The sequence below is a fragment of the Sphaerodactylus townsendi genome, linkage group LG16 (assembly GCF_021028975.2).
Source record: "Sphaerodactylus townsendi isolate TG3544 linkage group LG16, MPM_Stown_v2.3, whole genome shotgun sequence".
NCBI classification, from domain to species: domain Eukaryota; kingdom Metazoa; phylum Chordata; class Lepidosauria; order Squamata; family Sphaerodactylidae; genus Sphaerodactylus; species Sphaerodactylus townsendi.
The window spans coordinates 2413296-2556207 of NC_059440.1; the positions used below are offsets into that span (position 1 = coordinate 2413296).

At 48.0% G+C, this 142912-nt stretch overlaps 2 protein-coding genes across 3 annotated transcripts in view; both read left to right on the forward strand.

The window, feature by feature from the left end:
- Window positions 1–38358, forward strand: part of LOC125445915 (neurofibromin) — a 64772-nt gene extending 26414 nt beyond the window's left edge. The window contains exons 9-24 of the mRNA XM_048519353.1: window positions 2726–2940; window positions 7340–7401; window positions 7531–7645; window positions 8347–8448; window positions 9454–9594; window positions 12772–12898; window positions 14613–14744; window positions 19135–19270; window positions 20380–20537; window positions 22237–22359; window positions 22974–23104; window positions 25119–25219; window positions 30119–30261; window positions 30616–30662; window positions 32788–33004; window positions 37788–38358. Of these exons, the coding sequence (XP_048375310.1) occupies window positions 2726–2940; window positions 7340–7401; window positions 7531–7645; window positions 8347–8448; window positions 9454–9594; window positions 12772–12898; window positions 14613–14744; window positions 19135–19270; window positions 20380–20537; window positions 22237–22359; window positions 22974–23104; window positions 25119–25219; window positions 30119–30261; window positions 30616–30662; window positions 32788–33004; window positions 37788–37930 (2093 nt within the window). The 3' untranslated portion in view covers window positions 37931–38358. The remainder of the gene's footprint in view (window positions 1–2725; window positions 2941–7339; window positions 7402–7530; window positions 7646–8346; window positions 8449–9453; window positions 9595–12771; window positions 12899–14612; window positions 14745–19134; window positions 19271–20379; window positions 20538–22236; window positions 22360–22973; window positions 23105–25118; window positions 25220–30118; window positions 30262–30615; window positions 30663–32787; window positions 33005–37787) is intronic.
- Window positions 38359–57641: 19283 nt separating this feature from the next.
- Window positions 57642–115487, forward strand: AKAP1 (A-kinase anchoring protein 1). Of its 2 annotated transcripts, none has more exons than XM_048519069.1 (11): window positions 57642–57862; window positions 78266–79628; window positions 91539–91642; window positions 96481–96607; window positions 99253–99380; window positions 100485–100662; window positions 103264–103414; window positions 106983–107050; window positions 108572–108645; window positions 111983–112048; window positions 114188–115487. In XM_048519069.1, exons 2-11 carry the CDS (start codon window positions 78290–78292, stop codon window positions 114248–114250), a joined length of 2298 nt encoding a protein of 765 aa, XP_048375026.1. In that variant the 5' UTR covers window positions 57642–57862; window positions 78266–78289; the 3' UTR covers window positions 114251–115487. The 2 variants fall into 2 exon arrangements, with proteins under 2 accessions (XP_048375026.1, XP_048375027.1); XM_048519070.1 differs by lacking the exon at window positions 57642–57862 and adding an exon at window positions 68782–68915.
- Window positions 115488–142912: the final 27425 nt, after the last annotated feature.

Here is a 142912-nt window from a genome sequence, read left to right on the forward strand (position 1 = left end):
AGCCTTTTCCTGTGAGAGGGACACCCTCAGAAGCAACAGAGTACAACTCTTGTTCTCTTTTATTTGTTTGTTTGTTTGTTTGTTTATTTGTTTGTTTGTTTATTTAGAGGAGCAGCAGTGGCGTAGGAGGTTAAGAGCTCATGTATCTAATCTGGAGGAACCGGGTTTGATTCCCAGCTCTGCCGCCTGAGCTGTGGAGGCTTATCTGGGGAATTCAGATTAGCCTGTGCACTCCCACACACGCCAGCTGGGTGACCTTTGGCTAGTCACAGCTTCTCAGAGCTCTCTCAGCCCCACCTACCTCACAGGGTGTTTGTTGTGAGGGGGGAAGGGCAAGGAGATTGTCAGCCCCTTTGAGTCTCCTGCAGGAGAGAAAGGGGGGATATAAATCCAAACTCTTCTTCTTCTTCTCTAGATTTATTCCCTATCCTTTACTGCAGTTTTAGGGCAGGTGACAATAAAATCATCATAAGGTCCTTTCTGAAATATAATCAAATCTCTACAAAACCCAATCCTAAAACCATAAAACTATAAAACTCCTATCTCAACTACCCCTAAAAATGGGAGGAGGGTACAGGACACCTCAACCCCCCCCCCAATCCCAGTAAAGGAGGTAATCAGCCCAATGGCCACGCAAAGAGGCCTGTCTTTACCAGGTACCAAAACTTCAGGAGGGTAGGCACCCTACGGACCCTGGTGGGGGGGGGGGGGTATTCCTCAGTGCAGGGGCTGCTGTTGAGAAGGCCCTCTGATTTATCCCCACCACCTCACCTCCAAAGGGGGCAGGACAGCCAGGTGGGCTTCCCCCTCCAATCTCAGTGCCAAGGCAGGAATATATGGGCAGATGCAGTCTCTCAAGTACCCAGGACCAAGGCATTTTAGGGCTTTATAGGTTGCTACCGGCACTTTCATTTGGGGCTTGTAGCTACTACTATTTGCTGATGCAGTGGAGGCAGAGGGGCAAACCCTCTTCACCACTTTCACCGCCATCTGGTAATCTCAACAGTGGTGGGCTCACCACTGTCCAGACAGATTCACAACAAGTTTTCCTCCACCTGAGCTCAACCTGTTGGCCGAACTCTTTCATGGCCTGTAACTACCTGAGGGCCCTGATCATGTCGCCTTTTCATAGCGCAACCAGGGCCTTGACAGGGCCCTACCAGCCAGGTTGGCCAAAAACTCCTCCAGATTCCATCTTGCTCTGAGGGCAGGCAATCTCAATCTGTAGTGGGCAGGTGGCACCAATAGTCCAAATTTCACCAGATGGTGATCCAGCCACAATAATGGTCAGATCCAGAGGTGGGATCCAGCAGGTTCTCACAGGTTCCCGAGAGTAGGTTACTAATTATTTGGGTGTGCCGAGAGGGGGTTACTAATTGGGGATTTTGCCACGTGATTTTTGCCTTAGTTACGCCCCTCCTCTCAGAAGTAGCGCGCAGAACTTGAATCAGTCTAGCAGGAGGTGCACCAGCGTGCGTGGCAGCCTGCGCCTGCGTGCATTCATTTCCCGCCCAAAGACTGGCGCAGCGGCTGCATCCTTGCCACAGCCCCGCCCAGGAATGCCCGGCCATGCCCCTGTCCAGCCCCATTGGCGCTACGCCACAGTTTGAATCCCACCACCATGGGAACCTGTTACTAAAAATTTTGGATCCCACCACTGGTCAGATCTCAAACCCCTGCACCAATGGACACCCCCCCCCTTGTTCCATGTCAAGAGTGTGCCCCCGGCTTCTCCCCTCTTTTCTTTAGTTTTGGCTTCAGGGCTTACTGTCCTGTCTCCATGATTTACTCATATACAGCAGTAGGCAGGCATAGTGCTGTAGCGACATAGTGGAACAGCTCCCCCTCCCCCCCCCCAAAAAAAAACATGGCATGCAAACTGGAGGCAGCCTTCAGGTCAAATACTGTTTACCCCTTTCCAGAATGATTTTCCCAGATTAACCACGGTTGTGTGTTACATGCTCACATGCGGAAGTCATAGTTCCCTAGTAAACCTTGAGTTGAAGTGGGCTTATCGACCAGTGTTATGAGAGGCTTGGCATGAAGAAGAGTTTGGATTTATAGAAGAGTTTGGATTTATATCCCCCCTTTCTCTCCTGCAGGAGACTCAAAGGGGCTTACAATCTCCTTGCCCTTCCCCCCTCACAACAAACACCCTGTGAGGTAGGTGGGGCTGAGAGAGCTCAGAAGAACTGTGACTAGCCCAAGGTCACCCAGCTGGCGTGTGTGGGAGTGTACAGGCTACTCTGAATTCCCCAGAGAAGCCTCCACAGCTCAGGCGGCAGAGCTGGGAATCAAACCCGGTTCCTCCAGATTAGATACATGAGCTCTTAACCTCCTACGCCACTGCTGTTCTCCAACTGTGCTCTCTCAACTGTGGTTTTCCTTTGGTGTCACACAAAATTGTGGCCAGCACTTGGGAATAAGAAGAGGCAGGTGAGCCCTCTTCGCCAGAGTGGCCTCCTGATTGGCCAAGCATGGATTAAAGGGAGCTGCCTCTCCTGATGGGCTTCTAAAGTGCTTTTTTGACCCACGGCTGAAAGCCTCATCAGGCCAACGTTTCTGATGACTGAATCGTCTGCAAGTACCAGGTCCAGCCACCTGCCAATCCTTCTGGGATCCAGACAGATGACTTGGGTTATGTCTGAACTTATGTTAGGATATGCCGATTCTGACAAATGTAGTTTTTAATTTTAATCTGCTTGCCTTCTGTATCTTTTAACAGAGGAGACAAAACAAGTGTTGCGTCTCAGCCTAACAGAGTTCTCCCTGCCCAAGTTCTATTTGCTGTTTGGAATCAGCAAGGTGAAGTCGGCTGCCGTCATAGCATTCCGATCCAGCTATCGGGACCGGTCGTTTTCTCCGGGCTCCTATGAGAGGGAGACTTTTGCACTGACCTCTCTGGAAACAGTGACAGAAGCTCTGCTGGAGATCATGGAGGTAAGGCAAGTGAAGCGAAACATGAATATGTGAGCAAGTTGTGGGCTGTGAGTTTCGGCTGACAGATGAATCGATAGAATTGCTGCTGTCTAATTGGTGAATTGATGACAAAAGTTAAGAGCATACTTGTGTGTTCAGGCCGTTTTCTCATAGGTCATGTTCCTTAGATAGGAATTTTAAAATATATTTGACGTGGCTTTTATAACAGCAGAACTGCCTCAGGAGTGGTCAGCTTCTATCTGCAGAGCTTCCATCCCAGAGCAAGCTGGCAGATTCTCTTGGTCGGTACCTGATTGCCATGGGGAAAGGCCATGCCTGGTGTGCCCTTCATCCAGCATAACCTCAAGGCTTTTAACCGAGTCTGCAAGGCTCAGTTGAACAATGTCCTTGAAGATCTCCACCTTCCCAAGCGCGTATCTCCGGCTTTTCAGAGTTTCGTTTCAGTTTGTTCACTTTAAATAATAATAATAATAATAATAATAATAATAATAATAATAATTATTATTATTATTATTATTATTATTATTATTATTATTATTATTATTATTAATTCAATTTCTATACCGCCCGATCCCCAAAGTGACTGGGCAGTGATTCGGGGCTTCTACTGCATCACCAGGAGCTTTGGATAAGGATGTGTGCAGCTGAGTGTCATCAGCATATTAAGAACATAAGAACATAAGAACAAGCCAGCTGGATCAGACCAGAGTCCATCTAGTCCAGCTCTCTGCTACTCGCAGTGGCCCACCAGGTGCCTTTGGGAGCTCACATGCAGGAGGTGAAAGCAATGGCCTTCTGCTGCTGTTGCTCCCGAGCACCTGGTCTGCTAAGGCATTTGCAATCTCAGATCAAAGAGGATCAAGATTGGTAGCCATAAATCGACTTCTCCTCCATAAATCTGTCCAAGCCCCTTTTAAAGCTATCCAGGTTAGTGGCCATCACCACCTCCTGTGGCAGCATATTCCAAACACCAATCACACGTTGCGTGAAGAAGTGTTTCCTTTTATGAGTCCTAATTCTTCCCCCCAGCATTTTCAATGAATGCCCCCTGGTTCTAATATTGTGAGAGATATTGATGACAGCCAACCCCCAAGCTGTGAATGGTTTGTCCCAAAGCTTTACATAGAGATTGAAAGGCATAGCAAATGGAACTGTGCCTTGTGGGACCCCACAAGATAGGTCCCACACCATTGACATCTGATTTCCAGTAGCAACCAGGATCTAGAGCAGATGAGTTATCCAAAAAGACTTGGAGATAGGTTGCTGCTGCTCTGTCTATCACTGTGTCCAGAAAAGGTATATTAGAAACCACATAATTTTTCTCTAGGGAATTTTTTTTCAATTAGCAGACAAATAGCCACCTTTTTGAGTGGCCGAGGGAAGGTGACCTGAATCAGTGACTGATCTATAATAGCTGCTAAGGGTTTGTTCATGTGGTCCTTACATGAGTGTAGCAGCTAGGATGGGCAAAGGATCCAGGATACGAGTAGTGAGTGGCCTTCATAGATCCTAGGATCTTGCCCACATTCATCATAGAAATTGGGTCACAATGATCCAGGCAGTGAATTAGGCCTTTTCACTGGTGTACCTGTATTATAATTGACATCCAGTTCAGAGCATGTTCTCAATATTTTATCAGCAAAAAACTAGGCAAAAGTATCACAGCTGGTTGGAACTTTTTTGGGGATCAAGTCACAGCTGACTTTTGGTGACCAAGTTGAGTTTTCAAGACAAGAGACATTTGGAGGTAGTTTGCCATTGCCTGCCTCAGTGTCATGGCCCTGGTATCCTTTGGTGGTCCCTCTTCCAAATATTGAGCAGGGCTGACCCTGTTTACCTTCCACTAAGCTCTCTTGAACAAATGGGATTTATGTGAACTAGTTGATGCTATTGACCAGTATGCCACCAACACTACCACTACGTAGGTCCTACAATGAGCTCTGTTGCAAGATCTTTCAGATTGAATATAATTTCTCTGCCAGCACCATCTCAGACGTTTCCCAGCTGTTTTCAGACCACCCAGCTCTGTGGTAAACCAGGGGCTGGGCTTTGTCCTGAGGGTGGGAGAGCTCGGCGAGCAGCAACCTTATCAATGGCTTCAAAATACGTATTTAATATGCATCTATAGACACTTTTTTCACAATCATACAAACAACTAGCCACAGAACGGCTTGGAAGCATCTGCTGCTCTCCTGGCTGCCCAGAAATGAATCCAGAATCCTCCTTATCAACTCCCTTCTGCAGCTGTGACTGTTTACTCCTCAGAATGAGTTTCCAAGGAGAGCATCACTCCACTCCTCAAAGCTAAGGGTTGTGGTGGATCATGGCCTTAGCAAGAGGCCCTGCTAGATCTGGGCTACCCCAAGAAGCTGATTAGCCAAACTTCCCCTACTGAAAATGTGTAGATGACCCGATGGCCTTTGCAGACTGGGCTGGACCTGGAAAAAAGCCGAGTGGGATCAAATTGACTTGGGCTGGGGGGCCATTGCAAGCCGCCACCTTCGGCTGCATGAGGAATTTGTGGCTTGTGTACTTCTGCAGTACAGCAATATAGCCAATGCTTTTGGCTCAGCGGCAATCTCTGTTCTTCACGTTTGATTCAGAATCCAGCCTTTCTGTTTAGAAAAAATTACCCCATTGCCTCTGCTGACCTCACTCTGCAGATCCGTGACCGTTGGACCTAGACCAGTGATGGCGAACCTTTTCCAGACCGAGTGCAGCCCAAATTGCAACCCAAAACCCACTTATTTATTGCAAAGTGCCAACACAGCAATTTAACCTGAATACTGAGGTTTTAGTTTAGAAAAAACAGTTGACTTCAAGGTGTGCGTTACTCAGGAGTAAGCTTGGTGGTAGTCGGTGGCTTTGCTTTGAAGCAAATCAGGTGCAACTCTTCAAACGGTTGAATCACAACCCTAGGATGGTTTACTCAGAAGCAAGCCCCATTGCCAGCAACCGAGCTTACTCCTGTAGGTAAAGTGATCACACTTTTAGTTCTTCTCATGAAATCAGGTGGGGTTTAACAGGCTTATGCAGGTTACCTACACTGCTTCCCCCAAACTAGGTCTTAGGTTTAATGCTAATAATCGAGCCCAGCGGCCCAGGCCAGCCTAGATGTGGGGGGAGGGCACTCTGTTTGCGCGTGCCCACAGAGAGGGCTCTGAGTGCCACCTCTGGCACCCGTGCCATAGGTTCGCCACCACTGACCTATACTGATAAAATAAGGAAGCTGCTTATTATTTTTTTGATTAAAACATTTGCATCCCACCTTTTCTCTTGATTCAAGGGAGCCAACACTGGCAATTAAAACATCCCCAGCTAAAACCAAGGATAAAACCAAAAGGTAAAATAGATTTTAAAAGCAAGATCAAACCAAAACATAAAACCAAAGATAAAACAGCTTTCTTATTGCACAGGTGTAGAGTATGCATCTCTAGCAAAACAAGATCTTCAGTGGCAGATGTTTCTTTGTTTCATACCAAGATAAGTGGCCCTTTAGTCTGTCTTACATTAAGACAGCTTTGTGAAATGAGCAATTTTACAAAGTCTGTCCTGAGCCTGTGGAAAATTGCCTATTTGAAAAAAATCATATGGTTTAAAATAGATGTATGACAAATATAAGCAAGCATCCTTTAGATAGACGTTGTTCAAGCAATACTGCAAGCTCCAGGTTCTGAGAGAACATGAGCAAAAGACGCTTGAATATGCAGCTGTTGCTGAAGTTAGTTGTTACATATAAAAACAGGCAGAAAATGAACTTTCTCACTCAAAGGTGGCTCTTACTCAAAGGAGCAGCAGTGGCGTAGGAGGTTAAGAGCTCGTGTATCTAATCTGAACCGGGTTTGATTCCCTGGTCTGCCGCCTGAGCTGTGGAGGCTTATCTGGGGAATTCAGACTAGCCTGTGCACTCCCACACACGCCAGCTGGGTGACCTTGGGCTAGTCACAGCTTCTCGGAGCTCTCTCAGCTCCACCCACCTCACAGGGTGTTTGCTATGAGGGGGGAAGGGCAAGGAGATTGTCAGCCCCTTTGAGTCTCCTGCAGGAGAGAAAGGGGGGATAGAAATCCAAACTCTTCTTCTTCTTCTTATTCGCCCAGGGTGGACTCCACATGTAGGGGCCGGCCATGCTGTGCCCTGGCAATCCGGAGTCAGGGGCAGGCATTCCTGGGGCTCCAGCAACAGCTTGGTTATTCTGGACCCCGAGGCCAGCCCTGTGTCCATCCCTTCCTTCAGTCAGAGGGTACTAGTAGCCACAAAGGACTCACCACGTGCTTGTAAGATTTCTTGTACGTTCACATGTGTTGTGTAATTGAAAGTGTTGCTGACAAGCAGGGACACATCTTTCAGGCTGCCATGTTTTTGCTCAGGTGGAGTTACTTTGGGGTGTTTTTCCCGCAGGCCTGCATGCGAGACATCCCGACTTGCAAGTGGCTGGACCAGTGGACCGAACTAGCGCAAAAGTAGGTGACATGGCTTCAAACCACAAGTCTTCATGTGGTGCCAGATTTGCCCTGCCCTGGCTCTTGCTTGCCCCGGCGGCCTTCTCCAGCTGCTGTGGGGTTAACCCAGCGTCCCTTCTTCTTCCACAGGTTTGCATTCCAGTATAACCCCTCCCTCCAGCCAAGGGCCCTCGTTGTCTTTGGCTGCATAAGCAAGCGAGTGTCACATGGGCAGATAAAGCAAATCATCCGGATCCTTAGCAAGGTGTGTCCTCTTGATATATCGCTGTTGTTCTCACGTAGGGCTGCTTGCAGTCCAGGGAATTTCAATCCCTTGTTCTTGAACATGGGGGAGTCTTTCACCCACTTTTGCTCCTGGTGCTACGGGCAGAGAGCGCTCTTGCACTCTTCGGTTTGGTGTGGTGGTGATTCTCTATTTCTTTGAGCAGTTCTAAACGTTTCCTCAACTCTTTCCCACCCCTGTTCGGCCACGCACTGTCTACAGGTGATTGATGAATGGAGAAGTTTCTTGCTGTGTCTGCTGAAAAATCCCTTCCAGACAATGGCTGAAGCTGCTCAGAACTTGGGACGAGGTTTTGTGGCCCCATAGAGGCATTTACCATCAAAGACCTGATCTTGTAGGCCATCTATGGGCGATACATACATTTATCTTAACTTTGGTTTTTAAAGTGTAACAGAGGCATGCCCTATTTTGTTGTTCTGAGATCAAATGTCTCACGGGAGTGTGTGCAGCCGGCCACACAACTTTGAGACTGTCACATGGCATGTGATGGTGAAGGAGGGCTTAAGAGTCTCTAAAACTTTTGTCATCAGAACGGGAGTTGTTCAGTTGCTGATGCTGGAGCACCACTGTCTTTAAAGAGAAGGTGCAACTAGAACTTGTGCTTGTGAACATGAAAAGTGCCTTGTGGGTTTTGGAGCCCCTTTTCCTTTGGTCACCAACAGGGCCTGGAGAGCTGCTTAAAGGGACCAGACAACTACAACAGCCAAGTTCTGATAGAAGCCACGGTCATTGCACTCACCAAGCTGCAGCCTCTTCTCAATAAGGTAAGTGGACCTTGCCTGGGACAGAGGGTGGGGGCCCTCCCTGTGTGTGCATATCCAGAAGACTTTGCGCTTGGAGCTGGCAATTTCTCACTTGTCCTTCCTCTAAACATCTATTCTGCCACGGGGAGTGTTAAACTACTGCTATTTACATATTTTTGTGGGTGCGATTTAGCAAGTGTAGAGGGATACAGATCCCATAAAACAGTTGGTGTTTGCAAGTGGAATGGCGGTTCCTCTAAAATCTACGTATGATGTAGGCGGAGATCCCTGGATGATGGACAGACTGTGGATTGTGTAGGGATCGTGGCCTGGAGTGCATGCATGGTTGACTGGAGAGGAAGCGTTCTGTGGTGATCTAGACTGCCAGGTGAAATGTGGTGAACGTGCATAAATTACAACAAGATCCTTGCTGACAGAGAGGTCGCATATCTGTAAGGGTTTCAATGGTGTTGATGTTCAGAACAGCCGCCTGGCCTTGACTGAATTCCAAAATCCGGGCGATGGGCCAGCATCTGCGGCGGGGACTCTGGTGGAGGCCTTATCTCATCGAGAGAGATGAGAACACCGTTCCCATGAGAAACCGGGAGGGGGGATGGGATGGACAGAGTTATAACCTGTGCTTCTGGCGGGAGACTTTATTCCTGCCACGTCGTGTACGTGAGCTTTCTAGGATGTCTGAATAAACGGTCTTTTACACCAAAAAGCCTTTTATTTCTGCTTGTATGGAATTCCTTACATTGTGGCAGGAATCCTAGTTCATCTATCTTCCCAGTGTAGTGGACCTCTGGTGTCTCGAAAAAACTGGGCTAGGACATTTCCCCCATACTGTGGTGATTTCCTGTTTGCCCTGAGTTTTCCAGTCGTACGAGACCATTCTAACAATGCCGGTTTCTTTTCACCACAATCCGTCTCCTGTGTGTGCATGTTGACCGGTTTATCTGCTTCCACTGCGCAACTGTCCTTTGGGAGTTTTGCACGTAAATCTGGTGCCCCTTTTCTGTTCAGGACTCGCCTATGCACAAGGCCCTCTTTTGGGTGGCCATGGCTGTTCTGCAGCTGGATGAAGTCAACCTGTATTCAGCAGGGACGGCTCTCCTCGAGCAAAACCTCCACACTTTGGACAACCTTCGGGTGTTCAACGACAAAGTAAGCGAGCCATCTGCAAGGACACATGGAGTATGTATTGATTTCCGTACTGTTCTTATCCTGCCTTTCTTCCGTCATGGAGCGTAAGGCAGCATCCTCAGGACGTCTCCTCTCGCAGTGCTGACAAGACCCAGCCAGGTGCTCCGCAAGGGGCCGGCATTCTCTGGACCAGCAGTCATCTGAGGGGGGGGGGGGGGTTGAGATGGAGAGCACGCAAGAACAGGTGTCTCGCTGTGTCTAAGTCCAGTCGTATTCATCTTTCCCTTTTAACAGGGTTTTTTGCCCTTTATTGTGTGGTTTAGTAGTTAGAGCAGGGGTCTTCAAACTGTGGCCCTCCAGATGTTCATGGACCACAATTCCCATCAGCCCCTGCCAGCATGGCCAAGTGTAGGACTCATGGGAATGGTAGTCTATGAACATCTGGAGGGCCATAGTTTGAAGACCCCTGAGTAAGAGTGTCTGAGTAGGATCAGAAGAGTCCCATGTCTGAATCTGTACCCTGCCTAACCCTACCTCACAAGCTGTTGGCTATCAGGATAAGGGGAGGACAATGTTGTAAGCTGCTTTGGGCCCCAAGAGGAGGAAAAAGCAGGGTATCATGATCAAAATAAATAGAGGGCCATTGTAAGTTGCCTTTTCTCGCGTTGTGTTGTGGATCTCAGCACTCACCACAAAGAGCCTAAGAGCCAAGAGTCAGACTTCAATTAGCAAGCCCCAGATTCCAATTGCTGTTCAGTCGTGCAGCTCAATGGGCAAGTCATGCTCTGCCTAACCAGGCTTGTTGTCAGGGTCTGTTACTCCAGTCATCAACAAGACTCAGGAAGGGTCCAAGAGCTGAATTGGTGCTGTGTCATCCCAGGCTCAGCCAGCTCTCTGACCCCCAGTATATACCTTACAGCAGTGATGGCGAACCTTTTCGAGACCGAGTGCCCAAACTGCAACCCAAAACTCACTTATTTATTGCAAAGTGCCAATATGGCAATTTAACCTGAATACGGAGGTTTTAGTATAGAAAAAACGGTTAACTCCAAAGCACGCATTACTTGAGAGTGGTGATAGTCAGTGGCTTTGCTTTGAAGCAACTGTGGAATGTTTTGAACGAGTGAATCACGACCCTAGGAGGGTCTACTCAGAAGCAAGCCCCATTGCCAGCAACCTAGCTTACTCCCAGGTAAAGGATCATGTTTTAATTCTTCCCATGAAAACCAGTAGGGTTTAACAGAGCTTAACAGGGTTACCTACACTGCTTCCCCAAAACTAGGTCTTCGGTTTAATGCTAATAATCTCCCTGAAATAATTACACTATTATCACATGATGAACTCTGTGCATGCATGCCCACAGAGAGGGCTCTGAGTGCCACCTCTGGCACCCGTGCCATAGGTTCGCCACCACTGTCTTACAGTTTGGTTCAACCCCTGACATCCCCCCCACCCTCGCATTCCCATAATATCAGCATGTGAAAGACAGAGGGAACAGTGAGAACAGCGGCATTGCTTGGGTGGACAGTTCACTCCTTCAGGAAGGCAGAGTGAATGTTAAGCACTCTTAAACTAGTTCCACTGCAAGCAAGGGGGGAGCCTCCGTAGCCTTGAGTAATGATAATGACTGAGCCATCTGCAGCCGGGGTGTAAATGTGCGAAGGCCTGACACTTGTGGAGCTTGGTGTAGAAAATCAAGCCAGGTAACTTCATTTGCTGAGCTTCTTAGACAGGCAGGATAGGATGTAAATGGGGTGTCTTCAAAGTAGACCTCCTGTAAGGAATCAGCAAAGTCCAGGCCAACAGTAACTTTAATAGTTCTTTATTGATCTGGCAATCATGATCTTCCACAGACAATGCAGATTCTAACCAGACTCTCCCAAACAGCCGCTTTTTACGGGCTGAGTGTTCCCGCGAAAACCCCAACATAAACAAACCTTCTTTCCCACCTTACTATTCCCAGGAGCAAGTTCACACAGGACAGTAGCAAGCAAGTAAGCAGCAAGGCTAAGCAAAAGATAACGATAGCTCCGGGCAAGACGCCCAGAACCAGGAATGTAGTTCCAAGGTTGAAGCAAGCTTCTAGCTAACCGAAACAACCTTACACCTCCAGTATAAAAATAAAGGCTACAGTCAGACCTTTCGATACAGTACCTGTACTGCTGTGCAGAGATGCTACCAACTGGCAGCCTCAGGCCTACCAAAAAAGGCCACAGTTTTTGAGACTTTTCAGTTTTGGGAAAAGACCAGTAAGACGAGGAGGACATAACAGAGATTGGTAACATTATGGAGGGAAGTGAAAACTTTTTCTTTTTCGACAGCATTGAGAGGCAATAGATAAAAGCCCAGAAAACAAGAACTATACAGTGGGAAGAAGTAAATTTATGACATTTGTTGCCACAAGATGTTGAGATGATTGCTGTACCCTTTTCCACTGAAAGATGACAGTAGAATTGTATATTCATCTGCTAGATGCTAGCCCTTCTTTGTTCTAAAATGCTCTACTTGGGTTCTAGTGCCTTGATTAGGATCCAAGTGGAACATTCTAAAACCGTGGTGGCGAACCTTTGGCACTCCAGATGTTATGGACTACAATTCCCATCAGCCCCTGCCAGCATGGCCAATAACATCTGGAGTGCCAAAGGTTCGCCACCACAGTTCTAGAACAAAGAAGGGTCAGCATCTGGCAGATGAACATACAATTCTACTGTCATCTTTTGGCGGAAAAGAGTATAGCTTAGATTGCTCTAAAATGGGATTTGACAAAGGTGCAGAGGATGGATCCAACAATAGCTATTGGTTGTGATTACTAGATAGAATGGGGAGTTTTGATCTCCATTCCTTGCTTGTAGACCTTCTAAGGCACAGGTGTCAAACTTGCGGCCCTCCAGATGTTATGGACTACAGTTCCCATCATCCCCTGCCGGCATGATGCTGGCAGGGGATGATGGGAACTGTAGTCCATAATATCTGGAGGGCCGCAAGTTTGACACCTATGTTCTAAGGCATCTCGTTGGCCACTGTTTGAAACAAGATGTCTGTCAAGATGCAGGACTTTTTAAACTTCCGACTGCTACCAGCACTTACCTTCTTTAAGCAACATTTTCACTTATTCCAGGCACAGTTTTTATACAGCCAGTAGCACAAGCACTAGTCACAGCTTTTTTTCAACCTGGTGCATTTTTGGCCTCCTGACAGAGCCCAGAAGAAGTCTTCATGGAGATCAGGAGGCCGCTGGAATGGCACTGCAAGCAGATGGACCACTTTGTGGGACTCAATTTCAACTCCAACTTCAACTTTGCACTTGTGGGACACCTGCTGAAAGGTAGGAAGGCTTTGTTGGTTTGAGCTGCCCATGGTTGAGTTGGGAGGCAGGTGGCCCTTTGCTGAATAAGCTTTGTTATAATCAGGACATTGAGATAAACAGCTGTTCCATTTTTGGCACCTGCTGCAAATCGGCGTTGAGGCCCCGCCCGACACAACCTCCGCAGCACGGGACCTGCTCCGCTGCACTGCCCTTGCAGGCTGTGTTCATAGTGTGGAAGGCCAGAGACCCTGCAGTGCGGCTTCACGTTTCAATGTTAGGTTGCTGATTTTGGAATGTTTATGTGTTGCTATTAAAATCCCGGTAAAGCATATCTGGCAAGCCATATTCACAACCATTTCAGTAAGTCTGTAAATGCAGCACTAAATGTAATTTCTCCAGGCAGTCTGGCTGCCATTGCACTAACACAAAGATTGCAGCAGATAAAACTGTATTTGCATAATGCCTAGATGTGAGGAGGTTTGGCCCTGAGGCAGGTCCCTGTGAGAAGGATTTTCCACAGCCAATGTACCATCACCGAAAAGGCCCTGTCTCTAGTCGGCATCGACTGCACTTCAAACATCAGGGGTGTTCAGAGCAGGCCCCCTAGACGTTGGTCTTTGAATACACGGCTTCCAGGCCTTTGAAGCCTTTGAAGGTAACATCAAGAACCTCCCATTGAGAGTCGAATTCTTACTAAAACAGCATGGCCAGGAGAGAGACTCTGTAAGGATCCCCTACCTCGGGGTGAGCCTGGATGAACCCCTGTGCCTTTTCTGGGGCAGAAACTGCTCCCCCAGTAGTTGTTTCATGACTTGAAAAGATGTGCAGGGAGGAGAAGAAGCCCTGTACCTGAGGCTGCTCTACCAGGTTCCTGATCTGGATCTGAGCCTTACAGCATGAAATGGTGTCAGTGGCCCAGGGGTGGACCCACGGCCAACCTCAGAAGGAGCTCTTTAAAACATACTTGGGGACTCTGGTCTCAAACTGTGAGGCCTGGGAAATGGGAGCAGCGGGGGGCGGGGGCAGGGGGGCTAGAAATGATGTGCTGGGATTTGACTAGCCCCTTGGAAAGCCCATTGGATAGAACGGACTGTGCATCACTTCAGTGTACAGTGGAAGGACTGCATGTTTGTTTTTCATCCCACAAATGGGTCGCCAGTTCAGTCAGGAATGGGCTGGGTTAGAACTGATCCTGATGTGTTTTTTGTTATATTTCCACTTGTGGGGATTTTTTTTAAGGGAGAACATTCAAAAACAGCAACTCCCTGCCTTGCGTCCGCTGGCATCCGTACAGCCCACTTTTGAACCACCTTATTTTGCTGCATTGGAGAAAGGGCTTTGGAGATGAGTTCACTGACTTTCCCTTAAAGATAACGCACTGGGTCATGAATGGCCCATTATGCACAGAACGCTTACCTTGGGACTCTTTGTTGCACAGTGGGCTTGCAGAGGGCTCTCCTTGTGCTTCTCTGTTTACACACAAGGCACTCCCTTCTTTCCCCGGAGTTTTTCTTTAGAGACTTCCTGCTGGTGAATTCTGTTCAGTATCTCTGCATGTCTTTAACTAGATCGTAACCTCGCTGAATGTTCAGTCCCTGTTAACAAGACTCTCCTTGTTCTCATGAAATACTCTGAAATATGTTATCTTTTTCAGAGCTTCCCCCCACCCCTTGTAGATGTTTTCAAAGCTCGCTTTTCTTTGCAACGACTCAATGTCATTTTGTTCCTTTAGGGTACCGGCATCCCTCTCCAACCATCATTGCCAGGATGGTACGGATTCTACACACGCTTCTCTCTCTAGTTAATAAGCACAGGAATTGTGACAAGTTTGAGGTGAATACCCAGAGTGTGGCTTACCTTGCAGGTAAAAAACCAATTTAGAAATGAATATTTCTGTTTGTGGTAAAACAGGAAACCAGGGAGAGCTGTTTTGACTGATTTCAGGAGCTGGCCCCCCCCCCCCCCCCAATTTTCTAAAACTAAGCTAGGCATGTTATTTTCCTTGGCTATTTCACAAATAAACTATTTCTGCCTATGCATGCCTAGAGATATGAACACCCAGAAACAATGCAAACATGCTTTTGCTTTGTTTGTTTTTTTGGATTGGAGGAGGGGCGTTTGGCCTCTTTTCCCTTTTCCCAACGGGGTGGTGGTAAAATTGTGTGTGTGTTTATGTGCGTGTGTTTTGTTTAACTTCCCTTTTTCCCCACTGGGCATCTCTAAATGAGTCAAGGAGACCACCTGTTTGTCCCCCAGCTAGTCCACTCTCAGCCAGCCATGGCAATATTTCAGGGTTGGTGATGGGTTAATAAATCCATCAGTTTTCATTTTTAAGGGAGTCCGCTTTTTCCCCCCTTTTAATTCCTGGTATGTCTCTTAGGGGTGAGGGAGGAGAAAAGAAAGAAACCAACTATGCCTATGTAGTCCATGTTGAATTATGCAGCATGTAATTTACACAAAGTAAGCAAACGCAGTGTGTGGTTTTTATTTTTGCATAATTTTTGCTTCCTGTAATATGAGCCAAAAGCTGTGCAGCGCAAGGAAATGATTTCCTTGTGGGAGAAGGAAATCCCTTTCCATGAGCACATGCAGCTGTCCAGAGCTGAGTGTGACCCAGTGTCTGAGCCGTCACTCAGCGTGGCCCTATTTTGACTCCAGCAACTCTCCAGTGTCTCTAACCCAGAAAGAGCTTTCCCTCTGCCTGCCTGTGATCCTCTCATGGGGATGATTCCAGAGATCCATCGGAAGCCTGTCTGCCCCAGCCTTCTGACCTGGAAGGGGTAGAAACCTGATCTTTTTAAAAAAAAGTTTTACGATTCTCACAATGGCTTTGCAAATCTCAGCACCTGGGCTTGCACTCTTTAGTATCAAGGTAAATATGTACCACTTGCAATTTAATAGACTTTTCCTACGAGAGACTTGGAGGTTAAGACACTTTCAATGTTCTATCCACAAAAACAGCCTGGGAACACTGTTTCTCTGAAATGTATGAGGATCAACAAATAGCAAGTTGCTTGTCTTTTTCCCTCATAAACATGCCACAGTGGCCATCAGTAGCAACGGAGGAAACTAAAAATATGAACCTACAGCTAAAAAGTGGGAAAGCTCCAGGAGGTGACTTTATTCCTCCAGATTTGCTGAAAGTCGATATAGACTCTCCGGTGCTTGCGGAGCTTCTCACTTACATTAACAATACAGGGAACGTCCCTGAGGAATGGAGCTCTGCTATTGTACCTTTTTTAAAAAGTGTGACCTCTGACCCTTCTAATTACGGGTCAGTTAGTTTGCTCAGTGTGGTAAGTAAACTATATAGCCGTGGTGGTGAACCTTTGGCACTCCAGATGTTATGGACTACAATTGGTCATGCTGGCAGGGGCTGATGGGAATTGTAGTCCATAACATCTGGAGTGCCAAAGGTTCGCCACCACGGCTATATACTGAATACAACATCAGTGCCATATTTCTTGCCTGGCTTGAAAAGGAAAATTTACTTGGTAAAGAACAAACTGGTTTTCGCAAAAGCTGCTGAACTTTGGATCACTGCTTGGTCTTAAACTACCTGATACGGAAATCTGTGCATGTTAATCAGGGTTCTCTTTTTGCAGCTTTTATCAGCCTTTAAGCAGCCTTTGATAACATCTCACATAATAGACTGTGGGCTAAGTTAGCTGAGGCCAATATTGACAGACGCCTCTTTTATATATTAGTTAAATTGCATGATAACACTTCCCTATGAGTAAGATGCACGCATGAAGGGCACCTAACCAACTATGTAGCTTCATAGAGAGGAGTGAGACAGGGGTGCCTATTGGCCCCTTATTTATTTAATTTCTCTAAACTCATTTATAAAAGCTCTTAAGGGCAAAGACACTCATTCTCCTGTGCTTGCTAGTGCTAATAGTCTAGCAGTCTGCAACCTGTGGCTCTTCAGATGTTCATGGACTACAATTCCCATCAACCCCTGCCAGCATGACCAATTGGCCATGAACAGTCACATCTGGAGAGCAACCCCTGCTAGCTATACTTTTGTAAGTATATGACGCTGTAATCCTATCAGTAACGAGGGTGGGCTTAAAACGTGTTTTGAGGATATTTGCCCACCAGTGTGACGAGGAACAACTGATTATTATTTAAGACCAAAATTGTTGACTTCAGTAACAAGTTTAGGAAAGCGTCCTGGCTCTTGTCTGGTCATTCTATTGAGCAAGTGAAGAGCTTTAAATGTTTAGGTGTTACATTCCAATATAATGGGAAGTCAGTCGCCCATATTCAATCGACCGCTCAGGTAGCGTCAAGAAGCTCCCAAGCTATACTTAGATTTTGTTGTTTTATTCCCACAGCGATTGAGCTCTAGAAGGCTAAGTCTTTGGCTCAGCTCGCTTATAGTATACAGCTATATACATGATTATAAACCTTTAGAGTGTGTACAATTTTGAGAGCTCTATTTAACACACCTAAATGTATTGTCGAAGGCTTTCACGGCCGGAATCACTGGGGTGCTGTGTGGTTTCCGGGCTGTATGGCCGTGTTCTAGCAGCATTCTCTCCTAACATTTCGCCTGCATCTGTGGCTGGCATCTTCAGAGGATCTGATAGTAGGAATGGAAAGCAAGTGGAGTATATGGAAATGGAAAGCAAGTGGACCTCACAGTATATATACTCCACATGCTTTCCATTCCTACTGTCAGAATCTCTGGCGACTCTCAACCTAGATGCAAGCAGCAACGTCAGGAGAGAAGACTGCTAGAACAACCGAACAACTGAAACCTACAGCACCCCACACCTAAATGTACTTCGAATGTTATCCTCAGACAAGAGGCAGGGCTGACAAAGGTGGAATTGCTTGGCTGGAAGGGAGCCATCAAATACTGGGTTAAAATTCATCGCCATCCGCAAGGCTGCTCCCCCACTTTAGCCATCTGGTCTGACAGAATATGATCTCTAAACTCAGGCAGATTGGGCTTGATTCTGCGCATCTTCTTGAACTGAACATCGTAAGGCAACGACCCTGATTTGTCAACGTCTTTGCGATATTGGCCTGCATTTATCTGATGCTGCACTACCTCTTTTCTATAAGCCTCCGAAATCATGGGTGGCCTGCACGGCAGCACTGTCGTTCTGACAGCTTGTCTTTGAAATGGCGTCGGGCTCGCTTTGATGCCTTCCCTTCGATGCCTTCAGGAAGACGTCAGGGTATCGCCTATGAACTGAGAACCTGTCTGTGTTGTTGGGAGAAGTGCTCCTGGTAGTTGGAGATTATCCCTATTCGTGGTTAGCAGAGCGGCATGGGTGGCTAGAACACAGCAGAAGCCTGACCTCGCATGCGTGCGTGGGTGGATCCCAATGTGCGCCAAGCTTACACAAAAGAAAGTCGGAGTCAGTTGTAGTTTCTAATCTAATGAAAAGAGTATTTATTAGTGAACTCCATTCTGGATAGAAAGGTAGGTAGATAGAGTCACTATGCTACCCTAATCTAGCTGGGTGGAGATGGATGCGCGGAGCATCCATCCTCTCTCTAGGCATGGTAGGAAGAAGAATGGAGAAGGGGTCGAGGAAGAAGCCGGAAAGAAGGAAGTCCCTGAGAGTATCAGTCTAACATCAAAGGGATAGAACCAGCATGATAGAGTAAAGGTGTCAAATTCCTAGGTCCCTATCTAGCCACTAGCTCTCTAGTAAAACCCCCTCTGTAGGTTGAGGCAGGAAACAGCGTAACAGTGTAAAGTCCTTCACTTCCAACATATGTAACTCCAGGGAAGTCTTTAACTCACATTTTCCTATATTGTGAACCATACAAAGATGAAAGATGCTCCTAGATTTTTCCAGTATTTGCACATATTGCTGGTATAGAGGGGATAAACATGGATATCCTGAAACTGAACATTTTGTCACAGGATATCCCTAAGATATCGTGTCAGGTAGCGAAATTTGCTATCTAGTGTATAAAAAGCATAACTCCTTGATAAGCAGGAAGGCTAAATTTGATGTTCAGTGACTGACTAGCTGTTTTAAAGTGTGTCATTTCTTCCTAAACAAATTGTTTCTAATGGAGTTTTTGTATTTACATTTAATGATGTGATATTAATGTAGTTCACATGTTCTGTATTTTATTTATTTGCTGGCCTTTGGCTGTTTTAATAAACACTACTAAAATGTGTACCACTTTGCCTGTGTCTGTGCAGGTCCAAAAGAGCTCGGGGAGCCTCAGTTCAGAGGAATTTGCCTTGAATGCCCATTTGCTCCTCTTTGCCCTTTCAGCTTTGCTGACAGTGTCCGAGGAGGTCCGAAGCCGGTGCAGCCTGAAGCACGGGAAGTCTGTCCTTGTGCCGGACATGTCCATGGAGAATGTGCCGATGGACACCTATCCCATGCACCACAGTCATGCCAGCTGTAGGTCAGTGAGCCTCTTCTGCTACAGGGTTGGCCATTTCTCAGTCATACGGTCTCAACAGGAAGGTGCAGGATGCTCAGAAGTATCTGAGTTGGTGCTGGTTCTTAATGGCACTTTAGCTATGAAGCAATGAAGCAAGCCTTTATTGGCATAGACAGCAGTACAACAATAATAAAAACAGATTAAAAGCATATACAATACAGGATATATATGTTAGGACGAAGGAAATCTACTGGCATTTAGTAATTTCCAGGAGAAAGTCTGCCACTATCATACAGAGAGAAGGATCAGGGTTGTCCAACAAGTAGTGTAATCTAATTAAATCGGGGAGATGGGGTAAATGTAAAGGAGTAAGATTCACATACTTGGATCTGATTTCCTTGAATCTGAGACAGTGTAGTAATTGGTGGGCCAGAGATTCAACTGAGCCATCGCTGCATGGGCACAATCTGTCACCGGCGCTGCTGTGGCTGATTAAATCTGCCATGTAACAAGGCAGAAGGCATAACATTAAACCTGGCGAGCATTATGGCTCTCAACAGAACAGGGTTTGATAAGCTTAGCTGGGTAGTGTGCCAAGCGGCCCTGTCCACATGGGAGAGAACAATACAGGGGGGAGCAGCGTTTTTCTTGGCTGCGGTGATTAGGGTAGAGAACTCTCTGTCCAATAGTTGACCTTTTAATTTCCTATAAGCTTCTGAATAGGACAAAGGGCAAAGTGAATCAACTGACAGTCCAATAGAAGCAATTTTTTCTTCAATTATGGAAAACCAGGGGTTGGAATGGGTGTCAGAGAGCAGACGGTGGACCAGGGAATTACAGTCCGAGAGAAAATGAATTCGCAGCCAGAATCTAAAAGTCCTCAGCCAAGCGGCTGATTCCAAGGAGTTTTGACCTTTAGCATTAAAAAGCCAGCATAGAAACTCCCGGCCACCCTCTGGTCAGAGAACTGCTGTTCTGGCAGAAGGGGGCTGGCCACGCCCTAAGTGCGTAGCAGTGATTGACTCAAGGGCTGGCTGCTCGTGTGAAGAGAAAGGCCAGGGGTGGAGTTGGCCTGCCCTAGCAGTAAGGAACGGGAGCTTTGTGACATTGGGGTTTCTCCTCCCTTCCAGGACCCTCAGAGAAAACCAGCCGTGGGCGTCTCCCAAGGGCTCTGACAGGCATCTCGCCGCCAGCTACCCGACCGTGGGGCAGATCAGTCCTCGCACCAGGAAGTCCATGAGTCTGGACATGGGGCAGCCCTCGCAAGCCACCACGAAGAAACTGCTCGGTCAGTGGGACGCTTCATCCCCCTCTTGGTGGCCCAAGCATTGCACTGAAAGCCCTGAGATCGCTCGTCTGTTTCTTGCCCTTCCCCTGGTGCAGTCAGGGAGCCATAAATGATCCCACCCCTCCATTGGGTTGACAGAGCTTGGCTGGTTTGAGGTGAACTCATAGACATTCACACCTCACTTTGCTCCCCGGGTGTGGAATCCCAAGTGGGTTATGATGGCCTCCCTCCTTCCTTTCATCCTCATAACAACAGCCCTGTAAGCTAGGTTAGGCTGCGACTGGCCCAAGGTCACCCAGAAGGCCTCCATGACAGAATGGAGTTTGAACTTGGGTCTTTTGAGGCCTAGGAGCAGGAGTGGTGTAGGAGGTTAAGAGCTCATGTATCTAATCTGGAGGAACCGGGTTTGATTCCCAGCTCTGCCGCCTGAGCTGTGAAGGCTTATCTGGGGAATTCAGACTAGCCTGTGCACTCCCACACACGCCAGCTGGGTGACCTTGGGCTAGTCACAGCTTCTCGGAGCTCTCTCAGCCCCACCTACCTCGCAGGGTGTTTGTTGTGAGGGGGGAAGGGCAAGGAGATTGTGAGCCCCTTTTCGTCTCCTGCAGGAGAGAAAGGGGGGATATCAATCCAAACTCTTCTTCTTCTAGTCCTGCACCTCTTTGCTGTCGACCCCGCTGCACACACAAGAGGCAGGAGCAAAGACCAGTTCCCTGGTCCCCCTTCCCGCCATGACTGACACTTTAGCGCAGCCCCTACATACGGGAGAAGTGCTCATGTGTTCACCCCCTCCCTATCATTGGGGACATTCAGGAAGCACCCATCGAATGCCTGCTCCTGCGCGCCACGCATTCAGCCAGCTCCTGGAAGGGTGGTGTGCAGAGTAATCACTGTAACCACCACATGCTTCCAGAAAAGGGATTTGAGTTTAGATTTGAACTCAAGACTTATCAGTCCCACCTACAAGAAGAAGAAGAGTTTGGATTTATACCTCACCTTTCTCTTCTGTAAGAAGACTCAAGGTGGCCTACAGGCTCCTTTCCCTTCCTCTCCCCACAACAGACACCTTGTGAGGTAGGTGGGGCTGAGCGAGTTCTGAAGAACTGTGACTAGCCCAAGGTCACCCAGCAGGAATGTAGGAGTGCGGAAACACATCTGGTTCACCAGATAAGCCTCTGCCACTCAAGTGGAGGAGTGGGGAATCAAACCCAGTTCTCCAGTTTAGAATCCACCTGCTCGTAATCACTACACCCCGCTGGCTGTCAAACTACTGCATCCTACTGGCTCATTCATTGCTTGCCCCAGTCAGAAAATCCTTCTTGTACTGCTTCCTTTTTCTGCTAATGAATCCTCCATGATTTAAGATTTGCCGGGGATGAGCAGAGCTGAAATGGACATTGCTGGTGGGCCTGTGGCCGCTTGTGCCCAACCCCTGCTACTTAGCAGATGTCTAACCAATCCGTGCCTTGACTGTGACCCTGCGGCTTTTTTGAGGAAGTCCTGGGTGCAGCCCTCCATCCTGAGCCCGGCTGCCAGCATTTTCTTTCACAGCTTTGCCTCCCTGCCATCCAAGAGGGGAACACCCACTGGAGATTCTGCCAGGCTACCTTGGGTGTGGGAAGAGCTTCTCGGTTACAGAGAGGCACAGGTTTCCCGCTTTCATTTCCCACCCCCTGACTTCTTTCCTTTGCTTTCATAGGTACAAGGAAGAGTTTTGACCATTTGATATCAGACACAAAGGCACCCAAAAGACAGGAGATGGAATCAGGGATCACCACACCTCCCAAAATGAGGCGGGTAGCAGAAAATGATTACGAAATGGGTAAGAATCAAAGCTTGCTCTTTGGCGTGCATTTTATAACCATATTCGGAGGCGGTTGCTATGAGGAAAAACCAAACCTTGGCCTCCAGGTTCATCCTGGCATTGGTCATTTGCCCACAGGTGTGTGGCTGTTCCATCACTGTGATAAGATCTGAGTACAGGTAAAACACCCACCTTCTCTGGGTCAGCTCTTCACAGATGTTCTCAAGATGTCCGCAGTCTTTTTCATTGTAGTTTCCAAAATAGTTCATTTGAATGACCCAGTAAACCACAGGTGTCAAACTTGTGGCCCTCCAGATGTTCATGACCTACAATTCCCATCAGCCCTTGCCAGTATAGCCAATGCTCATGTTGGGAGGGACTGATGGGAATTGTAGTTCATGAACATCTGGAGGGCTGTGAGTTTGACACCCCTGCTGTAAGCCATAGTTAAACTCAGGCCCTCCAGATGTTCATGGACTACAATTCCCAGCAGCTCCTGCCAATTGGCCATGCTAGCAGGGGCTGCTGGGAATCGTAGTCCATGAACATCTGGAGGGCCTGAGTTTGACACCTATGCAGTAAACAGACCAGTGTTCTTGTCCTCATGAGTAACAGTGGCCTTCTTCCTGCAGAAACGCAAAGAATATCTCCGCAGCAGCAGCATCCGCACCTCCGGAAAGTGTCTGTCTCAGAGTCGAATGTCCTCCTGGATGAAGAAGTCCTCACCGATCCCAAAATCCAAGCCCTCTTGCTGACTGTCCTTGTAAGAATCTGGCATCAGAATGTGCTGTGTTTCTTCTGGGCTTCTAAGATGGTAGTCTTGAATGGCCCATCTAGACGTGAGGAAGTGCAGCGGTCCGCGCGTCTTTCAGTTCCTGCTGTGGGAGTCCCTCACTTGACCTGGAACCATTGCAAGATGCAGGGGACCGTTTTCTGCACTCATTTTGTGACCTGGGTCTGATATGCAGGGTTGTTATTGGACCTGTAAGAGAAAACTAACATGGTTCCATGTACCCCTGTATGTTTGCTCCCACTGGGGAAATACTTGTAGGGTAATGGTGGGATTTAAATCACAGAAATGTTGTACAGGCAACGTGTCTCCCTCCCACCAGCTGTCTCTGTCTGACTTTAAAGTCGGAAAGATAGCGAGGGGGATTCCTTCATGAATCTCGTGCCTCATTTGGCCCTCAGAGGCACCGTTCCCGCAGAAGGGAAGGGCTTCCCTTTCTATAGCATGAAGTTAAGGGGTCAAATGAGGAAGGGTGTAGCAGAGCAATTAGTGAACTCTGGAGAAAGGATGCTCTATCACCATGGTGGCAAACCTTTGGCACTCCAGATGTTATGGACTACAATTCCCATGGGAATTGTAGTCCATAACATCTGGAGTGCCAAAGGTTCACCACCTTCCAAGTCCTGGCCAAACTGCAACATGTGGTTTCCTGAGCTGAGCTGGCTGGGAGGGAAGTCTGAAGGTTCTGAGGGGGCGAGGTCCCCGGTGGGACACCAAAACCACCCTACTCCTGCCCCTCCTGACCACCTGCGCCTTGACTGGCTTTTTTGTCCAGGCTAAAGAACCTGCTCATGGCTGCTCCATGCCGTCATGCTACCTTAGGTACTATTTGCCTAAAAAGGCAAGACTGGCCAGCACCAACAAAGCCATGGTGGATTAGAGGGTAGGCAGCTGAGAAAGTTAATGATGGCGGCACATCCAGTGAGCACACGCACACTGCAAGGGGACCGAAATGCGCAATGAGGATCCCTCCAGGATCTGGAGCAGGAAGGACTCAGCACAAGGCTTCTGCTGTTTGGGAATGGCAGCTGCAGAGGGGGAAGGCAGACTTCTGGCCTGTCTCTTCTGCCTCTGCACTGCACCTGCTAAGGCTGACCTGTTGCAAGGCAGCACCAGAGTCAGGCAGGATTCCATAAAAAAGAGACGGACAGGTGTGTCACACCTGAACATAAGAAAGAGCTTGCTGGATCAGACCAGAGTCCATCTAGTCCAGCACTCTGCTACTCGCAGGGGCCCACCAGGTGCCTTTGGGAGCTCACAGGCAGGATGTGAAAGCAATGGCCTTCTGCTGCGGCTGCTGCTCCCGAGCACCTGGTCTGCTAAGGCATTTGCAATCTGAGATCAAGGAGGATCAAGATTGGTAGCCATAGATCAACTTCTCCTCCATAAATCTATCCAAGCCCCTTTTAAAGCTATCCAGGTGAGTGGCCATCACCACCTCCTGTGGCAACATATTCCAAACACCAATCACGCGTTGCGTGAAGAAATGTTTCCTTTTATTAGTCCTAATTCTTTCCCCCCAGCATTATCAATGTATGCCCCCTGGTTCTAGTATTATTGTGAGAGAAACGGCCACAACATTTTCTACCACATGGTGATAGACTTCAATCCCTTATCCCCCCCCTCAGGCATCTACCGTCTCCAGGCTTAAAGAGTCCCAAACGCTGCAGCCTCTCCTCATAAGGAAGGTGCTCCAGTCCCTCCATCATCCTCGTTGAAGCTTTCGTAGCCCTCTTTGTCAGCTGCTGCCCCAAGAAATCTTGCAAGTGCCAGAAGATTCCTCACTGCCTTTGGCTGCACCAGACAGGGGCAGCTGCCCCCTCTAGAACTGGTCAGCCAGAGTTTAGAACTCAAGGTCTGCTGTTGAGTGGAGGCAGCGTGCCAGTCCTTCGTGAGTGTTGTTGTCTGCAGTGGGGCTCAGCAGGCCAGGGCCATCGTTAAAAGAAGAATATTGCCTTTCTCCTTTTGTGTACCGCTTTTTTGGCAGGCTACCCTAGTGAAGTACACTGCAGATGAGTTTGACCAGCGAATATTGTACGAGTATTTGGCAGAAGCCAGTGTTGTTTTCCCAAAGGTCTTTCCCGTTGTGTAAGTATCCAGCTTTTCATAACTAAGTTCCTTTTTTTCCAAAAAATGCTTACTCACAAGTTCTGTAGTGATTCAGGGGTATGCTCAGCAGGCTGTATGTGTTAAAACAGTGGTTCTCAACCTGTGGGTTGGGACCCCTTTGGGGGTCGAACGACCCTTTCACGGGGTCGCCTAAGACTCTGCATCAGTGTTCTCCATCTCTGTAAAATGGATAAATGTTAGGGCTGGGGAGTCACCTTACACCGAGCAGGAACCATATTAAAGGAATTATGCCCGGCGCTAAAGGAGAGGTTAGAGAACCATAGTATTTAAAAGAAGGGTAAAGCCACTTGAACAGCCAAGAGATCTGTTTGGAAGCACATGTGTAAGGCAGATGTACCCCCCTGTGACCGGTTGGCAGCAGCATGTGACGGAGGGGGCAGCCAGTGATAGCTGGCCAGCAATAGGCTAAATCCACTCCTTGGTATCCTAGGTCGGCCGTTTTAGTTGGAGAGTTGCCTAGTGCTGGGATTCAAGTCATCCCTCAGATTCAAAGCCAACTGTGCAGTTAACAGAAATCATGGTCATTCCAGTTTCCATGGCCCAAGTGAACCTATGGATCCCAGATCCTAGTAGTCCAATATCTTTACCACTACAAGGCAGCTTACAATATATAGAAAATGATTGTGAAAACACAAAAACAATATAAATAAAAAACATACAAACCCATAAAAAGTCCAGATACGGCAGTCAATAAATGAAAACAAGAGCGGTCAAATGCAGTCCTAATAATAAAATTGGCTTCATCTGCTGGCCAGTGAGAGGGCTGGACACATCTCCTGAGGAAGTTGTTCTGAAATTGTGGGGCTGCCACTGACAAGGCTCTTTTTGTGTGCCCACGGGATAAACTTATTTGGTGGGACGGTTAAGAACGCCTCTCCCTGAAATCTTAATTCCCAGGCAGGAATATCTGGGAAAAGGTGATCCTTCATATACCCCAGTCCAAAACAATGTCGAGCTTTAAAGGACAAAACCAACAACTTGTACTGGGCTTGGGAGCAGACTGGCAGCCAGTGCAATTGCTGTAAGGTTGGGATCACATACGTCCAGTAGCTGAGACCAACCAGCCAGAGGCGTACCTAGGCAAACTAAAGCCCTGGGCAAAATCTGAGTTTGATGTCCCCCCATGGGCAGCCACCCTCCCCCACCGTGACCACACAATGATTTTTTTCCACCAGGTCTTTTCAAAGTCACCATCACATTATAGAACATCCCCCAACTCACAAATGATGAAAATACAAAATCCTCCACAAACGAACCTGCAATTTTGTCGCCCACCACAAGGTGGTGCCCTGGGCAGCTGCCCACTTTGCCCAATGGGAGGAACGCCTCTGCAACCAGCAGACCAGACGCAGTATTCTGCACTAGCTGCAGCTTCTGAAGTCTCTTCAAGGGTCTATATCTGATTGAGCCAGGAATGGGAATAGCTGAGATTCCAGCCAAAGCTGGTCAAAAGCTGTCCAAGCTCCCTCAGCCCCATTGTTTCCAAGTCAACCGCTGTACCCAGCAGCAATCTCAAGCTATGAACCTGACTTTTCAATGGTGGTATATCCCCATCTAAGACAGGAGAGATCTTGAGTCGCTGGTCTGCCTTTTTTCTAACCCACTTCTGCTTGTTCAGCAGTAAGTTCCAGTCTTGGTGTCCGGGTGGCCTGTGTACTGGGGGAGGGGAGTTCTGTGCTGTTCTGTGTGAACCTGCTGTGTGAAACTATGTTACTGCTGCTTCTTGGCTGCACTTATCTCTCCCACTCTTAGTGAAGGCCACATACTTTGGGTAGTAGTACAGCTGTGAAGTTGTATGGTGGGCGGGGGATGGGCTCGCTGATTGTTTTATGTTAGTGACGTCTCGGCGGGAAGAGCCAGAGATGTCTTGGAGTTTGTACGGAGCTTATCTTACCTGCAATAAAGAAATCGTTGTTCATCACAACTGTTTCAGTTGACTGGTTCAAAGAGATTCTGACATTAAGACGTCTCTCCATTTTCATCTTTTATCATGGAACCAACTCAGAGGAGGAGTTGGATGGATTTTTTCTGCAAACAACCATTTCTTCTGACCAGGACAACAAACAATCTCTCTTGGCCATACAGGCTGGACAGTATCTGAGGGGGGAGATTGGTTTGCAGGACCTAACGCAGGCTGAATTTGGTAATGCTTTTCAGGGCTACCAAACTGAATCGGGACTGGTGACCAGATTGGTTCTTCAGTCCTCTCGCCCTGTGCTGCGAGTAGCAAGTGGACTTGATCTGGGGCCACAGCTCCTTGGAGTTACTGGTGGACTGTCATACAATCCTTTGACGTGGTCCAACCCTGGGATCAACATTCCGACAGACTGGCCTCCTTCTGTGACTCGTGATCACCGGTTGACCACTCTACCTGAGGACTATTGTATTTCGGACCCCCGTTGGAGTCCTCCAGTGGATTTGCCGGTATCAACAGACTCTTCATTGCGGAACCCGGGTGGAGCCCACTCTACACAGATCTTAGATTACAAACAAACAAGTGTTCACTTTTCAACTGGTTTCCCGGGAGGTGCTTGGCCAAAATCAACCGCTTGCTTTCTCCAGCATGAACGCCTCTGTATCAACCCTGACATGAGTTGGGGGTTGCGGTTTTCTGAGATCCCATTTCGGCCGCCGTCTTGGTCAGATTTGGAGGGGTCCAATGGAACCAGCTTCAAAGAATTGGAGTCCGAGTTACTCGACGTGCAGATGTGGCTGGAACAAATGGAGGCTAGAGCGCAAGAGTCCGAGGCAAAGGTTTTGGAATACAAAGTTCTGTTTCACAGTCGATGAGCCGTGCTTCCGTCAGATGACCCGTGCAGACCTTGTCTCTGGCTACTCCGACCTACCAGGACCAGCTGACTCAAAGTGCTTCCGCCCAGAGTGCTCCCAGTCAACAACCGATTCCCCACACAACTCCCAGTGCCCAAAGTCCCCTCGCTCTGCCACAAACGCCCTCTCAGCTGCCACAGCACGTGGGCATTCACTATCCCTATTTACAACAAGCACCGCTAGTGCCTGCGATTCGTCCTAAACTGTTGGTATGTTTCGATGGCAAGCCTCAGAATCTTCCATGCTTCTTGATCCAGGTGGACACCCACATGAATGAATTCGACCGTTACTATGATGGTGAATGGGTTTGGGACGTGGCCACTGCATTTGAGGGTGATGCGGCAGAATGGTCTGTGGAACTCTTTGGCGGAGGTGCTCTGGAACTCACATCGTCACCGCACTTTCCGATGGCCCTCCGTGAACATTTTGAACAATCTCATATGGATGAACAGGCTAAACAGGACATTAGAAATCTAAAGCAGGGCTCCTTGTCTTGTGGAGGCTACTCCAGCAAATTTCGTGCCTTGGCCAGCCGGATCTCTGGTTGGCCTGATCAAATGCTTGCTATTGCCTTCTTGGAAGGTCTCAACCCGAGGTTGCAAGAATGGGTTCTCATGAGAGGTGAACCAACGTGCTTAGCCGATGGATTATGATGGCAGCAGATGCTGATGCTCAGCTTTGGCGCTTCAAAGTACTGGAACCCAAACCTGCTGAGCCTCGACGTACTGCACCTCCGTCCCGCAGGCCTGCGGCACCAGCGGCTCAACCGCCCATGGAAACCCTCTCTGCTCGGAGACAACGTCTGGGGTTGTGCCTGTACTGCGGAGAGCCTGGCCACATGGCTGCAGCTTGTCCAGTTCAACCAGGGGCTCGCTTGAATCACCACTTCCTTATTTTGTAAAGGAGAGTCCTCTCCCCTCTCCTCCCCCTGCAGGCCATGCTGTGGTTGAACATCTCGATGAGATCTTGGGAGGTACACGCCCAGCATGCTGTCACCTGTGCAAAAGCAGGACTTTCGGAGGCATGCAGCCCCACCTGCTACTCATTGCCTAGCAAGAGAAACTAAGCCAGCCATGAGGGCCCAACCCTTCCTCAATGATTGGCCTGCTGCCTCTTTGACCACCTCAGGGCCCATCTGGATTCTTCCAGTGCTCGTTTCTCTGTCTCCTACCAGAATTACCTAATCTGATAGGGCAAGATGCTTCTGCTCCCAAAGGATCCTGGGAATTTGGTTTGAGAAGGGAAGAATCCCATCTACTGCTCAGCAGGCAGCCTCTAGAGTGGTCCAGAGGGGCTCCTTCTTCTACAGAAGAGTGAAGTTTATTGGTATTGTTCACATGACTGGATCCCACCCTCCTTCAAATGCCCTTTCTGGGACACAGAAAGTCCCCCAGCTTTGTGCTTTTGGGAAAACTGCTGGCCTTTATCACAGATTTGTTTGCAGATTGTAAGAAATGGGTCACTGGAGAGACAACACACATATCAGTTATCTGGAGCTCCTGGCACGGTTTCCACTCAAGCCCAGTGGTCCATCTTTCATGCCAAATAGACCAGCCCTGGTTTATTGTTACATCTCTGGAAAAGTTCCTCCATTGCCTATCTTAAAATTGCATGACTTTTCCATATATGCTCAAAAAACATAAGTGGGTAGCTGTGAAGCTTACTCTAGCTGTTTACTCATTGAAACATTTATTTCTTGCCTTCCCTCATGGGTCAAGGCCGCTTACAATAATATGTGTAAGTGGAGCTGATTTTCCTAAGCTGATAGCAACAGAAAGGTTTGACTCAACAGAATCCTGGGAATTGTAGTTTGAAACAGAGAGAAATCTGTGTTAAAGATCCCAAGTACTCTCTGACAGAATTGCTGTTCCTGAGGAACAAAAAATTGTCTGTCATACCCTTAGGGTGCAATTAAGATTTGGGTTGTTGGTTAAAAGAAGCTTTATGATTTTTTTGTTTGCTACAGTGAAATTTACAGACCATGAAATGACATTTGGTTAACAGGATCTTTTGTGTTTTATTGCCTAGGCACAATTTACTGGATTTCAAGATCAACACCCTCTTGTCGCAGTGTCAGGATCCAAATTTGTTGAATCCAATCCATGGCATTGTTCAGAGTGTGGTCTATCACGAAGAATCTCCACCCCAATACCAAACCGCGTATCTACAAAGTATGTAGTGTGTTAGTCATCTGGGTCTTTATTGTCTCTTCTGGAGTTGAGCCACAGTTCTGTGAAATTGCTTGAACAATATCAAAGTTATGATGAATCAAGGTGTTACATATTATCTTGTTGAGTTCAAGAGGTGTACAGAATTAATTATATTTTATTAATATCAGAAAAGGACGTCAGTATAGCTTACAATCAGATGCAAAAATGAGTGTAGCTGCCAGTAGGGGGAGAAAAAAACTCCAAATTCTTCTCACTGATTTTTGAAAAAGTTTTGCATATAACTTTTCTAGTAAAATTATACAACCTTCTTCCACTCCATCATGCTAATAGTCCTTTTCCTTTTCTTGGTTCCAGGTTTTGGGTTTAATGGTTTATGGAGGTTTGCAGGACCATTTTCCAAGGTGAGGGCATTAGACCACTCTCAGACGCATGATCATATAAATTCCCCTGGAAGTGAAGATTTTTTTCCTGTTTAGCCAGTGAGTCTGTGAAGTCCTTGTGCCAGCACCAGGTCATTATGAGCCCATGTGGTGATGTCACGTCACAGTGCTTATTAGGGACGCTTTGTTTTCTTGAGATAATCGAATACTTGCTGACACTCAGAGCTCCGTTTGATTTTCTTGCCAGGTTGTTTATCATGATTTCCTTCCCTTTTTGTTGCTAATAAGTCTGTGAGAGGGTGTGCCACTTGTGCGGAATTGGGAATGAACGCTCAGTAGAACACATGGCAGAAAAACTACAAAAACCTCAAAAGCAAAATGGTTACATATCCTTTTAAAAGCCAACAGTCAGCATCAGCCTCCAGTTTCTCACCACAATAAATACAGAAGCCAGCTTCGTTGTTAGAAAGGCCCTTCCCCAGTGGGAACACTTAGCATTTGTGCAGTACTTTTAGAGTGCAGAGCAGCACTTCTTATCATAGCCCTATAAGGTAGGCCACTGTTCTTATTGGGGAGAAAAAAAGAGGTAGAGATGTTTGTCTAGGTAAAGGTAAAGTTTCCCCTTCAGTCGTGTCCGACCCTGGGGTACCACTGCAAGCAGTGATTTCATAAGCAAGCCTTTTTTGTGGGGTAGTTTGCCATTGCTTTCCCCGGCTATTCTTTACCCCCTAGCTATGAGCTAGGTACTCATTTACCAACCAAGGAATGGATGGATGGCTGAGTTGGCCATGAGCCAGCTGCCAGGATATCTGATCCACAGGGGGCTTGAACTCCTGACCATGTGAGTGGCAGTGCAAGCACTTAACCACTACGCCACGCAGCTCCTTGATGTTTGTCTAGGATTGTTTAAATGTGATGGGAACTGGAAGCCTCCTGGATTGTGACTTCTTTGTTAGCGAGTAGACCTGTTGCACAGCGGAGTGCTGGTTACCGAGAGCAGGAGAAGCAGCCTTAGGACTTAGCTGCAACACCAGGAGAAACACCACAAGAAGCAGTTACTCAAGAAGCAGTGAGGTGTAGTTTATATACAGAGGTGTAGTTTATATACAGCTAATCACAAGAAGATATATGCAAAGTCATGGGACAGACCGACAGCATGCTTCGCCAGCACAGCATGCGCAGAAGAGAGAGAACAGTTGCAGCTGTTTACACATATATACAGAAGCTGACCAATCAGCTTAAAGGTCACACAGATTAGTAGCAGCTGGCCAGAACCGGTTGGATCCAGCTCACTGCATCAAGTAGCTGTCAGTGAACCGTCAGTTAGATCAGACTGATCTAGCAAGACACACAATATGCCTACGGAGGCACTTTGATACTCTGACATTCTTCTCTGGGTCCCTGTGCTGCGTAAGATCCCAGCAAGAACAGTACTAAAACCATCCATCTGTAGTTTTTTTTAATTGTTTGTTTGTTTGTTTGTTTGTTACATTTATATACCGCCCTCCCCCGAAGGGCTCAGGGCAATGAACATGAATATACAAATAGAGCACAAAATAAAATCAATAAATCTCAGATCATTAAATAAATCATAATAAAATGGCTCTATAGTCTTTGAATCATTAAAACCCCATTAAAAGCAGCATATTAATATCAAATAGAATAAATAATACAGTAAGAGGCGACCTACTAACCAATCCCCTAAAAGAGGGGAGAGACGGCAGGATCCACAGATGTTAACCAGGGGGGGGGCATCAGCTGCCAGCCTCCCCAAAGGCCTGGTGGAACAGCTCAGTCTTGCAGGCCCTGTGGAACTCGTTGAGATCCCGCAGGGCCCGCACAGCTGGAGGGAGAGCGTTCCACCAGGCGGGGGCCAGAGCTGTAAAGGCTCTGGCCCGGGTAGAGGCCAGCCGCATCATGGAGGGGCCAGGGATCACCAGCAAATTGGCCTCTGAAGAGCGCAGAGGCCGGTTCGGGACATATGGGGCAAGACGGTTGAAACCATAAGACTGTTTATATGCCTGTTTATTGGCAGAGATCCCTCGGGAGTTCCTTGTCAAGCCACTTGACAGATCCCGGTGGATGGGAGAGCTGGATACTGATACTTCAAGGAAGTTGAAGGACTGACCCGTTTCTCATTTTCTAGCAAACGCAGATCCCAGACTATGCTGAGCTGATAGTGAAGTTCCTCGATGCCTTGATTGACACCTACTTGCCCGGCATCGATGAGGAAACAAGTGAGGAGTCCCTGCTGACACCCACGTCTCCATACCCACCTGCTGTGCAGTCTCAGCTCAGCATCACTGCGAACCTTAACCTTTCCAATTCCATGACCTCACTTGCCACTTCCCAGCATTCCCCAGGTGAGTCTACTCTTCTTTTCCATTGGCTCGTGTCAGGGGTGGGTTTGTTGAAACTTCCTTAAAGGGACAGCAAACTTTCAGGTCTTGGAGTTTCTTACTTTGGCAGCTGAAGGTCTCCTCTTGCCCGCTCTACTTTTTGAGAGGGTGCTGGGCAAAATGCCCCCAGGGGACTTATTTTATTTATTTATTTATTATATTTGTATACCGCCCTCCCCAAGGGCTCAGGGCGGTGTCCATCAATAGTAAAAACAGCTTAAAACATCGTATATAATTTATATAAATACATAAAATAACAAGACTCCCAATGGCTTCAGCCCCTCCCTCCCCCTTTATATACCCACGGGAGGCCAGATGTTCTTATGGCAGAGTTGACATCATCCCGGCTGGCTAAACGCCTGGCAGAACAGGTCCGTTTTACAGGCCCTGCGGAAACTTTGTAAGTCCCGCAGGGCCCTGATCTCACCTGGAAGCCTGTTCCACCAGGTAGGGGCCAGAGCCGTAAAGGCCCTGGCCCTTGTAGAGGCCAGCCTTGGGGCCAGGGATCACCAGTGTACGATGTGTGTGTACAACTTCTGTTTCTCCCTCTTGCTGTGTCTGATCCCTCCTGCTTTCTGGGGAGGGAAGTGAGCTGGTGCTAACCGCTCTTTCTCACCGCCCTAGTTCAGCTGTTGGTCTGCTTTTGCCGATTCATGAACTTGTAAAAGCCAAGCCAGGGTGGATGCTGCACAGGGTGCAGAATCTGGCATTGAATGCAGAAATGGGATTTTGCAAAGCTTCATGCCTTTCCACAAGAGAACCAAATTGGAATAAATATGCCAATTTGTGCCGATTTGCTTGAATGTTGAAGTTCATGGTTTATAAGTTGCAGAATGGCACTTTTCTGTGTATTGGGAGCAGCAGTGGCGTAGGAGGTTAAGAGCTCATGTATCTAATCTGGAGGAACCGGGTTTGATTCCCAGCTCTGCCTCCTGAGCTGTGGAGGCTTCTCTGGGGAATTCAGATTAGCCTGGGCACTCCCACACACGCCAGCTGGGTGACCTTGGGCTAGTCACAGCTTCTCGGAGCTCTCTCAGCCCCACCTACCTCACAGGGTGTTTGTTGTGGGGGGAAGGGCAAGGAAATTGTCAGCCCCTTTGAGTCTCCTGCAGGAGAGAAAGGGGGGATATAAATCCAAACTCCTCCTCCTCCTCCTCCTCCTCCTCTTCTTCTTCTTCTTCTTCTTCTTCTTCTTCTTCTCCTTCTTCTTCTATTAAACCTAATTGTTAATCATAAGAGTATCAACAATGGTGGGGATAGCAACGTTTTCCTTCCTTATAGAATGGTGGGGATAAGGGTTCTGAAGTCTTGTAAGACATTACAAAATAATAGAAGTGTAGTGTGTAGCTATCCAATCGTGCATAGGGAAAGTCAGTCACTTGGATTTATTTATGATTGATTGGTCTTAAAGATGCATAGCGTGCCCTTTAGTCAAATGACTCTCAAGGCCACTTTGAAACTACATATTAAATAAATATGAAAGAAATATATTGTTTATTTATTTTGAATGTTGGTGTCCTGGCTCTTCAGAGATCTGCTTAAACCATCTCCAAAATCAGAGCTAAAGGTATGAAAATTCAGCCGCCCTCGGCAGGGAAACTCACAAGCAACAGATACTGGGGAACTGCAGTGTTAACTGGAGAAGAAACAGGTGCCACAGAAATCCCTGTGAATGGATTAAATGTGATTATTGCAATGTTGTGAAAGAATATACAGGAACAAGGAATAGATACAGTTGAAAACTTGACAGAGGGAAACATTCACATCCAGATACGATTCTAAGATGTGATTGGCTGAGGAATGGCAACAAAGATAACTATTAGTAAGGAATGACCAAGATAATAAGGCAAGAATCTGGGTGTGGTCTTGTTTTGGAGGATTGCTGTTTATAAATGTCCCCAACTGAACCCTGGATTTGCCAGCTGGCTTCAACCAAGCCTTTGACTTTCCGTGATGTGGCAGGCTGAATCGATGAAATGGTGAGGTGGCTGAGCAACTTCTTCAGGTTCTTCAGGGTACCTGATTATTTTCTTTTCTAGTTTTTTTCATGTATATGTAAGTAGAAAACTAGAGTTGCAGGGAAATGGCTGGATTCAAAAGTTTCTGCTGATATGCTGGCTTTTCTCATGGAATTAAAAATCTGTTGCTGCACCAGCCTGTTTTCCCAGAGGCTACCAAGTGTCGGCTTCAGGCCAGAGTGTCGCTGCTACGAGAGGTGTGTGCTGCATCAGGGCTCCATGCCGCTCCTTTGCAGCCCGCCGTTCCTGTCCCTCCCTCCTCAATTGCAAACTCAGCATTTATTCAGAAAAGGATATGGGAAATAAAATGGCTACTCTCACTATTCCCTCACATAAATCTCTGGTGCATCTGCAAAGCAGTCTGAAGATTAGAAGGGCATCCTTTCCACAGAAAAGCTAAAGAAGAAGAAGAGGAGGAGGAGGAGTTTGGATTTATATCCCCCCTTTCTCTCCTGCAGGAGACTCAAAGGGGCTGACAATCTCCTTGCCCTTCCCCCCTCACAACAAACACCCTGTGAGGTAGGTGGGGCTGAGAGAGCTCCCAGAAGCTGTGACTAGCCCAAGGTCACCCAGCTGGCATGTGTGGGAGTGCCCAGGCTAATCTGAATCCCCCAGATAAGCCTCCACAGCTCGGGCGGCAGAGCAGAGAATCAAACCCGGTTCCTCCAGATTAGATACATGAGCTCTTAACCTCCTATGCCACTGCTGCTCCTAACTAAAGACTAGCTAGTAGCAGTAGTTAGTAAAGGCTGCGTAGTTTAGTAGAAGGAGACTGGTGGTAAGAGGAGACTAGAGATTTACAGCACAAAGAGAATGGAGATGTTTTCATCTGTGTCTCGTGTTACTCGACCTCAGGGGTATCCATGAAACTGTTTGGGAGGAAGTTCAGAACTGGGGAAATAAGCCCTTGATAACACAGGGCTTTGGGAATTCACCACCACAGGAAGTAGCTTAAATTGCTTTTTTAAAGTATTACACAAAATTGTGTAACAGCTGGATTTGAGTCCAGTAGCGCCTCAGAGACCAACAAGGTGTTCGGAGTGTCAGCTTTTGCGAGTCAATGCTCCTTTCATCAGAGACTGTCAGAGGAACAGTGGCGGTTAGCCCTAGCAGCAGAGGTGGGATCCAGCAGGTTCTCACAGGTTCCCGAGAGTAAGGTTGCTAATTATTTGTGTGTGCCGAGAGGGGGTTACTAATTGGTGGTTTTGCCACGTGATTTTTGCCTTAGTTACGCCCCTCCTCTCAGCAGTAGCGCGCAGAATTTGAAGCAGTCTAGCAGGAGGTGCACCGGCGTGCGTAGCAGCCTGCGCCCGTGTGCATTTGTTTCCCGCCCAAGGACCGGCGCAGTGGCTGCGTCCTTGCCACAGCCCTGCCCAGGAATGCCCCACCCCCGGAATGCCCGGCCACGCCCCCGTAATGCCCCGCCCAGCCCCATTGGCGCTACGCCACAGTTTGAATCCCACCACCATAGGAACCTGTTACTAAAAACTTTGGATCCCACCACTGCCTAGCAGCCAAATGGAACCTGCATGTTTGGGGCAATGTACATCTGAATACTGGGGTCGGAGCTCCCACAGAGCTGCTACCTTCATGTCCTTCTTGTGGGGTTCCTGGAGGCATCTGGCTAGCTGCAGAGACACCAGCAATTCTTCAGTTGCAGCAGCAGAGTGGCAATCACTTCACTGAAACTTATAGAGAACTCAATGTATTTATGAACCACTTTCCTCCCCAGTGGAGACTCTAGGAGCCTTTTCTCCTATATTTTGTCATGACAACAACCCTGTAAGGTAGGCCAGGCTGAGTTTGACAGAACCAAGGTCACCCAGTGAGCTTTCCTGGTAGAAGTGGGGTTTCAAACCTAGACAGCCCACAGCCTTAGACTTCCCAGCAAGAACTCAGCCGTTTCTCAGGAACATGGAAGCATGTTTGTGCTGAACAAATGATGGACCTCTTTCAAGGCAGAGGATGTTGTGACCCCTAGAGCTGTTTCTGAAAAAACACTGTACGGAAGGGCTTTTCATCTTCCACAAACCAGCCACAGGGTGGCCATCTGGGCACAAGCCTCCTGCCTTTAGTACTCAGGGAGGCCTCAATACATTGAAGAAATCTAAACAAAAGAAACAGAAGAAATAAGGAAAATCCCCCCTTCACCTCTTCTGGTGGCCATGTTGAACCTCATGCAATCAGAACACAAGTTGATAGGGGACGTTCCGGCACTGGAGAAAGCTAGAGCAAGCTGGCGCAAGTGCTTGTGCCATGTGGATAACAGGCTCCCTCTGCTGGTGACAGGTGGTCAGTGCGTGCTGACCTCTTTGCCGCCTTCTCAGTTTAATTAAAACAGGGCTTTGCAACTCACTCCATCTCCAGCGCTCACTCCTTCCTTCCTTCCTTCCTTCCTTCCTTCCTTCCTTCCTTCCTTCCTTCCTTCCTTCCTTCCTTCCTTCCTTCCTTCCTTCCTTCCTTCCTTCCTTCCTTCCTTCCTTCCTTCCTTCCTTCCTTCCTTCCTTCCCCTCTTGCGTAACCTTGGCACAAGAGAATCTGCCTCCATTCTCTCCATCTTTCCTACTTCTGAAACGCTTCCCAATTCTTAAAAAGCAAAGATAATCCTTTACTGTTGTTTTATGTCCCCCCCCCCCCCCCGCACACACACACTCTAATTATTACGCTTGGCTTTTGAAGGGGAAAAATTAACTGACTGTTTCATCCTTCCTCTGTTCGTTTGTTTTTAGGAATTGATAAGGAAAACGTGGAACTGTCCCCAACCGCAGGGCACTCCAACAGTGTGCGGACGCGCCACGGTTCAGCGAGCCAAGTCCAGAAGCAGAGGAGCACCGGCAGCTTCAAACGTCACAGCATTAAAAAGATTGTGTGACGCTGTCTCCTTTTTAAAAAAAATATTTTGTTTTTTCTAAAAAAAGCAACCCCCCCCCCCAAAAAAAACAACGGATGTGTATAATCCAGGCTTCTTACTCATGCCCCCTCCCCCACCCCAGGCAAGTGGCTGAGCTGTGCGTAGTTGTGAATCACCACCTCTGACCCGGTCAGCCCTGCAGCCGGAAGATCCATTCTTGAAATGTGGGTCTGGATTTTCATTTTTGTAGCTCTTTTTCTCTTCTGTTTCGGGTTCCTCTGACTTTTGTTTTTTTAGTTGGTAATCACTGATTTGCTGAACCAGAACCCAAAGAAACCAGGGAATCGTGGTGGTCATGTCAAGTCTGGAATTGTTTTCTTCTGACACTTTTTTGTATTGTAAAATGTCTTCTCCGCTATCTCTTTTAAAGAAAAAAGTGTTCCTTGTTACTCCAGTTTGCCCATTCCTAGTTTCTGTTGACCAGTGGACATGCTATTCTAATTGCTTGGGTGGTAGATTTTTTTTTACTGTACTGTATAGAAGGAGACCTGATCACAGCAGCAGACAGTATGTTTGAACTGAAGAGTCAAGTAATTCCATGTATCTCTCATGAACTAACCAGACATTTTCAAGGCTATGGGGCCAATATCTTGTTTCTTGATTCCCTTGGAAATGGCCTCCTTTGTCTCTACAGAGCAGACTGGATAAAAGCTGACGGTATTTTCCGCCTGACCCATTGTGCCAAAATGTGTTCTCTGCAAAGGCTGAGGGTTGGGGCCCTTCGGCCACCCGTGGCCTTGATCCGTCATTGGTTGTTCCCAGAAAGGTAATGCGATTCATTTTCCACACACTGAAATTATGTAAATTAAGTGCCCAATTTGCTCAACGACGCATCTGCTGCGTCAGTTCCAAGAATTCACCCTAAGGATTTGCCAAAGCTTCTTAGGTAATGCTACTTCTGCCCGGATATATACAAAAAACTTTTATTATTTCCTTAGAGCATTTTTATACTGTCTTTCCTCCATTTAGTCCTCACAACAACCCTGTGCAGTAGGTTAGGCTGTGAGAGAAGGGCTGGCACGTATTCGCGTCGCACTCTAGATGGCCCGCCTGGATCTCACAGATCCTAGTTGGGCAGTTGACTACCGGCGGACAGGTTATGTGCACAACTGACAACTCTTCTCAAACCCAGAAGTGCGTTTGAGCTGTCTTTGTAAGGTCGGCACAGTCATTTTCGCATGAGCTTTCCCTGCTGGTTTGTTTGGGAAACTCTCATTGGACAAAAATCCTTGGGTCTTGAAATAGATTTGGGGTTTATAAGCTACAAAATGGTACTGCTTTTTATCACTGCAGGTTGTCTGTAGAAATGCAAGGATTGTGTTTGCAACAGGATACACTGTTGTGTGGGATCGGCACAGGCAAAGCAGGATCTGTGAATGGACTGGACTTTCTAGCCTTGGCAGAGTTTGACTCCCGACAAAAATCAGGATAACTGAAATCTCCCCTTACTACTACTACTTCCTGAACGTTTGGTCATCTGTCCCAGGAAGGCAGCATCCAACGCTTCAGTCTGGTCTGTAATGGACCCCCACTATAAGATCTCTGTTGTTTCTCTCCCCCTTAATTTTTAGCCAGATTCTCTCAGCCTGGCTTCCAGGATTTAAGTTATGGGGCAGCTCACAAATGTAATCATCCCTGACGTCTAATGCTATTCCTCCTCTGTTCCTAACTGGTCTTATTTCTCTGAAATAGGTCATACCCCCTCAATTGTTACATTCCAATCATGAGGCTCATCCCACCAGATTTCACAGATGCCTATTATATCATGTTTGCTTTGCCATTTTAAGAGTTTGCTCCTCTTGTTTATTTCTCATGCCCCGGGCATTAGTGTAGAGCAGTGTTTCCCAACCTTTTCAAGGTCAGGGTACCCTTGACCTCACTCTTCATATCTCACGATACCCCTGCCGCCACCCTCCACCTTCCCCTCCCAGGGTGAAGGGTAGCACTGGGGGTGGGGGTGGCTGCTGACCTTGTGGCAGGCCCTGCCCCATGGGCCAGCTCCATGTCCTTGCTGGCGCCGGTGGGAGACACCACAAAAATGAGGGGGGGGGCGGGCGGCAGTGTTGCTGCGGTACCCCTGGGACATGCTCACGGCACCCCAGGGTACCAGGGAACCCTGGTTGAGAATGGCTGGTATAGAGGTTCAATTCCGCCGCCCCCATCCCACCCCCCAGCTGCTTATTTAAGGTCTTTTCTCTCCCACTGTTGGTTCTTGACTGCTTGGTCCGTTCTCTCCATAACCTTTGCACTATTATCTCCAGCACTTGGTGGATTCCTGCCTGCTTGAATGCTGTCTCCCTCCCCCACACCACCCAGTTCAAAGCCCTCCTGATCAGGCTTGTGAGCCTCCTGGCAAAAATGTTCTTACCTGCAGCCATGAGGTACAGCCCATTCCTTGGCAGTTGCCCCTAGCCTGCTATGGGGGGTGGCCTTGCCGCAGCAAAGAGTGGGCCTGCCTGCTGCCGGCCCTGGGGCAGTGCAAGCTTTCACCAAGAGAGCCATAGAGGGCAGCAGAAGGGAAAGCACCCCACGGTCCCGTGTCCTCGCTGTGGACTGGCTGGGTGAAACCTGCAGGAGAAGTGAATCCACAGTACCCAAGGAGAGGGACTCCTACTGATCCGGCCCCCTCCCCCCTACTTTATGGCAACTGGGATGCCATCACTGGGACATAGTTCACTCACCGGGCCTTCCCTTCTCTGATAAGCTGCGTAGGGCTATGGCTGAAGCCAGGCCGGTCAAATTTGCTTTTGGCCTTTTCTGTTTCTCTTCTGGCCGCAGTTCACGCATAGGAAGATGAGGAGGGGACAGTATGACGTTGCCATGCAAAAATTTGTGTTCAATCCTAATGATGTTTTCCTGGGAGCAAGTCCCACTGAGGCGGATTTGGAGTAGACCTCCTCAGGAGGCTTTCTTATGAGTTGGGCTTTGTTTCTTTCTGTTTTCCATCACTTGGCACTAAGGCGACCTGGGTGCAGAAGAAAATTGGACCAAAGGCAGGAAGTGGGTCTGTAATGTATATTCAGTGGACCTCTCACTAAGGTTTTTTACTTGTGTAAGTTGTGTGTATTTCTGGTGCAAATCAGAGTTAAATGTTTGTGGAAATTGGTCCTTGGGACAACTGGCAAAATCAGCAAAACTGATACTTCCCAGAGCAGCAAGAATTCGGATTGCTTTTAGGCAGCCCTGTCAATCTTGGTAGAAGAGCTGCAATCCCAAACTGCATGTCCCAAACGAAGAAAGCCTGCATGGCAACCAAGGACATCGTCCAGACGTCAACCTGTTCAGCTGATGGTTTGCTCCGCTGCTGTTTTTAATCCACCTCCTATTACACTGGCTACTTAGGTGAGTGACCAATACAGGATCCTTGCTTTAAAAAGATACTTCCTCCATTCTTGTTTGAGTCCTTCCACCAGGCGTCGAAGGCATAGTGAAGGGGTCTCTGTGCCCTTGCCTGCTCTTAAGAGATTGCTGTTCACAGTTGGGCCCTGTCCACATGTCATTAGGAAGTTGATTCCTTAGCAAACCCGCTTTGCAGCTATACATTTAACTCCAGAAAGGACTATAGGCTAGAAATTCAGCTTCCAGGGGATCAAAATCTCATATGACCCAAGAAACTCTGTCCAGAAAGATAAGGTTGATAAACCCATCAGGATAGAAGTTGGACACTCTTACTTTCCCCGCATCATCTCCATATGTACTGTTAAGTAACTTTTTTAAAAAACGGCGTCTTTGATTCAAATTTAAACCTGGAACATTTTACTTGTGCATTTTTTAAAATCCTGTTGATTCCACCTGTAGAGTTCTGCTCCCACATGCGTGCATTTCTTTTCTGTAGCCAAAAAACATGGATGAGTCCCATCCTCCTCACTGACTTCTATGGCTTTAGAAGGGAAGAAGCTGCCTAGAATAGCCTTGTCTGCAGATGCCCCGGGAATCGGTTAAGAAACCATCTCCTGCTCTTTCCCCTGATAGATTTGTGGGGTTTTAAGACTTCTTTTCCCCTGTCTTCAGCTCTTTCTTTAAAAAAACACCACCACCTTTTTCCAGGTACATTAAAGTACCTCTTAATGAGACTTAACTACAAAAGTCACTTTTGAGCATTGGCCACACACTATTTTTTTTAACACAGTATACTTACCCTGTAAATAGTTTTGTGTAAAATTTGACAGAAAAAGTATATTTACTACACTGTAAATATATGTGATGATATATTGTATTATTTTGCTTTTTTTGTAAAGCAGTTAGTTGCTGTACATGTATAACATAATGAAATTTGATTATCTTTAGCGTTTAGTAATCATTAACGTACTACTTATTTCTTTTCCTGCTGTTGCATTCTGCCATTTAAAGGAAGCAAGGCTGTGTATCATAAACTTCAACATTGTGTATTATAAACTTACTCCCTTCCAGTTGGGGCCTCAACTTTGAGCCCCCCCCCCCTCCACCCTTGTTGTCTGTCTAACAATCCTGTTAATATTGTAAGCACTGGTGCAAATCCTGGCTGGGAATCCGGCTGAGTTGCAAGCTCACTGTTGGTCATCGGAGGTATATATATAAATATATATATATAATTATATATATTATATATATTTTAAAAAACCTGTAGAAATCATGGTTTCAAATAATTGTTGTTTATCCCCCACTTTTCCTCATGTATGTACTTCCCTTTTTTAAAATAAAAAATATAAATCCAACCTGCATTTTGAATTGTGTTGAGCTTTTGTCCCTTTGCGTGTCTCGGAAACTATGATTTTTAAAATTCTCCTAGCATTTAGCTTTGGTTCCTCGTGCAGAGACTTATCCCTGGGTAAACAAAAAATTAATAAAAAGTAATAATGTCTGGGTAACCTAATAGTACTAAAGGCAACTCAGTGTCCCCAGCAATCTTGGAAGCTTTATGATTTTTTAAATTATTCTTCTAGCATTCAGCTATAGTCCTTCATGCAAAGACTTAAACTTGGATTTAAAAAATAATTAAATAATAGTGTCTGGGTAGCCTGATTGTGCTAAAGTCCTGGTGTAATGGTTAGTGTTCTGGCTGGCCTCTGTTTGCTCCATGCACTGCAAACAGGCCTCAGGATATTTGGGGTACTTCCTAGTGCTGTGGTGGCGAACCTTTGGCACTCCGGATGTTATGGATTACAATTCCCATTAGCCCCGGCCAGCATGGCCAATTGGCTGATGGGAATTGTAATCCATAACATCCGGAGTGCCAAAGGTTCTCAATTACTTGTCCTATTGCATAGAGTGTCCAAACTTAGCTAGGCCCTCCAGATAAAGTTATGAACCATAGTTCTATCATCACATCCCCTGCCAGCATGATGCTGGCAGGGGATGGTGGGAACTGTAGTCCATAACATCTGGAGGGCCGCAAGTTTGACACCTGTGTCCTAGTGTAACTCTGTAAATCAACCCAAAATAAACCCTTCAATTTCATTTTTTGAGGTCCAAGAACCTGGAGAAGTTGCTCACAGGGATGCGGCCTATTACTAGTCCCCCAACCCTCGTCCATCCTGGCTGATAAAAGCTATCTGGGGTGGGAGGACTGGCCCAGTGGGTTCAGGAGGTGGTAAATGCCTCTTTGACAGAATGCTTCTGAAAGAGCTGGTGGTTTGCCCCCTTTTTCAGGGGCCATCTTTGGACCCTGTGGTGCTGGGCAATTATTGCCAGGTGGCCAGCCTCCCATTTGGGGGCAAGGTCCTAAAGATAGTGGTGGTGGCTCAACGGCAGGCTTACTTGAAAGAAACTGGTTTTCTAGACCCATGCCAATCTGGCTTTGGTTGTGGTTATGGCACAGAAGCATCCTTGGTCATCCTGATGAATCACCTTTATTGCAAGAGAGACAGGGGAAACGCTACCCTGCTGAGTCTCCTTGATCTCAGCACTTTTGATAGCACAGACCATGCTATTTTGCTGGACCTGGGGCTCTGGGGCATGGGGTTGTGGGGGGGTGCACTGTGTTAAGAGTGGTTCAGTTCCAGAAGACAGCATTGGGGAACTTGTGCTCACGGTCCTGGGAGCGCCATTGTGGGGTTCCCCAGGGCTCGATCCTGTCACCTATACAATTCAATATCTACATGAAGCTGCTGGGTAAGGTCATCAGGGGATTTGGAGTCGTGTCATCAATATGCAGGTGACTCCCAGCTGTAACTCTCCATGTCATCAGAGTCAGGAGAGGTGCTCCATGTACTGGAAAGATGTTATGGGCTGGATGAGGATCAACAAACCAAGGCTGAATCTAGACAAGACGAAGGTTCTATGTGTTCCGGGTTCCCAAGTCCATGAGAGCACAGGGCATATGGTTCTACAATCACAATCACAATCACCTTTATTGGCATTAGGTATTAGACAGTGGTTATACACTATTATTAAATTTAAAATCATTTGTTACATCTATGGATTTTGCTTTCCAACTTGACAGTTCATTTGTAAAAATATAATATGGATGAAAAGGGTTTAGCCATTCAATTCAAAGACAAATTTGTAAAACAGATACCATTTGACTATATTTAAGATCCAACACCAGGAAATATCTGGCACTTCCCGATTTAGTTCTATTTGCTAAAAGGATAAATCCACTCCTCAGGCTCTGGAGAATTACTAATTAAAACAGCAGGATAATTAAATTTTCCTAATATTAAAATAAATAAATAACATTGAGCCTTTACATACGCATTTTATAATAACCCGAGGTGCCATGGCTGAAGAATATTACTCATTTATATATAGTTTATATTTGCATAATAACTGATTTCATTCAACTTTGCGTTCAGTATCTTTGGCTGAAAAATTATCATATTGAATTTCAATGCAAAAAGTTCCATTCATAAAGTTACACATCTCTTAGGTACATGACCTTTAACAAGTAGCTGGCTAATCTCCCAAGCATATCAGGATCATTACTATTTAGTGATTTTACTATTGATATTTTGGACGGTTTTTTACCCCTTATGGATGGTAATAGGGCTTCTCTCTGTGCGTTGTCATATGGTTCTAGATGGGGCTGTATTGCTGCAGAAGAACCAGGTGCGAGATCTGGAATGCTCCTGGATTCATCACTGAGCTTTAGGTGAGGGTCGTGGCCACAAGGGCCTTCCGGCAGCTCCATCTGGTTTGCCAGATCCGCCTGTTTTTGGATAAAGGGGACCTGACCACAGTGTTACATGCCCTGGTAACCTCTTGATTGGACTACTGTAATGCACTCTACATGGGGCTGTCCTTGAAGGCAACCCGGAAACTGGGGCTGGTCAATATGCTAGGCTGTTAGCTGGTACTTCGGGCTGGATGCACATCATGCCAGTCCTTAAGGCCGCGGTGGCGAACCTTTGGCACTCCAGATGTTATGGACTACAATTCCCATCAGCCCCTGCCAATTGGTCATGCTGGCAGGGGCTGATGGGAATTGTAGTCCATAACATCTGGAGCACCAAAGGTTTGCCACCGCGGCCTTAAGGCATTGCATTGGCTCCCACGTTGCTCCCTGCCCCAATTCAAGATGTTGACATGAATGTACAAAGCCCTCAATGGTTTGGGCCCTGCCTACCTGAAGGAGTGCCTACAACCCTATGTACCTGTTGTAAGGCTGCTGTTTAACCTTGGAGGGTTTTCGTTTGCCAAGGTTGGCGCGCTGCCCAGATTTGGGGAGTGCTTTCAGTATCTGCAGTTTCCAGTGTTTGTATCTTCTGTTTCTCCTGCCTGTCTGTGTGAAACTGTCTCAATGTAGTTTTTGGATGGGAACTACAGGTGTGTTTATCAAACTTTGGCGGGAACTGGGAGGGGAGCCCGTAAAAGTGGCTGCTTGAATGCTGGGAGGCCAGTTCCTGCATTGCTTGTGATTGACTTAGAATGCCAGCTCAATAAAGAACTCCAAAGTTACTTTTGGCCTGGACTTTACAAGTTCCTTACACCTGTCCAGTCACCGAGGTCGGTGCTCCTGGTGGTAGCTCCCCCACCAAGGTGTGGTGGGGTGGCACATGGGAGGCCTTTCTCTGGGATTGCCCCCAGTATATGGAATAGTCTCATCTCAGAGATTTGCCATGCGCCTCCCCTTTATGGATTTAGGCACATGGTGAAGACCTTCCTCTTCACCCAGGCATTCGGTTAGTTAGCTCCTTGGAAACCCCCGCGACAACTGGTGGTCGGCAGAAGGAGCAGTGGGGGTTGGGGTTATTTTAATGTTATTTTAATTGTTGTTTTATTGCCATATGTTATTTGTGATGTTTTATTGTGGTTTCTGTGTAAGGCAGGGTATTTATAAATAAATAAAAATGCATGCACACTTGTCTTTGTAGGTATGTAAGGCAGCGATCCCAAGCCTTGGTGCGTTTTTATTTCCAAATAATTTTTTATAATTTTTATATTAGCGGCGGAAAAAGATTACCTTGTTGAGCCTGTGGACACTTTGGGAATTTTGAAAACAGCGGGCACTTCAAGGAAATGGCACCCACGAAGAGAAGGCTAGAGCTGCCAGCAACCTGGAGAAACAATGTCCTGCTCACTGTCATGGCTTCTGTGCAGTCCCACTTGGCAGCTGCATTGGCACAGGTCTGCCAGTTTCCCCAAAGATCTGAGGCACACGGAGTGCTCCCTCTCCTCTCCTTTGTCTCGTACATTTTCACCCCAAAACGGGCCTGTGATGAAGGCAGGGACAGCGTTCCTCCCTCGGATCACCCCCTTAGCAAGAGAACGTCTATTGAAGCTTTCTTTGTACTTACCTCAAGATCATTTCAAATGGTAAATCACCGGATTTACAGTGGCACTCTTGAAAAAGTGTAAGAACCATGGAGAGAGAGTTTGGATTTATATCCCCCCTTTCTCTCCTGCAGGAGACTCAAAGGGGCTTACAATCTTCTTGCCCTTCCCCCCCACAACAAACACCCTGTGAGGTGGGTGGGGCTGAGAGCTCCGAGAAGCTGTGACTAGCCCAAGGTCACCCAGCTGGCGTGTGTGGGAGTGCACAGGCTAATCTGAATTCCCCAGATAAGCCTCCACAGCTCAGGCGGCAGAGCTGGGAATCAAACCCGGTTCCTCCAGATTAGATACACAAGCTCTTAACCTCCTACGCCACTGCTGCTCCTAAACTAAAATGATGAGCAAAGACATGTCTTCTTTGCCTGCAAGAGGCATGTAATATGGCAGCAGATGAGTCCTGCTGCCTTTTCACGCTCAAATGTGGGCTGTGGATTTACCAAAAGACTAGCTCTCAGGAAGAGCAGGGTGCTCAGAAAAAGGGGAGAGGATAAAAAGGAAGTCCCAAGAACAAACCCTGGGGGAAATTGGAGCTGGTGATTCCAGGTAGTAGAAGAATTGAATCCAGGCAGGAAGAGAAGGAATGGGGTGACCTAATCCCTCTCCTCTAGAGGCGTAGCTAGGGAACATGGAGCCTGGTACAAAATCTGAGTTTTGCTCCCACCCCACCCCCAATGTCCGTTTGTATTTTTTGCATTTTTAGTGTTTTTTCCGTTTTCGGCCTGCAGGGTACGCAGGTTTTAGGCTAGCAGCATCAAACTTTCAGGGTATCTTTGGGAGACTATCCTGATGATACCACCCAGGTTTGGTGAAGTTTGGTTCAGGGGGTCCAAAGTTATGGACTCTCAAAGGTGTAGCCCCCATCTCCTATTAGCTTCCATTGTGTAAGGGTGGGGGTTAGTTTCTGCTCTTTCTGCCTGGCCTTGGCGCATTCCTCGTTCTGGGCTTCGTGCCCGGGGTGGTTGTGGCCTTAACCTTGCTGTGATTATCTTGTGTGTTTGAAGCTTGTTTCTGCTCTGTCATGGGAAAACTGCTGGGACGTTTGGGGGAGGTGGCTGAAGGTTCCGTAAAAGCGACACCTGAAAGGCCCGAGAAGTCAGAACTCCGCATCCCGTGTGTAATGCGATGCGTTGAAGTTTATAAGAAATAAACGTACTGAACTCAGTTCCTTTGTTTCGAGTCCTTTGAGGTTCCTTACAACCCTTTACTTCAAGTGTTGCGACTCCGTTTTCAAGATCCGGAAGAGGTGAACAAAGCCATCAAGACTGTTAAAACTCTCAAGCAGGGAAATAAAACCTTTGCGTGCAGAGTTCCTCGCCCGAGAATTCCGGTTGGTCAGCTTTTGAAAGCAAGCTCCCCGGACTGGGGTCGAACGCGATGAAAAATGTGAATACTTCCAACGATGCTAGTCGCAGGAGGAAATCTGCACCTGGAGCATGCATGTGGTGCGTGAACCCCAGACCATCGCGGGAGAATGGGATTACCACCGGCAATCTGGTATTGCGGCCCGTCTTAATCGCTTCCAATTTGACGTGGGAAAACCGCTCACGACCAAACCTCCTGCCAGAACCGGGCAACAGTACGGTCACCGCCCCACCGAAGAAGGCGCAGTGCAGGACTGCCGGCAGCCGAATCCACCTCTGAGCACCGCCGTCGTCTCGGGTTGTGTCTATATTGTGGGGGCCCGGGCCACATGGCGGCCACCGTCTGCGGCAAAACAAAAGGTGCCTGTCCCCGCCCCCGCAAGTCAACGTGCGTAACGGACTCCTCGCAAGACGCGGGTCCTCGGGGGGGCCCTAAGGAGCTGTGCAAACCACCTATTATGATGACAAGCCCGGGAGACCGATGACAACACCCGAACCTTGAAGGGGTGAGCCTCTTCACAGAACCTCCGCTGAAGAGTTTCCCTGCGCCTAGATGCGGGTGAGTGCAGCGGGGAGCCCCTATAACTATTATGACCACAGTCTTCGGTTGTGTCTATATTGTGGGGCCCGGCCACTATGGCGGCCAATTGCCCGAGAAAAACAAAAGGTGCTCGTCCCCGCCCCTCGCGAAGTCAAATCTTGCACGGACTTCCTTCGCCAAGACGGGTCCTCGGGGCCCTAAGGAGCTGTGCAAACCACCTATGATGACAAAGCCCGGGAGACCGACATGACGCACTGAACCTGAAGGGTGAGCTCTTTCGGCCAGGTCCCGCTGAAGAGTTTCCCTCAAGGGCGCCCAGATGCGTGTGAGTGAAGGGGGAGCCCCATAACTTTATGCCATGACCATCGCTTAACCAATACCTCCAAGCACACCCATATTCTGGCACGAAGCTCGATTCCGCCGTTCGCTCCCACTGCCTTAGTGAAGCCTCAGGTGACGGCGGTGAGCAGCTAGGGCTCGAACGATAGCATTGGCCAAACCAATTCCTTTTACTCAAATGGATGGCAGCCCGCTGGGCACTGACGGTCCGGCCCGCTTCAAGACCCGCAACCAGTGCTTCTATGCGATAATTGCTGAACACTACTTGGGAAGAGACGTGTAGCTTCATTCTGGCTCCAGCGTTGCCAAACATCCCATAGTGCTGGGCATGCCCTGGCTCCTCTCCCATGAACCCAATTATTCATCTTCTGGGGAGACAACGATAGTCTGATTCACCCGATCCCCTTGTGGGGATCATCACATGCACGAGGGGTGGAAGCCACCGGCAGAGGCTAAAGAAGATCCCCGAAGTCGCCCCAGGCAATGGCTTTTAGCTAGCGTAACCGGAAGCCCAGAACTGGCCGGAGTTCCCAAACAGTACTGGGACCTTAGCCAAAGTCTTTGGCAAGAACAGGAATGCGATCAACTCCCCATAGGGACACAACAGACTGTAAAATCCTCTTTGGTCCCAGGGGCACAACTCCCCAAAGGGTAGAATATAATCGGGGATGAGCCCAGCCGAGGAGAAGCGAGCTCGAGCCTTTCTCGAGTAAGAATCTGGCTCGCGGTTTCATCCGCCGAGCCACCAAGAGCACCCACGCAGCACCCGTTTTGTTTGTGAAAAAGAAAGATGGAACCCTACGTCTGTGCACTGATTATTGTGGTCTCAACGCTGTTTCGCTGTCAAATAAATACCCTTTGCCCCTCATCAAGAACCTGCTCGATGTCTTGGGAAAGGGGCGTATTTTTACCAAACTGGATCTGAGGGAGGCTTATTACCGAGTACGAATTGCTGAGGGTTTCGAGCATTTAACAGCATTTAATACCAAATTTGGCCAGTATGAATATCTTGTAATGCCATTCGGATTATCCGGTGCCCCAGGGGCTTTCATGTCACTTATCAACGACGTTCTACAAGATTTTCTGTTTAAGGGGGTGGTGGTGTATTTGGATGACGTTCTAATATATTCCCAAACGATGGAAGAGCATGAACGTTTGGTCAGGGCTGTGTTGCAACGTCTGCTCGATAACTCACTCTTCGCAAAACTGTCCAAATGTGCTTTCCACCAAACCTCCATGGATTACCTAGGGTATCGGATCTCTCCAGAGGGCCTGGAGATGGCAAAAGTTGCAGCTGTAGTGAATTGGCCGATACCCACCACCCGTAAGGAACTTCAATCGTTTCTAGGTTTTGCGAACTTTTATCGAGATTTTATTCCCCAATTTACTAAGCTTGCTCTACCACTCACAGATTTACTGCGCACCAAAGGAAAGGGGCCCCAGGCATCGAAACCCTGGGCTCCCCTTTCTTGGTCCCCTGAGTGTCAAAAATCATTTCAGGCTCTTAAGACAGCTTTCACTACTGAACCTATTTTGAAACACCCAGATCCTACTTTGCCTTTCATCGTGCATGTCGATGTTTCGGATAAAGCCCTAGGAGCAGCACTCTTGCAGAAAAATAAAGATAACAAACTTGTAACGTGTGCTTATTTATCGAAAAAACTGTCCGGCCCTGAACTCAACTGGACGGTTGGAGATAAAGAAACTGCAGCCATTAAAGAGGCTTTGTCTACGTGGTGGCATTGGCTGGAAGGCGCCGCGCGCCCGTTCCAAGTCTGGTCAGATCATAAAAACTTGGCAGCTTTGTCTACTCCACTCAAAATGTTGGCCAAACAATTGAGATGGGCGGATTTTTTTTCCAGATTCAACTTCACTGTCCATTTTTTCCCTGGTAATAGTAACAAATTAGCTGACGCCCTATCCCGCCTCCCCAGGGGGACGGACACTTCCTTACGCGCCATGCCTCGTACCATTCTCACACCTTCTCAATTGGGATTGGCGGTAACCCGATCCCAGACAGTTACGCCCCCGAAACATTCCCCCATGAAGGTCCCGGACGTTGTATCCCCGTTTCTACGTCATCTGGAGGAGGCGGGACGACAGGAGGTTCCGAAGGAAGAATCTGACCCCCTCCTGCAGTTACAAGGGGGAGTGTGGAGACGGGGGGACTGCTGGTACATCCCACCAGCCTTACGTAAGCAGGTTCTACTGGCTGGTCATGACGCCCGACAAGCGGGACACTTTGGATTTTTGAAAACGCTTCACCTACTTAGGAGGCAGTTTTGGTGGCGCACCATGCGCAAGGACATTGAGGCATACATAAAGGGGTGTCCGACGTGCGCAGAGGCTAAGGCCATCCCTACTAAGCAGCACGGATTACTACACCCCATCCCCCCGGCGGCTCGGCCGTGGCAAGTGATTTCCATGGATTTCATCACAGATCTCCCCGAAAGCCATGGTAATACAGTACTTTGGGTAGTGGTGGACCTCTTTTCCAAACAGGCGTACTTCGTTCCGTGTTCCACCATTCCCTCGGCGCCTAAATTGGCCAAACTGTTTATTCAACATATCTATCGTTTGCATTCATTGCCGGAGAGAGTGATCTCCGACAGGGGCCCACAGTTCATATCTAAGTTCTGGAAAGCGTTCCTGGAGTTGTTGGGAACGGCCTCGGCTGTGGCTGCCCCGTACCACGTGCAAAGTGACGGCCAGACCGAACGGACCAACAGAACGCTTGAGCAGTACCTATGTTGCTACACCAACTATCATCAGGATAACTGGACGGAGCTTCTTCCCTTCCCCGAATATGCCTACAACAACGCGGTTCACAGCAGCACCAATAAAACTCCGTTTGAAGTGGTCTCGGGTCGTTCGTTCCTCCCGTTACCCCAGCTCCCCGATCATGCGCTCCAACCCCCTGACTTTGGTGACTGGATCCGATCTCTAGCTGAAGGCTGGAAATCCGTCTCTTCCTCGCTCTCGCAAGCGCAGGAAGCCCAAAAGAGCCAAGCGGACAAACATAGAATGGATTTTCCTCTGCAAGTGGGGGCGTGGGTTTATTTGTCCACCAAAAACCTTAGGGATGTGCATAAATATTCTAAGCTAGGCAAGAAATTCATAGGCCCATTTAGGATCACCCAGGTGATCAACGATGTGACTGCTCGGTTAGAGTTGCCCAATTCTCTCAGTAATATTCACCCTGTATTTCATTCTAGCTTACTCAAGCGGGCTCCAGATTCAGATGCTTGGCACGACCCAATGGAGGTTCCCCCGCCGGTGATCGTTGATGGCCACAAACACTACGAAATCGACGCTATTCTGGATTCTCGTTACATACGCAAACGTTTGCAATATTTGGTGTCCTGGGTGGGATATCCCTCAGGCCATAATCAATGGGTGTATGTTGAAAACATTGACGCCTCCCCCCTTTGATCGCTGCTTTTCATAAGGCTTTCCCTCTTAAACCGGGGGGAGAGGGGGCTTTCGTGGAGGAGGCGGAGTGTAAGGGTGGGGGTTAGTTTCTGCTCTTTCTGCCTGGCCTTGGCGCATTCCTCGTTCTGGGCTTCGTGCCCAGGGTGGTTGTGGCCTTAACCTTGCTGTGATTATCTTGTGTGTTTGAAGCTTGTTTCTGCTCTGTCATGGGAAAACTGCTGGGACGTTTGGGGGAGGTGGCTGAAGGTTCCGTAAAAGCGACGCCTGAAGCCCGGGAAAGTCAGAATCCGCATCCCGTGTAATGCGATCGTTGAAGTTTATGAAATAAACGTACTGAACTCAGTTCCTTTGTTTCGAGTCCTTTGAGGTTCCTTACACATTGGAAACAATGCGGGACGGGGCACCCCCTTTGGGAGTCCATAACTTTGGACCCCCTGAACCAAACCTCACCTAACTTGGGTGGTATTGTTATGGCCAGGAAAATATGAAAAATATTTTCATAAGCCTATCGCTAAACTGTACTGGCTAAGGACAAGAGCAAAGAGACCAGTGTTATCCAAAAGTCTCCATAAGACCTGGAAAGGACGTGTATACATAAGTGTGCTAATGTTTCACATGGTTTTCTTCTTGCTTTTATCCCTGTTAAGATTTAATGTAAACCCCTCAGCGTTGGATTTATTGTTTGCCCAACGTTTAGGCTTATGTCTTAGCTAGGTTTTTCAGTTGATTCAAGGTTTATTAATGTTAGTTTAGGATATTCTTGTTTATATATAGTTCAGTTCAGTTTTATTACGGCCATTAGGCCAGCAAAAAAGAGCAGAGAAGAACAAGAAAAAGGAGGAACAACAAACAAAAGAACAATCGAATTTGCACTGAAATCCACGAAACAGAAATCCACACAAAAAATATCATCAGCTTGTAGCATTCTTACGGTCACCCTCATGTGGTCTGGCTCTTGGTCCCAACATGGTTCTTCTCTTACTATATGCCAGCATACAAAATTTAGCTACCTGCTGAGATATAAGAGAAACTCGGTCTTCCAGCAAAATTCTCACAAGAACTGAGTCGGAATTAACTCTAGTTAAATTTCTGTACTGGATAAACAATGGATGAATTAATGCCTCCCTTTCCCCTTTATGGAGTTCACAATGCAATAAAATATGTAATACAGAGTCCACTTCCCCTGAGTTACAAACACATAGTCTCCTATGTCGTGGGATTTTTTGAAATCTGCCCATTAGATTGGCTGATGGAAAAGCGTCAAAACGGGCCCTTGAAAAGGCCCAGCAGCATTTCGTAGATGTTATATTGGACAGGTAAGGGGCAGCCGAGATACCTGTCCAAGATTTTAATGGTTTATATAACGCCGGTAACAAGGAGAAATCTGTTTGCATTTCAATATCATTGAGCCGTTGATAGACCAAGGCTGTTGCTCTGCAATGATCCAGTTCCAATAATTGTACAGGATCCAAACCACACTGTGTAAGTTTAAGTGTTATTTTTTCTAGCCAGCTTGGATATGGTGTTGCTGCCAGAAGCAAAGGCAATAAACCCATGGGATGGGAGAGGACTTTAAGCCAGTATTTGATAATAAGCCTCCAAAAGGTTGTCTCAACTTTAACCAACCCTGCTTCTTGTCTTAAAACTACATTAGCTGTACATTTAGGAGTGTTAAAAAGAGCTCTGAGCAATGTGGCTTGTTTATATATAAATGTGGGGGCTTTTACTGTATTGTCAGTTCTTTATGATTGCATCTAATGTTAAATTAGATATGTTATTTTAGATATTTGTATCTGTTAGCAATAGCTTGTAGCAGCTGATATTAAGACCCAAGGAAGTTAGTCTTGGAATTCAGTTTGGGCCAACTCCCGGTCAATCTCTTTAGCAAGAACAAAGACCCTCTTGGAATTGCAAATCAAATCTGATGACAACACCCCAGAGGTCCCAACCGTTGAGGAACGCGCTAAGATCACCATTGGACCATTTGAACTTTCTTTTGTTGCAGGACTGAGGCGCGGGAGCCTCAGGACATAACTCAAGGAAACAGCCCATCTGATAACCAGATACCTGGGTGCGTTAACAGCCTCATCCAGTTTTATGAATGGACACTCTTCAACCCCTTCTGCACTATCGTAAAGTCTGCGGGAAGACGCCTGACAACGAGATCTCATGGTTCCATTCACAAAGTTGTAATTGTACCTCGCTTTTATGCGTTGATGTTTCTTTATTGTTGCAAGGTAAGGGTCTGCCCCCTTACCTTCCCCCTTGATCTTTGTGTATAAAAAGTCCTGCGCTTGGCTATGAGAGCGCGATTCCCCTGCCTGAGCTGTAGCAACCACTTTCGAATAAAATACTTGATTTTGAAGAACACCGGCTTCCTGCGCCTCACTACGTTGCCTGAGCTGAAATCACTTAATGTTACCCAAGCAGCAGCGGTAACAGTATCATCAGGAGAGTCCCCAAAAAACACCCTGAAATGATGGGGCTGCTAGCCTAAAAACTGTGCCCCCGCAGGCCAAAAACTGAAAAACACTAAAAAACACAAAAAATAAACCTGAAATTTTTGCGCCCCCCCCCCCCCCCACTCCTCCTGCTTTGAGGCCTGCAGGAACTTTCCAACAGCCACAGGGCAAGATGGCGGAACAACAGCAGTCACAGGTAGAGCAGGCAGAACCTCACAGGCTTCTACTCCAAGTATGTTTTAACAACATTCTAAGCTGCATAGCATGCAGATACCATATTGGTCTCATGAAGATTGTGCAGCGCTCTCATACGCGGCTGAGCTGCACAGTGGTAGGGAACTTCTGCACAGTTCTCTACCACAGTTAGAGAGAATATTGGTTTTGAGTGATGAAACAACCAAGGGTAATCACCCTATCTTTGACTTCAGATATATTAGCAAATTTTTAAGAGATGCAAAAATCAGAATTCTTCCTTTCAATGGACTACTGTTACAGGCAAGTGGATGGCAATGCTGTATACATTTTTCATTTCCTGAAAGAAGGGATGTGGTTCACTGTCCTTGACCTCAAGGAGGCGTATTTCCACATCTCAATTCATGAATCCTGTACGAAATACTTGCTCTTCCAGTGTGGAGATTCCTCATTTGAATGTATGGTCTTGCCCCTCAGCCTGGCTACATCTCCAAGATTATTTACTAAGTCTATCTCAGCTGTCGTAGCTAATATAACTCTAAAGGGGTTATCAATAATTTATCTGCATTTGAATAACAGGGTTATGATGTCCTAGTAAGGCGCATCGTGAAGCCTGACTGGCTCCAAGAGCCCCCTCCCCGGCCGGAGGAGGACGCACACCTGAGCAAACAAAATGCACCCTTGGAACTATGCAACCACCAGACACAACCAATCAAAGCCTCCGTGGTCTATGTCACCAGCCTGCCACAGGTTACCACTGCCGCCACCTGCGCAGTCTTTCCTCAGCCGAAGCCTCCCTCGTCCCGCAAGAAGAGCATGACCAGAACCGCGATCTTGTGGCGGGCCACCTGCACTGCCCATGGCGGCCCTTGGGCCAGACTCTGTCCAAGAGGCCGTTCCTGGGAAGCTGGGAGGGGGGCTCCATTGGGGGACCCTGGGGCTTCTTCAGAACTGGCTTCCTTTCACGAAGTGTGATGCTTCAATACAAGGACGTAGGTAAGGGGGGGGGTTCTCAGGTTCAAACCCCCCCATTCATGTCCAAAGCTCTGTCCACCCGTTTGTGGGTTTTTAAAACATTTTTAGTGTTTTTCGGTTTTTGGCCTGCAGGGGGCGCATTGTTTAAGCTAGCACGGGGTCAGCAACATTTACCACCCAAAGAGCCATTTGGAGTAGTTTTACACGGCCCCCAAGATCTACTGAGCCAGAGAGGGACCTCCAGTTTGGCCCCTCCACTCACCTTTCCTGGAGGGACATGCCCACGCTACCCTCCAACCTCCGGGCCACATGGAGCCACAGTATAAGGCTGAAAGAGCCGCGGGTTGCAGACCCCTGCTAGCAGCACCAAAATTTCAGGGATTGTTTTGGGGACTCTCCTGATGATACTACCCAGGTTTGGTGAGGTTTGGTTCAGGGGGTCCAAAGTTATGGACTCCCAAAGGGGGTGCCCCCATCCCCCATTGTTTCCAATGGGAGCTAATAGATGGGGGCTACATGGCATGGATTTAAAGGCATGGATTTAAAGGGAGAATCTGAGGTCCTCAGTTTACAAGAAGAAGAGTTTGGATTTATATCCCCCCTTTCTCTCCTGCAGGAGACTCAAAGGGGCTGACAATCTCCTTGCCCTTGCCCCCTCACAACAAACACCCTGTGAGGTGGGTGGGGCTGAGAGAGCTCCGAGAAGCTGTGACTAGCCCAAGGTCACCCAGCTGGCGTGTGTGGGAGTGCACAGGCTAATCTGAATTCCCCAGATAAGCCTCCACAGCTCAGGCGGCAGAGCTGGGAATCAAACCCGGTTCCTCCAGATTAGAAAGCACCTGCTCTTAACCACTACGCCACATTGAAAGTGATGCTGTTTCAGGGTGGGGGATAATCCACCCCAAAACAGCATCACTTTCAGTGTTGTTTAACTGGGGACCCCAGATTCTCCCTTTAAGGTGGATTGAAAAGGAGAATTTGGGCTCTCCAGTTTAAACACCATTGAAAGCGATGCTGTTTGGGGGTGGATTCCAGCATCACAGAGGCTGCCCGGGGGGTGGGGTGGCTCAGATTTAGCACCAGGCTCCATTTCCCCTCTATGCCTCTGCCCAGAGGGGCGGGCAGAGGGAACTCTCAGCTGCTGGCCGGGAGCCCGGCTGGTGGGGGGGAGGGCAGGGCAGTCTGCCGTCCCCAGCCTTGGAGAGCTGCTTTTATAAGCGCTAGGCCAGGGGCGGGGCTTGGGGAGGCGTGGCCATGCCCTAGGGGCGGGGTAGGGCCCCACCCCGACCCCACCCCATAAAAAAACCTATACCTACGTTCCTGCTTAAATACCTCATCCACAAACGCTGCTGATTGATACGTCTGACCCTGTTTATTAGCGGAAGGTTCCAGACGCCCCGCCCCCCCCCTTCTCGGCCACCGCCTCAGAGGCGCCTCCAGGCCCGTTCCCTAAGAGACGAGAGGCACCGCCTACCGCGACGGCCGGACTCCGTGTGAGCATGCGCAGGAAGAGGCGGGCCCCGCGCAGGCGCAGCTCTGCCGCGGCGTTCTTCCGGCCTGGGACTCCGCGTCAGGGCCGGCACCGGGGAAGCCCGGGCGGGGAAGGGGCGTGGCCGGGCCCGCAGATCTCGCGCGAGCGTGGGCGGGGCGATGGGCGCGGGGCGGGGCGCGGCGTATATCTGGCGAATGTCCGCCTCCTCGCTCAGGCCCCGCCGGCAGCGACACCACGTGCGCCCGCCCGCCCCACTCACGCACGCACGCAGCGCCTGGGCCGCCAGCACCGGGAGCGCGAGCGGGAAGGGGAGGCCCGGCCGGCGGGGGCGGCGGCACCGGACGCCTCGTGAGTGGGGGCTGCGGCGGGGCGGCTGCGGGAGGCCTCCGGGTGGACCTTTGCGCGCGGGGGGGAGGCGGGGGCGCCGACCGGGCAGGCCCCCGCCCACGTGCTGGCCCAGCCGCCCCCCCGGAGGCAGCGGGAGGGCGGTGGAGGGCCTGGCCCGCCGGGGGAGGAGGAGGAGGCGCCGCCGCCCGCGCCCTTGAGCGGCTGCCCGCCCCGTCCGGCCTCCCCACGTGCGCCCAGCTGGGCCGGGGGGGGGAGGGGGGGGGCGGGCGGCGGCTGCAGGGTCGCCCCCGGATCTTGGGGCGGGCGGGCGGGCAGAGCCGCCGATGGGATCCCCTCCGCGGGGGCTGCCGGGCTTGGCCTCCGCCGCCATGCCGCTCACCTGAGAAACTTGGCTCCAAGTCTCACTCATGCCTGCCTTGCAGGGCTGTTGTGAGGACCAAATAGCCGAGAGCTGCGGGGGCCAGGACGACCTTGCTGGGCGGGCCCCTGACATCCGCGGCGCGGCCATGGGAAGTGTTCCGGGGGCGTCACGTGTTGTGGAGCGCGGGGGCTGCCTGTCCCGGAGCCCGTCGTGTCGAGAACCAGTGACAGGTGCCAGTCAGCCCGTGGCGGCCGCGCTCTCCTCGTGGGCAGCCTGCTGGTGGACTCGGCCCACCGCCCGCCCTGCAAGGCTGGCCACAGGTTGCCAGGGAGGCAGCCCGCGGGTGGCTCGAGCAGCGGCTGGTCCTCCCGCCTCCCTCTGGCGATCGCGGGGCCCCCCGAGGCGGAGGGGGCGCTTCTCCCCCACCCGGCAGAAAATGGTGCTTCCCGGGTGGATTCTCTGGGCTTGGCTGCCTCTGGGCCACCTTCAACCAATGCTGACTGCCTGGCACGTGGCTGCCTGTGGGCGAGGGGCTGCTGAACTTCCGGGGGGTGCTCCAGTAATGCCAGTGGGGCTGAGGACCCAGATTCTCTGTGGAGCTAAGAATGGTGCGTTCTAATAAACCACCACAGCCTCTGCCTGAGCTGAAAAGTCAGGGATGTCGTGGTGTGTTTGGATTCGGAGGGCTAATATTGCTTTAGGTTGCGTTTAGAACTTGTAACCCACTTGAATCGTGGAGAGAAGCATTGTAGAAATAGTCTGAGTAGTGTTTGGTGTTTGCAAAGCACACTGGGAAAGCACTGATTTGCAGTTACTTCGAGAACTCTTACAACCACCTTGCCAAGTAGGGCTGTAGTATCCTGGTGGGGTAGGACGACAATGCTAAGGGAGTTGTGGCTACCTACTGTTTTTGATGGCGGTAGGATTTGAACTGGGGGCTTCCGAGGGCTCCTACGTCCCAAGTCTTTTTTGATTTTGCCCGTATTAATTATTATTTATTATATTTATATACCTCTCTCCCCAAAGGCTCAGGGCGGTGTCCATCAATAATAAAACAATTTAAAACATCATAATATATAATTTACATAAAATAATGCATAAAACCAAGACTACAGATGGCTTCAACCCCTCTCCCCTTACTGTGTAATGATTCAGTGCTGTGTGTAACTTCAATTCTACTTTAACTTGCAGCGCATCTTGTGGCAAGAGGTCAGGGCAGGTATGATTTGAACATGCATAACCTGTTGAAATGAGATGCATAAAACATGGCAAGTACTAGAACATTAGAACATAAGAACAAGCCAGCTGGATCAGACCAGAGTCCATCTAGTCCAGCTCTCTGCTACTCGCAGTGGCCCACCAGGTGCCTTTGGGAGCTCACAGGCAGGATGTGAACGCAATGGCCTTCTGCGGCTGTTGCTCCCGATCACCTGGTCTGTTAAGGCATTAACTAGAAAACCCTTATATCAGTAGCTGTGGCTGCAAAACAGCCAATTATTTTGTCCACAAGGAAAATTTCAGTTATTGGAAAATGTACAAGTGGCTGAATACAAATATACAAATGGTTGACCAACCTCAGTAGTAAAGAGTACCACTACAAAGGGGCAGGCTTCCTGTGTGCCAAACTGAACTTGGCTAATTCTGAAGGCAGTGGTCTTCCTACTGAATCGCTTCCTTGGGGTATAGGATTGTCCGTCGTGATTGTTTCTTGGACCCAAATGTTTACAAGGGTGAAGGATTTGTTTGGCACTCTGGAATTAAGATGGTAATTAAATTTATGCCTCCTGTGGAACTCCCAGTTTGCAAAACGTTCTTCAGTTCCTGTTGCTCTCCACTGGTAATTATTGGGATTTCCATTTTACAGGCGAACGAACGGAGGCAGAGGCTGCGTGAGTCCAGGTTTTGAGTCCATATTGAGAGTGCATTCTAAACCCAGCACTGTGGCAAGCAGTGCTTTTGGGAAAAGAGGCCAGGATGTGCCTTGAAGTCTGTTACTCCAGCAGGAAGGCCCAGGCACTGTTCCACAAGCCGGGGTTGGCAAGTTGGGGCTGTTTGCAAGTCCACGGCACCAGCGATAGTCTGATGCAGTTCAGCGCAGTCCAAAATTGTTTGTGAATCCTGGGCAAGCAGAAGAAGCGAGGAGGGCATTGGAGGCCTCAGAAGTAGGGAAGGAGCTCTTGCCACACTTGGCTAGTTTTCCTCTCAAAGCAGAGCGTCTTCATGGAAGATTGACCTTGATATTCTTCCTCCCCACATGCACACACATGCGCAGTGCCCTGAAGGTGTCACTCAACTGCTGCTCTGCTATGGCTGCCAAACAGACTGCTTCAATAGGTGCCCTTCCTCACTCATTCCTGAGCTCCCACCCTTCCCTGTGCATCTGTCCCGGCCAAGGGCATCATCTCCTTGGAGTGGGAGGCCCTTCCTGAGTCAGGAGCAGAGTAAATCTGCACTCCGTGTGTGTGAAATGGTAGAGTTTTGCCACGCCTTATCCTTGTGAAGAAGAAGCAGCATTTGTTCCCTGAGGTCAGATGGGAGCATAGGGTCAGGTGGATTTCCCAGGAAAATGCTATTGCTGTGTATTGTCAACTGAAACCTCATCTGACAGTAATCGTGTGAGGATGGGGCACAAAACTAAGTGTGCCCTCCATTAACTGGCAACTTGGTGCCAGGGCGTTTCCCCTTCTGTCCATGTGTTGGGATGCAGGATTGCTCTTATTTTTGCTGGAAGAGGCTCTGGGATATTCCCCCCACCCCCTCCAGCAATCCTGCTCGTCAACACTCCTTCTGAGGCATCAATCATCCTCCCTGGCATGTCTGCAAACTTGCCTTCGCAGCAGTGAGGGCTAGAAACTTGGCTGTTGCACTTGCAAATATAAACTGAAATTTTGGAGGGAAATGAGTTATATGGCTGCTGTTCTCAGCGTGTTTTTGCGGGAGAAGTCCAGTGAAATAATGGAGTTATGTCTGAGTAGGCCTGCCAAGAATTTCTCCCTTCATAATCTCTTGTGCCGTCCCACCAATGCGTTGGCAGTATTTGCAAGTGTCTGTATGGCCAGAGCTTTGCTGCAGAATATAGCCTCTTCCTCTGGGAAGCTTAGGGCCGGAGATAACTTTGCCTTTGGGGTAGCTGACTCTGTTCCCATTTTATCTCCAGAAGGATGGGAAGGAGAGCTCAGGAGCTCAAGCGGGGCTCACATTTGAATTCGTAAAGTGGGTATCCGGCACATGAGAGAAACGAGAAGCAAGCCTTTATTGGCATAGACAACAGAAATAAAAAATGGATTAAAAAGCATATACAATACAGGTCGAAGAAAATCTACTGGCGTTTAGTAATTTCCAGGAGAAAGTCTGCCACTATCATACAGAGAGAAGGATCAGGGTTGTCCAACAAGTTGTGTAATCTAATTAAATCGTGGAGATGGAGTAAATGTAAATGTGAATAAGATTCACATACTTGGATCTGATTTCTTTGAATCTGAGACAGTGTAGTAATTGGTGGGCCAGAGATTCAACAGAGATTCATCGTTACACGGGCACAATCTTTTAGCCTTTTCTTGCTTATTAAATCTGCCATGTAACAAGGCAGAAGGCATAACATTAAACCTGGCGAGCATTATGGCTCTCCTTTGAACAGGGTTGTATCCGGCACATGTTCACGAGCACTAATGCGTTTGAAAACACGTTCTGTATCCTAGCTTGCTCTGCATCAGTTATTTTAAAAAATATTATTCTATTTAGTCAAGTATGGGTTATATGTAATATATACATGTATTCCCATTTCCTAACACACAGTAAATATATTGATTGGTCAAGTATGGTAAGGTACGGGTCAGAAACAGGGATGTGTGGTCCTAGGGTCATCTGGTAGAAGCTACTAAACTCAGCTGTTCTTGCATTCGCTGATAGTGAGGTGTCATAGTCTTCTGGGTTACCTGCCTGTGTCTCACCTTGGCAGCAAAGGAGCATTTTTACTGGGTGCTCTTAAAACTCTCCATGAGATCTGAGGCATGGTATAAATCTGTGCTTTGAACACTTTCCTGTTGGTGGGAGGTTTCGGTCCTGTGCTCATCGGGAAACAGTGAAAGATGTTATGATTACTGTTGTACTGTAGTTGCTGTTGTACCTGAGGATTTCCCTAGCTCAGGAAGTCATGGTATGATGGAGCATGTGGTGTAGTAGTACAGTATTGGGCAAGGAGTTGGGAAGTCCAGATTCAAATCCTGCCCCCAACCTGGGAGCTCTGTGTATGACCTTAGGCCTGCCACATTTTTAGGTTTAAATCACAGGATTATTGAGAATAAAATGGAGAAGAATCATGCATGACGCCTCAGATTGCTGGAAAGTAAAAATAACTAGATAGCAGCAGTAGAATCATAGAGGCGGAAGAGACCACAAGGGCCATCTAGTCCAACTCCCTGCTGTGCAATTGAAGCACCCTTAAGAGATGGCCATCCAGCCTCCATTTAAAAACCTCCAGAGCGAGAGACTCCACCACCCTCAAAGGTAGTAGATTCCACTGTCGGACAACTCTTACTGTCAAGACATTCTTCCTAATGTTTAGGAATCTATTAGTCCTTGTCCTAGTCTCTGGAGGAAACAAGCTTGCTCCCTCTTTGGCATGACATCCCTTCAAATATCTAAACATGGCTACCATGTCACTCCTTAACCATTTCTTCTCCAGACTAAGCATACTCAGCTCCCCAAGCCACTCCTTCTAGGGCAGGAGTCTGCAAGCCAACTGGCCACGCTGGCAGGGGCTGATGGGAATTGTAGTCCATGAACATCTGGAGAGCCATAGGTTGCAGACATCTGTTCTAAGGCATGGAATCCAGACCTTTTACCATTTTAGTTGCCCTCCTCTGAACCCCTTCCAGCTTATCAATATCCTTCTTGAATTGTGGTGCCCAGAACTGGACACAGTGTTCGAGCTGAGATCTTACCAATAGTGGCACTATTACATCCCTTGATCTAGATACTAAACTCCTATTGATTTATCCCAGATTCGCATTGGCTTTCTTGGCTGCAGCATCACACTGCTGACTCATGTTCAATTGGCCATGCTGGCAGGGGCTGATGGGAATTGTAGTCCATAACATTTGGAGTGCCAAAGGTTCGCCACCACGGTCCTATATCCACGTTTCATTTTTTTCTGTCTAGGTGTAATATCTGACATTTATCTTTGTTGAAATTCATTTTGTTAGTTTTGACCCAGCTCTCTAATCTGTCCAGATCATTTTGATTTCCGACCCTGTCCCCAAGCTACCCCTCCTGATTTGGTATCATCTGCAAATTTGATTGACGTGCCCTCTATTCCATCATCCAAGTTGTTGATAAAAGTCCTCAAACTTCTGGCACTTGCAGATAGTCTTGGAATCTGGAGAGGGTAGAAGGCACAGCTGCAAAATGGCTGCCGGAGGCTGCAGGGCCAATCTCCGTTTTCAGAGGTCGGAGCCAAGAAATCTCCAACAGAGGTAGCTGCTCCCAAATAGGTCCTCCTGCAAAGTTGTGCCGTGCAAAGCTCTTGGATTTTTTTTTTCTCGCATTAAATACACTTTGGATTTGTTCCTGATTCTTAAGAAGCAAGTGAGTGCTGGAAAGCACATTGGCAGGCACTGTGATGCCCCCGGTGCGCACCAAGGATACCTGGACGGTGGCAGCAGGGGGTAAGATAAACAAGCTTTTCTCAACCTCCAGAGACCGTCTCTTATTGGCGAGTAAAAAGGCCATCCTCTTCCTCTCTCCTTCCCCAGGAAGGCTGCATTGAACGATGATGGTGTTAAGTCTCACAGACCACAGCAGACCTTCTTGCTGCCATTTTAGAAGTAGCAACCAAGTGCTACTGCCCCTCATATAAGGGCAGAAGCACCTGTGTGGCAAAATGCAGTGACAGTTGGAGCATCTACAGAAAGGCCACTGTGATGGAGCTCCTCCCCAACTGGGGTGATTTGTGGTGAATGGTGTGTCAAACAGGGCAGGTGCACTGTCATTGAAGAAGAAAAGAAGAGTTTGGATTTATATCCCTCCTTTCTCTCCTGCAGGAGACTCAAAGGGGCTGACAATCTCCTTGCCCTTCCCCCCTCACAACAAACACCCTCTGAGGTAGGTGGGGCTAAGAGAGCTCCGAGAAGCTGTGACTAGCCCAAGGTCACCCAGCTGGCGTGTGTGGGAGTGCACAGGCTAATCTGAATTCCCCGGATAAGCCTCCACAGCTCAGGCGGCAGAGCTGGGAATCAAACCCGGTTCCTCCAGATTCGATACACAAGCTCTTAACCTCCTACGCCACTGCTGCTCCATTGGTTAGCCTTCAGAGGTAGGGAAGATCTGCCTCTGCAATCACTCTCTGGAAAGAGAGCCTGAGAAGCTATTGGCCTGTCTGCATAAAACTTTATTTCTTGGCATGCTGAATTCCCGCAGGGGGATCTCTTCATGCTTCTCTTTGATAGTTGAGTTTCATTCATCTGTTTTCAGGGTTGTTCTGGGCTGCCGATTGGTGGGAATTCGGGGGTTTCATCCAAGGCCCGTGAAGAACAACTTCTTTAAAGGAGACCGAGGTTCGTCTAATGGGATCCTTCTCAAACTTCAAATACCGCTTCCCCATAAACTTGGGCCCACACCCATTGCCAGGAAGACAAACAAAGCTTACGGCACCACAAAAATAAAAAAGCCCCCGTGATTAAGAAGAATTGTAACTAGAATAATTATGGCTGAACTGTAAACTCCAAGTTGCTTTGTGGGTGACCTTCCAAAGGTGTGGAGATCACCAATCTCAGGCTGGGAGTGCGGCGTTCAAATCCCCACCCCTGCACCGCTTGCTAGTACCGTATATACTCATGTATAAGTCGAATTTTTCAGCACATTTTTAATGCTGAAAAAGCTCCCCTCGACTTATATGCGGGTCATTAATTTTTTGTGTGTTTTTACTTTGCCGGCCAGCAGGGGGCGCAGGTTTTATGCTAGTGACACCAAATTTTCAGGGCACCCTCAGAAGATAATCCTGATGATACCAGCCAAGTTTGGTAAAGTTTGGTTCAGGGGGTCCAAAGTTATGGACCCCCAAAGGAGGTGCCCCCATTCATCATTGGTTTCAATGGGAGCTCTTAGTAGATGGGGCTACCCTTTTGAGGGTCCATAACTTTGGACCCTCTGAACCAAACTTCACCAAACCTGGCTGGTCTCATCAGGAGAGTCTCTTTATGATACCAGCCAGGTTTGGTGAAGTTTGAGTCAGGGGATCCAAAGTTATTGATCCCCAAAAGGGTGCCCCATCCCCCATTGTTTACAATGGAAGCTAATAGTAGATTTTCCATTTCTGATAATATCCCTCTTAAAATCTAAGTTGAGTTACATTTGGATGATGATGAGGAATCCAGTTTTGAAGGATTTTAACTCTTGTGTTTTAACTTGGTTGCTGGTTGAGCTAAGGTTTTTGTACTTTTAAAGTTATTGTTGATACCATATTGTTTTTGTTGACCCTCTTTTCCACTTACAGAGCCAGTTTACTGTTTTTCTTTGAAATAAATATTCAAAAACATTTAACCTACTGATGCCTCAATTGATGTAATTTTATTGGTATCTATTTTTATTTTTGAAATTTACCAGCAGCTGCTGCATTTCCCACTCTCGACTTATACGCGAGTCAGTACGTTTTCCCAGCTTTTTGTGGTAAAATTAGGTGCCTCGACTTATATGCAGGTCGACTTATACACGAGTATATACGGTAATTGACTGCTTGCTGTCTTTCCGCCTTCCCTGCAAGATTGTTGTGAAGATCAAATGAGGAGGGAGGGAATGTGTGCCCTGAACTCTTTGGAAGACAGGCAGGGCGGAAAAAAGCGATTCTGTCAAGTCATGGTGGATAGGTCTTTCAGCTATGATGGTGTGTTAGAACCTCCATGTTCAGAAGCAGTGGAGCTTTGAACATTGGTTCCTAGAAGGCACACTAGGGGGCAGTGATGTTGTTTTTCTGGGTGTCGTGTGGGCTTTCCAGTGTCATCAGGTTGGGAACAGGATGCTGGGCTCAGAAGCCTCTTTGGGTGGTCCTGCAGCCTGCCGTTCCCTTCCGATCCTTCACTGCGCTGGCTTTTAATGAGTGAACGGAGCCAGTGTTAAAGAACTCAGTGTTGGGGCTTGAGCTGTGACTACAGCACAGTTGGATTGCCTGCCTGCCTGCCTGCTGGCTGGACTGGCTGGAGAGTAGAAGAAGCAAGCCTTTATTTGCATAGACAACAGTACAACAGTAATAAAAACAGATTAAAAAGCATATACAATACAGGTCAAAGGAAATCTACTGGCGTTTAGTAATTTCCAGGAGAAAGTCTGCCACTATCATACAGAGAGAAGGATCAGGGTTGTCCAACAAGTAGTGTAATTTAATTAAATCGGTGAGATGGGGTAAATGTAAAGGAGTAAGATTCACATTCCTTGAATCTGAGACAGTATAGAAATTGGTGGGCCAGAGATTCAACTGAGCCATCGTTACACGGGCACAATCTTTTAGCCTTTTCTTGCTTATTAAATCTGCCATGTAACAAGGCAGAAGGCATAACATTAAACCTGGTGAGCATTATGGCTCTCCTTTGAGCAGGGTTTATTAAGCAATACAGGTATTGTGCCAAGTGGCCCCGTTCAAATGGGAGAGAAAAATACAAGGGGGAGCACGTTTTCTTGGCTGCGGTGATTAGGGTAGAGAACTCTCTATCCAATAGTTGACCTTTTAATTTCCTATAAGCTTCTGAATAGGACAAAGGGCAAAGTGAATCCACTGACAGTCCAATAGAGGCCATTTTTTCTTCAATTATGGAAAACCAGGGGTTGGAATAGGTGTCAGAGAGCAGTGTCTGGAGAGCAGCCTTCCCCTCTCCAGCTTGAGGGCTGCCAAAGCTGGCCCCCTTGGAAGGATCATGAACTGTTTTGTTTTGCTTTCTGCAGCACAGCAGGTCTGCCAGTGGCAGGGAAAAACTTCTCTGCTCTTGCAAGAAAAAAAGCTTGGTGCTGGCTGCATTAGCTTAGAATCCTAGACTTGGAAGAGACCACAAAGGCCATCCAGTCCAACCCTCTGCCGTGCAGGAAGACACCATCAAAGCACCCTTGACAGGTGGCCATCCAGCCTCCTTTTAAAAACCTCCAAAGAAGGAGACTCCACCACCCTCCAAAGCTGTGTGTTCCACTGTTGGATAGCCCTGGCCATCAGGAAGCTGTTCTTAATGTTTAGATGGAATCTCTTTTCCTGCAACATGAGTCTTTGGTGTCTGGGCCCTGCGAGAGTAGTTGGGGCCATGGAGAGAATGCTGGCCTCTTCTGGCTGCTTTGCACTTGGCTCCAGAGCCTGGTCATTTTGCAGACTGTCTGCCTGTCATGTGGTGGAGGTCTCTCTTGTAGGAGCACTTTGCCCTTGAAGCTCCCTGTGTGACCTTCGACCGGCCTCCCCCTCTCAGTGGCTGATTGAGAGGGAAGAGAGAACGGGCAGCCCTCCCTGGGTAGGGTGTAAACTAAGTAAAGCTGCATTCTTGAATGGCTTCCTGGCAGATTTCTAGCTCTACCTCTGCTCTGGTCTCTCCTGATGTGTTGCTTTCCCTTTCCTTAAGAGCCCCTTTTTTTGGTCCAGATCCTGCCAGTTCCCTTCCTAGATCTCATAACATGACCTTGCACCCTTGACCCAGTCATGCTGTCCACCTCCTAGGGTGGTTGTGAAGATAAAACTGGAGAAGAGGACACTCACGAGCTGGACCACCATGTGGATGTGCAATTCAGAATGAGTGTGTTTATGTGACATAGAGAAATGTATCCTTCCAGCAGTCATGTTGGGCAGGCTAGCATGAGCGTCTGACGTATTGCAGATGGCACCGTGACTAACCAGTTTGCCTGAGGCCCCTTCCGGACACACGAGGCGACTCAGGTTTGCCTCGTGTCAGCGGAATCATACCTTAGCTCGAATCCTCCCATTCCTCCGCACAGCAGCTGACTCGTATCTCCGGAGCCGAGCTCAGAGGGCGGGACCACCTCCCTGAGCTGCGTTCCGATTGGTTGCTGAGTCCCCCGTTCTGCGCATGCCCAAAGCTTTTCGCTGCCGCCACTAGTCTCCCGTTTTCGCATGGGCGAAATACTGAGCTGTGATTGGCTAGATGGCAGAGTCGAGTTGACGGAGATTCCGCACTCCGCCGGCTTCGGCTCGAGCGCAACCCGAGTCCGCCAGTCGACTCAACCCCCCAGTCGAGCTCGGAAATTCAACGGCGAGAGGGGGGTGAGTCGAGTCAGACACGAGTCCGACGCTACGTCTGTGCGGAGGACTCAGGTCGGACTCAAGTCGATCTAAGGTCGACTCCTACAATGTAGAAGGGGCCCTACTAAACCTTGTGCCAGCAGTGGGATCCAGACCAGGGGCTCTTAGTCCTCCACTTCTAAGCCACTGTGCAGCGCAGTTTTCCAGGCCACGACCTTCCACCTTTCTAGATCCAGGTCCCTCTTAGTCCTGGTCTGCAGGACAGGACCAATTAATGGCTGACTTAAAGCTGTGTTTTCAGAATGTTCTGCATGTCCATTTTCGTTCCTTTTCCAGATGACTGCAGTACTTGTGAACCTCGGGTGAGGTTTATGCTCCACCAGTGGAAGGCCGCGATTGTCATCGTCCAGTCTTAGATTTCTTGGCCTCTGAAAATGAGAAAGCCAGCATGAGAGTTAGGAAGGCTGCAGGTAGGCAGGCCTCACCCTTTCAAGACCAAATCGGGCCGCTCAACATTTTATGATCTTAACTAGAAGAGAGCATTATGACAGGTAGTGGGGGGTGGGGGAGGGCGTGGGTAGAGGGAGCTGCGCTCAGATCTCTGGCCAAACTGGGGTTGGCTCAAAAGCAACTCTGAGGTATGATGAAATAAGAGGTTTTGTGAGCCCGCTTGAGGCTGGACCAAGGACCGGATCACCCCTGGATCTGAGGTTCCCGGTCTGTGCAGCTGTTCCTTCCGGGCTCATTTTGTGCCAGGCCTTTCCGGTCCAGCCACCTTTTGGATGGAACAGTTTCATTCGCCCAACAGAGTGAAGAGCAGTGGTGGCTAACCAATTGGCCATGCTGGCAGGAGCTGATGGGAATTGTAGTCCATAACATCTGGAGTGCCAAAGGTTAGCCACCACGGCACTAGAGTGTTTTAGTTGCAAGTCTTAATTCAAAGAAACTTTCTGCTGAAATAAGGTGTGTGTGTGTGTGTGATTGTGTGTGTGTTTTTATGAAGCTGGCTCAGCCTCTGGGCCAAAGCTGCCTTTTGTTTGCCGTTCACTCCTGGTTTTCCCATTTCGTTTTCTGTGTTTACTTTAGTCCTGGAGTGCTTTATTTGTGCAGTACAGGGCAAAGTACATTTCGCAGACACTGTTCAGTGCTGAAACAATGCAGTTGGGCAGTGCACTGTTAAAAAGTAGGTTGCAACTGACTTGTCTGCTTGAAAAACTAAAGCTTCTTGCATCTTAAAGGCTGTCTTGTGTGTGTGTTGTGCTGCGCCCCCCCCCCCCCCCGCCTTTTGTCATCTTTGTTTTCCTGCTGATTTTTGAAGGTCTGCTTTCTTCTCCTTTCCCTGGACCTTATCTTGGGGTTATTTATTTTTTTAAAAAAATCCGAGGTTTAAGAGGCTGGATCCCAACAAGGTATTTCTACAAGTACAAGAACTTCTGCTTGCAAATCATGTCTCTTCCCCCTCCCCTGAAATTCCAGGGGAACCCCCCCCCCCCGCCAAGAACAGGAAGAGGAGGAGCCCTGCAGGAGGAGTGAAGTGGGGAAACCATGTGCTACACACAGGATTCTTTGAGCCCACAGAAGTGCTGGTCTGGACTTAAACCAGTGATCACCGGGGGGTGGGGGGGCATTCATGCAGCTGTCTGAGCTTGGCTTAGCCAATACAGCTAAAACTTAATGTATCACTCTAGGACCGTGGTGGCGAACCTTTTTGAGACCAAGTGCCCAAATTGCAACCCAAACCCCACTTATTTATCGCAAAGTGCCAACCCAGCAATTTAACCTGAATGCTGAGATTTTAGTTCAGAAAAAACTGGTTGGCTTCCTCTTCCTCCTCCCCACCCGCTCGAGCAGGGGCCAGCCTGCTCTAGCCTCCAGCAAGTCCTGCGTACACTGCTCTGTGCCTCTCTAGCATCTCTGCCTCCTCTGCCCCCTCCTCAGGCAGCAGCCACCCAGAGCACAGCCAGCCGAGTCCTCCCTGCTCACCATGGTGCGCGCACGTCGTGCTCAGTGGCCCAGGCCAGCCTAGATGTATGTGGGAGGGTGATTTTCTACCCCCCACATGATGAACTCTGTGATATTCACTTGGGTCAGATCTTAGCCAGACAGAAGTTGTGAGCATGAGCTGGGGAGGGGAGAGTTATGCTTGCCACTCTGACCTCTCCAGAAGAAGGGTTCGATAAAAACGTACTGAGTCGATATTATTGTTGAGCTTGATGTTGTTCAGGGTAGGACAAGTTTCGTGCCTTGGATGCCAGTCACATGGGAGGAATGCAGGTTTGGAACTGGGAGAGGTAGAAGAGGGAGAGGTTCTGCTTGCAGTCTCCCCCCTGCCTACAGATGGCCATCTTGGATTGCTGTGATATGTTGGACAGCAGCAGTGCAGCTGTGCCATCTGAAGCAGAGTGGCCCCTTCTAAGCCCACTGAAGTTAAAGGACTTGGAAGGCAAGCAGCTGCATTCGGGGTGGTGTTATTCCTTCTCCTGCCCACACTTGCCCCTTCAGGCTTTGAGTTCTGATCTTCCTGTGAGTCTCAACCTGCCTTATGCTCACCAAACTCTCGATGAAAGGGAGGTTTCCAGGATGAGTGATGAAAATGCTGTGTGCCCCCCCGCTTTTGCCTTAACTTTGTGCCCGTCTCCTCTGGAATCTCCAGCTTCTGTGGGCTTATAAGGCTGCTCATGTGTCCTTGGGCTATTTTTAGCGTGGAAAAATTCCACAGGCCCTGTGACTTCAGTTTTTCATGCAGCCAGGTCCCATGCGGCGTGTCTCTGCAGAGGCCGCTGTACGCCCCGACAGTGTTGTCATACGTTTGTAAAGAGAAGGTTGCCGGCAGAAGAAAAATGAAGACTTTAAATTGCCGCTGCTGGGGGTCAAAGCAGAAAGTGCCAAAGCAAGATTACAGCTAAGCATTAAGAAGACAACAGTAATAATTGCTGGAGAATTACACCACTTCAAGATTGAAAAAATTACTATTATTATTGACCTTTATTTGGTGTAAAATTAAGTAAAAAAATAACAATATCATAAAATACAAAATTTACAATAAAATTAGCATACACATACAGAAACGTATAACATAAAATACTATTGGTTATATAAAACTTCTAATAAAAAGTTAGCTACCCTGTTTCCCCGAATATAAGACATCCCCTGAAAACAAGACGTAGTAGAGGTTTTGCTGAAGTGCAAAATATAAGTAAGTAAGTAAGACATAGCAAAGTTTTTGTTTGGAAGCACACCCAACAAACAGAACACAGAAAAATAAGACATCCCCTGAAAATATGACATAGCACATCTTTGGGAGCAAAAATTAAGATAAGACACTGTCTTATATTCGGGGAAACACGGTTTCAATTCACAAGATTGAAGAAATTGATGTTTCTGTTAGAGTGACCTAGGGCTTCCAGCAATGACAGTGGCCCTCTGCCCGGATCAGGGCCCGTGGGAGATCCCCAGCCGTGCAGTTTCTAAGCACCACCCTTGATCCCGATTCTCACCCGTCCAGCTTCAAAAGCAGCAGACGAGTGTGAGTGTTCTCCAGCGGAGGGTTGTTGATTGATCAGAGCTCTCTGTGAGATTGCTAGTACCGGACCATGTGCCTTTTATGACCCCTGGAATCCTGAGTGGCCCTTCCAGGCCCTTCCAGGCTAAACGTCTGCCAGCTTCTTTTCCCTGCTGCATCTTGGGCAGAGCTGCTCTTCAACTTCTCCTGAAAACATGACACTGTCTAATGTTCCCAGCCTTATAAGGCCCTGCTTGCTGGGGCTGGCATTTCTGCCTGGGTTGTGCTTGGTGTCTCTGTTGCAGGCAGAAGAGAAGTGGGACCCTTCTTTAGAAAGACAGTGGGGGTGGGGAGGGGACTTTCCCCTGCATCCTATTCAAGACCTCTCCCCCCATGCTAAGCTTGCTGGCTCAAGTGAAGTTCCTGGGGCTAGGTTCAGGACAAAGAAAAGGAAGGACGGCATTGAATAAACTTGTGCAACTCTGCTAGGTCAACCGAATTCACAGCATGTGGTGGTTGGTCTGGTTGCAGCGATGCGTAAATGGGATCCACGTTCTGGAGTGAGAATGGGGTTAGCCTTTGTTCCCTGCATGGAGGGACACCTTCTGGCCAAAGGCATGCTGGGTTTGGTGGACCCTTGGTCTAATTCAGTAGGTTAACTTTTATGGTGGTATTCCTGAGGAAAGACTGCGCACTCACCATGTGCTTGTATGCTGGGAGGTGGTACAGTTTTAACCCTTCACTGAGAGCTAGGCTGTGGATGTTGCATTCTTAGCATTGGTTTGGTTGGTTCTGTTACTTCCAAATGCTTAGTTTTGAGCAACAGGGGGCAACAAGGCATGCAAATTTCAGCCAGTATAGCTCTTTAAGGAATGCTGATATGAAGAAAGATACAGCTAGGTGAGCAGCATTTGTAGGGGGTAAGTTGCTAGTCCTTGTGGTGGCAAGATTAAGTTTGGAAGTCTTATTCTGAGACTCCTCTGATCTGCAGATGGCACGTGTTGCCCCATCCCTGGATCGACAGAAGTAAAAGGCATTTCAAGCAGGTGTCCCTATTTCATTTAAAGAAATTAATTTTTTTACAGCACAAGAGGATTTTTCTTTCAAGTGGCGGATTGGACCTTTTCTGTATCCAGCTGCACTGCTGAGCAAAATTTGAAGCCCTCCTCTAGTGTTGGTGGCTTTTAAGTTGGAAGAAGGGTCCCGGAAGAAGGTTGCATCTATCCCAGGGGTAGGGAACCTGCGGCTCTCCAGATGTTCAGGAACTACAATTCCCATCAGCCTCTGTCAGCATGGCCAATTGGCCATGCTGGTAGGGGCTGATGGGAATTGTAGTTCCTGAACATCTGGAGAGCCGCAGGTTCCCTACCCCTGATCTATCCCAAGGGGCACAGCCAAATGCACCTGTGAAGGTAAACAGTGACAGCCCTCTTGTGGCTGTGCCCACCACACTGTCAGAACTCCACAGGTATTGCCAGGCTCAGGAAAGGTTGGGGACCTCTAGGTTAGGCCGGTGATGCTCACACGGTGGCTCCGTAATCACCCTTCCCCGGTGTGGGACCTGCCTCAGGAAAATGATGAGTGGTTTGCTACTGTGATGGACGTTTTAATTCTTGATTAGGGTGAGGAAACCCCTGGAGATGTGGGGTGGGGTTTGGGCACGGAGGGACTTGAGCAGTGCCACGTAGAGTCCACCCTCCGAAGCATCTGTTTTCTCCAGGGGAGCTGACCTCTGTTGCCTGGAGTTCAATTGAGCTTCTTCCCTCCCACGGCCCCACCAGTGGCCTTTGGTGTTCCAAGGGTGAGTTGTTGCTCCACAATGTGACAAAGTTGGTATCTTGAGGAGTTTGCGTGGCTCTAAACCACAGGTGTCAAACTCACAGCCCTCCAGATGTTCATGATCTACAATTCCCATCAGTCCCTCCCAACATGAGCATTGGCTATCCTGTCAAGGGCTGATGGGAATTGTAGTTCACGAACATCTGGAGGGCCATGAGTTTGACACCTGTGCTCTAAACGCTCTTCAGATCTGTAAAAACTGGGTTTTGGATTCAGGAACCGGCATGGTCTCCAAAATGGAAAAGCGCTGATCCATGTTACCCACGTGTAGCCTTCATGGCTCCATGAAAGTCTCTGAATGAGTACAGGCAGTACTTTTATAGAGGAACCCAGACAGTGAGTTCAGCATCTAGTTTGAAGGTTTCATGCAACTTCCTTTCACCTCTGTCCTTGTTCCTTCACCTCCATTACATTCCTAAAGTCATGAATATCTCTTTCTCCCTCCCTCCCTACCAAGCTCTTTGGAAAACTGGTTTTTCAGGGAGATGTACACTTACTTTCCAGGTTAAGGGAATCTTGTAATTGTTTTTCCACGCAGTCAAAATTGGTACAGTCCACTGCTAGTTTCTCAGCCTGGTGAAAACTGGGCTTGTGGATTTATGTGTCAGGATGCAACTACTGACCTTCGGTGTCTCCAAGGACAAGAGTCTGGCTCCCAAACTGCCAACATAAACCATGGGCAAGCTCTGCAGCCAGCATCTCCCTGAATGGACAGCTGTTTTATTCCCCCGCCCCTCCCCACAAGGTCTCTGTTAAGGAAAGGAATTCCTGCCTTGTCTTTTTATAACTCCGAGGGAGCCTCCGCACAAGCAGCGTGACAGGCAGTGTGTGCGGTGCAAAGCCTAAATTTGTAGCTGGCTTGCTATTGCCTAGAGATGTCGGAAATATTCCCACAAGCCTCTCTTACCTTGCCAAAAATAAAGTGCCAGCTGCTAGAATGGGTGGATAATTTCACAAGGGAACACTCCCCCTCCTAAACTAATCTTGGATGCCAACTCCAGAGCAGTAAGCTCATTGTCTGGCCATTGCAATAGTTCTGGGTTGTTGTGCATCAGTTTTAATGGCAGGGCATCTTTCCTGGCAACTCAAGTGATGTAAAATTTTGGGAAATTTTGAAGATGGGAGAAAGGTTTTTTTGGGGGGGGGGATTTGGATGTTTGAAGTGACTGAAATACATGCAGTATTTTTCCATCAAATATACTGAATGGACAATATAAAATGTATAATTTATAGTTTATTTATAACTACTATTTGGCATTTCCTAGACTTCTACGATTCTATGCATTGTTTATTGAATGTTGTAAGGCTGAACACACTCAGATGAGGTTAACTTAAAGAAAAGAACTTTATTGATTTATGTCACCCTAACTACAGGGTGCTGGAACTGAGGATTCGTGTCCTCGGTTCCAGCATTTATTTTATTTCTGAACTCAACAACAACCAATCGGCTTTCTCCCCCTGCCCAGTCCCTGTCCTCTCATTGGCCATGAAGCTCCGGTGGGATGTAGCTTCTCAGTTTGTTTTCCCGCTCTTTTGGAAAAAGGTGGGAGCTGGTGCATGCTGGGAGCTGTAGTCATGACAAATGTCCCATTGTATGGATTGTTATGGACTACAATTCCTATCAGCCCCTGCCAATTGGCCATGCTGGCAGGGGCTGATGGGAATTGTAGTCCATAACATCTGGAGTGCCAAAGGTTCACCACCACGGCTCTGTGCTCTTAATGTCTACACAAAACCGCTGGGTGAGGTCATCCAGAGATTTGGGTCCAGGTAGTCACCGATATGCGGATGACTCTCAGTCAGTACTTGTTACAGTGCAATCCACAATAGTTGTTCAGCAGCCTATTGAGATGTTAGGGGCCTCCCCCTGCAAAGCCACGACCTTTGTTTTATTTTCCTGGAAATGAAAACCATTGCTGCCGATTGCACCCCCAAGTCTGACGACCTGTTGGGTGGTTGTCTCTAGGTGGACAGACCAGGAGAGGATGCGTTGCAGGCTGGGTGGGAGCCTGAGAATCAGTAAAGTTGGCTGTATAATGGAGTGGGTTCAGGGAACGTGAAGCTGATTACAGTGGGGGTGGGTGTATCATGTGTTCAGTTGTGTACTGTACAGTTTTAATTTTTGGAAAAAATGGAAATTTTAACTAAAATATATTCTGTGTATACTGTTCTATCAAACCTAATGGAGCAGCATAAAGAGCCATCTTTATAACTTAGCATATAACATTTCATTTACAAATTATAAATGCCTTCGTTTCGTACAAGCAAAATTGCAAATATACTTAAGACGAAAGAGCAAGCTGGTGCACCCTATTCTGTCTTAGTACACATACCTGAATTTTTGCTATCTCAAAGAGCTCAGTTCTCAAAGGAACTTTTGGAGTTTTCCTCTGAGACTCAAGTGCACTTTAAGAACATAAGAACTAGCCTGCTGTATCAGACCAGAGTCCATCTAGTCCAGCACTCTGCTCCTCGCAGTGGCCCACCAGGTGCCTTTGGGAGCTCACGTGCAGGAGGTGAAAGCAATGGCCTGCTGCTGCTGCTGCTCCTGAGCACCTGGTCTGCTAAGGCATTTGCAATCTGAGATCAAGGAGGATCAAGATTGGTAGCCATAGACCGACTTCTCCTCCATAAATCTGTCCAAGCCCTTTTTAAAGCTATCCAGGTTAGTGGCCATCACCACCTCCTCTGGCAGCATATTCCAAACACCAATCACACGTTGTGTGAAGAAGTGTTTCCTTTTATTAGTCCTAATTCTTCTTTCTGCCCTTCCTTTTTGTCTGCTCTGTGGGGCTGTGTATCACCAGTGGCTGGAGGGTGAAAAGGTCAACCACAAGTCAGGTCAAAAGGCAGTGGCGTAGCGTGGGCGATCCTTTACCTGGGAGTAAGCTTGGTTGCTGGCAATGTGGCTTGTTTCTGAGTAAACCCTCCTAGGGTCGTGATTTACCTGTTGGAAGAGTTGCACTGTTGCTTCAAATCAAAGCCACTGACTGCCACCAAGCTTACTCCCAAGTAACACACGCCTCGGAGCTAACCGTTTTTTCTAAACAAAAACCTCAGTATTCAGGTAAAATTGCCGTGTTGGCACTTTGCGATAAATAAGTGGTTTTTGGGTTGCAATTTGGGCACTCAGTCTCGAAAAGGTTTGCCATCACTGGTGTAAAGCATGCCCACCTTGTCTTTGAAAGCATTTCGTACATGGGAAATTATTTTTTCCAGTACTCTCCAACATTTCTATATTTTCCATGGTAAAAACTGAAAAAAGTCCTTGGGGAAAGAAGACGTCCCCCTCTTGGGTCTTCACACCTCTCTGCTTCAGTGTGTCTTCCTGCTGGTAGGCCCTTTGACTGGCAAGCAGGATTTTCTTAGGTCCTGTTTCCTTTATGCTAAAATTCCTTGTCGCCCTCCCCACACCCCAGTCATTTTTTTCTTAGCCAATCCCGTGAATCTGTAAAACTTTGCTACAGAGGAGGAGGAGGAGGAAGGAGAAGGCAGTTTTGCCTGGCTGCCCTTCTCAACCATTCCTTGTGGGCAGTTGCAGACATGGTCTAGCCCCACCCCTGCATCTCTATGCTCCTCCCACAAGTAGGGCCACATGCACTGGCTGAAGGCCCGGTCTGTGTAGCCCTGTTACATTGAGCTGCAGCCACCCTTAAATTCTGCTCTGGCATAATTGGCATCCAGACGTCATGAATGAATCTTTGTGTGAGATGAGTTCGAATTGGGTTCGAATCTCGTGACATGACGGGGCTGCACAGTTTTTCCCTTGCATGGTGCATCATAATTCTCGTGACAACTGAAAGCAGTTGTTTGAACCAGTTAGGGCAGAGGCGTAGCTGGGCCAAACTGCGCCCGGTGTGCAGTGTGTTTTTTCCACCCCGCGGCACACATCCTCCCGCCCCCCTTTCCACACTTACCTACGTTCCTTTCCTATTTCTAGTACTTTCTGAGGCTGAAAAAAACGGCTTCTTCACAGTTCAGGGGAAAAACAGCCTGACAAACTATACTTCCCAGGAGACCTTGTGAGCCCCAAGGTCTCCTGGGAACTGTAGTTCCTCAGGCAGTTTTTGCCTGAGCTGTACATAGGCTGCTTTTTTCAGCTTCAAAAAGTACTAGAAATAGAAAAGGAACATAGGTAAGTGTGGGAAGGGGGCAGGGGTGTGTACTGCAGGGCAGCGCCATGGGGGGGCCATGGGGAGGGGGAAAAAACACACTGTGCACCGGGAGCGGGGAAAAGGGAGAGGAGCCGGGGGGCAATTTTCCGGGGGGTGGGGGCAGGCATGCAACTGGTGCACGATGCACCCCCGCCCCCTGGGCGCTCCGCCACTGAGTTAGGGATGGTTTCCTTCCCAGTAGTTGGAACTACTGTAGTTTATTTCTCGTTCAGAATCCCACTTAATGAGCAAGAAACCTCAATTTGGTTTAAAATGGTTTAGCAGTGGAAAGCCCTTTTGTGATTTCTCTTGTTTTCTCTCTTAGGTGTAATTGCTGAGGGTACTCAAGATGGCTCTGCGCTTCCGCTCCCTACTGCCTTTTGCCATCCCTGGAGTGCTGGCGCTTATTGGATGGTGGTGGTTTTCATCGCGTAAAAAGGAACACACCAGCAATCACGACAGACGAGACTTGGCCAGCTTGGAAGAATGTCGGATCGGCTCTCACAAGCGGCGGCCGGACTCTGCGGAAAACTGGGCACCTTCCTCTAAAGACGACAGACAAGCTGACTGCAAGCTCGCGCCGCCTTCGGAAATGGAGCGTCCTGCTGAAGCATGGCTGCTTCCCGACGTTTCACACCCCGTAAAGGCAGCCTCTCCGGAGCAGAGAGCCCAGAGCTTTGGTTGCTCTGCAGATCTTCCTGTCCCGTCAGGAACGACCGCTGAATCTGAAACTCTTCAGGACGACAGTAAAAAACTGGATATCACAGTGGTGTCCCAAGATGCACTTGGACGTCCGGCACAAGAGCCTCCCCTTCTCTCACAAATGACCAATGACTCCCATGGGGTTGATGTCACTGCTGGGGGCAAGCCAGAGTCCAGCCCATCTGGAAAGCAGGTGCCGCGGGTGGGTGACTTGGTAGAGTTGCCTCCTTTGGAAGAGTCGTTGGGGGATAACTTGGAGAAAAAGAGGACTGGAGGCGTGAGCTTGGATGAAGAGGAAGTGGAGAAAATCGAACAAGTAGCCATACATATAATTTCCCAAGTCATCTTGGCAGCGACCGAGGAAGTGCTTTCCAGTTCAGTCAGCGACATGACTGATCGGCTTTGCCAAATGGCAGCCGGCCACATTGACAAGCCCCTGGAAAAGGTGGCCTCGGGAGCCGTTTGTCCAGCGGAGTCAAACAAGGGCAGTCACTGTGCCTCTGAGAAGGCGGCCGTCGGATGTGCTGCCCTACTGGAAGAGAATGCCCACCACCATGCGACGTTCTCCAGCCGCTTGACACACGGTCTCTTGGCCAACCCAAGTCACAGCTGGCCCAGGGACTCCACACGTGTCGGGCAGGCTGCTGGGGAGCCTGCCCCATTCGCAAACCACAAGGAGGAACTTGAAGACGTTCCTGTTGTGGCAGAGTTTTCTGGCTGCAGCTCATGCACCTCAGAAGATGGGGGAAGGGCAGAGGACCTTTTGAGAAATGGCTCTTCTCCTGTTTCACGACAACAGCAGGACTTGTCGGATGAGTCCGCAGTCAAAGACTCAGAGCACAGTTCTGCACCGCTCAAAAACCCTCTCTCCCCCGCGCTTCCTGAAACCCAGGTGCCCTATAGCAACGGTGTGCTGAGGGAGGACTGCTTGGACCTGCAGCATGAGCAGCCGTGGCCGGCAGAAGCGGATGCTGACCACTCTGGAGGTAAGGGTCCCACTCTGACTTCCTGCACCTGTCTGCTTTTCTCAGCAGAACAAGGCTAGGCTCTTGGTGGTCTCCCTTTTTGTGTTAGGCCTGTGGAGTTGCACATGAGGGTTGTCTCTCTAATACTGTTGGCCAATTGGCCATGCTGGCAGGGGCTGATGGGAATTGTAGTCCATAACATCTGGAGTGCCAAAGGTTCGCCACCACTGTTCTAATAGGCTCTCGGCTGTTTGTAAAAGCTTAGTGCAGTGGTTCTCAACCTTCCTAATGCCGCGACCCTTTAATACAGTTCCTCCTGTTGTGGTGACCCCCAACACTAACATTTATCCATTTTGCAGATGGAGAACATTGATGCAGAGAGTCTTAGGCAACCCCTGTGAAAGGGTTGTTCGACCCCCAAAGGGGTCGCGACCCCCAGATTGAGAACCACTGGCTTAGTAAAACCTGCTCATGTCTGAACACCGTCAGCTTCTATTGTGCATTTTGTATAATTAGATACTGGTTGATGATGGGTGACCGGGAAATGCTTTTGCTCAGACACTGAGTGTACATTTCCTAAATGGTGTGACGATGAGGAGCGCTGCACAGGGACGCAGGGCTCCATGCCGTAATGTGGAGCTGTCTAATACTCTGAACTACTGATCCTTCCAGGTCACGGGTCCTCAGCCCTTTTGAGCCTGTGGCACATTGGGAGTGCTGCACATACAGGCTGGTCTGTGCGGCCACAGAACGGCTGCCACAAGAGGAGGAGCCAACCACAAAATATTACGGAGTGCATTCACGCGTTGCTCTAATAGTCACTCTTAAACACGTTCTGTTTAACCAGATGCCTTTAAAAATAGACATAGTATTTAAACCATTTCCCCGTATGCAGAGAGCTCACTGTCATTTATGCACTGAAGATCCTTGTGCTGCAGCGGCATCTGCTTCTGAAGCAAATCTTTAAAAATCAGCTGTGCAGAAGCACTTGGTGGGTCCCAGCAAAGGGGCTCGTGGGCACGGTGGTGTCCATAGGCACCACGTTGGGAACCTCTGTTCTCGATCAATGTTGTCTGGCAGGTAATGGCTTCCTAGGGATGTGGACAGGGTGTGCACCTGAGATCCTTTGATGAGAGATGCCACGCAGATGCTGTTCTGTGGACTGTGGCTTCTCCCCATTTCTCGGCTGCTGTTGTGTTCTGTGGCTTGAGCCATCTGGGGATTCGTCATCCATTCCTCATTGTGCTTCTCAAGAATGCTGGCGTCTGTTAACCTTGTTCTGAAAGATCAGCTTGGCTGTCCAGCATCATTCACGCTTGTTTTCTTTCCAAGGCCAAGCTGATAATCATCCAGTCAGTCACTAGAACCTGGAACCAGGGTGGTCTTGAGTTTAGGTTGGTGTAAGGAGGAACCTGGTTATTTAGTGCTGAACTTCTTCTAGCCCAGTGGTTCTCAACCTGTGGCTCGGGACCCCTTTGGGGGTTGAACGACCCTTTCCCAGGGGTCGCCTAAGACTCTCTGCATCAGTGTTCTCCATCTGTAAAATGGATAAATGTTAGGGTTAGGGGTCACCACAACATGAGGAACTGTATTAAAGGGTCGCGGCATTAGGAAGGTTGAGAACCACTGTTCTGGGGTGGGATCTTATTTGAGCTTTTCTGCCAAAATGCTTCCATTTTTAAAAATTCTGGTTCAATACAAATAATAGCATATGAATGCCACTGCCAATATGATATTTGGCAAGTTTATAAGGTGATTTCTCTCAGAAATGTGTGAATGCTTGGTTAACTTTTGTTAAGTCTTGTTCTTCTTTTGGAATCAAAGTTATATTAGCCTCTCTCCATGTGCACAACCCAGAGGAGGAGGACAAGATGGCCTGGGACGACTACGGCCGAGCGCCTTGGTGCGCAGCAGAGGCCTGGCGCGAAGAACAAGAGGAGCTGCATTGGCTAGTGAAGAGGCTCTCTCAGGGCATGGAGCTGCTGTGGGTGAGGGACACGGCCCGGGCGGAGGAGGAACTAGAACTCTGTCGGGAAGTTGAGCGCCTGCGGGCACAGCAGCGGGGAGTACTGGACTTGGGGAACTCAGGGTAGCCGGCGGGCTTCACACCACAGCTGCTCTCGGGAACCCCCCAGCAGACTGCACCGCCGAGGGGCGAGCAACCTCGACAACGGAACCTGAAGGCCCAGTTGGACGACAAAGTTGAATCCCTCCCCTATTTCCTGGTACAGGTGGAGGCGCACGTGCAATGCTACGGCGAGTCGTACAGCGACGACATTGAGCAGATCCATGAGATCGGGGCCCTTCTGGAGGGGGAAGCGTGGTATGAGGGACGGGCACCTGAGCTCTTGGCGTTCCCTCGCTTCATGTCGGTTCGAGGACCCTTTTTAGGAGGAGAGGGCAAAGCGGAAGCTGCAGAACCTCCGACATGGCACGCGCTCAGTGGCGGACTTCACGTTAGAGTTTCGCTAGTTGACTGACCAGATTCGGGACTGGCCCGAGCCAGTGCTGGTTCATTTCCACAAGGAGGCACTGGATCCGGAGATCGCGCAGTGGGGCACGATGGGCGGTGACCCCCCACGCTGGCGGGATGGTACCAGAGAGCTGAAGAAACCGACATCCACTTGATTAAGACACAGATCTACCAACGCCGGCCCAGCCCCAGGAGACGCTCCCCTCCCGCTCCGGCTGGATGGGGTGGCACCTCAGCAAAGCCTCATCCTGTTGCTAAGCGTGACCTGGGGTCCAAGGAGTCCCAGTATGCGAGGCGCAGACGGCTGGGACTCTGCTTGTCCTGTGGGGGGGAGGGCCACTTTGCCGCTGTCTGCCCCACGAAAGGGAGAGGGTCAGGAGGGCCCCTGAAGCGGGGGGAAACTAAGCCAGGGGGCAGGTCCTCACCTAAGAAGGGTAAGGTCAAAAAGGGAATGGGACTACGTCTGGACAAGCCTGGCTCAGAGGAGTTGGTCGACTCCGATTCGAGCGCAGGGCTGGTGGAAAACGACAACGACCTGACCTAAAGAATGCCCAAGGTCAGGTCCCTACACAGGGCATCACTCAGTGAGCAAGTAGCTCCCGCCGGCCCATTCTGGCCCCCCTCACCCTAAGTAATTGCAGCCGGGAAGTCACAGTGGACTTGCAAGCACTGATAAGCTTACGGTGCACCCGATGCCTAATGCACCTCTCCCTCGTGGCCCAGTTGGGCTTGAAGCAGATACCCTTACTCCGCCCTATCGAGTTTGTGCAGATGGATGGGAGGGTGTTAGGGGAGGCTCCCACGACCCATAAGACGGAACCGATATTGATGCAATGCGGAGAGCATTGAGAGAAACTATCCTTCGTGATTGTGCCTATGGCAAAGTACACAGTTGTACTAGGCATGCTGTGGCTACGGGATCACGACCTGCTGATTGACTAGGGGGCGGGGTCCATGAGGTTCCGCAAGCCTCCCTGCGGGGCCCACCTGGCAGGGGCACAGTCGGAGGACCTGGATCCTCCCTGGGATGTGGCCAAGGTGGCGGAGCAGCTGACCTAATCCCCCCAGAGCACCAGGACTTGGCTAGAGTTATTGAGGAGGGCGAGTGCAACTGGGTTCCTCCACATAGGAGCACGGACTGTGAGATCGAACTGAAACTGGGGGCCCAACTGCCCAAAAGTTGCCTGTACCGATGAGCCCCGCAGAGGCAGCAGTGCTTCAGGAGTTCTTGAACAAGAACCTCCACAGAGGGTTCATCTGGCGCTGCACCAGTGAATTTGCAGCACCAGTGTTTGTGAAAAAGAAAGATGGGACTTTGCATGGACTACCGGGGTCTGAACACAGTCTCTGCTTGCAACAAGTACCCCTTGCCCCTGATCAAGGACTTATTAGCTTGTCTGGGCGGGGGGCGAATCTTCACCAAACTGAACTTGCACGAAGCCTGCTATCGAGTACGGATCGCCAAGGGGATGAAACATCGTACGGCCTTCAACAGAAGGATGGGACAGTTTGAGTATTGCATAATGCCATTCGGGTTATCCGGGGCTCCCGGGGTTTTCATGTCTTTAATTAATGAGGTATTGCAGGACTTCCTATTCAAGGGGGTGGGGGTTTACCTGGATGATGTGTTGATTTATTTGGACTCGCTAGAGGAGCACGTGAGAATGGTAAGAGTTACTGGACAATGAGCTGTTCATGAAGCTGTCCAAATGCAAGTTTCACAAAACCAAGTTGGATTTCCTGGGGTTCCGAATCTCCTGGGAAGGACTGGAAATGGATCCGACAAAAGTGCAGGACGTCCTAAATTGGAAAGCCCCCCCGTACCCATAGGCAACTGCAATCATTCCTGGAGTTCGCTAACTTTTATTGGGACTTTATTTCAGACTTTGCCCAACTCGCTCTCCCCCTTATCAACTTGCTCAGGACTAAGAACAAGGGGGTGGGGGCTGCGAAGCCGGAGGTACCATTGGACTGGTCCCCAGACTGTGAGGCTGTGTTCACAGCGCTGAAACGCGCCTTCAAGTCAGACCCCGTGCTCCGGCACGGCGACCCTGCGCTGCCCTTCATGGTGCACGTGGACGCCTCGGATAAGGCTGTGGGGGCAACTCTGTTGCAACGGGAGGAGGATGGGCGGTTGTGCCTCTGCGCCTACCTGTCTCGCAAGTTTTCTGGGGCTGAATTGAATTGGACAGTGGGGGATAAGAAGACGGGCGATCAAGTTAGCTTTGGGTGCCGAGCGCCACTGGTTGGAGGGGGCCCAGTTCCCGTTCGAGGTATGGACGGACCACAAGAATCTGGCGGCCTTGAAAGCTCCTGGGAAGCTGTCCGCCAAGGAGCTCCACTGGGCCAACTTCTTTTCCCGATTCGATTTCACGCTGCACTTCTTCCCTGGCAAAACGAATGTGCTGGCAGATGCATTGTCGCACCTCCCACACCCGGGATTGCCCCCCCCCCCCCGCCACTCTGTGTTCTCTACTGTCCAACTGAGTCTGGCGGTTTCCACTAGGAGCCAGGCATCCCCCCCGTACTGGTGGGCTTGGAGGAGGTGTTGAAGGAGAACAGGATGCAGCCTGTCCCCCCAGACAAAGGCTGTGACGATGAAGGGCTGGAACTGCAGGAGGGAATCTGGTGGAAGGGGAATAAACTGTATGTTTAGGCGGTCCTGCAGCTGTGCCACAACGCCAAGTCAGCGGGGCACTTTGGGTTTGTAAAATTGCTACATCTGGCCCGTAGGCAGTTTTGGTGACGCTCGCTGCGGAGCGATGTAGGAACATATGTGAAAGGGGGTCCGGTGTGTGCGGGGGCCAAGAGGTCCCAGGGGAAGCCACAGGGCCTCCTTCAGCCGCTTCCCACCCCTGAGGAACCCTGGCGGGTAATATCTATGGATTTCATTACCGACCCGCCCACGAGCCGGGGCAAGACAGTAATCTGGGTAGTTGTGGATCTCTCCTCCAATCAGGCCCTTTTGTCCCGTGCTCTTCGCTGCCCTTCAAGCCGCTTGGCTCAGCTGTTTGTACAGCACATTTATTGCCTGCATTCGGCCCCAGAGAAGGGGGTCAGTTTGTTTCTCGGTTCTGGCTGCACTTTTTGAAACTTAGGCACAGAGCAGGCCCGTGCCTCGGCATTTCACGCCACCACCAACGGCCAGACACTTGAGCAGTACCTTAACTACCACCAGGACGATTGGGTAGACTTCCTCCCGTTCGCAGAGTATGCGTACAATAATGCGATACACAGTAGCACCGGGAAAACCCCTTTCGAAGTGGTGTCAAGTCAGTCGCCCCAACCGTTTTTGTCCGACACATCGGGGGCGCCAGTAGAGTCTATCCAGGATGCCTGGGGACCCATGCAAAAGGCATTGGATAAAGCAAAACGTGATTACAAGGCTCAGGCAGACAAGAAAAGGCATCCCCTTCCGTTGGCCGTGGGGGGTTGGGTCTACCTCTCCACGAAGAATCTGTGGGGGCTACAAACCTGCCGAAAGTTGGGACAGAAGTTTTTAAAGCCATACCAGGTAATAAAAGTAATTAACTCGGTAACAGCCGAATTGGATTTGCCCAAGAGGTTTTGAGGGGTGCACCTGGTATTCCATAGCAGTCTACTGAAGGCGGCGCCCCCCCCCCCTCGGACCAATGGCACCCATGTGAGGAGGCCCCGCCACCAATACGGGTGGGAGGAGAGCTGCACCAGGAGGTACACAGCATCTTGGACTCTTGGATTCGCCATAAGTGACTACAGAATTTGGTCGCCTGGACACATTTCCCAGAGGGCATGAATGAGTGGGTAGACGCGGGGCAAGTCCAGGCACCGCGCTTGGTATGGGCGTTCCACTGAGCATACCCAGAACGCCCGAGCCCGTGAGGGGGGCCTTTGGAGAGGTGGAATGTCAGGATGGGTCTTCCCCTGGCAGGATTCATCCCCCCCATCCATTTGGCCATTAGCCTTGGTTAGGTGCCAGCTCGTCTACTTCCCCCCTCCCTTGCAGCAAAACAATAGTCAGATGGGGCCACGGGCCTCCGAGGTTTGGCAAGGTTCCTGTTTTAAGGAGCAGCAGTGGCGTAGGAGGTTAAGAGCTCATGTATCTAATCTGGAGGAACCGGGTTTGATTCTCCGCTCTGCCGCCTGAGCTGTGGAGGCTTATCTGGGGAATTCAGATTAGCCTGTGCACTCTCACACACGCCAGCTGGGTGACCTTGGGCTAGTCACAGCTTCTCGGAGCTCTCTCAGCCCCACCTACCTCACAGGGTGTTTGTTGTGAGGGGGGAAGGGCAAGGAGATTGTAAGCCCCTTTGACTCTCCTACAGGAGAGAAAGGGGAGATATAAATCCAAACTCTTCTTCTTCTTCTTCTTTTGTAATTACAATTTTGTTTTTGAATGGTGGTATTCTTCCCTTTGTTACCTTGTGCAGTTGCTGCATCGCGAGCCACCCACCGCCGCCTTTCGTCCCCCTCACTCACTCACTCACTCACTCACTCACTCACTCACTCACTCACTCACTCACTCACTCACTCACTCACTCACTCATCTTTTCCTTTCCCCGCAGGCTCTGAGGCTTGGCTTCAGGGAAGCTGCTGCTCAGGCAGGGTGTCTCTGATTTTCTTAAAAGAGCAGTGCTCCAAGCGGAGGGGGGGGCGATCTGATGGGGAGCAGACACCCTGGCTCTTCCCTGCCCCTGCTTTTGGGTTTCCTTGCTTGCAAGCAAATGCTCTGTCTGGCATTTTCTTGCTTGCAAGCAAGGAAACTCCAGAGCAGCCAAGGGCTGGGGCTGCTGTGGGGATCCAGAAGGCGGTGGGGGGGGGGGCAATCTGGTGGGGAGCGGGCGCCCTGCCTCCGCCTGCTTTGGAGTTACTATCCTAGATTTATACACGAGTCAATACGTTTTCCCAGTTTTTGGTGGTAAAATTAGGTGCCTTGACTTATACACGGGTCGACATATACACAAGTTCTAATGGTCTTTGTTTTGTTTGTAAAATTGTAGGGTTTTTTTCCCCATTGGGGCATGCATGCCTACTAGAACAGTTTTAAGTTCTGCAATTGTAACCTTCGCTGCCAACAACCTATAAATTTTGGTTCAAATTGTGTTTTAATATAAAAAAACCACTCCTTTCTTTTTCTTAATATCAGGAGAAATAAATTCTTGGCCCAAAAATTTGCTGATATTTCCTGTCTTGTTTTTTTAAATGTGTGTCTCTTGTAGGCAAATTATATCCAATTTTTTTTTAAAAAATGAAAAGCATTTTTGCTAATGAGTTAAGTCCATTGACACAATTTTGTAATCCATCATGTTTATTTTTCTTGTGATATGTAAAAATCTTTTTTATATTTATGAAGGAACTCCTCAGCTTTTAAAATTTCCAAAATCCTGTCTCTTTTGCAGTAAATATGATATGATTGAAGTGTATAAAATTATTCATGGGGTAGAAAATGTTGACAGAGGCATTTTTCTCTCTTTCTCACTATACTAGAACCAGGGGGCATACATTGAAAATGCTGGGCGGGGGGGGAGGGGGGAGAATTAGGACTAATAAAAGGAAACACTTCTTCACACAACATGTGATTGGTGTTTGGAATATGCTGCCACAGGAGGTGGTGATGGCCACTAACCTGGATAGCTTTAAAAAGGGCTTGGACAGATTTATGGAGGAGAAGTCAATCTATGGCTCCCAATCTTGATCCTCCTTGATCTCAGATTGCAAATGCCTCACCTTACCAGGTGCTCAGGAGCAGCAGCAGAAGGCCATTGCTTTCACAGTCTGCATGTGAGCTCCCAAAGGCACCTGGTGGGCCACTGCGAGTAGCAGAGTGCTGGACTAGATGGACTCTGGTCTGATCCAGCAGGCTCTTTCTTATGTTCTTAAATGACAGAAACTTCCCATCTGAATGGAATGCATTTTTTCAGTCAGAAATCTCTATTCTCTCTTTTTCTTCTTCAAGAATCTGAACAGTATCTCCTTGAATAATATGATTTCTTTTCCATCAATATTCAGGTTATTTGCTTAATGGGCCTGTAAAACACTGTCTCTTACGGATCCAGAATTAAACTAGACAAGGCAATATCTTGGTGGTATCTTCTGTTTAGCATGTGTGGAATTTAGACAAAGTCTTTTCTATCTCTCCTTGCATTATTTCTTCTTTTACTCTTATTAATTGAGCTAACTCTGTTGTAAGGAGCTGTTTAATATCTTGACCCTCACACTCATGAATCCTCTCTTTGTCAGTTTTCCAACATAGCAAGCTGGTCTTGAAATTTCTCATTTTCTTCCTAAAGATGTGAACACAGTCTAACTTATTGTTCATCTCCTTAAAATCCTCTGCCAATTTCTCAGTTATCACATCAATATCGTCAATTCTGTGTGTTATCCATTCTTGCAATCTTGCTGAATTCACCTCTGTTCTTTACTCACATCTTTTAATGTGATTTGGAGTTTCCTAAGGATCTGTGTCGCCTACTTTTGGGCATTTGGTGTAGAGGGATGTGTTACAGTCTCTCTTCTCGCTGCGTTTGGGATCTTTACATCTCACTGCATTCTGTTTGCCAACCATATTTTTAATTCTTCAGATTACAATGACCAAATCTTCTTACTCCCTAAGAATCTTAGGTCCCCTCCTTGCTCTGGAGGTGACAAGCTGCTGATGAGGGTGTTTGGGGAGACAGTGGGGGGGGGGGGCAAAGAGCCTCTTTTTCCCAAGTCTGTGATCTCAATCCCCGTTGAGGTGCCATGTGGCTCGTTCTGTAAACGAATGGCGCATTGGGTGGAGGGAAGATGGGGTATCGTGCACAATCTCTTTAACTTCAGTGGGTCTGTGTCCCTCAATGATGCGGTTGGCCTCCTCGGGCCAGGGCCTTTTCAGCCTTGGCCCCTGCCTGGTGGAACACTCTTCCTCCAGCTGTCCGGGCCCTGCGGGGTCTTGGTGAATTCCGCAGGGCCTGTAAGACTGAGCTGTTCCACTGGGCTTTTGGAGTGTCCAGCCACTGACTGAGGTGCCCCTTCTATTCCTCCAGTTTCGAAGTCCCCTTTGCCATCTAGGGGATCCACTTTTTGTTCTGGTTCCCCCTTCTTGGGAGGGTTTAATTGGGGTTATTGCTGACGCCATTTTTATTGAATCTACCGCTGTGTTTTAAATTTAAATTATTTTAATCTAATGGGGTTTTGTTTGTATATACTATATGTAGAAATTGTGTTGTGCACCGCCCAGGGCCCTTCGGGTGTTGGGCTGTATAAAAAATCCATAAATAAATAAATAAAAATAAGCAAGGTTATGACTGTACTTATATTGTGCCTCCTCTTTGGTGAGCTCAAGACTGCTAACAATTACTCCAGTGCAAACTGTCTGTATGAAATCCTGGCAAGAAGAAGACTCATCTAAGGCAACGTGACTCACTGTTTAAATGAGAACTGGAAGGCACCTGTCCCGCCCCTTGACACCCTTTGTTGGTGACGGCCAGTTGTTCAAAAGGCGGGCAGGCTTCTGCCCCTGCTTCTGCTGAGCGAGTAGACTTAACATAATTGGCGACCTGCTGGGATAAACCAGTGGTCCATCTAGTCCAGTGGTTCCCAAACTTATTTGGCCTACCGCCCCCTTTCCAGAAAAAATATTACTTAGCGCCCCCTGGAAATTATTTTTTTTTAATTTTTAATAGCAATTAAACAGAAAGATATATGTATTAATATTTCTACCTGTGGCCATCACCGCCCCCCTGGATCGCTGCAGCACCCACCAGGGGGCGGTGGCGCCCACTTTGGGAATCACTGATCTAGTCCAAAGACTGTTTCATACAGAAACCATGTCCTTTCCCAGATATTGCCACCCTTTTTGTGTCAAGTCATAGCTAACGTATGGTGGCTCTGTAGGGTTTTCAAGGCAATAGACCTGGGAGGTGGTTTGCCATTGCCTGCCTCCGAAACCACAACCCTGGTACTCTTTGGAGGTCCCCCATCCAAATACTCACCAGGGTCGAGGCTAAGAGTATGTGACTGACCTAAGGACACCCATCAAGTTTCCATGGCAGAGTAGGCATTTGAACCTGGATTTACCAGATCCTAGTCCAGTGGTGGTGAACCTTTGGCACTCCAGATGTTGGGGATTACAATTCCCATCAGCCCCTGCCAGCATGGCCATATTGGTTGGGGCTGATGGGAAATGTAGTCCATGACATCTGGAGTGCCAAAGGTTCGCCACCACGGTCCTAGTCTAACGCTTTGGCCACTGCTCTGTGTTGGCTCTGTTGCCACCTGGAACCAGCACTCAGAGACCTGTGTGACCATCTCTGCTCTGCCCAAGTTCATGGGTCTTGCAAGGTCTTGTTTCATACGGGTCTGAACTTGGGTCTTTCTTCTGTGGCTTTGGAGCCAAATGCTCTTTGAAATGGAAAATGACATCTTTGTTAAGGTATATTGGTGGGTTGGATGCTAGAATAACCAGTATGTGAAGAAAATGGCAGGAAAAGGTTTTTTTACGGGACAAGAAGGCTTTGTAGAGATGCTTGACAGAAAGGGAGGTTGTAGAGCAGTGGTGGCGAACCTATGGCATGGGTTGGCACTCAGAGCCCTCTCTGTGGGCACTCAGAGCCCTCTCTGTGGGCACGCGCAAACAGAGTGCCCTCCCCCCCACATCTAGGCTGGCCTGGGCCGCTGGGCTGGATTATTAGCATTAAACCTAAGACCAAGTTTTGGGGAAGCCGTGTAGGTAACCCTGTTAAGCTCTGTTAAACCCCACTGATTTTCATGCAAAGAACAAAAGCTCAATCCTTTACCTGGGAGTAAGCTCAGTTGCTGGCAATGGGGCTTGCTTCTGAGTAAACCCTCCTAGGATCGTGATCACCCGTTGGAAGAGATGCACGGTTGCTTCAAAGCAAAGCCACCAACTACCACCAAGCTTACTCCTGAGTAACGCACACCTTGGAGCCAACCGTTTTTCCTAAACTAAAACCTCAGTATTCAGGTTAAGTTGCCGTGTTGGCACTTTGCGATAAAGTAGTGGGTTTTGGGTTACAATTTGGGCACTCGGTCTCGAAAAGGTTCACCATCACTGTTGTAGAGGTAAGCAGGGGCCAGTGATCAGAAATGTGAACCAGGCCCAGACTTAGGCTGGTGCACTAAAACAATTCTGTGTCATATTCTTGTGTAATTATTAGCTACCGTGAGACCTTGTAGGGGTGTGTGCTCACGCCGTTTTTGAATTGCAGGCTTGCAACATTGTTTGGGCTGCAGAAATGTAATGTGCTCTTAATCTTCATATCAGTTATTAACAACAAGTTCTACATTTCCAGTTAGACAGACAGGCTTGCTTATGCTGGGTCTCTGATCTCTTGCTCCGACATTTAATGTCGTTTGACTCATTGCTTTATGAAAGGCTAGACAACGATCCCAGCAGGGCTCTTGAGTTCTGCGATTCGGCAGAAACGCACCTTTCCTCTCTGAGCCATCCAAACTGTTTCCTGTCTCCTTTTAAATAGGTTCAGATGTAAATAGCATGGATTCTGTGGACAGCGGCTGCCAGAACTTGGGAACTGAATCAAATAAGATGGAGCTTGTTATCTGGGAGATCGAGGTACCAAAGGTAATGAGCAAACTATTCCTCACCGTGGTGATGTCTCACTGGCAGTAATCCCAACATGCTCTGCGCATAACTGCGTGGGAACAGAAATGTTCAGATAAGGGCTCAGGGACACCCCGCTTCGTCTCTGGTGCTAATCAGTGCCAGGTCCATTAACAACAAAACAGCAGTGCTTCGCGATTTCCTAGGGAGTCAGCGACTGGACCTGGCTAGCATCACCGAAACCTGGGTGTGTGAAGGAGAGACAGTCGCTTTACGCGAGGTCTCACCACCAGGTTTCGCGTGTCTCCACCAGTCATGAACACGGGGGCGGGGGGGCGCTGTTCATCCGTGATTCCATTCCCTTTAGGGCTATCCCGGTCCCGGAGATTACAGGCATGGAGTGTGTCAGCCTAGAGCGGTTGGCTCTGGAGAGATTGGCCGTCCTCTTGGTGTACCAGTCACCTAGCGCACCGGGGGACGGTCTGCTGCAGCTGCTGGAGGTGGTGGCCGACTGGGCGTTGAGGTTCCCCAGACTTATTATCTTGGGGGATTTCAACGTCCATGTCGACACCACCTCATGCACGGTGGCTGCGGACCTAGTGTCATCCATGGCGACGCTGGGCCTCTCCTTAATAAACTCCAGCCCCACTCATGAGGCTGGTCACACACTGGACCTGGTCTTTGGGTCGGGAATCAATATGGTCTTATCCTCTATTGATAGAGTGCCATGGTCCGACCATTATGCCCTGAAGGTCCGGATGGACTTGTCATGCCTCCCCTGTCTAGGTGATGGACTGATTTATGTCCACCCACGGAGACTTATGGATCCACTTGGTTTCCTAAATGCTCTGCGGGACCCTGAACCTGCTGGCACGCTCGATGAGCAAATGGAAGACTGGAATGCCTGGCTTTCCAATGTCATCGAGGTTGTTGCCCCCCAGCGTCCTCTGGGCCCCCGTTCTCGGCTAGCTCCGTGGTATACCGAGGAGCTACGCCATATGAAACGGGAGCTCAGACGGCTAGAGCGAGTGTGGAAGAAATCTCGTGACGGAGCTGCGCAAACATCTTATAGGATGTTTATGAAAGCCTATGAGATGGCGACGAAGGAGGCGAAGAGAGCTTTCTTCTCCTCTTCTCTCGCATCTGCTAGCTCTCGCCCGGCTCAATTGTTTCGTTTGGTTCAGTCTTTGACCTCATTATCTAGAGGTTCTACACATTCTCAATTGGCGATCGGCTGTGGGGCATTTATGAGCTTTTTTGCAGATAAAGTCGCGTCGCTCCGCCAAGACCTTCCGGCCACGTTGACTACAATTAGCGAACTAGAGGCTCCCTTGCCATCTTCTGGACCTTGTTTGGCCCAGTTTTCCCTGCTCTCCGAAGCCCATGTTGACAGGGTCCTGGCTGCCGTTAGACCTACTACCTGTCCTCTGGATCCGTGCCCCTCCTGGCTTATTAAGGCTTGCCAGGGGGAGCTACGACCCCACCTGTTGAAAATCATCAATGGCTCCCTTGAGCAAGGAGTCTTTCCGGGTGGGTTGAAGGAGGCAGTGGTCCGCCCACTCTTGAAAAGACCATCGTTAGATCCAGCAGATCTGGCCAATTACTGACCCGTTTCTAATCTTTCGTTTCTGGGGAAGGTAATTGAGAGAGTGGTGTTGGAGCAGCTTCAGGGCTTTCTGGAGGACACACGGGCTTTCGATCCCTTCCAGTCCGGCTTCTGTGCTGGGCATGGAACGGAGACTGTCCTCATCGCTGTCACAGATACGCTCCGCATACAACTTGACCGAGGCGGATCGGCACTGCTGGTATTATTGGATCTTACTGCAGCGTTTGATATGGTCGATCACGACCTTTTGGCCCACCGCCTGGCTGCTTCCGGGGTGCGGGGCACTGTCCTTCAGTGGATTGTCTCGTTTCCCCGGGACCAGAGTCAGCAAGTGTGGTGCGGGGATCAAGCCTCCCAGAAGTGCCCGCTTCATTGCGGTGTGCCTCAGGGAGCGCTGTTGTCCCCGCTGTTGTTTAACATCTATATTCGACCCCTTGCTCAGTTGGTGCGGAGCTTTGGGCTGATCTGTCACCAGTACGCTGATGACACTCAGCTCATTCTGTTGATGGAGGGGGGGGCAGTCATCGCCCCAGCAGCTCTCCAGCACTGTTTGGAGGCGGTTGCTGGATGGTTACAATAGAGCAGGTTAAAACTGAATCCATCAAAGACGGAGATCCTCTGGCTGGGCCGCAGGGGGGAGGTGGGGGATTTCCAACCGCCGGAGTGGGAGGGGGCTTTATTGGCACCGGCCTCCTCCATTCGCAGCCTGGGGATCTACCTGGATTCGTCTCTTTCAATGGAGACCCAGGTGGCCCATATAACCCGGGTTGCGTCTTTCCATCTTCGACAGGCCCGGCGGTTGGCCCCTTTCCTCTCCCAGGCGGATCTCGCCACTGTGATCCATGCAACGGTCACCTCTAGGTCAGACTATTGTAACTCGCTCTATGCGGGCCTCCCCTTACGTCTGCTTCGGAAGCTGAAGCTGGTCCAGCATGCGGGGGCGCGTGTTCTCACAGGTGGTGCCTTTAGAGAACATATCCAACCTGTGCTGCACCGCCTGCACTGGCTTCCAGTTGAGTTCCGAATCATTCATAAGGTATGGGTGCTTACCTTTAAGGCCTTACGCGGCCTGGGACCTTCTTACCTTCGGGACCGTCTTACCCCATATGTCCCTACACGGCCTCTACGTTCGTTAGAGGCCAATTTACTGGTGGTCCCTGGCCCCTCGATGATGCGGCTGGCCTCTACCCGGGCCAGGGCTTTTACAGCCCTGGCCCCTGCCTAGTGGAACACGCTACCACCAGCTATCCGGGCCCTGTGGGATCTTGGAGAGTTCCGCAGGGCCTGTAAGACCGAATTGTTCCACCGGGCGTTTGGAGGGGCCGGCCGCTGATGCCCCCCTCCCCTTTCCCCCTCCTTTTCCTTACATTCTGGGTTCTCGGCTTCTCTGTTTTATTTTCCAGGGTGGATCTATGAAGTTGTGTTTTTATGATTGGATGCCAATGTAGCATTATTGATTGCTGTTTTAATGGGGTTTTATTGTAACTATTGTTTTATTGTGTTGTTTACCACCCAGAACCCTTCGGGGGAGGGGCGGTATATAAAACTCATTATAAATAAATGTGCTGCTGACCGTGAAGGTCAGAATGAGCTGAAGTGGTGGCAGAATTTCTCAAATATAGCCAGGCTTGAAGCTTCCCAATGTGCACGTGTCTAGAGCAGCCATTCTCAACCAGGGTTCCCTGGTACCTTGGGGTGCCGTGAGCATGTCCCAGGGGTACCACGGCAACACTACCGCCCCCCCCCCCTCATTTTTGTGGTGTCTCCCACCAGTGCCAGCAAGGACATGGAGCTGGCCCATGGGGCAGGGCCTGCCACAAGGTCAGCAGCCACACACACACACACACACACACACACACACACACCCCGTGCTACCCTTCACCCTGGGAGGGGAAGGTGGGGGGTGTGGCAAGCAGGGGCAATGGGAGGGGAAGGTGAAGGGTGGCGGCAGGGGTACCATGAGATATGAAGAGTGAGGTCAAGGGTACCCTGACCTCGAAAAGATTGGGAAACACTGGTCTAGAGCAATACTTGGATTTCCAAACTCCAGCGTTTCTTTTGGGGTTTATAGCTTCTGCAGAATAATGGACAAAAGAGCAGACGAGGAGGGGTCTTGTTTGGAAATAAAGCTCATGACTGTTGCATGGGCTTTGGGGGTTAGTGGAGTTACATCAAAGTTGACACATGCCCAGAAGTAAAGCAATGGAGTATTTTAAAGCAATTGGGGGTATTTTAACACGCCATTTGGTGAAAGGTCCATATGCCATATGAAAGAATTTCTGAGAAACTGGCTATCTGCTTCCATGTTGTCAATTCATAATGACAGCGGTTTTCCAGGATCTCCTGATACTTGCTGCTTGAGTTCCTTAACTGGAGATTTAAGGTATTGAACCTGGGACTTTGTGTTGGAGCCCCCATGGTGTAGTGGTTAAGAGCAGGTGGGCTCTGATCTGGAGAACCGGGTTTGATTCCCTACTCCTCCACCTGAGTGGCAGAGGCTTATCTGGTGAACCAGATTGGTTTCCCCACTGCTCCAAATGCAGCCTGCTGGGTGACCTTGAACCAGTCACAGTTCTCTCAGAACTCTCTCAGCCCCACCTACCTCCCAAGGTTTCTGTTGTGGGGAGAGGTTGGGAAGGAGTTTATGAGCTGCTTAGAGACACCTTACAGTTGAGAAAAGCAAAGTATCAAACTTTTAACTTTTTATTCTACTGCACCCTCCCAAAGTGGTGGTCTGGATTTCTGGCCGCTGTCCCTCTCAGTTAGTTCTGTTGCTGATGGATGTACATCCTTGTAGGCCCATCAGTGCAGACCAGTAAGGTTCCCCAACCCCATTTGGTGCTAGTGGCTTAAGTCAGGTTTAATAGCATGCAGCCAGTAGTTGCCAATATCCTGTTTTTACTGGAACTTCCCGCCAGATGCTGTATTTAAGGACCCAGCTGGTAAAAGCTTCTTCATCCAACAGTTCTTCCAGTGGCAAAACTATTATTTAGAGTGAAATGGCTGTCTTTGGAAGCCATTCCATTTCTGCCTTATGAGCAGAGTGTAACTTAGATTCTTTTGTACTGATGTAAAGGTTGATATCTGTCGTTCTAGGCTGGGGGGCCTGTAGTGGTGCAAGAACTAGGTGGAATTATTGCTGATTTCTGGCCTAAGGAGCAACTTTGCTTCCATGCTGGATTCTGGCTCTTTTCAGATTTTGCTGTCTACAGAAGTTGACTTCTCTAGTGATTTCTGTGTGTGTTTCCTGTAGCATTTAGTTGGCCGGCTGATTGGTAAGCAAGGGCGGTATGTGAGCTTCCTGAAACAAGCGTCTGGCGCCAAGATCTACATTTCAACGGTTTCTTATGCTCAGGACTTCCAGATCTGCCATATAGAAGGTAAGATGGGATGGTTCCCTCCCAGACTTTGTCTAACTGCAAGTTCAAACTCCCAAACAAAGGGAAACACAAACCCAACCTATAAAATAAGCCGGGAACCAAAGGGTTGAGAAATGCTGAGGGTATATTAAAGCCTAAAATATATACAAAACATTTTTATTACACTATGCTCACAAGAATGATATTAAAAACATTTACAACAATTTAAAATTGTGGATATTCAATGAAAATATAAATCCAGAAGTTGCATCTCCAATAATACCCCAAAACTCACAATAACAACACATAGACTGTTACAAATATTGATCTGATAACAAATAAGCTGTTGCTGGGGTTGACCTGATGCCTTTTGAACCCCCCTCCCCTCCCCGCCCCTCCCCACACGCACACTCTCACAAAAAATTGGAAATCATATTACATTAATGCAAAAATAACCAAACCAGTAGGAAGGGTTGAATATAGGTCCTGAAAAAATACCCGTATATACTCGTTTATGTTGACCTGCGTATAAGTCAAGGCACCTAATTTTACCACAAAAAAATTGGAAAACTTATTGACTCATGTATAAGTCGAGGGTGGGAAATGCAGTAGCCAGTGGCACAGAGCAGGGTGTCTCCGCCATTCCCCCTCTACCCCAGGACAGAGGGGGTTCCCTGCTCGGCGCCCCCTGGTGCCCCCCCCACAGCGCCCCCACACTTACTTCAGCAAACAGAGCTAAACCCAGGAGCCCCTGGGAAATGTAGTTCCCACCAGGTCGTTTGCAGCCTGGAAGGGAACACAGGCAGGCCTCTTCTCAAGCCTGCTCCGTTTGCTAAAATAAGTGTGTGGGGGGATGCCACGGGGGGGGAAGGGGGAGGGGCGGGCCGAATTTTCTGCCCCCAAGTGACCCAAAGCCGTGCTCCCGTTGCGTGGCGCACCCCGCCCCCTCGTAGCCCTGCCACTGACTCGCGTATAAGTCAAGGGGGGCATTTTTCAGCCTTTAAAAAGGGCTGACAAACTCAACTTATATGCGAGTATATATGGTAAATGAGAAAAATTGTCAGATATAACTTCAGCCTCAAAAAGTTTATTTTAAATTTTTGTTGCGAATGTTACGATTGCTCACTCCAATCAAATGTAGCTCTTTATAATTACTGCAAATAGTCTGCACTCATTTAGGAGTTCATATTTCAAGTAGTATCAGAGTGCTTCCAACCTGTAGAAATATATAATGTAATGTAAAATTTTTAAAAAACAATTTAAAAAAACAGTATTTATGGTAAATTCATTTCAAATCCCAACCTGTCCATATCGGATCCACTTTCACTGTGTTTGTTTGTGTGTGTCAGTGCTAAGTCATCAAATAAGGAATAAAAATAATTATGTGCTGGGTCTTTAGTGAGGTTTTACAAAGCTAGTGGATGATGCAATAACAATTATAAAGAAGCAGGAGGGGGAGGAGGAAAAATGCTGAATTATCCATTCCTTTCTGCAGCCATTTGCAAAGAAATTTTAGACTGTAATATTCCAAAAAATTTCTGCAGCCATTTACAAAAAGGAAAAGGGAAAAATTATTTCACTATAATATTCTGAACTCTTTACAAACATAACCGATCCAATTCTTCATTGGATCCTTATTTGACTCCTTGTACTGTTAAATTCTGCATTTCTCTTTCTGCCACAGTTAGCAAAAAGGAATTAATTTACTGTAAACACTGATGTTCTAAATTAGACTTGCTCGGAACAGCCTGCCAGAGAAGGATTTCTGGCTTGCATGGATCTTCCAGGATATCTTAACAGCCACACTAACTGGAAGCTTTTGCCTCTTTTCAAGCCTAAAGGAAGACTCCTCGATTCCTTTGTGTGTGGGTGTGTCCTCCCACCTTGGTGGTTTTGGATTCCATCCATCCTGGACAATGTGCAGATTCAAGAGAACGGCAGAAAGTGGCGCATCTGCCGCCCTTCATGAAATGTAGAATATCCTGCTAACTGGCTTGTCACACTTCGATTAGAGAAACCTAATTTCAGACCCCAGTTTGCTACCGGGTCCCCTGAATGTTCCGGGCTGTCTCAGCATGACCTACCTCACAGAGCTGTTGTGCAGATAAAATGGGGGAAAGCAGTTGCTTGTTGCGCTGAGGGGTGGGTTGAGTAGCGATATTAATAATTGAAGTGACAGTTTGCCTTCTCTGGGTAGCATGGTGGTCTAGATTGGGAGGGTTTGGTTCTAAACCTCTTCAGGAGCAGCAGTGGCGTAGGAGGTTAAGAGCTCATGTATCTAACCTGGAGGAACCGGGTTTGATTCCCAGCTCTGCCGCCTGAGCTGTGGAGGCTTATCTGGGGAATTCAGATTAGCCTGTACACTCCCACACACGCCAGCTGGGTGACCTTGGGAGTTTCTTTGAGTTTCCTGCAGGAGAGAAAGGGGGGATATAAATCCAAACTCCTCCTCCTCCTCCTCCTCCTCCTCCTCCTCCTCCTCCTCCTCCTTCTTCTTCTTCTTCTTCTCCTCCACACTTATCTAGCCTTGTTCAAGTCTGTTTGTTTTGCTGTTGTGTGTGCAGGTGTGATCTACCTTTGGATAGGAGCGTTCTCCAGTCTAATGTCAGAGCAACAAAGTCTGCTCTGAATGTTCCCAGTTATTGCTGCTTCTCTTTTCTCCTTAGGCTCCCAGCAAAATGTCGACAAAGCCCTGAGTTTGATTGGCAAGAAATTCAAAGATTTAAGCCTCAACAACATCTATGCTCTTCCCCCTCCGATGCTGCCCTTGCATTCCCTGCCAATGACTTCCTGGGTAAGGATCGCCTCTGGTTTACTCTGTGTGGCTTTAAATAAGATGCTCATTGGACTTGTCAAGGTCAGCCTGTTGAAGCCAGTTGAATCACAGGGTTCCCTGTAGACCAGTGGTTCTCAACCTTCCTAATGCCGGGACCCTTTAATACAGTTCCTCATGTTGTGGTGACCCCCAACCCTAACATTTATCCATTTTACAGATGGGGAACACTGATTCAGAGAGTCTTAGGCGACCCCCAGGTTGAGAACCACTGCTGTAGGAAAATCTGGGTGTGCAGGCAGATAGGAGAAGGCCCTGAGTTCTGTGTGGGCTCGCAGCAGCCAGGTTGTACACAGCATACCTCTGTGGGGGGGGGGGGGGGGAGTCTCTTATCATATAAGTAAATCCTGAATTAAATCTGGGCCGAAGGAGGAAACTACATCTGATTACATGTAGAGTGAAATGAACTTCCTATTTTTAAATCAAGGTGCCCAAGATTTTGGTAAAAGTACAAAGTGGGGGGAGGGAGAGGGAGGGAGAGAGAGGGAGGGAGGGATGGTCGGGGTGGGAGCCCAGTTCTGCCTGCTCTTGTGTTCGAAACTCAGGTCTACCTTGGCCAAGTTTCAAGGCTCTTGTTTTGAGCAAACTGAAGGGTTCTTTCTTGCCTCTGTGTCTTTTTGGGCTGCAGCCTTTAGTCTCCCGTCTTATCGCAGCCGGTTCTCCCTACTTGTGTGTTGGCAGGTTTGAGCTGCTGGCTGCCGTTGGAACTAGGGCCATAGAACTAGCATTCTGAGTCCTAACCAAGAGCTGGCTCCTATGCAGGCCTGGCCAACTGCAGTTATTTTGGGCCATGTAACAAAAACATCTGAAATGGTATAAGAAAAGGAGAGTACTGGCTGCAGCATCTGTGCATGCACAGACTTTGGGGAGACCCTGGCTAGAGTTCCATGGGGTTAGTGGTATTCACCACAGGATGCCCAATGGCAGATGTGAGAAGAGGTTGGGGGGCGGGGAGAGCTGCCAGTGGGACAAGGGGTCAGTTTGCATTTTCTTTCTCTTCAAAGTCCTTGCATGTACATGTGCAGTGCATCAGTGAGAAACACTCCCGTTCTCCCTCTGTGGCAGCTCATGCTTCCTGATGGAGTGACCGTGGAAGTCATTGTGGTTAACCAAGTCAACGCCGGGCATCTTTTTGTACAGCAGCACACGCATCCCACTTTTCACGTTTTGCGTAGCTTAGATGAACAGATGTACCTCTGCTATTCCCAGCCTGGAATTCCAACTATGCCAACACCAGTGGAAGGTAAGTGTCTTCCTGCACAATGGTTTCCCAGCACGTCTCAGAAGGAAGTGTGGGAAGCTGCCAGAGCTTTGGCGGGAGGGGAGTGGCAAAGAATGAACTGTAGCCTCAGAGGTCACTGCTTCAGACTTCTTAGCTAGTTGGGTGTCCAGAAGAGGCAACTGGCCCATCTCTCAGCCTCATCCGCCGGGTCCTGTTTTATACAGTGGCTGTGAGAATTAATGAAGAAGAAGCAAGCCTTTATTGGCATAGACAACAGTACAACAGTAATAAAAAACAGATTAAAAAGCATATACAATACAGGTCGAAGGAAATCTACTGGCGTTTAGTAATTTCCAGGAGAAAGTCTGCCACTGTCATACAGAGAGAAGGATCAGGGTTGTCCAACAAGTAGTGTAATCTAATTAAATTGGGGAGATGGGGTAAATGTAAAGGAGTAAGATTCACATACTTGGATCTGATTTCCTTGAATCTGAGACAGTGTAGTAATTGGTGGGCCAGAGATTCAACTGAGCCATCGTTACATGGGCACAATCTTTTAGCCTTTTCTTGCTTATTAAATCTGCCATGTAACAAAGCAGAAGGCATAACATTAAACCTGGCGAGCATTATGGCTCTCCTTTGAACAGGGTTTAATTAAGCAATACAGGTAGTGTGCCAAGTGGCCCCGTTCAAATGGGAGAGAAAAATACAGGGGGGAGCACGTTTTCTTGGCTGCGATGATTAGGGTAGAGAACTCTCTATCCAATAGTTGACCTTTTAATTTCCTATAAGCTTCTGAATAGGACAAAGGGCAAAGTGAATCCACTGACAGTCCAATAGAGGCCATTTTTTCTTCTGTGAGAATTAATAAGAAGTCCAGGTTCAAGGCCTGCCTGTTGTATACTTAAACTCTTGCTTAGTTGCACATACATGGAACAGAACTTTTTTCCAGACTCAATATCAAACGCCATAGTCACACTACGCTCCTTCGTTCTGTGATCTCTGTCTGCATTGCTCCTATGCCATTGGCAGACTTACTCTGATGTCACAGAGGAGCAGAACAATAAAAACTGAAAATCTGGCAGTACCTTGTTGGGAGTGGGAGACCATAGATCTCGAGCAGCCTGTTGGCATAAATAATCTGAGTGTTTCCGAGGTTTTCTAATGAAGTTACTGGCTGCAACCACACCGTAGAACTGGGGTGGGCAGTTATTTTTTCCATGGGGCCGCCTAAGAAACAGAAAATATTGTGGAGGGCCGGGCCAAAAGGCAGGGGGGCCAGTCAGGGTCATCCGGCAGGCTGGATGTGGCTCGCGGGCCGTATAATGCCCAGGTCTGCCGTAGAAAGAAGAAAATGTTGCCACCGCAGACTACTGCTGTGATGGTCGTGGCTGCTGCCCAAAGGAAGCTGAGGGTAACTGAGTGTTTCTAACCAGTGAACAAAATGCGGAATTAGCCTTGCAGCATTTGCTTGAAGCCCTTGGAGAGCAGAAACGTCCACTGCTGGCTCAAGTAGAGAAGCAGAAATAAATCTTTTCAGAACAAAAATGCAAAGACCTTTTGGGGCCTAAAGGGCTTCTTAGAGATGCGGCACAGAAGGCGAAAGGGGGAAAGGGAAGGGCTTCCGTGAATTGACATGACCAGCCATGTGCGCATCTATGCTTGTGAGGTAGAACAATTATGCAGGGTGCTTCTCTGTGATCATGGGACTTCTTGTGAGACCTCAAGTGTACCACCTTCAAGTAAAGGACTCATGACAGCCAGTGTCTGGGCTGCAGAAAGTATTGATTCTTAATCTAAGTATCAGTTGTCAGTAATGTTAAGTGGAATAGTTTCAGCAATGCAAAAAGGTTCCCTTCTTTCGACTGTCTGATCTTGAGCTTGGTGTTTTGGTGAAGTTTCGGTCTTTAATTGTAGAACTCCGCTGACCCATTCCATAGAGTCAGATGCTGCTAATTAGTTGAGTAAGTCTCCCAATTCTGGTCCTCCCTGGAGAACAAGAATAAAATCGACCTACAAGAATCTCTCAGCAGTAAGGAATACCCCTGAGTGTGTGTGGGACTACTCGGGACCATATGGCCATGTTTGCTTGGGATACCCAGACTTTCCAGGTTGAAGACATCTCCCAACTATTTATTTATTTATTTGTGGGTGTTATATACCGCTCTACCCCCGGAGGGCTCTGAGCGGTGTATAACATAACTTCCTCTACACGGTGTACAACAACCCATCCAGATAACCCCATTAAAATTAAATTAAGCATAACAATAAGATTAAAATTAAATTAAAACACAGTGATAAGATTACTTTTATTAATATCCTTATACCCCATCTTTCTTTGTACCAGAAAAACATTTTTCTATGCCGTCAGCATTTGCAAAAATTCTGCATTTCTTTATGTATGTGAATTAGACTCACCTTATGTTGCTTGTCTGAAAATGTGGGAGGCCGTCAAGTCCAGCCAGCTGGAGTGAACTAGCAGTGCCAGCAGTTGACGGACTTGGCCCTGGTTTTGATTCCCTCATTGTGGCAGCCTGTTCTTGGGTCCTCTGCAGCTTCTGGTAGTCGGGTGTTTCTTCTGGGGAGGGGTTCCCTGATGGTTTCTCAGTGGTCTTTCTGCAGTTGGCGTGGTCTGTGCTGCGCCTGGCGTGGATGGGGCCTGGTGGCGAGCACAGGTTGTCGGCTACTTCAAAGACTCTGGCGAAGTGGAGATCAGATATGTGGACTATGGTGGATACGAGAGAGTCAAAATTGACACCCTCAGGCAAATCAGGTGAGAACTCCTCTCCTAAGAAGGGCAAGGGCAGAGGGAGAGTTGGTGTGGCCCAGGGAGGGGCTTGTGGAGTTGAGATGGCTGCTCAAATCCTGGATTCTTTGCACGCCTTCCCTGTGCGAGCCATGTGTCCTTCCTTATATCCACTGCCAGGTTTGTCGGTCAGGCTGATTGGGGAGTGATAGAGAGGTCATGCGCTGTTCTCCCTCTGAGCTTGAGGACATTCCCACCCTTGACCTGGGAGGAACTAGATCTTTTTGTTTCCTGTGACCAATGGAAGGTTACAGTCGGCTGATAAGACAACTGTGGAAAAAGACAGATTAGCAAAAGCATTGCATAGCTGAAAGCCCCAGTCCCCGTCCTGACAAGGGGGAAGTCTACTGCCATGATTTATGAATACACCTGGAAGGTCTTTGTCTGTTGGTGTAGGCCAGTGATGGCAAACCTTTTTGAGACCGAGTGCCCAAATTGCAACCCAAACCTCACTTATTTATCACAAAGTGCCAACCCGGCAATTTAACCTGAACGCTGAGGTTTTAGTTTAGAAAAAACCAGTTGGCTCCCTCTTCCTCCGCCCCACCCACTCAAGCAGGGGCCAGTCTGCTCTAGCCTCCAGCAAGTCCCGTACGCACCGCTCTGTGCCTCTCTAGCATCTCTGACACCTCTGCGCCCCCCGCCCCCCCCTCGGGCAGCAGGCACCCGGAGCATAGGCACCAGGCCCGCCAGCCGAGTCCTCCCAGCTCACCGCGCTGCGTGCACGTTGTGCTCAGTGGCCCAGGCCAGCCTAGGTGTGTGTGTGTGTGTGGGGGGGGTGATTATCCACCACCACATGATAAACTCTGTGTACACGTGCCCACAGAGAGGGCTCCAAGTGCCAACTCTGGCACCTGTGCCATAGGTTTGCCATCACTGGTGTAGGCAGAAGGGAGTGAATCATATGTCTCCTCGTCTGGCTTCTGTACTGCTTTTTCTACAAGATGGAGTTCAGCGGGGCCTGAGGTCGTCCCTGCTGCTTAGGCAGATAGCACCTATAGATTCCATCGCCCCCAGTCTTGAGGGACCCCCTCCGTCAAGCCATCTGCACATGATTGGATTTCTTGGCAGTTCAAGAGACACCACAGCTGCACCGCTTCCCAACGTGGAGACTAAAATGTCTTGACAAAACCACATTTCGAACCCGCAGTGGATTTACCACTTAAGAAACTAAGAATGAAAACAGCATTCCTGGTCGCAGTGACTTTGACGCGGAAGGTTTTGGAGCTGAACACTCTGCCCATTGACCCCGAGTTATGCATCTTCCACTGAGACAAAGTGATTTTATGCACAGATCCACTCTTTTGACCAAAGGTTCGTTCCAGATGTCATAGACAGCAGGAACTTTGCCTCCCCACCTTTTGCTCAAACCCAAGGAATCATAGGGAGACCCATAGGGAGACCCAATTGGCCATGCTGGAAGGGGCTGATGGGAATTGTAGTCCATAACATCTGGAGTGCCAAAGGTTCGCCACCACGGCTTTGGCACAATCTGGATGTACATAGGACACTAAAAGCTTATCTCATCAGGACACAGGATTTTAGGAAGACTGACATGACGTCTTGATCTCGTCTCCAAACAAAGGTTTCTACCTCGACATTCATCGATCTCAGAGACTGTCCTGGAGGCCTATTGAGCCAGTGGCATCCCACCGCTCATGTGGTCCAAAGTGCCACAACGAATGCAACACTGAGGAGAAATGCCACTATTGAAGAGATCCACACTAAATCTAATCTTCTCAAAGGCAGCTAAACGCCTTTCTTCAAAGGAGCCCAGACGTTGTTTTTTGTATGAGCCGCTGTTCTGGGCAGGCAGTCCAGGCCTCTTGGCTAAGGGCCGACTGGGCCGCTCAATCACAGCAAATGAATAGAGTCCCAGAGATGTGCAAATGGGTGTGAATCTGCTCACACCAAAGAATTCCTTCCATTCACACCCATATTAGCCGGAGAGAAAGAAAACCTGCTGCAGGCTCATTTGCTCACCCTGGTCAAGCAGCAGCCTCTAAGCTGCTGGAGGGGGTTGCGTTGGCCCCAACGTCCCTGGCGCGCAGCCTGGGGGACCTCCTGGACTCTTCATTATCAATGGAGGCCCAGGTGGCCCATGTTACCCGGGTTGCATTTTTTAATCGTCGCCAGGCTCGGCGGTTGGCTCCCTATCTCTCCCAGTCCGACCTGGCCACTGTGAACCATGCGACGGTCACCTCGAGGTTGGCTTACTGTAACTCGCTCTACGCGGGCCTTCCCTTGCGACTGATCCGGAAGCTGAAGCTGGTCCAGAATGCGGCGGCCAGGCTGTTGACAGGTGGTGATTACCCAGATCATATCACCCCTGTGCTATGTCGTTTGCACTGGCTCCCAGTGGAGTTCCGGATTGTTTTCAAGGTGTTGGTATTGACCTTTAATGCCTTACGCGGCATGGGGCCTTCATACCTACGGGACCGCATCACCCCTTATGTCCCACATAGGCCGCTGCGGTCAACTGCGGCAGAACTGCTGGTGATCCCTGGCCCTGCGACGATGCGGCTGGCCTCGACCCGGGCCAGGGCCTTTACGGCTCTGCCCCCTGCCTGGTGGAATGCTCTACCTCCAGCTGTCCAGGCCCTGCGGGACCTTGGTGAATTCCGCAGGGCCTGTAAGATGGAGCTATTCCACCGGGCTTTTGGAGGGGCTGGCCGCGGTTCTATTGCCCCCCACTGAAACCAGAACTAAGCTGCCTTTTCCATCTTGGTAGGGCCCTGATTCCCTCCTGGGCCCTGCCTCTCCTCCCTTCTCCTTTGGCCTTTAGACCGGGTGCCTGTGTGTGTGTTTTTACACAACCTTTGTTGTTTAATCTGTATTTATTGTTTTAATTGCTGCTGAATTTTAATGAGTTAGATTTTATGTTATATTGATTTACTGTTCTGGAAACAGTCATGTTGTGAGCCGCCTCGAGCCCTTCGGGGATGAGGCGGCCTATAAATTTAATAAAATAAATAAATAAATAAATAAGCGACTGGATGGCACGTCTCCTCGTATTCGTCTGCTGTGACTGAGCGACCTAGTCAGCTGCTGTGTGCCTCCCCCTGCCCGCCCCCCCAGTGCAAAATTAGGATAGTCATGGCTTGTCTGACATGGGGGTGGGGGGGGGTGTCGCTCTGGATTTCAAAAGTGCTGATCACATCAAATGAGTAGAAGCACTTTTGAAATCTATCACTACAATATATGGATAGGATCCAGATTAAATCAACTACTAATGGAAAGGGGGAAGGTAATTTCCACCCATTCCCCCTACCTGCTGCAGCCCCCCCCCCCCCCCATTTGCCCTTCTTGCTGTTTTTGAGAGTCCCCCTCAGCATTTCAGGGAGGTTAATGGGCTGCAGTAGATAGGTAGAGGCAGGACAATTCTGTTCTACTACTGGATGTTTCTTGGATGCGCAAAACATTTACTCTGGATCCAACCCTGTGTATCATATCACAGTGTGTTATCCTGTGCTGCCTCGTGCTGCTTAGAAATGTGTCTTACATTAGATGTTCTTTGTATGCTTTTCTTTTGAAGGTCTGACTTCGTAACACTCCCTTTCCAAGGAACTGAAGTCCTGTTGGACAATATCGTGCCCCTTCCAGGTAATGCGGGGCTTTGGCAGCATTTCGGGCTGTTGCATACTTGGGATTTCTTTAATGCAACTTTCAGAGAAAAGGGAGAAACTTTGGAAAAGTCACCCAACCCAAATAAATCTTAATGTTGCAATTTCTGCAAAGGTCCTTTTCAGACCAGTGTTTTTAAGGAAGATTGTTCCGTGTAAGAAGTGATATTGTATATTACAATTAATACACTGCTTCTTCTGGTTATGCTACCTCACAGGGTTGTTGTAAGGATAAAATGAAGGAGAGAGGAATGATGTAGGCCACTTAGGGCCCTCATTGGGTTGTCAAGTATAGAACTGTGCAGTGCACACACACACACACACACACACACACACACACACACACACAAATCATTAGTTTTTGGATTTGGGTACCTGAAGTTTGGTCTTGGTCGTTAGAAGTTCTTAAGGGGTCTGATGGGAAGTGAAGAAAGAAAAGTTTCTTCCAGTCGTAATTAATGGGATCTGTTTACATCTCTGCATAGTATGCACAGATGAGTCTGGAACCCCAAAAGAGATTGTAATATTCTGATATGTGCATGAAACTAGGATTGGAAGAGTTTATGCCTTGTCCATTTCTTACTTCCCCTTCTTTTGGAAGGAGAGGTATAAGTATTTCCCCTCTGCCTGCATTGTAACACCTGGTTTCGGTGCTAGATGACTCTTATTAGGACCAACCCAGTGACATAAGTGTGCAAGCTTTTGGAATCTTCAGAATGCTTCATTATGCTGCATGCTAAAGAACAATTAAACTGTTTAAAATAGAAGAAAATTCCTCAGGACCTGATGGCAAGTCCTGGTTTTGCTTCTTCAAAATACTCTGGGCAAGCCACAAGCATTAACAAATTCTAACAGTTGACTTTGAATTTCTCTCTGAACCAGTGAGACTTAAAAGAAGTCTCACCGAAGACAGCACAAAAACCAGATTTCAGCCTTTGGCTAACAGATTTAAGGTGTTGCATGAGGGATAAAGTCTGTCAGGCCAACAGTTGTAGTGCTTGGAAGATGGTTCTCTACACACCAAGCCTACAAGAAATGGCTCAGGTGCCTTCTGGCTTCTTTCCTGGCATGTTGGCTTCGGACGTTGAGGATGACCTCTTGAGCAGGGGAAGTGGGCATTCAGACAGTGCAGGCCAAAAAAATGGGGCTATGTGGTGAACTTTTAGAGCAAAGGACTCTGTCTGGAGAACCGGGTTCGATTCCTCTCCCCGTGAAGATTGTGTGTTGGGGGGGGGGGGCAGTCCCTAGGCCAGTCACAGCTGTCTCCAAACTGCCCCAGCCCCCCCTACCTTGCAAGGTGCCAGTTGTGTGTTTGGGAAGGGGTGTGTGTGAAAGTATTTGCAAGCCACTTTGAGACTCCTTAAGGTAGAGAGAAGCAGGATATAAAAACCTCCTCCTACTACTACTGTTTTAACTCTGTGTTTAATGTTGCTTTGGCAGTAGATTTGGCTGAACACCTTTTTTCTTTTCTCCCTTCTGCCCTCTTCTCACTGTGTCAAAGATGAAGATCACTTTTCATCAGAAGCAGACATCGCCGTCAGTGAAATGACTAGAGGCACGCCGTTGCTGGCGCAGGTATGTACGCTAGCAGTGGCTGGTCTTGGTCCAGTCCGGTAACCTTTATTAGGCATCAGAAGAAGTACATAAAATTAGACAAAATAAGAGAGCTGGGAGGAATGTCAAGTGTCCAAACATAATATATAGAGAGAGGAAAGCCCAGAGGATTATTTCAGAGTATTAATCAAGAAACTGGCCACCATTTCCAATAGCATGGGATCCTGATTATTCAGGAGATAGTTCAGTTTGGAGTTAGGAGGGCAAGAGTCTGCCAAAATTGGAACCTTAAAAAAAACTGGGTCTAAATTCCATACACAAAATATGCTCTAGTGACCCTTCAGAGCAGCCATTCTCAACCAGGGTTCCCTGGTACCCTGGGGTGCCGTGAGCATGTCCCAGGGGTACCGCGGCAACACTACCGCCCCTAATTTTTGTGGTGTCTCCCACCAGTGCCAGTAAGGACATGGAGCTGGCCCATGGGGCAGGGCCTGCCACAAGGTCAGCAGGCGCCACCACCCCCAGTGCTTCCCTTCACCCTGGGAGGGGAAGGTGGGGTGTGAGGCAAGCAGGGGCAATGGGAGGGGAAGGTGGAGGGTGGCGGCAGGGGTACCGTGAGATATGAAGAGTGAGGTCAAGGGTACCCTGACCTCGAAAAGGTTGGGAAACACTGCTTCAGAGGTTAGACAAAATGGACAAACATGCTTCTGGTGTAGGGATGTCGTAAATCTCTCTGGAGATAGTGTGAGTGGAGATGTGTTGGTTCTTGCTCTGGTAACCACCCATTTCAGCTTGGGGGTCAAACAATATGTTTAAATAGCCGGCTGTCCTACATTTCCCGGGCATAATATCAAAATAAAGGGGAGAACACAGACTCCTTGCTTTGCCAATTAAAAGTTGATATTCCTGGTCAAATAATCACTCCTTAATGCTATGGAGGATCTCGTTGGAGAGGGGCATGTGGAACTGGTCCCAAGTCAAACCCAGGGAAAACAATCTTGGATTCAATAAGGACCCTCCAGGCAGACAATTGAAGCTCAGGAAAGGCAAAGTAAATGAGACTGTTTGAGTCATGAAAGAAGCAGACTTCTAGAACAGGAATACCATATCTTGTTGGGCCAAGCAAATAAATCATGCTCACCCCTTTCTGTCGGAATAGTACCAGAACAGGGGCACATAGCCAAATATCTTGAACTATTAACTGAACCCCAACAGAGATGGATTATTACAAGGGCCAGATGCAATACTTTCCCATCGGCCACTACAAAGGGTTGCTACCTATCTATCCCTCTCCAGGATCGGGTCTGTCCACACTGTAAAAATCAAGTGGAGTCTCTTGCTCACATTATACTTGACTGTCCGAGATATGTGGGTATTAGGAATTTCTCTCCTGGGCGGGTCTTAGACAAATCTGAAAGAGACTCTGACAACTCTGTTGTGGAGCTTTTGTTAAATAACACAGAGGCTGTGCTCTTGGAAAAAGTAGCAAAATTTCTTTTACAAGTGACAGAATTTTCTAAGTAACGTCAAATGCTAGATACAGTTCATCTGTGTTTTGAATGTACTTTTGATTTGTACTTCAGAAATGTCTGTAATGCTCTGGAGCCTATTTTAATATGCCTAATAAAGATTGTTGTATTGTTGAAAGAAGCATAGCCAGACCCAAAATTTAAGAGTCAACAACAACAACAACCTTTATTTGGCATTTAAAAATAGGTTCTAGAGCATTGCCAGATATTTTTTAAATACAAATCAAGAGTACATTCAAAGCACAGACAGGAAGACTGGATATAGCAGTATTCATAACTTAGAAAGTTCTGTCACTTGTAAAAGAAATTTTGCTACTTTTTCCAAGAGCATGACATCTGTGTTGTTTAACAGAAGCTCCACAACAGAACAGTCAGAGTCACTTTCAGATTTGTTTAGGGCCAGCCTGGAAATTTAAGAGTCATCCACCATGTCCTTGTTTCCAGGAGATGTTGTCCTGCCTCAAGGCAAAGGACAGCATAAGGTACACAGTGGGGGCCCCCAAATAGCTTGCAGAGGAATCTGGATTTAATTCACTCCAATGAGATATGCCCTGGCATCAATCCATAGGGGAACCCCATAGAGAAGTTGTTGAGACACCTTGGAGTTAAATACCCTTAGGGCTGCCGGTATAAACCTGCTGCCCTTACAAAAAAAGAAACTTACAATAGCAGCAGAGATAGTTCTACAGCCCTTAACTACGGTCTCCCTGTCCTTGATCCAGTTCATGTTTAGAGAAACTCTGGGCAGCGCTCTGGCTGGCCTTTCTCCTGAAGGCCCTTTTCTAGGAGAGGGCAGAGAGAAGGTCAGGAGCGAATTAAGTGGAGCTGGGAGCCGCCCCTCTTCCCTGTATGCCCTTGGTTCCTGGCAGATGCGTACCAGGATGCTGCCATCACGCCCACTGTTGAAATGGCCCATCTCTTAATGGGAGCTCATTGGAATGGAATGGACATTTTATTTATACCTCACCCGCCCTCAGCAAGCCGGGCTGAGAGTGGCTGACGTTAACATAATCTGTCTTTGGCATCTGTCTTTCCAGGTTACAAATTATTAATTTTTTTCCATAATATTTTTTATTAATTTCCTTCTTTAAAAAACACATTAAACATAAAACATACATGAAACACATAAGACATCAACAAATATTAACATGTAACAAATGACCCACATTTACAGTTACCCAAACATAATCTATCCTACCCCAACTACCCATAACAGTAACACATAATTCAATACATCTAAATCAATTCAGTTACTTCACTATTCTTTGGTAATTTATTCTTTAGCTTTAATAAACTTAAATATCTATACTATACTACCTTATTTTTCATTCCATATTTTTAATAATTAACCTACAAATATACCTTGTATTTCATAATGCTTTTGTTGTGATGTAACTGCCCAATACTTATTGCTTTGGACTTCCCCTGCAGGTTAAGTAACTGAATCCATGTTTATTTTTCCCTCAATAAAGGTATACAATTTATTTTGTAATACAACTTTTTTGCAGATTAACTTATTGCAATATAATTTTGGAAACCATTTCATACTACATATTCTTCAATCATTTTATCCTTTGAACTCTTTACTAGATATATAATTAGCTTCCCCAAGTTTTCAAAAACTTTTCTTGTGGGAGTTCTTTCAATCTCGTCGATAATCTGTCCATATTTAGGTATTCTATAACTTGGGTCATCCATTCTTCTTTTGTTGGTGAAGCTTAATGGGAGCTAATTGGAATGGAATGGACATTTTATTTATACTCCCTCAGCAAGCCGGGCTGAGAGTGGCTGACATTAACATAATCTGTTTTTGGCATCTGTCTTTCCAGGTTACAAATTATGACAGTGTGACGGGGTTGCCTCTAATACAGCTGTGGAGCATGATGGGAGATGAGGTGAGAGTTCTGCCCAGAATGTACACTGTAATTCCTGAGTCAGAGTAAACCATGTTAGTAAACCAAAGCAGGGGAGTTGGGTGAGCCACAAACTCCTCAGGTGCTAGATTCAGGTTTCTTGTGAGCTTCCAGTACCCCTCCCCCCCACCCCCCCACCCCTGGAGGATTTTGTTATTGTCTTACAATACTGGTTCTAATTCTCAACCTGGACAAATCTGATATATCAAGCAATTGGAGCAGCCAATGGACAAGACAGAACTTTCTACAAACCTGAAAAATGATGCCAGGTTTGCAGAAAATCTGAAATACCTTTTAAATAGCTAGGGGGTGAAAAAAACACAAAGTCTGATTCAGTATAATCAATCATAGGGTCTATAGCTTGGGATAACAGGCTGGATCGGAGTTCTTGGTATAATAAGCAGTTCAGGAGAATGTGTGGGATGGAATCCAGCTGTCCTATGCTACAGGTACAGAACCTCTTATCGCTTGGAAGACCTTTAAGTATTCCTCTATGTAGCGGAGATGGCATGATGTTAAATCTAGCCAGCATATATAGGCTCTCCTGTGTATGGGATTTGTGAGCGCTGTAATATAATAGGCTGGGTATCCCTGCGTGAAAGGAATTGACATATTTGTTGGTGAACAAGATGTATTTGCCAAGCTCTGCAGTTGTTGATAGTCCATTTCTAACAGCCTCTCTTTAATGAGGGCAAAAAACACTAAAGTCATTCAAGGAGTGCCTGCAGTTTTATGAAAGAGGTGCTTTCAGTGGCTGTTGTGAGGCAATCAGAATAGTTTGGCAAGCATTGCAGGCGTGGTTTCTGTCTGGAAGAGGCAGGGGAGGGGCTTTTTTGGCACTTGAAGGAGGGCTTATTGGGCCAGATCTGCCAGTGGCCGCCAACCTACGTGCTGCTACCTGATTCTGTGAATCACCGAGGCCTGGCACAGCACTGCACAGTAGCATGCTGGCCGGCCTATGAGCAGTGTTAAAGTTTCAGGTGGGTCTAGAACAGTGATGGCAAACCTTTTTGAGACCGAGTGCCCAAATTGCAACCCCAAACCCACTTATTCATCGCAAAGTGCCAACATGGCAATTTAACTTGAATACTGAGCTTTTAGTTTAGAAGAAATGGTTGGTTCTGAGGCATGCGTTACTCGGGAGTAAGCTTGGTGGTAGTCGGTGGCTTTGCTTTGAAGCAACACTGCAACTCTTCCAATGGGTGAATCACAACCCTAGGAGGGTTTACTCAGAAGCAAGCCCCATTGCCAGCAACCGAGCTTACTCAGGTAAAGGATCGTGCTTTAGTTCTTTGCATGAAAATCAGTGGGGTTTAACAGCACTTACCTACACTGCTTCCCCAAAACTAGGTCTTAGATTTAATGCTAATAATCAAGCCCAGCAGCCCAGACCAGCCTAGTTGTGTGTGGGGGGGGGGGGGGGGGGCGGGCAACTTTGCGCATGCCCACAGAGAGGGCTCTGAGTGCCACCTTTGGCACCCATGCCATAGGTTCGCCATCACTGGTCTAGAATGGCTGAGAAGGAATGAGGCAGAGAAAATGAGGGTGATAGGGGGGTTTCCAAGGAGAGGGAAAGGAGAAGGGGATACAGGAGAAAGTGAGGTGTCCCCCAGAAGTCCTTGCACCATACAACTGGGCCATAGTTGTCCCAGGCAGAGGTTGGTGTGGGAAGGGACAGCTGTAGACTTTCCCTTCTAAAGACTAAACCCGTGGTGGCGAACCTTTGGCACTCCAGATGTTATGGACTACAATTCCCATCAGCCCCGGTAGGGGCTGATGGGAATTGTAGTCCATAACATCTGGAGTGCCAAAAGTTCGCCACCACTGGACTAAACTGACTGAGAGAAGGAAGCAGGAAAAGAGAGGGGCTGTGTTGGCTTTCAGGGAAGACAAAGGGGAAATAGTTCAGGAGGGGGAAATGCCGAACTCCCCCTTTTGGGTTCCCTGCTTGTGATGCTGATTATCCAAAGACAAGTGTGATACACAGACACCCCATCCTACACCACAGCTCTCGTCATGTATTGCTGTACACGAACTCAGTTTTGTAAAATTCCAGTAGTTAAATCCACAAAGGTGCCCTCCCTGCATGTGATAACGCCACCCTTTTCTTTTCTCTTCCAGTTGGTGTCCATAAACCGGACCATGGTGGAAAGAGGGTTTGCGAAGTGGATCGAAAGCTACTAGGAAAGGCGGTTGCCGTTCGCCTGGCTAGTCGCTTCCCTCGCCTACTCCCCTTTATCCTTTTTATCGCCTTTACACGTGTTGGCACTGTTTTGGAATTAGGTTTGGCGGGCCCTCCCAACACACGAAGCGTACGCCGTTGGCACATCTGGCCTATTCCGGTGTGTTCATCCGACCGATAAGCGTCTCTCCATCTGTATACTTCAGTTTGCCGCGAGGCAGGGCGTTAAACCATAAGCCATAAAGAAACTGTATCTCTGAAGCCTACTTTCTTTTCCCTTCTCTCCCTGACCTGGGTCCAAAAGGTTAAAAAAAGAAAAGAAAGAAAAAATATATATATGAATGAAAACTCCTGTCAGGGTAAGAATGGAAATCACCGAGGATTTAAACTGTGTGGAAAACATCCCCTAACTATCAAACCGGCAGCTCCGTCTGCCCTTCAGCTGCTCCTGCTTGGAAGCAAAGATGCCTTTGGACCAGCAATAAACCAGGGGAAAGGCTGGAGCCCTGGGGAAGCGGGGCTGCGTGTTTTTCTGTGTATCCGGACATGCTTTGGCTGCTCCCAACTAGGCGGTGGCAGCTGGGAACATGAACGGAGAACCATCGCTGTGGCACTGTCTTTGTTGTTGGTGTGGTTTTTTAAAAATTAAGGCTCAGTTTGCTCAAGAAAAAGAAACTGCCGTCTTTGCAGACCCCTTAAACTGATTAAATCAACCATGATCGCAGCAATCTTTTAAATCCCCAGGTCATATTCAAACAAAATAATTTTTTGATTGTCAAGCCTGATACAATTACAATTTTCTAGCTGTGCAACAACCTATGTAAATATATATAAAATATTGTAATATTTTGTACAAGGGGCGGGGGGAACCACTAGAGAAAAACTAAAAGGGAACATAAAATGAATTGTTTTTTACACCAAAATGTCCTCTGTAGTTAAAAACAATTTGGCATCTGTCGGCACAGTGAAGTGCTGGAAGGTGTGCCCATGTACAGGACGACTGTTCTGGCTCGCTTGCTGAGTGGTCTGAACCAGTAATCTGCACTCTTTGCTACTACTTTGCTGTACAAATCTGACTTTGAAAAAGAGTGGAGGGGATTACATTTGGAATTAATATTGCCGTGGTGTGTCTTGATCTCTTTGCTCCTCCTTAGATTGGTTTCAAATGTGGAATTAAAAAAAATCAAATAATTTAAGTTAATTTAATACTATTAAAACATACATGAATTTAAACATGAATGTTGAGTTGGAGATTATTACTGGCGGGAAAGATGCTCGAAAATAGCCAGTGTCATGGCTAGGCTGGGTTGAAACTACCACTTCGCTATCACAATTGAATGATCTTAGGTCACTTGCAAGTTTTAATGTGGCCTGCCTCGCAGGGTTGCCGTGAATGTAAAGTGAAGAGGGGCGAAGACTGTGCCTTCCTGAGCTACTTTTCAGAAGGGTCACCTCATGCAAAATGCCTTTTCTTTGTCGCACACAATTCCTCTTTCCAAGATCTTGTGTCTGACTACAGGGGATGAGTTTCTCATTTTAGCTAGATGGTTGTTTTTCCAGAGAGTTCGGGGTGAAGAAGAGTTCGGTTTTCTGATCCTGCTTTTTTCTCTATAGTAAGGAGTACTCCTATAGTAAGGAGTCTATAGTACTCTATAGTATGTGGCTTGCAATTGCCTTCCCTTCCTCTCCCAACAACAGGCACCTTGTGAGGTAGGTGCGGCTGAGAGAGTTTGGAGAGAACTGTGACTGGCCCAAGATCACCCAATAGGCTTTATGTGGAGGAGTGGGGAATCACCAGCATGGTGTAGTGGCTAAGAATGGGTGGACTGTAATGCAGAGACCCAGGTTTGATTCCCCACTTTTCCACATGAGTGGCGGAGTCTTACCTGGTGAACTAGATTTGTTTCCTCACTCCTACATTCCTTCTGGGTGACCTTAGAATTCTCTTAGAATTCTCTCAGCCCCACCTACCTCCCAAGGTGTTTGTTGTGGGTAGAGGAAGGGAAAGGAGTTTCTAAGCCCCTTTGAGTCTTCTAACAGGAGAGAGGGGGGGGGGTATAAATCCAAACTCCTCTTCTTCTTCAGAACATAAGAACTAGCCTGCTGGATCAGACCAGAGTCCATGTAGTCCAGCACTCTGCTACTCGCAGTGGCCCACCAGGTGCCTTTGGGAGCTCACGTGCAGGATGTGAAAGCAATGGCCGCCTGCTGCTGCTGCTCCTGAGCACCTGGTCTACTAAGGCATTTGCAATCTCAGATCAAGGAGGATCAAGATTGGTAGCCATAAATTGACTTCTCCATAAATCTGTCCAAACCCTCTTTAAAGCTAAAAAGATTAGTGTCCACTTCACCGTGTTGGTGTTTTACTTGGTGACGCAGATCATGAAACAAGAATAGTTTTGGAGTCTGTAGGTCATGCAGCAAACGAACAGCAGAAGGCCCTTGCTTTCACCTCCTGCATGTGAGCTCCCAAAGGCACCTGGTGGGCCACTGTGAGTAGCAGAGTGCTGGACTACATGGACTCTGGTCTGATCCAGCAGGCTCGTTCTTGTGTTCTAATGCCTCCATCTGGATCAGATCCTCAGTCTTCACAATTCAGCAGATCTCTTTAAAACGAGTTGATTTCCTGTTTCCCCAAGCAAGTTGCTTTGAATTGATTCCGGATGTCATCTGTCAGTTCATGACGCCATGGATTCTTAAATATTTGGAGAGGATCAGGTGGGGGGGGGCAGCTCATCCTCAAGCCCCCTGTTGCTCTAAAGGCAAGCCAAACATTTCACTCGTGCTGCGGCTGTTTCAGGAATTCTCAAAAAGCTCTTAGGAAATCCAGCCTCTTGAGAATTGGCAAAGCCCCTCTTCAGACCCAAGTGTTCGTAAAGAGGCAGCAGCTGTTCTCAGACAGACGTGGACCCACCGGGCCCACTCCTGCGGTGGCTAAGCCCAAGGCCTCTAGCATGTCTGCAAGCACAGCATGGACGTGGAAGTGATCTGCTGTTCTCCACACACACACCCCAGCCCCCCGCAGCTGGCCTTTGGGGGAGCGTAATTAGAACAGCTAGGTATAGTGTGCAAAGTAGAAACAGTACTATATCAAGGCGATATAAATTGCTGAACATGCAGATTTAATGCAAAGGGTGCACAAACTAAAAATGAACAAGACACGAGGCTACAAATAAAGCCAAAATATCACCAAGTAATCCATATGCCGAAAGCGCACGATCAGGAATAATCCAAAAGTCCCAGAAATGGGATGAGCTCCCCAGGAAAAACCAACCACAAAACAGGCAACACTAAGGAGCTCGTGCCATTTTTTGGATTATCATATTTGCTCGCATATAAATTGAATTTTTCAGCACATTTTTTGTGCTGAAAAAGCCCCCCTCGACTTATATGCGAGTGAAGTGTATTTTAAAAAATATTTTAGGGTTTTTACTTTGTCGGCTGCCAGGGGGCGCAGTTTTTAGGCTAGCGCAGGGGTAGAGAACCTGCGGCTCTCCAGATGTTCAGGAACTACAATTCCCATCAGCCTCTGTCAGCATGGCCACATGCTGGTAGGGGCTGATGGGAATTGTAGTTCCTGAACACCTGGAGAGCCGCAGGTTCCCTTCCCCTAGCGGCACCAAAATTTCAGAGATCTTTCAAGAGACTCTCCTGATGATACCACCCAAGTTTGGTTCAGGGGGTCCAAAGTTATGGACCCCCAAAGGGGGTGTCCCCATCCCCCATTGTTTCCAATGGGAGCTAATAGTAGATGGGGCTACATTTTGAGGGTCCATAACCTTGGACCCCTTGAACCAAACTTCACCAGACCTGGGTGGTATCATCAGGATAATCTCTTGCTGATACCAGCCAGGTTTAGTGATGATTGGTTCAGGGGATCCAAAGTTATGGATCCCCAAAGGGGTGCCCCATCCCCCATTGTTTACAATGGAAGCTAATAGTAAATGGGGCTACCCTTTTGAGGGTCCATAACTTTGGACCCCCTGAACCAAACTTCATCAAACCTGGGTGGCATCATCAGGAGGGTCTCCTAAAGATACTCTGAAATGTTGGTATTGCTAACATAACCATTCCTCCCCTGACAGGCACGCTCAAATTTTCCCCAGATTCTCCCTTTAAATCACCCCCCTTCCTTGTGAGTGGATTTAAAGGGAGAATCAGGGCTTACAGAGCTAGTTTACTGTTTTTCTTTGAAATAAATATTCAAAAACATTTAACCTACTGATGCCTCAATTTTTGAAATTTGCCAGTAGCTACTGCATTCCCCCCCCCCCTCGACTTATACGCGAGTCAATAAGTTTTCCCTTTTTTTGTGGTAAAATTAGGTGCCTTGATTTATATGCTGGTCGACTTATACACGAGTATATACGGCATTCCTGATTGTGCGCTTTAGACACATAGATTTCTTGGGGATATTTTGACTGTATCTTGTCTTGTTCATAGCCTTGTTCAATTTTACATGCCTTAGTTTGTGCATTTTTCAGGGGAGGGGCCATGGCTCTGCTTTGCATGCAGAAATTCCCAGGTTCAATCTTTGGCATCTCCAGCTGAAAGGAAACTTCCGCCTAAAACTCCGGAGAGCTGCTGCCGATCTTAGTTGAAAATACGGACCTTGATGGACTGACGGTCTGGTTCACTGCATCATTTCTGAACATGAATCAATAGTGGCGGAGACCCATGTCTTGACTGAACGGGGGTTTCTGGTTGTAGGAGGCTGTCTGCTATTTGGCGCTTCAATGCAGCAATGACAACAAAATTTGATCCGTCTGTTGGGAGGGAGAAGAAGAAGAAGAGTTTGGATTTATATCCCCCCTTTCTCTCCTGCAGGAGACTCAAAGGGGCTGACAATCTCCTTGCCCTTCCCCCCTCACAACAAACACCCTGTGAGGTAGGTGGGGCCGAGAGAGCTCCGAGAAGCTGTGACTAGCCCAAGGTCACCCAGCTGGCGTGTTTGGGAGTGCACAGGCTAATCTGAATTCCCCAGATAAGCCTCCACAGCTCAGGCGGCAGAGCTGGGAATCAAACCCCGTTCCTCCAGATTAGATACACGAGCTCTTCACCTCCTACGCCACTGCTGCTCCAGCTTTGGATTGGCCAATACAGCCAACTAGCAATGGACTGTGGCTTACCAGTTCCTCCTCAGAAATCAAAAACCAGGGAATTTTTCAAACACCACTCAACAATCTGCCAGAGGCTACAAACTCCTTCCTTTCCTTCCTCCCCACCCGCCGCACCTCCCTCCAGTTTCTGAGATGAGTCTCACCCATTCAGGCTACCGAGACGCACACAAGTGAGCTCCACCTGGACACCTGCAAATGCACCCCATCTGAGAGGAGGACTAAACCGATACCCACCACACAAACCACTACACACTGTGACATGGAGGAGAACACACCTTACTGTGACCTGCCTCCGAAGATGCCAACCACAGATGTATGTGACATGTTAGCTGCTAAAGCCACCAGATCATGACCACACAGCCCAGAAGACCCACAACAGACAGAGGGGCTGTGAGTTTGTCTAAGTTGGGTGGGGAATCAAAACCGTGGCATCCAGAAAAAATATTAGTGTTACCATGTTGAAGAACTTAACTGATGAGAGAGCAGATTTTTCATGAAAGTACTTATTTACAGTGTTGCTTTCGGGCACAAAAGGGTTTATATTTTTACCCGTGAACCCATTTTAACCCTTTAAAACAAACACCTATTGTCAATGGCACTAGGATCATGCAAAAAGAAGTCTGCCTCCTACAAATTATTGCATGATACCCACGTACGCAGAGGCGGGATCCAGCAGATTCTCACAGGTTCCCGAGAGAAGGTTACTAATTATTTGTGTGTGCCGAGAGGGGGCTACTAATGGGTGATTTTGCCCCGTGATTTTTGCCCCTCCTCTCAGCAGTAGCGCACAGAACTTGAAGCAGTCTAGCAGGAGGTGCACTGGCAGGCGTGGCAGCCTGCGCCTGCGTGCATTAGGACCAACGCAGTGGCTGCATCCTTGCCACAGCCCCGCCCAGGAATGCCCCACCCCCAGAATGCCCGGCCACGCCCCCGGAATGCCCCGCCCAGCCCCATGGGCGCTACGCCACAGTTTGAATCCCACCACCATGGGAACCTGTTACTAAAATTTTTGGATCCCACCACTGCACGTACGGATGAGGGCCTATCAGGTGATCTTGGTCGCCCTGTGCAGAAATGGTCGTCGTGAATGTTTGCTTTCCAGTGTCTGCAGCAGCGTCTCCAACTGGAACGTGTGCGCCAGGCTTGGCAAGGCATTGGGGCCACTTGAGGGGCCTGCCTTTGTCTCCTGCATAAGGAAGGGGCCAGACTTATGCCGGCCACAGAATGAGGTCGCAGAAAGAACCATACAGAGGTCTCACTGAAAACTTTGGTCCCTGCTGAGCAACTTTGTTTATAATTCCCTGTAAGCGAAGTACTTGTTCACATGCCAAGGACTAGGCAAAACCCTTCTTCCCCGGGACACTCATCAATTGTTTGCAAAGGATGTTTGCCAGGGGCAAGCATTAGAATACAGCTGTAGTCTGGACTAGTTCTACTCATTATCCTATCCCAATTTACTATCTCACTGTGCTTCATGAGCAGGTCTTCTGGACGGCTGCAGTTACAAGTAATTGCTTAGCACAAGATTATAACTCCTGTGACTTAGACTGGTATGGATTACAAATGTGCAAAGAGCACTGGAAGAGCAGTAACTTCTGTGGCATCAGAGTGTTGTAGTTGTAGGAGCAGCAGTGGCGTAGGAGGTTAAGAGCTCATGTATCTAATCTGGAGGAACCGGGTTTGATTCCCAGCTCTGCCGCCTGAGCTGTGGAGGCTTATCTGGGGAATTCAGATTAGCCTGGGCACTCCCACACACGCCAGCTGGGTGACCTTGGGCTAGTCACAGCTTCTCGGAGCTCTCTCAGCCCCACCTACCTCACAGGATGCTTGTTGTGAGGGGGGAAGGGCAAGGAGATTGTCAGCCCCTTTGAGTCTCCTGCAGGAGAGAAAGGGGGATATAAATCCAAACTCCTCCTCCTCCTCCTCCTCCTCTTCTTCTTCTTCTTCTTCTTCTTCTTCTTCTTCTTCTTCTTCCATTGTTTTAAGTTCTCAAAAAGCTCTTCAGTTGCTTGCGGGGGAAATTGGAGGCAGTGGTATTAATGGAGTCAGGATGCTCAAATACACCCTTTCCCACCCAAATGCTTGGCCCACGTTCTTTCAGAAAAGATGATACACTGGACACTGGATTCTTAGTGGACAATATTGTGTGAAAGGTCCAAAAATCTCCATGCCCATTTTGAAACAAATGCAGATTTTTTTAAAAAAAAAGGATTGATAGTCAGTGGGGTGTCAGGCTTTAGTTTGGGATAATTGGATAGCTTTGGCCTTTTCGTCCAACTGATGAAACCTAGAAAATATCAGGCTTCATGTTGGTGTGAATTAGTATCCATTCCTCATCAATCAAGTTATTGCAGACGTAGCTGGATAAACCTCAGTAGATGGCGCTCCTCTACAAGCTACCAAACCAAGCTCCACTCTGAATTTTGTGCTTGAGAGCAGAACTAGAGAGGATGCTGAGATCCTGCCTGCAGCTCCTCCCAGCGGTTTTCCTTCCTCAGTAGCACTTGGGCAGGACCCTACTGGTAAGGAGGGGGTTAATCGTTTGCCGCATCCTGATCTGAAATAGCCTTGGGAGCTGTTCTTTGCCCCTTTGGAGGAGTAAGCAGAGCCTCTATGCTTGCACCCGTGTAGCCAGTAGCGGCACAGCAGGGCCATCCTTGGTTGGGACAGGGACATTATCCCAAAGGTCATTTGGTTGAAATTTGCCGTGGTCCCTGACTAGGTTGGCATCTTGTACTGCTATTTTGCAAAGTGGGGAGGGACAACTCTGGGAGCCTAAAACTCTTCACTTTGTCCCACAGTTTTGGATCCTCTTTGTATTATTAGCTTGCTTTAGGACAGTGATGGTGAACCTTTTTGAGACCGAGTGCCCAAATTGCAACCCAAAAACCACTTATTTATCGCAAAGTGCCAATCCGGCAATTTAACTTGAATACTGAGGTTTCAGCTTAGAAAAAAACGGTTGGCTCCAAGGCTCGCGTTACTCAGGAGTAAGCTTAGTGAAGCAACTGTGCAACACTTCAAATGGGTGAATCACGATCCTAGGAGGGTTCACTCAGAAGCAAGCCCCATTGCCAGCAACCGAGCTTACTCCCAGGTAAAGGATCATGCCCAGACAATCCTAGATGTGCGTGTGTGTGTGGGGGGTGATTTTCTACCCCCCTCCCACATGATGAACTCTGTGCGCGAGTGCCCACAGGGAGGGCTCTGAGTGCCACCTCTGGCACCCGTGCCATAGGTTCGCCATCACTGCTTTAGGATTACACAACTGTGACAAAGTGTGCAGTATAAGCAGCGGTGGGATTCCGCAGGCTCACACCACTTTGGCAGAACCGGTGGTTAAAATGGTGCTTGTAAATAACCGGTTGTTAAATTATTTGAATCCAATGAGTATAAGCAATGAGTATTTGAATCCAAATTATTTGAATCCAATGAGTATACCAATGAGTATAAGCATATATGCAAATATCTTTGATAATGTGTAAAATACTCCCGTTTCAGACTTAATTTTGTTTTCTTGATCTAGATTTTTCTGCCTGTTATGGGGCATCCACAAGCCTGCACTAGAAAGGCAAGTGAGGGTGTGAAATCCAGAGTGTGAAATTGTGCAGCATCCCTTCCGTTCTGGAGGATGCTCTGACCCATGGGCCCACTTTTCACGAAGGATGTCAGCTGCTATATGGGCTTCACATCCTTTTCAGCAGGGATAGGAAACTTGCTGGCTTGTGGCCCTGATAAGCTCTCTCAAGGGAGTCACACAACTCCAGGTCCCCCCCCCCCCCCCAAGTGCTGTTCTGGGGCCAGCCAGAACATCCTTGTAACAAATGAGTTCGACCCCCCTGCTGCTGTGCACTCTAGGGCAGCGCTTGTGTTTTACCATTTAAAAGAAATCCTTCCATTTGGAAAGCTAACCTATCAAGGGCAGCGTCTGTATTTTATATCTTTACTTAAAAAAACAAACGTAGAACACGGAGCGCCTCGCTGATCCAGTTTCGTGACCCCGAGGCTGCAACCCTGAGCCCTTTCCAGCATAGGACTGCTCATTTAGGGGGCAGCTGCAATGTAGTCGCTAAGAGCGGCAGCTGCAATCCTTGAGACTCAAGTGTTACTTCAGGCACAGATTCAGTAGCTGGACTTGAGGCAGCTGCTCTCCGACAGCCCTGCAGAGATTTAATAATACTTTCCCATCTCAAAGGGCTGTTATAATAATAATGGCTAGACTCACATAAGAAAAGGGGTGCAGCAGTAAATATTAGTAATAGGACCACAACTACTGTTGCACTCTGGCTATAACTAATTATTTAAATCATATATCTATATACATGAGTTTATATCATTGTTCACATTTTTTATATTTCATTAGCTATAAATACAATCATTTCTTGTCAACACCATCCAACAGGTAAGTTCAACTTATTTTTAACAATTATAACAAATAGATTCAGGGTCATCCATATTAGTTCAGGTAAGTATTTAGTTCATACTCTCCCGTCAGTTCAACATTTATATGTATATATGTTTTCGCATTGATTGAATTTCCCAACCTCGAGTTGGCATACAAGAAGCAAACACACAATCACAAACCTTGAGTCTTTTGTGGCTATTTGTGTTCTCTTTTCTCTGTTCTCCGCATCTCTACAGGGACTCCCACACACACACACCGTTTGCAAAGCTGGATCCTGGCTTTGCAAAGAGGGGGCAGCAGGGGGCCTCCATAGGTATCCCTACCTGTTTGCAAAGCTGGATCGTGGCTTTGTAAGGCTGGGGGGGTGGGGTGGTAAAGCCAGCCTTGCAAACAGGGGGTCCTCGTGCAAACTGGGGGGGGGGGTCTGCTCCTTTGCCAGGATCCAGTCTACACACACACACACACACACACACACACACACTGTTTGCAAAGCTGGAGCCCGGCTTTGCAGGGGGGGCGGGGGGGAGGAGCCAGCAAGAAGCTTATCAAGATGAGAAAAGTTCCCCCCATCTACACAGACACGCGGCTGGCTCCCTTCCTTTTACAAAGCTGGGATCCCGCTTATTAACACTATTGAAAATTCATCAGAATTTGGGGGGGGGGGGGGGGTTTAATTTTGTATGACAAGCAATCCCTACCTGTGAGTACCAAAGTTGTATCACCAGTGGTGGGATCCAAAAAATTTAGTAACAGGTTCCCATGGTGGTGGGATTCAAACAGTGGCGTAGCGCCAGTGGGGCTGGGCGGGGCACGATGGGGGCGTGGCCAGGTATTCTGGGGCGGAGCATTGCTGGGCGGGGCTGTGGCAAGGATGCAGCCGCTGCGCCGGTCCTTGGGCAGGAAACGAATGCACGCAGGCGCAGGCTGCCACGCACGCCGGTGCACCTCCTGCTAGACTGCTTCAAGTTCTGCGCGCTACTGCTGAGAGGAGGGGTGTAACTAAGGCAAAAATCACCAATGAGTAACCCCCTCTCGGCGCACACCAATAATTAGTAACCTACTCTCGGGAACCTGTGAGAACCTGCTGGATCCCACCTCTGTGTATAACCAAGACAAAGGCTACCCACCGCAATGTGTCCTCCTTGAGCATCTTACTTACCATAGAAAAAGCCTGCCCTTGAAGGAAGTCTCTCCGCTAGAAGAGTGACTCTGTGAGGCTGACAGAAATGGCGGGTTCAGGGTAGTAGTAAGTATGGCAGAGAAACAAGCTAGAGGAGGAGCCCCTAACCATTTTGAGCTTGCAGGTACCTTTGGAATTCTGATATGGCATGGTGGCTTCAGCCACAAAATGGCTGCCAAAAATAGCTGCCACAGGCAGAGGCGTAGTGGGGGTAAATGGCGCCCAGAGACAAATTGTCTCCGGGATGCCCCCCAGGCTCCGTCCCCCACTGCCGGTGCCCTCAACCCCGCCCATGTCACCAGTCGGGGGGGAAGGAAGGGAGGGGAGAGTCCAGGGTGGGATTGAGGGCGCTTGGAGGCAGCCGGAAGTCCTGCTGCCTCGTCGTTTTTGCATGCCTCGACTGACACGAACGGGGTCGAGGCACGTGAAAACGACAAGGCAGCAGGACTTCCTGGTCACGTGGGGGGCCGATTTTGCGCCCCCCATGTGACTAGAAGAGTGGCGCCCGGGGACAAGGGGTACCCCTTGTCCCTAGGTAGATACGCCACTGGCCATAGGAGGGAGAGCCAGCCACAAAATGGCAACCACAATTTACCTTCCGTCACATAACATTGTGCTGTGGGAGCAGAAGTTGCCAAACAACCTTTCAAAAAATCTGCACAGGTCAAGAGTCAATCAGAAGCCACTCTGGGCAAAAGCTTTCTAAAAAACATTGGCAGGTGCTAGGAAAGGTATTTACAGGTGCCATGGTGGGCATAATCTACAGAGCATTGATACACACATTGCAATGTCCTTTTGTAGGGCATGGGACTGCCACGAGGACTTTAGAAAACACCTGTACCTGGAGATTTGGGCTGCCAATTCAGTGCCCAGGGGTGTGGGAAGCCAGTTCTGATTACAGCCACCATGAGTCAAGTAGAGGGGCTTCGAATTTCCTCCAACTACCGTATATACCCTTTTGAGGGTCCATAACTTTGGACCCTCTGAACCAAACTTAACCAAACCTGGCTGGTCTCATCAGGAGAGTCTCTTTATGATACCAGCCAGGTTTGGTGAAGTTTGGGTCAGGGGATCCAAAGTTATTGATCCCCAAAGGGGTGCCCCAACCCCCATTGTTTACAATGGAAGCTAATAGTAGATTTTCCGTTTCTGATAATATCCCTCTTAAAATCTAAGTTGAGTTACATTTGGACATACAGATGATGATGAGGAATCCAGTTTTGAAGGATTTTAACTCTTGTGTTTTAGCTTGGTTGCTGATTGAGCTAAGGTTTTTGTACTTTTAAAATTATTGTTGAGACCATATTGTTCTTGTTGACCCTCTTTTCCACTTACAGAGCCAGTTTACTGTTTTTCTTTGAAATAAATATTCAAAAACATTTAACCTACTGATGCCTCAATTGATGTAATTTTATTGGTATCTATTTTTATTTTTGAAATTTACCAGCAGCTGCTGCATTCCCCCCCCCCTCGACTTATACGCGAGTCAATACGTTTTCCCAGCTTTTTGTGGTAAAATTAGGTGCCTCGACTTATATGCGGGTCGACTTATACACGAGTATATATGGTATACCATTTCTCTACCCCTTGCAGAAACTAGTGTAAAGCCAGCAGAAAATTCAGGGGGCCGTTAATGGCTCCCTCAAGCCATTCCAGGTCAGGGAAACGTTGTGGAACCAAAGGTTGAAGTCCCTTTTCCTGCCGTGCGCATCGGTAGCTCCCAGAACACATCTACTGTAGGCCCACGTTGGGGTACATTGACTTTGTAATGTGTGATTCGACCCCCTGAGAAATTCTTGGCAAAAACCAAGTGGAGATAAATGGGAGCTCTTGTGCCAAATCTTACCTCAAAGAAGTTTCTTTCCAATTATGCCCCAGCATTAATTACTAAGGAAGTGTGGATTTCCTTTTTCAGGTTCCCAACTGTCTTGCACCACCCTGAGTGTAAATATGTTCCTCTGATGAAAGAGGCGCATTTTTTTGCTGCTTCTAAAACGCTGTGAGAATAATAGTAATGATAAATTAAAATGTATCTCTATTTTCCTTGGGTTCCCTCCCTGTCTATTTATATTGGAGACGCAGGCCAGGGTCTACGTGCGTTTGCATCATTGTTTTTGACACTGACAAAAATGCCACTTGCGAAAAAACTATTGATGCTCTTGAGGTGTAATGAATCACCGGAACTTTTCCCCCGTTGGGATATGACATGTGCAGGTTGTTTTGATTTATATTTGTCAGCAAAGGAAAGTAAGAAATCTAGAAGCTAACATCACTTGGGGGGGAAAGGTAGTGCGTTGAGCTTCGACGTTCTACCATTCAGGCATAATGTGGTGTTGGTTTTCCCCCCTGCACTTCATGGAATAGATGTCTCTTTCCCCAGCATGTAGGGTTGCCAGCTCTGGGCTGAGAAATATATGGAGGTTTTGTGGGTGGAATCTGGGGCGAGAAGGGATTTCAGTGGGGTATAATAATGTCACACAGACTACCTTCCAAAGTGGACATTTTATCCAGGGGAACTTTGTTGCCTGCAGATCAGTTGTAATCCCAGGAGATCTCCAGCCACCTCCTAAGCATAAGCATAAGCGTTTATTGTCATTGTGCACGCACAACGAAAATTTACAGCAGCATTCCTCGATGCACACAATTCCAGACTCATACCCCATCCTCACTTTCCCTTTCCTCCACCCATCCCTACACAGCCCCAAACACATCAACACGAAGCCCCGGAGTTTAGCATCGCCACAGCTCTAGAGTAGAAGCTGTCTCTAAGCCTCTTTGTCCTAGTTTTTATAGACCTGTATCATCTGCCAGATGGTAACAGTTCAAAAAGAGAGTGTGCTGGATGAGAGGGGGCTCTCGGAATATTTTGGGCTTTCTTTAGGCTTCGGGAATTATAGAGTTCTTCCAAGGAGGGGAGAGGGCAGCCGATAATCCTCTGTGCAGTAGTGATCACCCTTTGGAGCGCCTTCCTATCTGCCACTGTGCAACTGGAGAACCATACACAGCTGCAGTAGGTTAAGACACTCTCTATAGCACAGCGGTAAAAGGACACCAGGAGTTTTCCATTCAGTTGTTGTTTCCTTAACAGTCTAAGATAGTACAGTCTAGACCAGTGGTTCTCAACCTGTCGGTCGCGACCCCTTTGGGGGTCGAACAACCCTTTCCCAGGGGTCGCCTAAGACTCTCTGCATCAGTGTTCTCCATCTGTAAAACGGATAAATGTTAGGGTTGGGGGTCACCACAACATGAGGAACTGTATTAAAGGGTCGCAGCATTAGGAAGGTTGAGAACCACTGTCCTAGAGGTTGGCATCGTACCAACAGGCCAAAAAACTGCACATGCCCCCTCTACCCACAGAGCTATTTCAGATGGAGGGAAATGGGGGGAATCTCCCTCTCCATGCATACTATAGTCCTAATATGAAATGGGCACCATGCACCTGGGAACAGAAGAGCTCATGCCATCTACAGGCCCAATCTGTGGATCTGCAATGTAAGAGGTTTATAACAATTTTTAAATACGTAACAATTAACAAAACAGACAAAGGAAACCTACTGTTATACTACAAAATACACGGCAGCCAGGTATCACTGTCGGTGTTGGTCTACGTCACCATCGAGCCACAGCCAGGGGCCTAGAATGTTGTGATATATCGGCAATGGTGGGATTCAGCCGGTTCACACCACTTCGGCAGAACCGGTTGTTAAAATAGTGCTTGTAAACAACCAGTTGTTAAATTATTTGAATCCCACCACCAGAACCAGTAGTTAAATTATTGAATCCCACCACTGTGTATCGGCGAAGGATTTTTTGAAGGTGACAGATGGTGATTTTGTCGATGTTAATTTGTTTCAAGTGCTTCCCCTGGTCTTTTGGGACAGCACCCAGCGCGCCGATGACCACTGGCACCGCTGCTGCTGGTTTGTGCCAAAGTCGCTGGATCTCGATCTTTAGATCCAGGTATTTCACGATCTTTTCATGTTGTTTTTCGTTGACCCTACTGGGTTGACCCTACTGGGTATTGCAATATCAATGATCCACACCTTTTCTGGTTCAACGATGACAATGTTGGGTGTGTTGTGATGAGGGACGTTTGTATACGAAAGTCCCGCAGTATCTTGTCTTGCTGATTTTTGAGAACTTTTTCAGTTTGATGCTCCCACCAGTTGTTAGAGGTGGGCAAGTCATAATTTTTGCAAATGTTCCAGTGGACCATTTCGGCCACACTGTTGTTGCGGAGTTTGTAGTCAGTCTGCGCAATCTTTTTGCAGGAGCTGAGTACATGGTCCACAGTTTCATCCGCTTCCTGGCAGAATCTGCATTTGGGATCAGTTGAAGTTTTGTCGATTTTTGCTTTGATTGCACTTGTTCTTATCGCCTGTTCTTGAGCGGCAAGAATTAGGCTGTCCATCTCTTTCTTTAGTGTCCCTGATGTTAAGTCCCATGTTTTGGTGTCATCCACTTTTCCTTTGATCTTTTCAAAAAATTGGCCATGCAGTGCCTTGTTCTGCCAACTTTCTGTCCTTCCTTTCAACACTTTCTGACGATATTCTCTCTTCGTGATGTCAACTTTCAGCAGTTTTTTACTGTTCACTGCTTTAAGTTCCCATTGTTCACTGCTTTTTACATAGTCGGCAAGTGCATTCTTTTCTTCTTCGACAGTCTGTTTCACTTGTAAAAGCCCTCTGCCACAGGATTTGCATGGCAGGTACAGCCAGTCAGTATCACTATGCGGATGTAGCGCACAGTGGATCGTCAGGAGTTTCCTTGTTTTTCGATCCAATTCATCCAAATCAGCCAGAGTCCAGTTTACAATGCCAGCCGTGTATCTGATGACTGGAATCACCCATGTATTTTCGCCTTTATTGTGTTTCCGCCATTCAGTTTAGTCTTCAGTATTTTCCTCACTCTTTGCTTGTATTCTCTACCAACAATTGTTTTCACTTGGGAGTATTAGTATTATTATACACATAACAACAACAACAACTACTACTACTACTACTACTACTGTTGTCGTTGTTGTTGTTGTTGTTGTTGTTATTATTATTATTATTGACAAAAACAACAAACACATTGTATCACAACCGCCAGATCACTGGTTGGTGTTGGCCTTCTATCCGCTTCGAGTTCTGTCCTGGAACTTAGGAAGATGTGGTGTATCAGCGTAAAATGTTTGCAGAGCCGAGTAGAGCAGCTTTCTGCATTTGGTGTTAAGTTGTTGTTGCAAGTGCTGTCCCAGGGATTTTGGTATGCTGGTCACCACTGGGATCAGCTGCTGCTGGTTTGTGCCAGAGACACTGCAGTTCAATTTTCAAATCTTGATATTTTGTACTTTTTTCCAGTTGTTTTTCTTTGACCCGGATGTCATTGGGTATTGCAACGTCAATAATACACACTTTATTGTTCTCGACGATGATAATGTCTGGTGTGTTGTGCGCCAGTACTTTATCTGTTTGCATTCTAAAGTCCCATAATATTTTGGCTTGCTGATTTTCGATCATTTTTTCGATGTTATGTTCCCACCAGTTCTTGGGTGTTGGAAAACCATAATTTTTACATAAATTCCCCTTTCCAATCTAATATATGACATATCAAGGTTAATGACAATTTATATACATCATTTCAAAAATCTTCACTTTTCACTATTATTCTTTCTTTTCTTTTCTTCTTTTCTTTTTTTTGGAGGGGGGAGAGTAATGTTAATTTCCATTTATCTTGGAATTCTTTGATTGGCTGCTTATTTACAAAGTTTTTGCCCTTTTTGCATATTCCACGAGCTTCTATTCCCAGTTCTCTTGTTTTGGACATCCTCCTGCTTTCCGTTTTGTCGTAACGACTCTGGCCAAAATGATCAAATATTGAAACAGTTCTTTTTGGAGTATTTTTGGCAATGTGCCTAATAATGTAGTATGTGCATCCATTGAAAATTTGATTTTTAAGATTTTCTGAATTTCTGCATGAATTCCTTTCCAGAATTTGTAAACTTTTCTGCACGTCCAACCACACATAATAAAAAGAACCATCTACTTCTTTACATTTCCAGCATTTCCCTTTGTAATTCTGTAATGTGAGAGTTGATTATATTCAGTCCTGTGTCTGTGTGGGTGTGTTGAATGGGGAACATCTTGTTTTGTGTGTGTATATATATATATATTAGCAGAGTAGACCACAAGAGACAGATTCTCAGTTGCTTTTAATATATGTTCTTACTAATTATAAAGGGAGGGTTACATGGAGATAAAGTAAGAAATCCTTTCTTTCCTGTTACACATTGACATTACTGTACGTTTGGTTACATCTTGGTGCGCGGTGGTGGTCTGCTCAAAGAAAGAAACAGAGTTAACTTTATAACTTCAGATTTACGTGCTCACTAACACATAAGCAATGGCTATTTGACTGACCAACAGCTAATCAATAGATCAGGTCATGAATCAGGTGACTTTCAGCAACTTGTTGACATACAAAGAGTTAACCTTTTATAACCTTTTGTGACAGATTTGCAAAACCCCAGCACGTCTGCTATTATTTCCCCGGGGTTGAAAAGAGGCCTGAATTGGCAGAGCTCATCCCAAAGATACACAGCCCCACAGTAAGGTGACCAGATGGTCACCTTGTGGACCCGGGACGGGGGTAGGCGGCTGCACGCGCGCGCAGACGCAGGAGCACACGGCCCTCTGGGGCACTGCTATTTCCCGCCAGAAGGCAGTGCGGCAGCCTCCCAAAAATCGGGACAATGGAAGGAACCCGGGGGACGCGGGGCAAATTGTGCAAAGGCGGGACTGTCCCGCCAAAAGTGGGACGGCTGGTCAGCCTACCCTACAGCCTTCCATATTTACCCCAAGGGTCCAGCCTCCTTTCCTGTTCTAGCCTGTGCTTATATGGCAGTGTAATGTCTGGATGCAGCTCAGATTCCACACACCCTAGGCTCGGGAAACATGATTAATTCCTAGATTTAAGGAGAGATCGGCCAGGCAATACAGGACTGCGCTGCATTGGATTTCACCAGTTTCAGACATTACTTGCCATCTGCTGTTGTTGTGGCAAAGAGTAGAGGGTAAGCAAGGAGGCAAAGTGGGGTTGTGTAATGTTGGGTCAGCACTGCCAGTTTTAGGCCGTTTTTGTGTCGGAGGGCGGGCAGGGATGCTCCTCTCTAAGCTCTGTTCTGAGGTCTATCAGCCAATTAAAGTATGTGGGGTTTTTTGTAACTCTGGTTAATGAAGTGTCTTGCTTCTAATCAATTGATTAACTAAGTTAAAACCAATATTGAAGCAGTAGCTCAATAGAGGGGATATTTTAATGCTTGTAATGAAGATAACAGTTACTCTTGTTTATGGCTCACAGGTTAATATGCGTTGTTCAGAAAAGCTCTATAAATTGCCTTCTGCCCTTCATATATATGACACTTTTCACTGGAAACATGCCCAGCTTGTGGCTTCCTTGTCCTGGCCTGTTGGACTAGAATCAGAGAGCTCTCCGTGCGAATCCCCACTCACCATAGAAGCTTGCTGGGTGATTGTGGGCTGGTCCCTAGTGCTCCATTGAACCTATCTCACAGGGTGGTAGACTGGTAGTTGGGAGGGTGGAATAAGGTGTAAGCCAGTGATGGCAAACCTTTTCGAGACCGAGTGCCCAAATTGCAACCCAAAATCCACTTATTTATCGCAAAGTGCCAACAAAGCAATTTAACCTGAATACTGAGGTTTTAGATTAGAAAAGACGGTTGGCTCCGAGGCGTGCGTTACTCGGGAGTAAGTTTGGTGAAGCAACCATGCAACGCTTCGAATGGGTGAATCACGACCCTAGGAGAGTTTACTCAGAAGCAAGACCTATTGCCAGCAACCGAGCTTACTCCCAGGTAAATGATCGTGCCCATGCTAGCCTAGATGTATGTGTGGGTGTGGGTAATTTTCCGCCCCTCCCATGATGAACTCTGTGCACGTGTGCCCACAGAAAGGGCTTTGAGTGCCACCTCTAGCACCCGTGCCATAGGTTCGCCACCACTGGTGTAAGCAAATACTACCTTTGAAATCACTCATTTAATTCATTCAAGCAGTCTAACAATAATTCAAATGACTAAAATGTATTTAGAAGTCTAACAATAATTAAAATACAATAAAGAAAGAACGTGTGTTGCTTTGGGGAAAATATTAAATACATATTTCAAACACCCCACTTAGACCCCCCCTCCTCTCCAAACCTGCCCTCCTCAGGCTTCACCCCCGAAATGTCCAGAGTTGGCAAGTCGTGACAGGTAGAAGCGGTAACATACCTGCATCTGGGTGATAGACAACTCTCTCTTTTTTTTAGGATACAGAACTCTTCCTGTTCTAAAAACAAGTCATTCTTCTGATGGAAGTTGGTTTTTTTCCAAATTTTATGTGGTCTCTTTGGGGTGGGGGGGTGGTGGGGGGGTACTCATTGGCCCCAATCCTTGCTACAGGCGTGCTGTGGCTTGTCCTTCATCCGGAGATAAGTGAGCATGGGAAGATCTACAGAATGATTATGTGGCCTCAGCTTGTGGATTCTGTGGGGCAAAACATGAATCTCACTGTAATTGAAAGGGAATCAAACATTTTCTTTTGACTTTTCATTTAACAACATGTCATGTAGCAACATGGAACTTAGCAACAGAACAGAACAATTAACTTTCCAAGGTGCACATTAAACTTTTCCCCTTTTCACAGCTTGCCAGACCCTAAAGTCCATTTCTTTCCTCTTGTTGGTGACCCAGGAAGAAGAAGAAGAGTTTGGATTTATATCCCCCCTTTTTCTCCTGCAGGTGACTCAAAGGGGCTGACAATCTCCTTGCCCTTCCCCCCTCACAACAAACACCCTGCGAGGTAGGTGGGGCTGAGAGAGCTCCGAGAAGCTGTGACTAGCCCAAGGTCACCCAGCTGGCTTGTGTGGGAGTGTACAGGCTAATCTGAATTCCCCAGATAAGCCTCCACAGCTCAGGCGGCAGAGCGGGGAATCAAACCCGGTTCCTCCAGATTAGATACACGAGCTCTTAACCTCCTACGCCACTGCTGCTCCAGCTGACCAGTCTGTGCACCATCTTCGAAGATGAGGTCCCCAAGAGAACTCCCCACTAGACAAACCCAGCCCTGCCATAATAAATCCTAAAAATTATAATTCAGAACAAAAGTCTCCCTTCCAGGTGTTCCCCTTACCTCTGAGGACCTGAGTGCAAAGTGCGACACGAGATGGCCTTGTGCACTTGGCAGCATCTGGGGTGAAGGGCCATGGCACTTACTGCTTGTATAAAGGGCAGAAATCAGTTCAGCTGCAGGATCTTGGTCATATGGACAACCATTAGGAATGAGGGTTTGCAAACAGTCCTTTAATTCCCTGGCCTTTGTTCAGGCCACTGCACTGACATTTCTGGGGAGGGAAAGTGCATCCACAACAATATTTGTGTGTAAAAGGCGGCTGGTGCAGGAGGTTAAGAGCTCATGTATCTAATCTGGAGGAACCAGGTTTGATTCCCAGCTCTGCCGCCTGAGCTGTGGAGGCTTCTCTGGGGAATTCACACACGCCAGCTGGGTGACCTTGGGCTAGACACAGCTTCTCGGAGCTCTCTCAGCCTCACCTACCTCATAGGGTGTTTGTTGTGAGGGGGGAAAGGCAAGGAGATTGTAAGCCCCTTTGAGTCACCTGCAGGAGGGAAAGGGGGGATATAAATCCAAACTCCTCCTCCTCCTCCTCCTCCTCCTCCTCCTCCTCCCTCCTCTCGCTCTGCCTGGTTTTCTGCTTCGCTTCGCTTTCTTTTTCGGGTTTTCGTTTTCGCTCTCAGTTTCGCTTCTTCTTCTTCGTCTTCTTCTTCTTCTTCTTCTTCTTCTTCTTCTTCTTCTTCTTCTTCTACTGACCCTGGATCAGGCCTGACACTGACATGGTAATTTGGGTGAGCAGTAAGTGGGGAGTGGTACATCTGAATGCATTTTTCCGCGATGCAGGAGGAGCCAGATACGGAACCTAAACTGCAATAAAAGTGGTCTGTGGCATGTTTTTGTCTGCGTTGTGTCGTGGATCTTTCTTTTCCAGATAAATAGTCCCTCGTTTAGCACATCGGTGTTTTGTAACGGATCGACTGGTTCCACGCCACAGTGCAGCTTTTTCCTTCCGATCACACCTGCAGGGTTACAGGTGAGGCAGGACAGGGATGCTTCCTTCTACCTTATCCTCTAGAAATCCAGAATCACAGGTAAGAAGGGGAAGGAGAGAATGCATGTCCCCATGAGCCAGATTAGAAGAGTGCAAAACTGTTACCCACAGCCAGGGGCAACTAGAAAGTGATTTCAGAGTGATTTCAGCTTGGGCAGCAGTGAGTGGATGCAGAGGCAGGCTGCCTTCAGAGCAGAGGTTCTTTATTGTGATTTCAAGCTCTTTCCAGGCCAGACTGCCCAGTACAGAACGAAACACAGCCCCTTTTATACAGTTTTTTCACCCAATCAGAGGGAGGAAGGGGGCAGTCCCATGCCACATAATACAGACAATCTAAAACAAAGAGGAGGAAGACAGTCCTTTGTTTTTGCTGATGGGATTAAGTCCCAGAAGAAAAGGTTGCCAATGAATCTTGAGATCCTAGAAGCGGAAACCTTTAATAATCCAATGGGTCTTGGAGGATCCTAGAAGTGAAAATTCAAACAGTCCAATGGGAAGTAGGGTGATGACCTCCAAACGGCCAAGGCACTCCTTGTAAGTCCAAAAAGGTCTTTTGTTGAGGTTGACAAACTTATCAGATTGTAAAAAGGAGTTGTCCTAACTTTGCATTTTCTGATCTACTTCCTTGTTACCTAGCTAAAATAAAACTACTAAAATCCTAAGAGGCTTCTTCTATTAATACAATAAAGTAAGAAAAATATTTCTAATCCATTTCTCTTCTTGTCTATCACTTAAAGTAACTCTATAGAATCCCTTAACCTTATAACAAAGAACCTCCAATACAGTACAAGCCCATATAAACATATAAGCAAGAGTATCCTAAATTAACAGTAACAAAACCTTAAATCAACTGGAGAACCTAGCTAAAGTATAATCCTAAACATTTGGCAAATAATAAATCCAACACTGAGGGGCTTACATTAAACCTTAAAAGGGACAAAGGCAAGAAGGAAACCATGTGAAATATCAGCACATTTGTATATACATGTTCTTTCCAGGACTTGTGGAGGCTTTTGGACAACACTGGTCTCTTTGCTCTGATCCTTAGCCAGTGTAGTTCAGTGGCAGGCTCAGGAAAATATTTTTCCTATTTTCCTGCTGGCAACAAAATCTCCCTCTCTACAAATAGTCTCCGCTTTGGAGGCTGTCAGGGTGGAAAAACAGACTTCCTGGGGCAGTGTGGCCTCAAATGAGGGCAGGAAGGTGATAAATGCCAGTGATGACCAGTGGGGGTGCAGAAAGGACTAGCAGCACTCCCCGCATCAACTCTTGCCTGTCTGACGTGTTTGATGGACCTTTTGCTGGTTGTAGCAATAATGCTATAACGTCTCCTTTCGTGTAGAGAAGCATTCGTTTCCCATCACCTGTGAAATAAATAACTTGGGATTTGTGCTTGTTATGCTTCCTTTACTCAGGCCCCCAGGCAAGCAACTCTTCCCTCCCCCCTCTGTCTCCCCCGCCCCCCACCCCTGAGTCTGAAGGATGCCCTGTCCCTCTGTAATTACTGTTCTATCATTGTCTTGATGTGAAAACATCTGGTGTCTCTGGTAACACTCCACCCCCCTCCAAATGGCCACTATTTCTTCGAGAGTTTCAGGGATCGTCGTGACCTTTTCTCTTCTGCAGCCCCTCCTGCGCCTGACGGGGTGCACAGCTGTTTTCCTCACACTCCCATCTATTTGCCGTCCACCTCAATCTTTTCCCATCAGCTTCTTCCTCACATTCAAAATGTTACTCATCTGCTTACCAAATCAGTGCAGTCTCGCCAGTCACTGACCAACGTCAGGCCCTGGAATTGTACAGCTGAGGACCGGAACCCTACCTGCACCCGGCATTTCTGAAATTCATCTCCCGGCTCACATCTGCATCCTTTATTCTTCCATAGTTACATTTCAACTTTAATTTTCTCGACTTTTTCAGCCTGACTGCGTTGTAAACCCCCCACCCTTCCCTTTCCTCAGGCTGGTATCTTTTGTTATTACATGTTTTGAGCAGCAGATGAAAACGTCTCCATTCTCTTTGTGCTGTAAATCTCTAGTCTCCTCTTACCACCAGTCTCCTTCTACTAAACTACACAGCCTTTACTAACTACTGCTACTAACTCTCCACCGAGCCTTTGGAGAGACCGGCCGCTGAGGGTGCCCCTGAGGGTGCCCCTGAGGGTGCCCCTGCCCCCTCCTCTTTACCCCCATGGGCCCTAATACCAGGGATCGGGCAGTATATAAATTGAAAAAATAAATAAAAAAATAAATAAATGTATGTTTTTAGCTGATGTTTTATCTGTACACCGCCCTGAGCCCCTCAGGGATAGGGCGGTATACTAAATTTAATTAATTAATAACAACAACAACAACAACAACTAGTCTTTAGTTAGGAGCAGCAGTGGCATAGGAGGTTAAGAGCTCGTGTATCTGATCTGGAGGAACCGGGTTTGATTCCCAGCTCTGCTGCCTGAGCTGTGGAGGCTTATCTGGGGAATTCAGATTAGCCTGGGCACTCCCACACACGCCAGCTGGGTGACCTTGGGCTAGTCACAGCTTCTCGGAGCTCTCTCAGCCCCACCCACCTCACAGGGTGTTTGTTGTGAGGGGGGAAGGGCAAGGAGATTGTCAGCCTCTTTGAGTCTCCTACAGGAGAGAAAGGGGGGATATAAATCCAAAATTCGTCTTCTCTTCAAGCTCGTAGGAGTGCTGTTAACTATCTGATGGAAGTAAAGAGCCTTTGAATGGAAGCCAGAGTTGTGTCTTGTTTGACCCAAGAGGGCAGTTGAGCCATGGTGGCCCACCCTGGCTGGTAAAGGGGGCGCTCACATTGTATGATATTCATGCAAAAAAACAACAACCCCTTATTTTCCCCACAGTCAGTTGAATTTTAGTAAATGATTTTGCCTTCTGTTTTGGCAGAGCTGCAAATCAATGTGGAAAAGACTTTTATAGATAGGCTGTATAAATTTCCTGTTTATGTTCAGTAAGTAGATAAGGTGGGGTAGAATTGTTTTAAAGACATAAATTAACATTCACCTCTCCGCTTCCGCCGCTGCTCCATAGCATCCACAGCAGTTAAAGGGTGGGCAAGGAGATTGTCAGCCCCTTTGAGTCTCCTTACAGGAAAGACAGGGGGGATATAAATCCAAACTCTTCTTCTTCTTCTCTACTACCCTGACAGGATTGCCAACACACCTGGAGAAAAATGTCTTGCCTCTTTAACAGAAGCTTGATGAGTTTGTGTTTGAAGAAGAGAAGAAGAGTTGCTTGGCTACATGCCATGAAAAGCTGCAGCTGTCCATTTCCACACATTAAGCCTCTCTTGACGGGGCAGGACATTTTTCTCCTGGCACGTTGGCAACAACAAAAGGCGACTGGAGAAGGAAGGTCTCAAGCTTAACTCTTGAAGTTCTCCTCAATCTAAAGATACAGAAATAACCTCACTTTGAGTGTGGCCACGGAAATGTCCAGAGGCAAATTGAGGTAATCCCGATGCTTGCCAGTCGTTTGCATGCCTGGCTTGCCTTCCTCTCCTGGGGAATGTCCTTTCACATTTGCTTGGGGCGGTGGCGTACCTCGGGAAAATGGAGCCCTGTGCAAAACCTGAGTTTGATGCCCCCCCCCATGGGCGGCACCCTCCCCCACCATGACCAAACAGTGATTTTTTACACCAGTCACCATCACATTATAGAACATGCCCCAACTCACAAATCTGAACACAGCAATGGGCCATGCCACACAGCAGAAATATATATTTTTTGAAAACATTTTCAAAATGCTTTCAAAATGTTTTATTTCTGCTATGAAAAGATTTTATGGTGTTGTATCCAGTCCCCCCAATTGGGGGAAACAGCATCACTTTCAATGTTATTTAAAATGGGGACCCCAGATTCTCCCTTTAAGGTGGATTTAAAAGGAGAATCTGGGCTCCCTAGTTTAAAAAAGTGATGCTGGAATCCACCCCCAAAGAGCATCATTTTCAGTGGTGTTTAAACTTAGGAGCCCAGAGTCTCCTTTTAAATCCACCTTAAAGGGAGAATCTGGGGTCCCCAGTTTAAACAACATTGAAAGTGATGCTATTTTGGGGAGGATTCTCCCCCACCCTGAAACAGCATCACTTTCAATGTTTAAACTGGGGACCTCAGATTCTCCCTTTAAATCCATGCTGAAGGGGCTGGATTTAACAACAAGAACAACAACAACAATAATAATAGCAGTCCCCGCTGACAGCAGGGTCATTGAAAAAGAACACGAGAAGGTCACTAGATACTGCGATTTGAAAATCAAGCTTCAGCGTCTATGGCACAAACCAGCTGAGGTCGTCCCAGTGGAAATCCGCAAGCTGGGCGCCATCCCAAAAACACTAGGGCAGCACTTGAAACATCTTCAAATTGACAAAATCAACATCTGTCAAAGGCAGCCCTGCTGGGATCCGCACGAATACTACGCTGATACATTACAACTTCCTAGGCCTCTGGGTGAGGCTCGAATTGTAATGAAGGCCAACAACCAGCTAAAGATCTGGCAGCTGTGAAATCTACAATAACAATAACCTTTATTGAGAGAATAAAAGAAAGAAAGAAAACAAGCATTGGCAGGAAGGGGGTGGATTTAAAAGGAGAATCTGGGGAAATTTAGGGGGTGCCTGCTGTCAGGGGTGCAATGGTTAAGCTAGAAGCACCAAAATTTCAGAGTATCTTCGTGAGACCCCACTGATGGGGCACCTTCCCCAGAATGATCTGCCTTCTGGCCCCCCACTCTGTTCATCTGGCTTTTCTGTTACCTGTTAGTCTGTCTGGGTGCTCGTTGGGAAGGGGTCAGCTTTCCCCCTGCCCCAGGGGAAAAAATCTCCAGAGGCCGCCCTCGCTGGGCAGCACCAATACGGTGCCTGCGCAGCTTTGTGTCTCATGGGGGACGTTGGCCACAGCTTAATTTCAGCAGCATAGTGCAGATCCTTGTGCTGTGGTGTCAGCTGCTGCCAAAGCAACATTTAAAAAACAACAACAACTGTACAGCCAATCAGAATCCTAGCTGCGCAAAAGCCCTACATGGCCCCACCCACTTCCTAAAAACGCTTGGCAGGTGCCAGAAAAAGTTTCAGCAGGCGCAATGGTGCCCCCAGACACCACATTGGGGGTTCTAGTTAAAAGTGCTGGGGTAGGACCTGGGGAATGCCGGTTTAAATCCCCACTCCGCAGTGAAAGTTCCCCAGGGTGACCACTGTGTCTCAGTCCAGCAGGCCTCACAGGGAGGTTGTGCGGGTAAAATGTTGGAGGGAAGAACTATGTTTGGGTCCTCAATTGAGAGAAGCGGGATGCAAACAAACAAAAATGGTACTGGTATAACTGACGCTGTTGAAAGGAATGGCTGGAGACCTTCTTCCGCTGCAACATCGTGCTTCAGTATAGCTTTTTTTGATGGGAGGGAGGGATATAAATGTTTTTAATTTTTAGAAAGCGTGGAAGAATTGCTGCCTTATGCATCTTCATTATCTTTTCACAAGACAGTTTCACCCTGTTCTCTCATTTTCTCCAGTATGGGCTACAGAAGAACTTGACAATCTTTCCTTCCACAGTAATACTGTAATACTGTCCCTCCTTAATTCTCAAATGGGTTTTTATTATTAGCAGTTGCTATACCCTGCATTAAGCACATAGATATTAGTATTGCCTGCATATGGATTGCTTGCTTTAAAGTTTTGAAAAAGGGGGGAAATAAAGTGATTTGTAAAATTATGGATAGGATCTTCTCGTGCCCGTCCCATATTGCCATAATTCATGTTCACCTGATGAACGAGATTGGCAGTAGAATCAGGACAGAAAATAGCAAGTACTTCACCAGACACCCTTTCTGTGGGGTTGTTGTGACGATTAAATGGGGGAGGGAAGAGCAAATTGCTTTGTGGTTCACTGGGGAGAAAAGTAGTGTACACATATGAATGTTTACCTGTGCCTTGATACTCATTGTTTCAGCAGGATTGCTAATTTTCTGCATTTTAAATTTGATTGAAATGTTTTCCTATTGACTTCTGCTAATGTTGACTATTTCTGGCTTTATATTGTTTTATTCCTCTGAAAATGGAGTCAAAAATATGGGGTGGATATCTAAATAAATAAAGTACTGAGTCCTTTTGAATGCAGCTAAATGCATCCTTCCGTTTGCCTGTCTTGAGGTAGGAATGTTCCGTTCTTGAAATGACTTTGCAGAAGTTTTGACACCTGGAGTGGATGACAGAGAAATTATTATTTATATGTTGCTGTGTTGGGGTGGGGGGGGAGGGGGAATGCTTTGGGTGGGAATAGAGAAGATTAATGAATCATGCAATAATTTTTCAGACGAAGGGGGGGGGGGAAATCCACACCTTCTCTACATACATCATGTTTTCACCCCCTTATCTGGAGTATCCTATTTATGAAGAAATAGCTTTGGTGAGTTTTTTTTAGGGACACGTATCCCCCTTTTGTAAGGGGAGCGTATTTATATATAAATAGGGCTGTAAAAATTCTAGATTAAGAAATCTATTCATCCAAAAAAGAGTTATGTGCTTGTCACGCTGCATAATGGCAGCTTGATGCAGAGAGAAAATGCTTCTTCCTGAGACGCTGTGTGCCACATGGGCTGGGCACCGGCCAAGGTTTCTGCTGACGAAGAAACAGCTGGTCTGGAACCGTTCAGGGGAAGGAAGGATGGGGAGATGAACAGTGGAGTGGACAAAAACCCGCTCCGTCTCTCTGGACCTCCATTTCCCCATCCTTAGAGGTGTGCTGTCAATTCACCGCTGACGTGTGGCAACTCTGTAGGGTTTTCAAGCCAAGAGGTTTTCAAAGCTCTGCATATCAACCTGGACTTCCTTGGTGGTCTCCCATCCTTGGCCTTCTTAGTTTCTGAGATCGGGAGAGATTGGGCTAGCCTGGCCTATCCAGGTCAAGGCAATAGCTCCATTGGGGGATCAAAAGTGACATCAGGTTGCTGCCAATGTAACCCCCATGCTCAGAATGGGTTGACCCAGTGAGGCAGGGTGGGCAATTATTTTTTCCATGGGGCCGCATAAGAAACAGAAAATATTGTGGAGGGCCGGGCCAAAAGGCTGAACTCAATTCTGCATAATAGGGGCTGATAAGTGACAGACAGGTGCACAAATCAACTTGGAATCAGTGTCAACAGTTCTGCATACAACACTATTTGGCACAAAGAATCACAGGCTTAACCTACCTGCATAGTTGTCCACTGTGACAATCAAGCAAGTGGGGAGACTTAAGTCCCTTTTCATCGACTGGTGCTTTTGAAAGCCCCGCAGAAGTTGGTTGCTGTAAGAGTGGGGGCTAGCCCGCTCATCCAGCCGTCTCGGCCTTGGTACATCCCTCGCAACGGGCTGCTTGCCCAGGGAAATGACCTTGTATTGCTTATCATCTATGTCAATGCTTACTTTTGCTTTTCTTGCTTTCCTGTGTGAAACTGAGCTTGAGAACTTGCATGGGAGGAGGGGCTGTGTTTTCGTCTGTAAAAACGACGAGGCTAGCTGAGGGGGGCCAGTTCTGCATGGCGTGTATTTCAAAGAGACCATTGAAGCTTTGGAATAAAGCGAACTGCTTAAAAGTTACTTTTTGTTTCCAAGTTCTTCCTGAAAAGTTCTTTACATTATCGCGAGAACTCCCAAAATCACCACTTACGTTTGGTATGAGTTTGAGTCTTCTTCACACTCCAACTACTCTGTGAATCTCTCTGGTGTCCTTCCAACATGCAGAGGTTGCCATTCAAGGGGGGCCGCTAAGCGATGAGTATGAAGAGACTGCTGGTAGCCCCCAAAGAGGGCT

Coding starts and splice junctions, on each gene's coding strand:
- AKAP1 (XM_048519069.1), top strand. CDS start 78,290: ATGGCTCTGCGCTTCCGCTCCCTACTGCCTTTTGCCATCCCTGGAGTG. Junction 91,643..96,480: donor GGGAGATCGAGGTACCAAAG/GTAATGAGCAAA, acceptor TGTTTCCTGTAG/CATTTAGTTGGCCGGCTGAT. Junction 107,051..108,571: donor CAATATCGTGCCCCTTCCAG/GTAATGCGGGGC, acceptor ACTGTGTCAAAG/ATGAAGATCACTTTTCATCA.